Consider the following 144179-nt stretch of genomic DNA (forward strand, 5'->3'; position numbering starts at 1 on the left):
TATATTTCAATTGTTTTTTAAAATATATTTTATTGATTTCAGAGAGGAAGGGAGAGAGAGATAGAAACATCAATGATGAGAGAGAATCATTGATTGGCTGCCTCCTGCAGACCCCACACTGAGCACCGAGCCCACAACCCAGGCATGTACCCCAACTGGGAATCAAACTGTGACCTCCTGGCTCATAGGTAGGCACTCAACCACTGAGCTACGCCAGCTGTGCAATTGTTTATTAACTGCCCTCAATTTTTCATTATCTCTCTACAGGGTGTCATTGAAACTTTACAGCAACCAGACAATTCCATTGTTTTTATATGTATTGGCACCTCCTCCCCTCCCCCAATCCACCTCCTGGACTTTTCAAATCCTTGCACCAGCCAGAGCATTTCTCCTCCATCAGAACCTTCGCCCAAATCATCACCAGTGTAAGTTTTAACAATTAGGCACATTAACCAGGGACTCTCCATATCCAACATATCACCCAGGATGAGGTCCCCATTGCCAGTCAGATGATGAGTGAGCAGTCGGCAATTCCCTCTTTCTTTTTCCTGATCTCTCTCAGATCACTTCCAATACTATGTCAGTTCAAATCTTCTGAGTAACAAATGGTGAGACAGAGTGAGAAGTGCGAGTTTATTGGGGAAATTTAACCTTGGGAAAAATGAAAAGAGAGGAAACAGAAGCAACAGAGAAAGCCTTCAAACTGATACAGATCTGACACCTATGAAAAAATGGAGGAGAAAGTAGAATGGGGCAGAGAGAGCCTCAGACTACAGTGCCAACCCAGTGGAGAGCTGAACAAAGATTGCCTGTTAGCGAATCCCTGTGTTGGGCAGAAAGGGCCGGGCCCTTACAGGTACATTAAGCTCAGTCATTGGCTAGGCCTTGCCACCTGAGAGTGGGGCCTCATAATTATGTGCTGAGGCAGGTCCTGAAGACACTGCAGTTGGATGCTGTCAGCTAACTGCCCTCCTGGTGGCTGATGAACAAGCTCTTTCTTGAAGGAAGATGCCAGTGGCACATCTTGTTTGCAAAACTACCAAATGTCCACCTCGTTTTCATCAGTAATATGAATACCTTCCATACTAAACAAGTAAGTCATAGAGACTTTTACTCTTGTAGTTCTTTTTAAAAGAAAACTGCCTCACCTACAACCTCCATGGAGAGAAGAGTAGATGAAAAATAGAATCATTCCCGTTTATTAAGCACCTGCTATTTTTAGATACTGAACAAGGTACCCAGCCTTGGCCAGTGTGGCTCAGTTAGCTGGAGCATCATACCTACACCAAAAGGTGGTGGGTTTGATTCCTGGTCAGGACACATACCCAGGTTTCGGGTTCAATCCGAGGTCAGGGCACATGCGAAAGGCAAACCATTAATGTTTCTCACATCTATGTTTCTTTCTCTCGCTTTCTCTCTTCCTCCCTCTAAAATAAATTTTTTAAAAAATTTAATAAAAGATAAAAAATAAACAAGGTGCCCAGTATAAATTCTCTTTATTTGAACTTTTATAGCACCCACTGTTCCAGGATAACCCTAATCTACAAGGCTAGGCCGTCCCACACTATTGATAAAACTGAATAGAACAACAGTTGTTATATTTTTCCCTGACTCAGGTTCAGATTCACTCTGGTCCTCTTTCTCCCACTGCTTTATATTTTGAAGTCCAAACTAGTGGGAGTGCCTGACACGTAGTCCTGGTTTTATCTCTGGGTTTTTTCTCCTTGTGACTGCGCCTTAGAATTCCCGCTCATTTTCACTTGGTTTCCCTTCTAGGCTTCCATCCCTCAGACACAGTGATCCAAACTTTGGTCCATTTTCAGACCCACACTCTAGTACCCCCAGGTCTCTGCTACCAGTCATTAATGTAAAAGGTACCCATTCCAACTCCATCTTCCATCTACCCAGGCAGGGGTAATCCCTGCTTCGTCTCCATTACTTGTGGAGCAAGAAAAATAAACTAATCAAGCAAGATAGATATTATTACCCCAATTTTACAGATGAGGAAACTCAGTCCCAGAGAATCTGGATAATTGCTTAAAAAGCTAGTATATTACATAGCTTGGTGTCTTAGCTGTTGTTAGGAGGTAATTAAAATTTGAGAAATAAAGGGGGAAATGGGTTTCATGTCCTTTCAATGCCATCTTGGGATGTTGACAGGATCACCCAATGATTATTTAATTATCTAGGGGACATATCTGTGTACAACTGCCACTTACTATTAATTAAGAGCTTGGACTCCAAAGGTCCATGGTAATTTTTCTGTGCAATAGAAAATATAGCCCCCAAGTTATAGTTTCATTACCCTTTGGACATTTAACCAGTTTTGTCTCCTACTTAGTAAATTGATTTCAAACTGCCTTTCCAGGTGGATTATAAATATGTCAGTCCTCAAAATGCTCTTTGAACCAGCATTACCATCTTAGTGATCTCCTTTTTAAGAAGTTAAATAAAATATTTGACATCTGTCCATTTTATATGTATATCAGAGCCAGGTTTTTAACTTTTGAAAAGCACTTTGTAACCATGATGTTTGACTTCAAAGTCCTTGGTCTTTCCCTCCACTAGATGACCTTTCGAGATGGGAATGCTGATACATATTGGAAAAGAAAAAGAACTCTGACCTCTGAGGTTAATTTTCTCCAGAACTGAGTAATATCTTTTGCTGCTTATCTCTGTTCACGTCAAGGACAGGTCCCCATGTTGGGTCATATGTTTGAGAACAGCTTTCCTCTTATAGAAATTTCTGAGAAAACGAATAGCTCAGGTACACTGACCATGAGATCTGCCTAAGAAATTGTTCCTGAGATTTCTGAAATCATGAAACAAAGCCTAGGTGTTTGAAGCAAAGACTTGAATTCCTCTTTGAGGGTTCTTTTGCTCTGGGAAGACTTTGGGGTACATAAACGTAAACACAAGATTCTATTCCAGAATGGACTATGAAGTGCTATTATGTGTAATGCAAAAAATGATCTTCATTGTGGGTAGGGTCACATGCTGAGCATTTATGCTGTTTTGCATCATTGTAACTGTTGTTGCCTCACAAGACGCTGGAGTTCTTTCTTCTATTGCTAAACCACAGAAATGCTGGGTAAGATATGAAAAAAATATATATTTAAACCATAGTTGGGCTCAAAAGCAAATTTCAGGTGTCAGAAAAACAAGGAATGTTAGAATCAAAGCAGTGAGGAGGAATTGAAACCATGCAACCTTTGGAGTCTTAGCCCTAGAGACATAACTTGGGGGCTGTGCAATTGATTGGCACAAGAACAGGAGTGGGATACAGGGTAAAGGAACAAGTGAAAACAGAAAACCATACCTAGGCTCTCTAAATAAAAGTGGCACTAGGAAAAGTTACCCTGTCCTTAGGCAGGAAGCAGAAGTGGAATGTATACAAGCATGGTGCCCACTGTAGATCATTGGAGGAAAGAAAGCTACTGTAAGAAGCTGGAACCCCAAGCATGATCTCTGCCTTGAAGAGGGTACAAGCTTGCACTACCTTAGAGTCTGAGTTTCCTCTGCTTGGAAACTTACATGAAACTGATTATAAATATATGAATTTTGCAAGGCCAGAGAAGAGGCAAATGTTAAACCATCCAACTGAGACACCTTTTCAGCCTAGTGCACACAGAGGACTCTCATGCAAGAGAATACCAGCTGAAAATAAGCTCACAACACAAAATTACAAAACACATAAGGACACTCTCTTCTCTGAATGCCTGCCCTGAGTGATGCTATTAACCAGAGAATCCATTGCAAGGGACCACAGAGAAATCTAATAGATGTAAAGAAACCATCCTCTCCTTTTCTCTTTTTCTTAATAAATCTATTAAAAGGGAACATTTGGTGCTGGCTGATGTGGCTCAGTTGGTTAGGTGTCATTCTGTGCACCAGGAGGTTGCCAGTTTGATTCCCAGTCAGGGAACATGCCCAGGTTGCTGGCTCCATCCTTGATTGGTGGTTCTCTCTCATTGATGTTTCTCTCTCCCTTCCCCTCTCTCTCTCTCTCTAAAAAATCAATAAAAAACATATTTTTTTTTAATAAAAAGGAACATTTACCTCTTTAAGCAATGGAAAGAGTTGTGCCTTAGTGTGGCACCACCAGAAGTCAACTCTGAGACAGGATTGAAGTATAAGTACTTGAGCTGTACAGAAATCACCTTGGAGTGGGGAGTAATGTAGAGAAGGCAAGGTAGATAAGGTGCATTATTTGTTGTTTGTTAATATACTTTATTGATTTCAGTGAGGAAAGGAGAGGGATAAAGAGATAGAAACATTAATGATGAGAGAGAATCATTGATTGACTGCCTCCTGCATGCCCCTCACTGGGGATCAAGCCCCTAACCCAGGCATGTGCCCTGACTGAGAATCAAACCATGACCTCCTGGTTCATAGGTCAATGCTCAACCACTGAGCCACTCTGACGGGGTGATAAGGTGCATTATTAAACCAACTGCTGCAGTGGATACTTGAACTGAACCCTATGGGGCAACTCTGGTGAAATGATATACAATACACACCTCCAAATTATCCCAACCAGGGGCTGGGCCAGAGCTGGTGTATTAATAATGAGATATAATTTATAATGGGGGATAATTACTATAATAAGAGTTTTGACTAAGGGCTGTTCTGAGAAATTTGACTCCCTAGCACTTCTGTACCAAGCACAGTAGTCCCGGAGGGGAGGGAACCTTTAGACATAAAGATGTAGCTACTGGTCAGTAACTCAGAGGGAGCATACTAGAATGATTAAGATGGGATGACTATGGATGGGGCACTAGTGTCAACTACAAGCAACTTTTGACGGTATCTCTATATTTTCATTCTCTTTGACTAGATAGGGGTAGAGAGAGTGCAGGTAGAGTATAGAACTCTTTTCAGGAACACATTTGTACATTTCTTTTTTCCCTCTGACTCTCCCCTCTTCTAGTCCTGGGATACCTTTATACTTGCTTTAGGTGGTTCTGATTGATCTGATCGTCCAGATCTTTCTGTGTCAACCCTGAAGGCTTCTGGGCCTTTGCTTTTGATACCCAAACCACTCAGGCTCTTGCAATCCAAAAACCTCTCCTCTCACAGTTTGTAAAGAGCTTCAAAAGCATATTTTGTAGGGCAAAAGCAAATGATTATCTTTTCTCTCTTTCTGTTCATTTTAATAAGGAAAGAGATGTGGGGGTATTAAGGAATTACCAATAATGAAAAACACTTTAGTTTACACTTCAAAATACTATTCTGTTACAGGAAATATGGCATTGATTTGTTTTCTATAAAGCACCTAAGTTCTCCTTTGAGTCACCATTTCCATTGGGCAGATGATTTCGATCATAATTGTGACAATTCCCCTGTCACTGTTACATCAGAATCCAGGAGCCATATAGAAAAAAAAAGGAGAAAGGGCCCTATGTAGTAAAGAACTTGGCCTTGCCGAGAGTAGTCTGCTCTTTGCCCTGGCTTTAGAGGTAACCATTTTTAAAAAATACATTTTTATTGATTTCAGAGAGGAAAGGAGAGGGAGAGAGATAGAAACATCAATGATAAGAATCATTGATTGGCTGCCTCCTGCACGCCACCTACTGGAGATCTAGCCCACAACCAGGCATGTGCCCTGACTGGGAATCAAACCATGACCTCCTGGTTCATATAGATCGAGACTGAACCACTGAGCAACACCAGCTGGGCCAGGTAACTTCTAAACAATTTGAAATTCCCAAGCGATAGGAGTGTCTTTGTTATTCATAGTGCATTTCTTCAACCACAACAGATAGTTTATGCTAATGAGATGATTCAGGGTGGAGGCAGTCCCATTCAACTACAATCCAATCAATCATACCTATATAATAAAGCCCCAATAAAAACTCTGAACACCAAAGCTTGGGTGAGCTTCCTGAATTTATAATATGCATGGAATACTGTTGGCAACATTCTGTGTGTATCATCAATGTCAGGAAGGTAACCTATCCTCAGAACAATAGAAGCTTTGAGGTTGGAACCCTTTGGAGGCCTCCCAGACTATGCCCTATGAATCTTTGGCGTATTTTAATGTATATCTTTCCTGTAATAAATGTAACTGTGTGTATAGTAAGTTTCAGTGAGTTCTGTGAGTCTTTCTAGGGCATTATCCAACCTGAAGGTGGTTTTGAGAAACCTCTGCTTGTGCACAGTTGGTGGGAATATAGTTGGTGCAGCCACTTTGGAAAACAGTATGGAGGTTCCTCAAAAAATTAAAAATAGAACCCAGCCACAGTGGCTCAGTAGTTGAGCACTGACCTATGAACCAGGAAGTCACGATTCAATTTCCAGTCAGGGCACATACCTGGGTTGTGGGCTCAATCCCCAGTGTGGGGCGTGCAGGAGGCAGCTAATCAATTATTCTCTCTCATCATTGATGTTTCTATTTCTCTCTTTCTCCCCATTCCTCTCTGAAATCAATAAAAATATACTTTAAAAAAATGTAAGCAATACATTTTTAAATTAAAAATAGCACTACTACATGATCCAGCAATTCCACTTTTGCGTATATATCTGAAGGAAATGAAATCATTATTTGGAAGAGATATCTGCACCCCCATGTTCACTACAACATTATTTAAAATAGCCAAGGCATGGAAACACCCTAAATATCCATCAATGGATGAATGGGTAAAGAAAATGTTATACATATGCCACCCTTATCTGCAGGGGATACATTCGAAGACTCCCAGTGGCTGCCTGAAATCGCAGATAGATAGTACTGAATGCTATATATACAAGGTTTTTTTCCTATACACACCTATGATATATTAATTTATAAATTAACAAAATAGACCAATTATAACAATATGGTATAATAAAAGTTAAATAAATGTGATCTCTCTCTTAATATATCTGATAACCAATCTGATAACCTACAGTTACTAAGTGACTAACAGGCAGGTAGTATATATAGCATGGATACGTTAGACAAAGGGATGATTCACATTCTGGGCAGGATAAAGCAGGACAGCACAAGATTTCATCTCACCTATTCAGAGTGGCACACAATATAAAATGTATGAGTTGTTTATTTCTGGAATTTTCCACTTAATATTTTCAGAGCATAGTTTCAGACGGTGGGTAACTGAAACTGTGGAAAATAAAATCACAGATAAGAGGGACTACAGTATTATTAATAAAATATTATGCAGTCATAAAAAAGAAGGAAATCTTGCCACTTGTGACAGCATGGATGAACTGTGAAGGCATTATGCTAACAGAAATAAGTCAGACAGAAAAAGACTAATACTGTATGATTGCACTTATAGGTAGAGTCTTTTAAAAAAACCTCATAGAAAATGAGATCAGATTTGTGATTACCAGAAGTGGGGGATAGGGGAAAAGAGGACTGGATGAAGATGGTCAAAAGGTACAAACTTCCAGTTATAAGATAAATAACTACTGGGGATGTAATGTATGACATGATGACTATAGTTGATGCTACTATAAGTACATTAAAAGAGTAAATCCTAATTTGATCATCATACTGATACCCCGAGGTTGCGGGTCATGGCACATACAGAAATCAACCAATGAATGCACAAATGAGTGGAGTAACAAATTAATGTTTTTTTGCTCTCTCTAAAAAAATTTGTAAGTTAAAAGAAGAGTAAATCCTAAAAGTTCTCATCACAAGGAAAAATAATTTCTTTTGTAACTATATGAGGTGATGATATTAACTAAATTTACTATGGTAATCATTTCACAATATATGTATGCCAAGCCATTTATACTGTACACCTTAAACTTATACAGTACTGTATGTCAATTATATCTCAATAAAACTGAAAAAATAAAATAAACCCCTGCATTAGTAATTGGTATCAGAATTCTTGGGCAGACTTGGCAGTCTGGAGGACTCTACCCTTAACCTAGAAGTTTGGCTAATTCCATGCAGGTTCCTAATCTCCATTGCATCCTGCCTAATTGTTTTGTTGTTAAAGATTGCGTTTTCCATGAAGTATGGCAATCCTCTGCTTTTGTACCTGCATAGGTGGGCCACAGAATTTGCACAGATGAGAACCACCATAGCTAGGTCTATATCCATTTTGTACCAATCCCTTTGAATGTTGTTGCCTCCCCGAGATTCTGTCAAATCACTGCCCCCAATATATCCTTACCATGAAAAGTATTGACAGTAACACTGTTCATTAGGGCCCCAAACTGGAAAAAAAACCTAAATGTCAATCAAAAGTAGAATGGGCCCTAACCGGTTTGGCTCAGTGGATAGAGCGTCGGCCTTTGGACTCAACGGTCCCAGGTTCGATTCCCATCAAGGACATGTACTTCGGTTGCGGGCACATACCTAGTGGGGAGTGTGCAGGAGGCAGCTGATCGATGCTTCTCTCTCATCTATGTTTCTGACTCTCTCTATCCCTCTCCCTTCTTCTCTGTAAAAAAATCAGTAAAATATATTTTTTAAAAAAGTAGAATGGATAAGTATATTGTGGTATGGCATATTATACAGCAATAAGAATGAACAAACTAAATGACACACAACAACATGAATGAATCTCACAAACTTAATGTTGAATGAAAGAACCTACAAACAAGAGTACAAACTATGGTTCCATTAATATAGATTTTAAAAACAGGTAAAACTAATTAAAAGTCTTTTAAATAAGAATAATAGTGAAGCGTAACAATATGACACCTTAAAATATGACTCTTTGGCATAAGAATTATTTTGAGGTGGCATATTTTTTGAGAAAAAGCAGGCAAAAGAGAAGCTCTAAAAAACAGAGTAGAATTCACCCTTTTATGAGGGAAATTTACATTTAGAGTGTCTCCCCTCTCTACCAGGAAGAGAAGGGTGACTCTATCTACAAGAAACTCTTATCTACGGAGGAGGTATAGACTTAAATCTGCATAACAGTCTGCGTTTATCCTGATAATCTCCTATAATTGACCTCCCCACTCTAACATTTTTCTTTTGTCTTTAGTTGAAATGGTGTTTAAGGTGGTATTGGGCCATTTCAGAGAGTTTTATTCATATCTCCTGGGCTATCTCCCATATATACAGGAGGTACACATGTTATTAAACTTTTTTTCTCTCCTGCTAATTTGTCTTTTATTGCAGGGGGTTTCAGCCAAAATTCAGAAGGGTAGAGGGAAAATTAAAATTATTTTTCCTCTCTTAGAAGGTTATTCAAGTGGGTCATTACTAAAAGGATAGAAGGAGGCTTCTGGAATTCTGGAAATAATCTCTTTCTTTATCTAGGTACTAGTGATACCAGGAATGGCAAGCAGAGGTTCACCCTCCCCCATCATGTCTCTCGAAGTTGAAGTCCAAGAATGAAATTGAGGACCAGAAGATTTAAAACAAAAGTGTGGAAAATTTATTGCAAGCAGATTCAGACTCCCTGCACAGGGAGGAGGCCCAATAATGGGTTTCCATTAAAGCTAATCAGTCTAGGGGTATATATTTGCTACTAGTCTACTCTATATCTACCCCTGTTGCCACCTGATTGATTCCCTCAATTGTTCTTGCCCAGCAATGGACCTGAACTTTCCCTATGCATCAGTTCGCCTTATTGTTGCAGCCCTTCCCTAGTTTTACTTACCTCCGGCTCTGAGACTAAAAACATTCTTTTATTCCTGCATGGTTGTTTCTTTGGTTAGGCTTGCTTAAATTGCTGTGTCTGCCCCTGCCTACATTCCAACTGCCTTTGTTTTCCACTAGATCTCTGCCCGGTCTGCCTGCATGTCAAGGTAACCCCTCTCACTAGTTACATTTGTATATTCACTTGGAGAAATTTTGTAGAGTTATACACTTACGATTTATGCATTATATTTCAATTAAAAGTTTACATTAATATGGTGTCCTGCTCTGCTTTTGCCCTTATGGACACTTCTCTTCTGTGAACTGAGGATGTAGAAAAAATTCCAGAATGGAAGATGTTTGTATATGACTTCTGCCTAGGGTGACCAACTTGTCCTGGTTTGCTCAGGACTTTACCTGGTTTTTATATTGAAAGGTCCACGTGCCAGGAACTCCCACTCCCCCTCCTCAAGTCCTGGGCAAACTGGGACAATTGGTCACCCTATTTCTTTGTTATTTTATTTTTTCTTGATGTTAAAGAGAGAGAGAAACATCAATTTGTTGTTCTGTTACTGTAGTTAGCTACATATTAAGGAAGGGTTATCATGGTAATTAGCTAGCTAATATTAATAATAGGAAAGGAGCAAAGGGGAGGCCAGGCATTATAAACATGGTCATCTGGGCAGCTTCACCAGGATGCTGCAGCTTCACACACCCTTCTCTTCACACTCCACCAGTTCATTCCCTGCAGATCACTGGGGGAAGGGGTCCAACAAAGGGGAAGATGGGTGCATGCCCTGTAAAGTCAGGGCAAGTAGGGAAGGTGTATGTCAGTCAAACCTGGGAACAGAGATCATTGGCCAGAGGAGATGGGGCCACTGCAAGCCTGCAAAATCCTGAAGGGATCATTGGTTAAGCTCCTAGTTACAATCTCAAGACAAAGTGTTCTCTCTCTTCTGCTTCTGTTTCTCTTTTGCTCTGTAACCTGCACTCCCTTGTGCGCTAGCCCGCCATGTGGCCTTAACGGCCACATATCCTAAGGACATGTGGACCTCACATGCAATGGTCTGCAGCTGGGAACACAAGCTAAGCTGGCCAGATGCTGGACTGGGCTGTGCTTTAATATGAAGCGGAAACTCTGGGCAATGGCTTTGATCTTAGCTCTGCTGAAGACAAGATTGGACTTTTGCCATGGCCAGATGGAGGGAGGTGGGACCTTGGAAGGGAACCCCCTTAATCTTACATCATCAATAAAGCTTTCCACAATACCTCATCCTCCCATGGGGGCCTCAGTTAATTGTTTTCCCAATGGCACCCAAGAACTCCACTTCCACCAGTAACCAGTAGGGGCACAGAAGGCACCTCACCACTGATAACAGAAGCAAAGGGAATCAGACATTGAGCCTAATGGGCTGGGGAGCATGAGCCTGTTTGCTTACCATACCAAGGATTAACACCCCTCCCTTCCTCCTTCCAGTACTGGATTGTAGAGGGGAACAGAGGGAGGTAAGCATAGGCACAATATAAGTCAAAATGGGGCAGGGGCAGGTGCTTGATCATAGAGGCCTGTCAGTCTAATTTGGGAAAGGGATCATTGGTAAGGGGGTAGACAATCAAAAACCTGCAAAGGCTTGGGAAGTTCTCTGGTGACTTTGAAAAAGCTCCTGGTTCCTCCCAAGCCCAGAGTACATAGTTCTAGGGAACAAAGAACTAACCTTCTCTCCTTCTCTCTCTCTCTTCTCTCTCTCTCTCTCTCTCTCTCTCTCTCTCTCTCTCTCTCTCTCTCTCTCTCTCTCTTTCTGATCCCCTCTACCTCTCCTTACCTCCCCCACCTGGTAACACTCTCACCTTTTCATTTGTGCTTCCTTTCCCTTGCCTGTGAACACACAACCATGCAGGTCTAACAGCCACACGGGGCCTGCAGCAGACAGTACAAGCACAAAAGGACTAAGCTTTAATATAAAACAGAAATTCTGGACACTGGCCTTTGATTTGGCCTTGATGAAGACAAGGTTGCACTTTTTCCATGGCAAGACAGAGATAGAACATTGGGAACCAAGGAGGGGAACTCCTTTGATTTTGCATCACAAATAAATCTCACCACACCACAGTCTCCATGTGTGGGTCCTTAGAATGTTTTCCTCTCGATCCCATGGAAGAATTCCATTTCCACCAAAAATATTTCCACTTATTTATGCATTCATTGGTTGATTCTTGTATGTGCCCTGACCAGGGATGGAAACCACAACCTTGGCATATCAGGAGGATGCTCTAACTGACTTAGCTACCTGGCCAGAGCTGGTCACCTTATTTCTACTTACAAATACTATAATATAAATTTGGGAAAGAGAACAAAAAGTACTGACTAACCTTCTAGAATAGGGGGAGGAAGAGCAAGCATTAATAGTCTTTTTAAAAGAAAAGATTTATTAAGCCATTGCTAGCAAAAAAAAAAAAAAAAAAAAAAAAAAAGATGGGCCTTGGGGTCTGGGGTCTAAACCCCTGCAGTGTGGCTAGGTAGAAAAGACAACATGTCCATCCTTCTGAAGTTTTACAAGCCTTTTTCATGTATCAAGTAGGGGGAGAAATAAGTAAGTCCTTTTGAAAGGATATATACAAAGACGTGGGAGAAGGTGAATCAGGGCTAGTTCTGGGATAGGCCATCAGAGTCCCTAAAGCTCATGTGTAAACAAAAAGTGGAGGCTCCTGCCTGGCCAGTGTGGCTCAGTGGTTGAGTATTGAGCATCAACCTATGAACCAGGAAGTCACAGTTGGATTCCGGTCAGGGCACATGCCTGGGTAGCGGCTCAATCCCCAACAGGGAGTGTACAGGAAGCAGCCGATCAATGATTCTCTTTCATCACTGATGTGTCTATCTCTTTCCCTTCCTCTCTTATATATATAAAGTGGGGGCTCCTGGGGTTCAATGGCTCCTATCTATTCTCTCTTTTTAGATAATCGCAGAAATAGCCACCTGGAAGTTAATTTACTAACTCCAACCTACACTAAGGAATATAAGCAGTCTTTTGTTGGTTTTGCACTGTAGTTAACTGACTGACCCCTTTCTGTCTCTTCCTTCCACCCTCTGGCCTGCTGTAACTTAATTTAGGACATCTTAGAATTTTCTCCTTGTCACCCTCAACAAATCATCCCGTTGCAATACTTAATAGTTTACTCATCATCACAATCAAAGAAAGATCTCTCTGTTTGGGAAATCAAAGACACTGTATCACTTTAAAAGTCAGAATCTACATTAACCTAAAAGCTCAAGTAACATTCATGAACACACAGAACCCTCTGAACCTAGATCCAGAGGGAGATATTCAGTTGGAAAGTTTACTTTTAAAAAGGTCAAGTTATTCTCCCTGCAGTTACTGTAGACAAGTGATTTTAGAGATAGAGGCCCCTAGAGGTCTAAAGGAAATGCTATTATAATGCAAATAAACCTTCCTGCAACCCAGCTGTGACATTTGATACCAGAGAGAATATGACTGAAAATACACAGCACCACTCTGGCTTTTCTCAAGAGGAAATTGTCAGATACAACTATAACTTGCAAGGACAAAAATCAAAACATGTGAATTTCCATTTATAGTTCAAAAGATGAGGACGTTGGGGGCAGGTGGCAGGGTGGGCTGCAGAATAGCTACCAAACAGAAACAGAGTTCCGTTTGAGCCAAATAGTTCCAAAATGGGAAGCCAGAGAAAAGAGGACCCAGTTTAAATGAACTTCTCAGTCAGTAAGTGCCTTAAACAACACGTTATTCCTTTAACGTCTTCTATTGCACAGTGATTAAATGGGCGCCCGCACAGCCCTGATTAAAAACATTTTCTAGGGCCCACTTCTCCAATTCCAGTTCTATAGCACTTAATGTTCCCTCCAAAATTGCTTTGGGGAGAGCAATCTCATGTCAGGGAAATGAATTCAAAAGTGCTTCTTACTAGGGCTGAGGGAAATTCGTACCTTCAATCCAAAACTCGGAAAGTATCAGGCTTTAGATTGCCTTGGGAAGTTCATGAAATAAATTCAAGAATCCTGATATTGAGTGTGCTAACCTTTAGATAGTCTACATACACGTTCAGTCTTTAAAACTATCATTTTAAAAATAAGTGATTACCAATATTCTTCAGCAGAACATACTTGATTACCTGAGTAAACTATTCAAATAGCATGTTTTGTAAGCATTAGCTTTTCTAAATATCTGCTTTTCAGAGGCCTTCATGACTTTGGGGCACACTATGTATTTAACCTCTGCAAGTGCACAGCTTAGTATTCAGCCACAGACTTAAAGGGGACCCTAATTAAGGTTTCTGTGTATTTTCTGTCTAGTCCCCTCCTCTCCAGTACTTTGTCCTGCATACACATTTCCCTCCACTAGACACTCTTTCTAAACTCATGGGTGAAGAGAAGCAGAATATGCCACCCCAAAATATGCTTCTTTGGCTTATTGATTATTTGATTATTTTGGGCTGATTATTTTTGAGAGGCTTCAGACACAGGAGAATCTCTGATAACAGAGAAGTTGTCCTTTTGTACATTTAAAAGGGAAAACTCCTTTTGTGAGGGCATCTCCTTCTCTGTACTTGGGAAAAGAGAATGACTCTAAGTCCCTAGAAACTGACATAAAAATATTACCCTTATTTACTGTGCTTTGCTTGAAAAACTCCCATAACTGCCTCCACCCACCTTCTTCTGCCTTTAGCTGGAGATGGTATTTAAGATGGTGACACGAACTACTTTGGCAAGTTACTCAGTTTTCCTGGGTCTCTCCCAGGAGGTACATATGTTATTAAATGTATGTTTGCTTTTTTCTTGTTAATCTGTCCTTTGTTACTAGGGGTCTCAACCAAGAACCTAAAAGAGTAGGGAGAAAATTATTTTTCCTCCCCTACAGGAACAATGATGTGCATTGGGAGAGTTTGCTTGGCCTTATGTCACTTGGAAACAGACCCCTCACAGCCTTTATACATGTGACTCTAATTCTTCCCTTCATATGGATCCTCTAGCAAAAGCCATAACTTAACACAATTCTGGGAAGCATTATTAACATACATGATCCAAGGGGTACCACTGAAATAGAGTTGTGTGAAGTCTAGGCCTTGTCTCATACTCCAGTTCTCTCCTCTCCCTTCCTCTCTGAAATCAATAAGAAGATATTTTTAAAAAATAAAGTGTGAAACACAAACTAAATATACATAGAACTTCTAATAATTTTTGAGATCATCAGATTGACTGAAAAAGCAAGAACTACATATGCTGCCTACAAGAAACCCACTTTGAATTTAAAGATGGAAATAGGTTAAAAGTAAAAGCATCAAAATAAAGCTAGACTGATTATATTAATATCAAATTAAATCTCAGAACAAAAAATAATACCAACGATAAGGAGGGTCATTTGGTAATGATGAAGGAGTAATTAAGAGTATATAACGATCATAATTGTTTATGAACTTAATAACAGAACTTCAAAATACTTGAAGCAAAAAAACAACAACAACTGATAGAACTGAAAGGTGAAGTAGATAGTTCCATTAATTACGGTCAGAGATTTAAATACCCTGCTCTCAATAATTAATAGAACAAGTGAAAAATCAGCAAGTATACAGGAGACTTGACACTATCAACTAATGTGACCTAATGAACATCCACCAAGAACAGAATATGTGTTCTTTCTAAGTACACATGAACTATTTGCCAAGATAGACCATACTCTGGGCATAAAGCAAGTCTCAATACATTTAAAAGGATTCAATTTATGCATTTATATGACCACAATAAAATTAAATTAGAAATAAATAATAGAAAGAACTCTGAAAAATCCCCAAATAACACAACTCTAAAAATGCATGGGCAAAGAACAAAAAGAGACATAACGTACTTGAACTGTATGAAAATGAAATATAGCATTAAAACTTGTGGAATACACGTAAGGCTGTACACTAAACACCTATATTACAAAAGAAGAAAAGTCTGAAATCAATGACCTCAGCTTCCATGATTAGCTGGGAAGTTAAGTGACTTGTACAAGCTGTATACAGAGTTTCTCTATACCCGAATTCTTTTCCTTTGGATTCTCTTTTTTTGAGATTATTACTCTTGGCCTCTTTTGGTGACTGGTAATGATGAATAGACCACATCCTTTCTTTTCCTCATTCACCCCTCAGCTAGGAAGAAGTCCCCTACCTCCACTTGCATCCCCTTGGAAGCTTGAACAGAAACCATTTCAGACCCAGGAGACAGAACACATGGGAAAGGCCATTTAGACCAGTTTCCAGTCTAGGCAAAAACAGTGCTCACTCCTCACTAGTAACCCAGTCCACCTCACCTAGTCTGAGATATCCACATAGAGTTTTGGGGTCCAAAGCACTACAGAGTATATATTAGTCTGCTTGGGTTGCCAAAACAAAATACCATAGACTAGGTACTTTAAACAGCAAAATTTATCTTCTCAGAGTTCTGAACAGTGGGAAATCCAAGATCAAGGTGCAGGCCAATTCAGTTCCTGGTGAGAGCTTTGTTCTTGGATTGATGATAGCGAGTTTCATACTATACCCTCATATTGTCTTTCCTCAGTGCGTGGGGAGAGAGAGAGAGAGAGAGAGAGAGAGAGAGAGAGAGAGAGAGAGAGAGAGAGAACGAACACAAAGAGAAAGAGATATTCTTATAAAGCCACTAATCCCATCCTGAGGTCCCCATCTTCATGGCCTCATCTAACTTTGGTTCTAGTCATTATTATTTCCTTTGTGAAGACCCAGCACATATTAATTCATCACTTTCAACACCAGAAGACAAAAGAAGCTCTTTATTAACTCAGGGCACATACTGACATTACAAAATTAGTATAATATCCTTAACCAGAAGAAAGGGAGATATGCTGCAGAAGGGGATAAAAGACAGAGAAAGAACCCCAGAGTAGTTGAACACCGATGGAGCAAAAACATGACTTCTTAGCTCATTTGATCTTGATTGTCAAAGACCTTAAGGTGTTGACTCTACCAATCATTAGCTGTGGGACTTCGACAAATTACCTCTCTGAACCTCAATTTCCACATTTGTAAAATGAGAACAGTAATAGAAACCACTTCTCGAATTTGTTGTGAGACCCTGAGACTATAATGAAGAACACTTCAAAATGGTGATTTCAACATTAATGTTGCCCATCATTTGGATCAGTGTCTTCTCAGCCATCATCTCCCACTGGAGGCAAACATCTGAGACACTGTATCACATAAATGTGCTCTCAGAGTTTATGCTCTTCCTCCTCTTTCCTGGTGTGAATATTTGGAGACATTAAACTGAGGTTAAATGCCCTTTCATCCAGTTTGCATGCTTTCATAAATTTTAATAGTCTACATTATATAATCCCTCCATGCCTTATTGTTTAATTCAAAAAGATACAACTCTCTTCCAACTATGTAGGTCAAATATTTTCCAGTGGATTTTTGGTTAGAGCATTGTCCTGATATGCCAAGGTTGTAGGTTCAACCCCAGGTCAGGGTAGATATAAGAAGCAACCAATGAATACATAAATAAGTATAACAAAGAATAGATGTTTCTCTCTCTCTCCCTCCCTCTTTCTAAAATCAATTTTAAAAGAAAATTAAAAGTCCATTAATACATTAATCAAATAAATATTTATTGAGTGTCCACTAAGTATTCTTCTAGGTAGCAGGTATATGGCAGTGAACAAAATAGACTAAAGTCTCTTATATTTCATACCAGTATAAATAACTACAATAATATAAACTTCTAAAAGTCTGCTGCCTTTGTTCCAGAACTTCTATTTAGAATGGTCATTGTCTCCTTTCTCAGATAAAGTTGTATTTAATTTGTATTTTGACAGTGCAAACTAAGGAATCTTTAGTGCTAGAGATGAAGTAATCTGGAGTTTATCAGATAAAGTGAACATCAAGAAAATGACATATAATAAAGAAAATAAGCATGCTAAAGAGAGAAAGAAAATCTCTTTGTGACATTCATTCATTCTCTTTAAAGGCTTATTTTATAATGTAAGAAGGGAGGAAACATCATGAGGTATTTATAATACATTACAAGCTCCAAATCCACAATAAATATATCTAAAATAAAATAAGTTTAGAAATAACTTCAACAATCTGACAACCATATTAAAAAATTATAACAGTGCATGTGTTTTTTTATCTTTACAATTTTAAAAGTCACTGTGTAGTTGTTTTACTATACTTTCAAAATCAAGTTTTGACAGGGCCCAGAGAGTCAGCTTCATTGCTAGTTAAGATAATCTTTGAACATTTATACCAGTCAGATCAAAACTAGCAAAAGTTTAGCTGCAATGCGCAGGGTTGGGTTTCCTTTTTCAAAGTGAGCCCTTTGATACCAATCTGAGGGTGCCAGTTTTCTATTTCACTGGCCCCATGCCTCCTACAAGTTGCTGACTCATTTGATGGAGTGGAATTAAGAACCTGTCTGAATCAATAGGCATTTGTAGCACCCAGTGCTAATTCTCCCCTGGCATCCCATTTTCTCTTTCTTCTAAGGAAATAGAAATTTTAGCTAGGCACAACATTAACAAAGGTTGGCAAGATCTTAGAAAGCAACTCATAGGCATCAAAAGCAATAGCATTGGGGTAAGTAAGAAAGATTTATAACCTTCAACACTGTTTGCTGCTTCTTGCTACTTTCATTTTTATTTATTTGTAAATATACCCAATATCTTTTATTTTTATCCTCCTACACAACTCTGCATGGCTACAAAATCTAGGACTCACAGAGCAAAGACAGCATTGGTCAGAAGACAAGTATCAGTTCCAACATAAGAATCTCTAAAGTTCAATGGTCACAAAAAACTTTTTCTTACCACTTCATCTGCCACACCTTCTCATCTGCCACACCTTTTCCCTTTTCTCATTATCCTATCAATTATTTCTTTTGGAACTCAATTCTCCGAGTTACATTCTGAGCACCAAATTTTTGACCAATGTCGGATATCCTCATCATGTTTTTGCAAATCTAATTCATCCTGTTGGGACCAAATGGGATACCCATCAGCCCTGTGACCAGACTCTAAAAAGGAAGTAGTAGCCTCCAGCTCACCACTGTGTTTTAGGAAGGCCTGCGTAACTGTTGACAGATCCAAGTTAAACTTTTCCATTAACTGCTGGATGATCTTAATGGCAGCTCCCACTTCTGGTGGAGAAACTTATTCTTCTTCCTCATCAGACTGCGTTTTTGAGTCTTCCTCAGGTGTGGGTGGATCATCATCACACATTGTTATGTGTATTTCAAAATCCTCCACCACAACCTCCTCAAAGTCCCGGGTGGCTTCCATAAGCATCTTTTTGACTCCTTCTTCATTCTCCTTGATCTCTTCCTCTACAAATTCTCCTCCTCCTCCCCCTCCTCCTCCTCCTCCTCCTTTTTCCTCTCCTCCTCCTCCTCCTTCTTCTTCCTCTTCTTCTCCTTCTTCCTCTTCCTCTTCCTCTTCCCCTTCTTCTTCAGGCAAGTCAGTTCTCTTATTCTGTGGTTCCCTGCTATCGGCAGCCTCCAGGTCTTCCTCAGCTTTCTGCTTGAGTTTCAGGGAGGATGGGCTCACCAGAGTGTCCTCCAACAGGCCCTTATGCTCCTGGCCTCGCGGGTGCTTTATTATTATTATTATTTTTTAATATATTTTTATTTATTTCAGAGAGGAAGGGAGAGGAAGAGAGAGATAGAAACATCAATGATGAGAGGGAATCATTGATTGGCTGCTTCCTACACATCGGACCAAGCCCGCAACCCAGTCATGTGCCCTTGGCCGGAATCAAACCCGGGAACCCTTCAGTCTGCAGGCTGATGCTCTATCCACTGAGCCAAACTGGCTAGGGCCCTGCAGGTGCTTTAAGAAGAGGTTCTTCAGGGACTACCACAAGTGCTGCATGAGGGAGCTTTTCTCCATCGCTTTCCACAAGGTGTTGCCCATGATGGAGCTGGTTGAGCAGGCATTTCCCTTCACATGGGTCAAAATAGCCACATCATCTGTGTCAGTGAAGGATATGGAGTCCAGGAATGAGTGGGCCCATTGTCTTGGCCCAGATTCATTGCTCTGCCATGGCTAACACAGGGCACCTGGAGAACTAGGCACAGAGCACAACTGATGGACATGAGGTACCACTCCGGACTTCGTCTTGCTACTTTTAGCAGCATCTTACAGAGTGATGGACCCCAGTCAGCTAGCTAGAGAGCAACTGAAAATGGAAGGGAACATACCTCTATCAAGAGTTATTTTAGTCTGTGTCCTGCAATTTCAGAACCCCACACAACTACAAATCTTTCTGCAACTCCACAGGGAAGCAGTTGAAAGAGGCTACAAAAAAGGAAGACTTGGAAAGAGATAATACTGGGCTCCTCAAGTGCCTTCCTTCTTGACCAGTACATGAGAGCCAGAGCAGAGGTAATGAGCCTATTAAGAATGTCAACCTCCCACCCAAACTTATTAAGAAGCGCTTAAGGAAGGAACTATCAAGTTGAATGACAGGAAGCTGAGTCAGCACAGAGAACAGCAAAAAGCAAAAGAATATGCCTTGAAGAGACCTTGGGCTATAGTTACTTCTTTTTGTTGGTTTGTTTTCAAACTAAAGCTTTCGTCATCTCTTTACATTAAAAAAAATCTTTTTTAGTATATTTTTATTGATTTCAAATAGGAAGGGATAGATAGAAACATCAATGATGAGAGGGAATCATTGATTGGTTGCCTCCTGCACACCCCCTATTGGGGATGGAGCCCGCAACACAAGCATGTGCCCTTGATTGGAATTGAACCTGGAACCCTTTAGTCCGCAGGCCGACACTCTATCCACTGAGCCAAACCAGCTAGGGCTAAAAAAAATCTTATTGTTGGATTATCTTTCTTCCTCTGGAGTTGTGCTTGGGGCCACTCTGACACTCTGACTCTTCATTACCAGTCAAGGAGTGGGTCTCTTGAGTATTAAATACCTGCAGAGCCTCTTTGAAGTACTTGGGAAGCAGGAAGCTATCAGCATTCCCTGAGGTCAGGATCACCCCATTGGCAGAACAGAAGGTAATGTCAGGTGTCTGTTGATGAACAGGGCCACTTAGCAATTTGGCCACATGTCACTGATGACACCAGGGTTCTCAGGCAGTCCTGGGGCCAGGTGGATGTGCATTCTTCCCAGACAGGACAGGTACTTGAGCAACATGGATGGCCAGTGCTGTCAGAATGTACCATGGATGAGCATCAGAGACAGGGCCTGTGGGGTCTCCAGGCAAAGCAGCTCCAACTCAGTTACCTGCAGGTGTTCCTCCCAGGATAGAAATCAAGGGAGGAGCCATAAGTAACAGAGGAGGCAAAACAGATTTGGAAGGAAAGAAGTTTATTAAACACGAAGTGAGAAAGCTCAGTGCACTGAGGCAGCACACACTTAGATGGAGAATAGTATGGCTCCCCAATTTACTTCTGGGATTTGGCTTATATAGTCACATGCTTCCTCCTCCCCCTTTGCTGGGCTGGCACTTCTCATGCAGGCGCAGAGCAGATTCCTTTGTTCCTCAGTTTCCCACCAGTGGGCTGACACTGGTTTGCCCAGGCAGAGTAGACTTTTTTGTTCTCCATGTTCTTTTGGCTCTCTGGCTCTGATTCACACAGACGCAGAAGAGCTACATGGTCTAACATCCAACGTGTGCTTCACTAACATCTTAGGTCTCCACACAAGGGTGTGTCTTTTCCCTGGATTTGACTTGGGGTTGAGTGGCCTCCTACACAGGGAGTGACTTTGATCAGCCTGGATGAGAGGGCCAGTGCTGGGATCTCCCTGCTGCTTCCCATTGTTGTCCACCATGCACTGCACATCTTCAGCTGGAAATCTGAGAAACCTGGTCAGCTATAGGAGGGTGCCTAGGGACACAAAGCTGTTCACCCCCATGGGAAGACCCAGCTTCAGGGCCCGTGGTGCAAGGCTTGCTCAGGTTCTTAGGGTCGGTGAGCCCTTCTACCCCTGGGCCCTGCTGCTTCCTGCCTCCTTCCACCAGAGGAGTTCATGGCCAAGACAGATTCTCAGCACCTGAAAGCTGATCCTGCCTAATACTTCTACATGTAATTGACAAGCAGCATATAGATCAGAAGCCTATTAAATGTTAGAGGGAGTCTGAAAGCCCAAGAAATCAAAACCTGGTTTGCAAATGCCGATATGATTAGGGCCTCTATAGGGAAGGAAAAATAATTTCCCCTCTATATTTCTAGGTTCCTGCCTGAGACCACTCTGTAATAAAAGACAGACTAACAAGGGAGAAAAGAAAACAGAAGTTTAATAACATGTATACCTCCTGTATACATGGGAGAGACCCAGGAAAGCTGAGAGACTCCTGGAAATGATCCAAGCCACCACCACCTTAAATACAAAAGAAGATGTTGGGGGTAGGAAGTCAGTTACAGGCAGATGAGGCCATTATAATCACTGGAAATGAACCTTCTAAAGAGAGGGAAGCCCTGACCGGTTTGGCTCAGTGGATAGAGTGTCGGCCTGCTGACTGAAGGGTCCCGGGTTCAATTCTGGCCAAGGGCATGTGCCTTGATAGTGGCTACATCCCCGGTGGGAGGTGTGCTGGAGGCGGCTGATCGATGTTTCTCATCTATGTTTCTAACTCTCTATCCCTCTCCTTTCCTCTCTGTGAAAAATCAATAAAATATATTAAAAAAATAAAAAAAATAAAGAGAGGGCAGAGACTAGGGCCACAGAGGACAATGGACATGGGGTACCCTTAACAGAACAGAGTTTAGGGCAGTCTGATGAGCTAATTATGGAATTTAATCCAATGCTAGCACAAGGAGTTTTTGCATTTCCAAACCAGTAGGATGCAACAATTGCCATAAACTGATGACTGGGTGGTTCTGTTGTTGGAGGAGTTAATAGGCCAGATCTCCTAGACACGAATGGGCATGAGGTTTGAGGTTCTTGAGGTGCCACTGAAATAAGCATTTTCAGAAGCCCCCAGGGGAGAATGAGATATGATAAAAGGCTTCATTTGTGTGCAGTTACATTTCTCGGGTTCCAAAGCCCCATGCCCCTTAAGCCAGTCCTGAAAGACATGCAGCTGGGGTTCCAGTAGAGCCAGAAGCAAGGCCAGTGTCCAGTGCTTCTGCTCCATGTTGCAGCTGGGTGTGGTTCAGCATCCGGGTTAATTAAAGTCCATTAGTCCATGTGTGGAGCCCCACATGGCTGTGAGCCACGTGGGTGCAGGGGAGCACAGCCCCTCCAGTAGGAGAGTCAGGGGCCCAGTGAGAGAGAGAGAGAGAGAGAGAGAGAGAGAGAGAGAGAGAGAGAGAGAGAGAGAGAGAGAGGCCTTTGTTCTCAAGTTTAAATATTCAAGATTTGAGCCCTTGCAGTGGCCATGCCTATTCTGGCCACTGACTCATTTCCAGGTGTGACTGGCAGACAGGTTGGCACCTTCCCATGTCACTCAGACCTCACTGGGCATGTGCCCAAACTGCCTTTGTCCAGTCTCTTCCCTCACTGATCAGCAGGGAACAGACTTGGAGAATATTAAATTAGCAAAGCTGTAAAAATGGCATGCCTATATTATCTAATCTTCCCTTTACTCCATTCCTGTTAAATAAGAACTAGATTATTATAACGGTATCAGTTCCAATTCTCCCTTTTCAGAATCAGCATTTCTTGTTACCTTGATTCTATTACCCTATTATGTTGTCCATGGGGCACAACACTTGTCTTATTTTTTACAGATTGCAGGATCACAAGGAGGCATCTAAACCTGACATAGGGGATCACACATCACTAAGAGATTGTGAACTTTGAGATATATGTGGTATAGGACAGGAAAAATTATTTTCCCTTTGCCTTTCTAGGTTCTTGGCTGAGACCCGACCCCACCCTCTATGTAATAAAAGAAAGATTAACAGGAGAAAAACAAAAGTTTAAGTATATGTGTACCTCTTGTATACAAGGGAGATACCCAAGAAAACTGACTAATTCCCCCAAATGGTCCCAGCCACCAACTTAATTACTTTCAGTTAAAGATAAAAGATATTGGGGGTGGGGGAGGCCAGTTATGCAGGTTATCAGGAAAGCACAGTAAAGAAGGGTAAGGTTGTTAAATGATAAGAGTTTCTAGAGATTTAGTCATCCTCCTCTTCCTAGTAATCTCCATTTACAAATGGAGATTTCCCTTATAAATGTCTATGTTTCTTACAAAAGGGTAACCTCTATTTCCCCACTTAGTTTCAGAGCTTCTTCTGTGTCTGCTGTTTCTTAAAAATAAGCAGCTCAAGATAATCAATAGGCCAAAAAGGCATATTTTGGGGGTGGCAACTTCTGCTCCCTTTTTTAATAATAGGATTGTACTTGGGAGTTCTCTCCCCTGGCAACAAGTATATTCTTTGTGTGGGAAGGAAGGGATGCATAGATGTTTGTGTGGCCAGAATAGCAGAATGCCAAAGGCTAATGGTTTCCCCCAATGTCTCTTTGCCCCTTCTATCATAATAGAATCATGAGTTGAGTATGTGGCTACCTAAAATACAAACTTTATTTCCCAGTCTCCCTTATAAATAGATATGGTCATGGGATTAAGTTCTGGTCAATGGCATGTGAGAGGGAGTGATGTGTGTAACTTCCTGGTTGTGCCCTTAAACGCTAAGCACATGTTTTTTCCTTTCCTTCTTCCCACTAGTTAGACTACGGAGGTGGTAGAGAGGATCTGGAATCAATAGACCATGAAAGCATTCTAAGGATGACAGAACAAAATAGAAGGAGCCTAGTTTTCTGACACTATAGAGCACCATACTACCCTAGACTTTTATAGGAGAAATTTTATTTATCTTTTATAGAGTCATATTTATAGCTTAATTAATAAGTAATTACATATCACAATCTAATTCTAGACACCACAAAAAATTGACTATTTTTCAGCTTTGTATAAGAGTGACAACTTCTGTAGCTTTGAGCAATATGAAATATAAAATGTGATAAAAATGATTAATAACTATATCATATTAACAACTCATTCAAATTTATAAGAAAGACACCTAAAACCTATAGTTAAGAGAATAGTCAATTAATTCTTGAGGAAATACAGTGAAAGAAAATTACTTGGAAAATGTTTTTCCTGTACAGACATCAAAGGAGTGAAACTTAAAGACTTTAGTTTACATCTAATAATTATATTAACTAATACTTATTGAGGACCTATTTCATGTTAGGCACTTTGCTACATATTTTATATCATTTAATCTTCACACTATTTTATATATGAGAAACTGAGACTTGAACAGGTTAAACAAATCACCCAAGGTCATATAATTAGGAAGTGCTCAGAGCATATTTCAAACCCAGGGGTGTCTGACTTTAGAGTCAGTACTCTCAACTACCAAACTATATTGCCTCCCATACCAAAATAGCATTTATAATGATAACACACAATGCTGAAAAGACTGGTAAAGTGGTTTACTCATTCATTACTGTACAGTTTGCTCCCAGATACCTCACTGCTCTTCTCTGGCTCTGTTCTGTATCATAGGAAACTAAATTTTCCAGGTTCCTTTATTCTTTTAGTTTTTGCCCAATGGACAGTACTTGCATAAGATTGGAGAGCAAAAAGAAGAAAGAGTTTCAAAGTATTTTTCTCCCTCTCTCTTTCTGCTCCTTACAACACCTCCTCCATGGGTCCAGCTTTTGCCAGGCCAAACCTCCCTTGATGGTCCCAGCTAGTACCAGGCAGTTCTGAGTAGGCAGACCCAGTCATGGTTGTAGTACCCTTTGGACAACCCTGGTTTCTGATCCAGGTGTCCCTCCATTCCTAGGGGCCACCGCATCTTTCTACTGTCGCCAATCTCTGCGTTATTGCACCACTGACTTCTCAGCTTCTCCATTAATTTTATGTCAATTTCATGTTTTATTCTCTCTCTGTTAAAGGTACCAGTGTGCTTTCTGTGGGTTTTGGTGGAACTTAACTTAATATACAGACAACAGATCCCTTTGGGGAATAAGAGCAATAATGATGATCATACATGTTGATCCACTTTTCTACCCTAAAAAATTAGCTTAAAGGGCCCAGTTGAATAACTCAGTTAGAGTGTCATCCCCATATGCCAAGGTTGTGGGTTCGATCCCTGGTCAGGGCATATACAAGAATCAATCAATGAATACATAAATAAGTGGAACAATAAATTGATGTTTCTGTCTCCCTGCCTCTCTCTAAAAATCAATAAAAATTCTTTTAAAAATGCAGCTTAAGGAAATAATTTAACAGAAACAAAAATCTGCACATCTATCTATATAAAAGGCTAATATGCTAACTTCAATGTGCACAAATTTGTGCACCAGGCCACTAGTAGATGTATATTTCAGTATTATTTATAATAGCAGAAAACTGGAAACCATATAAATGTTCAATATTAGGAGACTGGACAAAATTCAGGGTACATAACAATAGAATAATATGCAGTCATTCTAATTATTGTATCAATACCATTGAAATCAACCTAGTTATTAATAACAAGAAAGGAGCAAAAGGAAGGCCAAATATTACAGGCATGTCATTTGGGCAGCTTCACCAGGAAGCTACAACTTTACACTCCCCAGGGAACCACTGGTCTCTTCCTCACAGATCGCTAGAGGAAAGGACTGGACAGGGAGAAGAATAGACGCAGGCCCAGTAAAGTTGAGGTGACTTTAGGAAGGTACTTGTCAGTCACACCCAGGCCAGAATGGGGAAGGCCACTGCAAGCACTCAGAAATTTGGGATATTTAATCCCTTAAACATAGGAGTTCACGCTCTTGGCATGTTTCACTGGACTCCTGGGGCTTTCTCATCCCTGCTTCCTGGCATTCTCCCACACAATGGACTAATGGACTGCTGCTAGCCTGATGCTGAACTGGACCCGGCTGCAACATGGAACGGAAACTCTGGATACTGACTTTGCTTCTAACTTTACTGAAACCTCAGCTATACTTCTATGGCTGGAATGTGGCTTTGAAAACCCATGGATGTAATTCCATGCAAATAAAAATCACTCATCCACCCGTGTGAGTCTCAGAAAATTCTTTTTCTCAAGATATCATCAGGACCCCATTCCTAGCACTCAATGGGGAAGAGGACACCCCAATTTATCCAATAACAGCATCAGTCAGCTTTTGCTAGATTATATTGTAATAACAGCTGATCCCCAAATCTCTGATTTATCATGTCTATTCTCACTTAGCTTCCTACCTTTGCAGGTTAGCTGCAACTCTGCTTCATCCCAGGACCCAGTTGGAAGGACCAGCCCCATGTTGATCTCAAGGTAGTGGAAAAAGAGCAAGGATAGAATTATACAATAGCTCTTAAAGCTTATACTCAGATATGGGATATGTCATTTCCACTCTAATTCCACTGGCCAAAGCAAGCCGTATGACCAAGCCTGATATCAGTGAGGCAGATACTACTACTACAGGGAGGCCCACCAGGAATTGGCCCTGTAGACATGATCTCAGAGGAAAGGAGCAGCAAAGATTTTCAACAATAATAACATCTACTACAATAATCAAGACTATGAAAAATGTTTTATATAATGATAAGAATCTACAAAAAAAATTTGCATACACTATTGTGGTTGAGTCTGCTAGTGGTCCACCAAACACAATTCTAATGTGTTTCCTGGGCGTATGAAGTCAGGTATAGTCATATGACTAAGTTCTAGTCAGTGACAGTATCTACCTGAAGATAGTGTCAGAGCCCATAGGTGAAGGGCTCAGTCCTGCAGGACTGTCCCTTCCCTCCTGACTTCAGATACCATCCGCAAGTCCAGTCTGTCACCCGTGCTTCTGATTAACTGGCTATAAATTGTAGTTTCCTATGACCCCTTCCTTGTGCTTGATTTATTTGCTAGAGCAGCTCACAGAATTTAGTTAAACAGTTTATTTGCTGTTTATAATAATCTCACCAGTTTATTATAAAAAATATAACTAAGGGACAGCCAGATGAAAGGAATGCCTAGGGCAAAGTATGGGAGGGAAGGGGCATGGAGCTTCCATGCCCTCTCTAGTACACCACCTTCCTAGCCCCTCCACTTGCTCACCAACCCAAAAGCTCTCTGAAGCCCCTCCTTTTGCATTTTTATATGGAGGGTTCATTAGAAGACACAATTAATTAAATAATTGGCTATTGGTGATTTTCATTTTATTTTATTATTGATTTATGAGAGAGAGAGAGAGAGAGAGAGAGAGAGAGAGAGAGAGAGAGGAGAAACATCCATCAGTTGCCTCCCGTACATGTCCCAACAGGAGATGGAACCCAAACCTGGATATGTGCCCTGACCAGGAACCTAACCTGCCACCTTTCGGTGTATGGGATGATGTTCCAACCAACTGAGTCACACTGGCCAGGGCTGGCCATTGGTGATTAATTCAACTTCCAACCCCTCTCCCCTCCCCAGAAGAGGGAGGGTGGGGGAAGAACATTCCAACCCTCTAATCACAGAGTTTGCCTCCTTGGCAACCAGCCGCCATCCTTAGGGGCTTTCCAAAAGTCACCCATTATCCTAAACTCAGGTGTGATGGAAAGGGGCTTGTTATGAGTAACAAAAGGCACTTCTATAGCTCATGTCACTTAGGAAATTCCAGTGGTTTTATAAGCCTATGCCAGGAATGCTAACAAAGCCCAAATATATCTATATCTATAGATATATTTCTTGTTATAAATCATAATATTACAAGGACACACTCTCATGCACCCTGATTTACCATCTCCCAGCTTTTCCCTCCCACGTTACTAGGCTCATGACAATGGGTCAGAAGATTATAGAATGGAAAGTTTAGAAAAAATTCTTGTGATGCCACCATTCTGTGACTGGGAGCATGAGATTTGAAAGTAAACAAGTGATGTTTTTAGGTACTAAAAGGAGATGAATACCTAAGTGCAGAAGGTTTATTGATAAATTCTTTTGGGAAATACACCTGTAAGGAACCAAGGAAAACAAAATGGACAGAAGGAGACACTGACCCAGTATGAAGCTGCAACCAAAGCTTAAGCCAGGGGTGGGCAAACTTTTTGACTCGAGGGCCACAATGTTTTTTTTTTTGTTTTTTTTTAAATATATTTTATTGATTTTTTACAGAGAGGAAGGGAGAGAGATAGAGAGTTAGAAACATCGATGAGAGAGAAACATCGATCAGCTGCCTCCTGCACATCCCCCACTGGGGAAGTGCCTGCAACCCAGGTACATGCCCTTGACCGGAATCGAACCTGGGACCTTTCAGTCCGCAGGCCGACGCTCTATCCGCTGAGCCAAACCGGCTTTGGCCACAATGGGTTCTTAAACTGGACCGGAGGGCCGGAACAAAAGCATGGATGGAGTGTTTGTGTGAACTAATATAAATTCAAAGTAAACATCATTACATAAAAGGGTACGGTCTTTTTTTTTTTTTTTTAGTTTTATTCATTTCAAATGGGCCGGATCCGGCCTGCGGGCCATAGTTTGCCCACGGCTGGCTTAAGCCCATCTCACATAAAGCTCTGAAGCTGGATAGTCCTTCAGAGTTTTCCCAAGTTAATGCAAGGATGATAAGACTGTGTATTTCCACAGCAGCCCATCAGTAGCTGTGGTCCACCTATTGAGAGAGTGCCTAACCTTTGTGAGGCAGATTCCTCAAAGCAAAGGCAATTGCTAGGGAGGAACATAGATGTAAACTGTCAGGAATCAATAGCTCTAGCAACTAAGGGATAGGTGCATTGCCCTGAAGAGGGGATCTTGGTGGAGCATCAGTTTCCACTACAAATGCTCTCTATCTTTGCTAAAAGCTTAATGAGGTCACTCCATATGAACTCTTTTCTTTTTTAAAAATATTTTTATTGAATTTTTAGAGAGAGAGGAAGGGAAAGGGAGAGAAACATCAATGTGAGAGCACAACATCAATCGGCTGCCACCTGCACATCCACTGGAGGATCAAGACTGCAACCCAGGCATATGCCCTGACCAGGAATCAAACCAACAACCTTTTAGTGCATGGGAAGATGCCCAATCAACTGAGTCACACTGGCCACAGCTCCATATGAACTCTTTCTAATTCACCTACCCACTTATTTTCTTCTGCCTGCTTAGCCAAAAACAGTGTTTTCCTCTCCTGTCTTCTACCACTGTTATCCACCCAATGGATCTGTAGCAAACATACCTTGCTGGCTCACTAGACAAGAGATTTTTTGAAGAAATCTAGTTGTGATTCTCTCAACTTTAGAGTTGAGGAAGGTGGGCAACTGTCAGCCGCTGTAAGAGGATTCTCTTATAGCATCATTGAGCTTATCTAGCATTAAGGAAAGATAAACTGAAAATCAAAATGAATTTACTTAGAAGTAGATATTGAGCATGTTTTCTATTTGAAATGTACTTTTGGGGGAAAGAAATTAGAGATTACTTTGTATTGGTCAAGAAAACTGGCCCCCTAAATGTTTTTATTCCAATTATTAATTAAACTTTGAGTCCAAACAAGGAAAAGATGTTGAACCAATTTTAATTAAGCTCTTTCTTCTGAGAAAGGTTACCACTCCCAAGATGATAGCTTTGGTAGAGATGAGCCAGTGAGGAGTTGACCACTGGGTGGGGGCACTGGTGTTTAAGAGTAGGAAACTAGCAGGGAAAAGGTTGATCCTGGTCACCAGCTGGAGTTACTGAGATTGGTATACTATATCCATCTAGTTCAGGTAATGGCCCAAGACCCAATCCAATTCCTTTGGCTTGTTCCAAAAAGAGCCCTGCTGAGTATAGGTGACTCGTGTTCCAGTAGGAGTACTAACCCATTATCTATCACCAGACACACAATTCCCAGGTGAGAGAATGCCGAACCAAGAGACAATGAGTAAATCCCCACGGTTGAAAGGGTGGAGGTGATGGGCAACTGGTGTCTCTTCCTTCTCTATCCTTTGCACTTAATAATTTTATTTCTCCTCTTTAAGTGTCTTGGTATAAGAGGGCTCAATTTTGCGTTTCCTTGTGCTTATAAAAGTGAAAATTAAAATAGGCTGTATTTAGTTCTTCTAGCAAACTCAGAAGGCATTCTGACACACTCATTATTTAGGGTACTGTCTAGTACAGGGAAAAGTGCTAAACGAGGGTTGTTAGGTGGGAAGCAAAGTAAGGTATAGAACACAGGGGGAAAATTTAGATTATGAGGAACCCTTTTCCCATTGAGAATCACCAAATCACAAGGTAAAAGTCAATTAAATGGTCTACAAAGAAGTAAAAATTAATGTAATTTAAACAGAGTATTTTAGTACAAAGAGCACATTTGTCTGAAAGTCATCCTGAGAGAACTCATGCTAGGTTACAGGCAAAAAGCTAACTGGAACGAGGGATCTAGAGATGGCCTGCCCCCAAGTTTAGCTTCCCATGGGACTTCCTTCCCTTATAGGAGGACTGTAATATCCATTCAGTTCCAGACAATGCCTATAAACAGCTGGCACCCTAAATCCAAATTGTCTGGCACTAAGCAGCCCAAGTAATCCATCTCCCACAAGGTTCCTCATCAGCTTGTTCTACAAGAAGGGAGAACCCAGGATCACCCTTTAGGCCCAACAATTGAACCTCTCACCAAAGTTCAAATAGCTACTACTGGCCCAACCCACCACCTGCAGAAACCAACACTGAGCCATGGTATGGCATAATTTCTCAAGAAAACCAGCCAGCCACTTGGGTAAATTGATTACTTTGGATCCCTTCCACATGGGGTGTGTGTGACTGTGGGGAAGCAATTCATTCTTTCCAGAACTGATTCATATTCACATTATGAGTTTGCCTTTCCTATCCATGTTTCCCCCAGCAGCACCACCATTGAAGAGTTTCCAAAATGGTCATCTATTAATGTGGTATCCCATATTGTATTGCCTAAATCTAATGGACCCATGTTACTACAAAGGAGTTGCACATGACCATGAGAACCACTGATCTCATCATATACTTCATCACTCAGAAGCAGATAGCCTGATGAAATAGCCCATTAAAGGTTCAGCTAACCCAGCCTAAGTGACTCAATGGTTGAGCGTCGACCTATAAACCAGAAGGTCACAGTTCGATTCCTGGTCAGGGCACATGCCTGGGTTTCAGGTGGCAGTTGATCAATTATTCTCTCTCATCATTGATGTTTCTATCTTCTCTCCCTCTCTGAAATCAATGAAAATATTTTTTTAAAAAGTTCAGCTAGCCAAACCGGTTTGGTTCAGTGGATAGAGCGTCGGCCTGCAGACTGAAAGGTCCTAGGTTCAATTCCGGTCAGGGGCATGTACCTTGGTTGCGGGCACATTCCCAGTGGGAGATGTGCAGGAGGCAGCTGGTCGATGTTTCTCTCTCATCGATGTTTCTAACTCTATCCCTCTCCCTTCCTCTCTGTAAAAAATCAATAAAATATATATATTAAAAAAAAGTGCAGCTAATTTTTTAGCCTTTAGACCATACCCTGTGGAGTTGGGGTGACTTGCTAAGAGGGAGTTCTTGTTGGTCTCATGAATAGCCTCTATTCTTGTCACCATGAGTGACTCTGGGTGAGACCAGAAGAAGAGCTGTCCAGCTGAGCTGAACCCAAATTGCTAACCTACTGCATAATGAACAAATACAATGGTTATTACTTTAGACTATTATGTTTTGGAGTGGTTTATTATGTGGCAATCAATTATTTATACAAAAAGTGAGCCCAAAATATCTAAAGTGGTACATAAGATATATCTGATACAGGTTAAGAAAATACAAAGTTCTATCACATTCTAAAGAGAGTTTCACCAAAAGGCAGCAAAACCAGTTCTACGACTATCACCCAAATACCTCCTCCAGCCTGAAAAAAAGACTAGCTCTGTCTAAGGAGGTGGCAGCCATCTCCTACTCAGCATCATGGGTGCCCTAAGACCCCTCATAAAAACCAAGATTGTAAAAAAGAGGACCAAGAAGTTCACTTGGCACCAGTAAGACCAATCTGTCAAAATTAAAAATAACTTGCCCTGCCAGTGTGGCTCAGTGGTTGAGTGTCTACCTATGAACCAAGAGGTCCCTGGTTCAATTCCCAGTCAGGGCACATGCCTGGGTTACAGACTTGATCCCAAGTAGGGGGACAGGCAGCTAATTGATGATGTTTCTCTCTCATCAATGTTTCTCTCTCTACATCCCTCTCCCTTCCTCTCTCTTTAAAAAAAATCAATAAAAACATATTTTTAAAAAAATAAGCGTAACTGGAGGAAATCCAGAGGCATTTATAATAGTGTGAGCAGAAGATTCAAGGGCCATATCTTGATGCTCAAAATTGGTTATGGGAGCAACAAGAAAACAAAGCATATGCTGCCCAGTGGTTTTAGGAAGTTCCTCGTCCACAACGTCAAGGAGCTTGAAGTGCTGCTGATGTGCAACAAATCTTACTGTGCTGAGATTGCTCACATTTCCTGAAAGAACCACAAAGCCATTGTGCAAAAAGCAGCCCAGCTGGTCATCAGTCACCAATCCCAATGCCAGGCTACACAGTGAAGAATATGAATAGACAGCTTGTGTGCACTCTGCATTTGTGTTAATAAAACCATAAAATTTTGCCAGAAAAAAGACTAGAAGGGAGATTTTATTACTTACCACTTTTGAGGAAATGTAGATGTTCTCTCCCACTAGGGAGGGCAAAGCCAAGGAAGGGGGCCTCCAAGAGCTGAGTGAGGAATGTCTTTAAGATATATCACCTCGCCCTGGACGATGTGGCTCAATTGGTTGAGTGTCTTCCCATGCACCGAGATGTTGCCCGTTGGATTCCCTGTCAGGACACATGGGGGAGGGGGGGGGTTGCAGGCTCAATCCCCAGTAGGGGGCATGCAGGAGGCATCCAATTGATGTTTTTCTCTCCCTCTCCCTTCCACTCTCTCTCTAAAAAATCAGTAAAAATGTATTTTTTAAAAAGATGTAACACCTACTAGCTTAGTTACTGAATACAGGCTATCTATAGGTCCAACACAGACAGATAATTTGAGGGAGAGCTGGCCACATATCCTTGGAGTTTGGAGACTGGAGTCAGCAGACACACAGTTGTCTGCCTATTGCCATCAGTATTATGAAGAGAGGAAGATTGCTGGGGCAGCAGACAGGGTGGCATGTCTGTTGTTCAGCATGGCAAGGACATGTGAGTTTCTCATGGATCAAGTGAATATCAAAGAAAGCAAATAAGCTTTTGCCTTGCCAATGGATGAGGGGATCCTGGCAGTAAAAAGTTGTGCGTATTCCACAAGAGGTAGAGACTGAGAAGAAGTTAGAAAAGGTTGAGTCCATATCAAAGAACTGTACCTTGAAGAAGGCGCTGGAGAATCATGCTCACCCCATGAGAGAGACAGCATTTGGGTGCCAGTCACATAGAAGGCATTCACAGTCAAGAGAACTTATGGCAGTATCAAAAAGTAAAAGAGACCAGGGACTGAGGAAAGAGAGGCCAGACAGAGGAAAGAGCATTATTTGTGTCCTCAGATGTGCTATCAAACCATCCCAGCGGAAGCCTAAGAAGAATCCCCAAATGAAACCAAGAGAGAAAGAGCCAATTTTAGGCATCTGCCATGTGCAGAGAAGACAAAGGCATTTTATGACTGCAACTGTAAAGCAGTATCTTGCCCACCTCCAATCCCACCCTCTTCATCCTTGGAGAAGAAACTGTGGTTAGCAAAATGGGGAAGAAAATATAGAAGCCTATAGAACAGAAAGAGAAGGATTATACTTGCTTCCCTGACTTTTTAAAAAATATATTTTAATTGATATCAGAGAGGAAGGAAGAGGCAGAGATAGAAACATCAATGATTAGAGGGAAAATATCAATGATGAGAGAGAATCATTTGATTGGCTGCCTCCTGCATGCCCCTTACTGGGGATCAAGCCTGAATCCTAGGCATGTGCCCTGGACTGGAATCAAATTGTAACCTCCTGGTTCACAGGTTGATGTTCAACCACTGAGCCGCACTGGCTGGGCTGCTTCTTTGACTTTAAACTCCTCACTGATGAGAGAGAACGAGGTATAACTTTAAATAAAGTTCTGAGTTTTGATTATTTTATGGGACTGCTGGTTATCTCCCCAACCTTTTTTCTAAAGACTTTAGCTAGGTACAAGACTGCTTAGAATAAGCCCACATTCCCCAGTCTCCCTTGCAGGTAAACACAGTAATGTGATTGATTAAGTTCTTGCCAATGGGCTGTGAACACAAGTGATGTTAACAACTTCTGAATTGTGCTCTTGAAGGAAATGGGTAGGCCTTCTCCTTCTCAATGACAGGAATGTGATGTGGCGCTGGGCCCTTCTGGACCAAATAAACTAGGACAACAGTCTAGGGATGGTGGAGCAAGAAGACAGAAGGAGACTAACTCCTGCTCACTTTGTGGAACAAAGTTGCTTTTTCCATGTAATAGGCAAAACTCTCAGTGCCATATTACAATGCACATTTGTTTCTCACTCGTGGGTTTGGGAGTTGGCTGGGCAGTTGTGTTTGATACGAAACCCTGAATTTGCAGCAGGCTTTTTACAAATGTTTTAACATGATGGTCCCCACTGTATGGGATGTGCAACAGGAGTGAATGGCCCCTTTCTGACCACATCCAGCTTCCAAAATGAGTGGCTCTTAACACCCAAACTGCTCTGCTTCAAGATGTGGGTCAAGTTCAGCTCTGCCCTACATGTGTCATTCTCATCACCAGGTAGGGAGGAGATTAGAAGCTCTCAGGACAGTGGTGGTTTCTTCCCATAGCAACAATTGGATCCAGTTTGCCCACACTAGTGGAAACAGCATCTTGAGTCCCCCTCAGAGACACCAGCACCATAAAATGGTGCTCCCTCCTCATAGGTCTGAGTTTCAGCTCCACAAGGCTGTCCTTTAAGTGTCTAAATTATAATAATCCCTACCTCTTCCCTTAGTACCCCAAGCTCTAGGCATAGTAGCTGCCTCCTGCAGTTGCTATCTTCGCAATACATTGAGCTCTCTTCTTGCTTTTTCAATTATTTAATGATCAATTCTTTATATTAAAGTCTTTGTTAAAATAATCGAGGTGGTTTATTTCCTGACAGCACCCTAATTCACTGTAGTAAATCCTATGCCTGTGAGACTCCCCTTAAGAATTTTCTGTTTGACATATTTCATGACAGCCCACTCCCAGTATCTTCATTCCCCTGCACTCATTTTTTTTTTTTTATCAAAGAATTTACTGTGAACTGTCATCATTGTTTTCTCATCCATCCCCATCTCAGGCCAATAGCTCACTGAGGTCAGAGCACATCTGTTTCCTTATCACCTGGCATATAGGAAACTGAACGACACACGTTTGAATGAATGAACAAATGAATGAGCGAGGAAAAATAAAACAGGAACAGAAGCAGTTAATAGTATGGGATTTGGAAGGTTCACAAAACGCCAAAATGAAAGAGAAAGTTAGATGGGGCTGTGAGAAACAGGAGGGCTGTGGCTGCCAGCTGCGAGCCCAGCCCTGAGCACATATTAAGTTCTCAATAAATAACGCGCATCGACCACAGGATGAAAGTACAGCTGAGACTCTGCAAAGAATAACTCATACTCGGTGACCGGGAGGGTAAGAAGGCTGGAGAACTCCCGGGGACATCAAAGTAGTGTTGGCCCTTTGGGCTCTAGAGAGATGACCCAGCCCTAAGGGACGCCTCTCACTTCGCCAACGGGTCGCGCCCAGCCCTTTCCGGAGTTTCATTCTGGTTCCTCCGCCCCCTCCTTCTCCGCTCCGCGCCCCAGAGGAAACAGGTAAGACACGGAGCACTGGGGGTGCTAGTGAAGGGGCTTTTTTTGGGCATGCGTTCTCCGCCCGCCGCCCCCGCGCACGCGCAATAACCTGCTGTGAGGAGCACTGCCCCTGGGCCGATAAGGGCGAGCGGTCGCTTAGAAGCCCGCTCCGACTCCTCTTAACTGACCACCTTTCCCGTGGCCCCCGCCCTCCCGTGACTGGGGGGAAGGCTCGCGAGATCGCCCTCGGCAGTCTCCGACGGCGCCATCTTTGTGCCTGGCGAGCGACGGCGCCCGCTGGGAGACCCGAAGCCGGCAGTTCGCACGACAAGCTCTTGCTGAGAGCGGATCCCGGAAATACGAGGCGGGCCTCGGTGGGAGGGACGCACTGAGGGAGGAGGGAGGAAAGGGGGCGGTGGCGGCGGCTCTCACCGTATCCGGACTCCGCGCGGCGCACACCCGAGGGGGGGTCGGGCGGGGAAGCAGCGCCGGCCCGGACCCCCCGCGGGAACAGGCGGCGGGAGTGACTGAGAGGCGGCGGCTGCGGCTGTGGCTGCGGCTGCGGCTGTGGCGGACTAGGAGCAGCGGCTGCCCGGTGAGTGTCCGTGAGGAGGCCCGGCACCTGCCCGCACTGGGGCGTCGGGGATGGCTTCGGGGTCCTCCTGATGACCCCGCGTTCGGGCGGTGGGCGTGTGCGCGACTGCCTGTGACCCGGGGCTCGGCTCGGCCTGGGGCTGCGGGGCTGCCGAGGTCTGCGCAGGGCCTGGCGCATTCGTCCCGGGCGGCCGAGGAGAGAGGGAGTGGCCGGGGCCAGGGGTAGCCCTGGCCCCCGAACGGAGGGGATGATGTCCTTCCACGCTGGACCCTGGACTTTGAAGCTCCAGCAGAGCGTTTGGGGATGAGATGAGAACAAACGCACCAAGGTTGGAGTTGTTGAGATCGCGGGGAAGGTTAGTAGTAATTGTTCTGAAAGAGGTTTGCAAATGATTGTGGGCAGGTGTAGAGTAAGGGAAAACATGGTCTACGTTCATTTAAAGATCACATGAGGAGTCCTCTGAGGGCCAACGGATTAGAGTTATTATCACTGGAGTTCTATAGTTTAGTGCTCATTAAAGTTCATAAAAGCAGGATTTTGAGGGGTGGCATAGGGAACAAGTTGGGTTATAAAGTAAGCTGCATATAAAGGTTCATACTGTTGATGAAAAGCATTTGTCCTTACTGAAACGTAAGGACAATTTCAATTTTTTGAAAATTGCTCAAGAAAACTTGTCACCTTTGGTCCAGACAGGGCTTGTCAATTCCATGTGTTCTTCCGTGACGTTTGTCAAACAGACAATACTTTTGGCATATGATGTATTTATTTCTGGTTTGTAAAAACAAGACTGAATGGGGAAAAACGATTTGACAATTTGTAAAGCTCCTTTTGCACACTTTTTATTTTGAAAGTATAAGGGGATTTACTTTTTTTCTTTGCAAATGCTTTACAAGACATTGTAAGAAGAAAGAAACATTTAGATCAAAAAAGGGCTTTTGAGATGAGAGTTTACTTTTTCACAGTATTAAATTTTAAAGGGTATCACTCATGGTATATTTTGTGATGATGTTTTTTATGAACACTGGAAGATTGCAAACATAAACACATACATAATTTTAAATCAGTGTATGATATGAAGTTTTTCACCTTGAGCTCGCCCCCTCACCCATTTGCCTATGGCTTAATCAAGGGAAAAACTTTAGTGAAGGTAAATATTAAATATGTGATCTTCATCTTTACGTTGGGCAGAATATAGGAATGTAATCTATATTCTGTCACTGAATTTTCTTTCACATATTTGATAGTCTTCTCAGTTATAGATACCACACTCTGTACAGTTTGTGTTGGAACAAAGGGAATTAACATTGATTGTATTCAGGCACTGGGGTTGGTGAATTATGTACTTTTGTATTTAATCCTCATAGCTACCCTGTGCCAAAGATAACGTTATCCCTGTTGTACAGTATTCTTCAGTATCTTTCCTGAGGAGGTGATATAGCTGGTAAATTGCAGAGCTAGAACTTATGTGTCTGATTCTAGAATGTGCTTTTTCTACTATGCTCTGCATAAGTGTATGTGCTGACTGATACAAATTTTATGAAAGTGGAAATTTTTGTCACAAAGAGACCTTTCAATTCTGTGGCTAATCTTGAAAGCTTTCAGTGTTCTTGGCTGAAGATAATCTTAAGTTTTTCCCCCCCAGATGTCTTCATTTTCTAGCCAGAGGTAACATTTTAGCAGGTCCGCTGATTAGTAAGATTTCCTAGTAGCCGAAGTGACCTATCTGAAAAATAGTTTTCACTATCTTTGTCTCCAGTTTCAGCATGCCCATTGTACTTTAAATGTTTTGTTTATTCTGATCCTGAATAGTTTTTCAAATAATATTATTAAAATAAAATACCAACTATTTATAGGGGTTTGAATTTGCTTTATCATAGCTTGGAGGTATACTAGTACATACACCGACCTGCAAGTGGAGTACTTGATAACAGATACTGTTTTTCTTCTCTTTCATTTAGTGCAGAAGTTTTGGACCTAGTTTGGGGTTTACAGAAAACACAGTAGCTATTCTGGGATCCAGCATAATCTTCTGTGGGGTTAGGGAGTAACAGACCTTCGAGATTCCAAGCAGTATCTTAGATGAAGTGAAACAGCAGGAACATCTTGCTAGTGCCACGGCCATTGGTTACTTTTATCCCCCATTGGTCTCTGCTCTTGCATCTTTGATGTTCTGCTGAGCTTGCCATCCCAGTCATTATCTCTGTTTAAGAGAGTTCAACTGGAAGAGTAGCTGCTAAAATTTTTTTTAAAGCGATGCTAGCTGGCACTCATCCTTTGCAGGTCCTTTGATTAGATTTACTTGTCAAATTAATTATCCCTGGCTGGAATTTCAGGAGAAGTTATGGAAGTTGGGATTTGCTGCTCCATCTTTTAAGAAGTAAATTGGACGTCTTTAGTTAAATAGCCCTGTCTCAGAAACATGGGCATTAGAGGCAGAGGGAAAAGAAGTCCTGTGTTCCTCAGGATGTGTCTGCATGTTCGTGATATATGAAGTTTGGAGCTTTGCTTGAAATAAAACCTTGGAATCCTGATGGGCAATATTTGGTCTGAATGAGCAAGATTTTCATTAGAGGCAGACTCCCAAGAAAGAGTTCCTTATTTGTGAAGGTAATTACTCATTGTATTTGGGCTATTGGAGTGAAAAAAATCGACAAATGATAATGTGAGTACTCTTCAAGTAAATAAAGCCTTTCTAAAATGATTTATATTGCCTCTATATAAATAAAAGACACCAGGAAATTGTCTCCAATGATTTTAGAAGCTTATTTTCATACCTTCTGCATAATAAACCTCATGGCCACAAATACTCATTTGTCCAAGAGTGAAATGGAGCTGATGAAATATTTGGAACTGTCAAAATGAATTAATCCTAAATACTTAAGAATATTTATTATAGTTTAATTCATTGGTAGGTCTATTAATTTGTTCAATCCTGCAACATCCCACTTCGTTCCTGCTTCAAATTTCTCTTCTTACTTTCCTTCCTCTCTTTCTGACTGTTACTGCTGGTGCATGGAGCCTTCCTATAGTTCTCAGTTGATACAATGAAGTCTTTGGCAGAGTGGATATTGACAAGGAGGGCAACAAAACTTAAAGTCCTCTTCCCTTCGATTCACTCTGCTCGAGGAGTTCGAGACCTGGACAAGACCCCATAACCCACTTTGTTATTTTTTTAACTTATTGATGAGAGACAGGAGAGAGAAACATTGACTTGCCGCTCCACCTATTTCTGCTTTCATCGGTTGACTCATATATGCTCCGACTGGGGATCGAACCCACAACCTTGGTGTATTGGGACAACCCTCTAACCAACTGACCTCCCTGGCCATGTTTCCATTTTTTCTTGAAAGGAGAAAGAGTGGCCAGAGTGAGGGAGGAAGTGCCGTGATACTGCCACGGTTTCTCTTTTTCTTTTCCTTCCCTCTCCTAAGTGTTAAAGAGGAAAGTTTTGAAAAGCCCATCTGCTCCAGGAGCAGGCACTGTTCTCTTGTCCTCTTTTGCAGCCCACCCCAAACCCCACACTTTTGACTTGTTCCTTTTAGCTGCTATCCCACCCTTCATCCCTCTCTCCCAAGTAGGTCTTGCCTTCCTTATCCCAGGATCTCCTCCCAATGCAGCACTTCTTGTCCTTACCCTGAGGTCTAATGCCCTGCCAATCAACCTCCTTCATGCCTTTCCTTGTGCTCTGCTTTGATCATGGAAGCCTGGGCCTTTGGTCCTAGGGGAGTCCAGACTCCCAGTTGGGGGAGGGAAGAATTCTGCTTCCAGGACTGAGTGGGGCAGGGGTAGTTGCTTTTATTCAAAGTTAAATGTTAAATGGGTTTTCCTATAGGTTCGGTAATTTATTATACTTCTGTAACCTTATGGGTGTTTAAGTTTTTGTGGGTTGGCTTGGAAACCTGGCACATAGACCTTTGTTTCCTGGGAAAGAAAGTTCTGAGGTTCAAATAGATGATTTAAAAAGCCAGCTTGTGCTCCAGAAGTTGGGGGTTGCATGCTTTTTGTTAATTACTCGGTGGGATGGTAGGGAGCACACCTTTAGTTCACCTAAATTAGATGTCTTCTGTGGATCAGATGGTTCTTCTGGGAGATAAACTGATAGCTATTTTAGATTGTCAGTGGAGAATTTCTGAACTCTTCTAAGAATTCAGGCACATGTTTTGAGTTCAGACCATCCCAAGTTAATGTGTGTCATTAAAGCGGATGATAGTGTTGTGGAAAGAACATTTTTTCTTTGTCATAAAGGAATATCTTGTTCCCACTGTATCTTGCTGCTGTTTTGAAACTTTTCAAGGGTACTGGAATTCTTAGTTATTTTACCCTAGATTACTGAGCAGTAAACATGGACAGTGTGTTTTACCTGAAGATTTTAAAGTAAACTTTTATTTGTTTGTTGTTGAAGTTAGATGCAGTTACCACTGTTTGTAGTGTTCAATTAAGTGAAGGATTTCAAAGTGATAAAAGCAAAGCAAAATATATTTTAAATTTATTCTCCATAAATGTGCTCAGTTTTAGCTTGGTTGCAGGACATATTACTAAAAAAAGGCAAGATGAGGTTTTTCATTGGCTGGGAGGAGGTGTCTCCAAACCACTCTTGTTTTTATTTTATTTTTTTAATATTTTATTGGTTTTTTACAGAGAGAAAGGGAGAGGGATAGAGAGTTAGAAACATCAATGAGAGAGAAACATCAATCAACTGCCTCCTGCACACCCCCCACTGGGGATGTGCCCGCAGCCAAGGCACATGCCCTTAATCGGAATCGAACCTGGGACCCTTTAGTCCGCAGGCCAACGCTCTATCCACTGAGCCAAACCGGTTAGGGCCACTCTTGTTTTTAAAATGAATTTGAGTCAGCTTCCTTTATTTTGAGAGTTTACCAAATTATTTAATTACACATACAGTGCAATGGTTAAAAAGCATGATCTCCAAGGGTAAAATGCTCAAATATCCAAATCTTACGTTTATCTTTTAAAATATGTTTTTATTTATCTCAAAGAAGAAGGGAGAGGGAGAGATAGAAACATCAGTGATGAGAGAGAATCAACTGCCTCCTGCACACCCCCCACTGGAGATTGAGCCCACAGCCCAGGCATGTGCCCTGAACTCCTGGTTCATAGGTTGATGCTCAACCACCAAGCCACACTGGCTGGGGCAAATCTTCCTTTTGACACTAACTAGCTCCGTGATCTTGGGCAAGTTGCTCAATCTCCGACCTGCTTCCTCACTTTTGAAATTGTGATAATGTAATGCCTACTTCATAGGATTTTTGTGAGGATTAAAGGAGCCAGAGGATGTATAATATTTAGAACATGCCAAGCAAAGGCAAATATGCTCAGAGTAAGTTCTTTTTGTTATTATTCCTTTGTCATCGTCATTATTGATGTTACTATTTTTACTTTGGCTGCCTTCGGAGATGACACCTCTTCTGTTCTGGGTGTGTGTGAAAGATATTTGTTTATTTGGTAGTAATTTCTAGATATAAAGCTTATTGGGGGTCCAGGCAGAGAAGTAATAACTATTGGATACATCCAAAATTGGCCATAGTGAAGGAAATCCATAAAATATTCAGCCAATTTTTTTCCAGTAACACCATTCCTATTATGTTAGGTATAAGGAACTGTGCCACTTTGATTAACTGCAGTGTCTCTATTAAAATTTGTATATATTATGTTGGTATTTGGGAACTGTGTAGAGGGATCTTCAATTTCTAAATGATCCAATTATAAGAATTTCTTTTTGGAAATCAATTCCGTTTTCCCATAGAAATAATGTCACATGTGGCCTTCAGATTCCCAGGCCGACCCAACGTGTCTGAATTTGAAAATTGATAATACCATAAAAACCAGCTTCTGTGTATAATAGTGTCTCAATAAGAAGAGCACTGAGTGCATCAAGTACTAAAAGATTATGAACACAATGTGGTAGAGTCACATTCCTTCACAATCCTAGCAAGGACTCCCAAGCTTTGGGCAGAGGAATTTCTTCCTGGTGGAGGCTGAGGACAGGGTGAGAGTGTGACCTGGTTACTAGAAGGCAGGAGCGTTTTCTTGGTCTGGCTCCTCAGAAGGCTATATAGTATAGTGGTTGCTTTCAAGTCTCTATTCTATCACAGAACTTCTCATCTGTAAAATTTAGTTTTAAGTAATGCCTGCCTACCTTACGGGGTTCTTGGGAGGGTTACATGTGTTTATATAAAGCACTTTTAAAAGCACCTGGCCCATAGGTGAGTGCATAGGAAATGTTATATAGTTACTAAATTTTACTGTTCTAATAGAAATAAGCTTCTTTGGAATAATTTTAGATTGGCAGAAAAGTTGCAAAAATACTACAGAGTTTCCATATATCCTTCACCCAGATATACATAGCTGTGGTACATTTGTCACTAACATTGGTACTTTACTATTAGCTAAACTGCAATTTTATTCAATTTCACCAATTTTTCTACTAATACCCTTTTTCTGTTCTAGGATCTGATCCAGGATACCATGTTATATTTAGTTTTTAAGTTACTGGGGTTTTTTTAAAAGGAGAACAAAATTTTAAGTGTTTTTTATTGATTTCAAAGAGAGGAAGAGAGAGAATCATTGATTGGCTACCTCCTACAAGCCCCCTACTGGGCATCGAGCCTGCAACCCTGGTGTGTGCCCTGACCAGGAATCAAACCATGACCTGGTTCATAGGTCAACACTCAACCACTGGGTCACACCGTCAGGCTTTAAGTTACTTCTTTTATATATATAAATATATTATTGACTTCAGAGAGGAAGGGAGAGAGAGATAGAAATATCAGTGATGAGAGAGAGAATCATTGAGTGGCTCCTCCTGCAAGCCCCCTATTGGGGATGGAGCCAGCGACCTGGGCATGTGCCCTTGACCGGAATTGAGCCCAAAACCCTTCAGTCCACAGGCCGATGTTCTATCCACTGAGCCAAACTGGCTAGGGCTTAAGTTACTTTTAATTGTCATTGAGACCTCCAGTTCTTTAGTAAAGAAATTTCTGTGGCCATAAACACATTTTCTGATTTAAGTTTTCTGCAGGTCCTTGAAAGACCAGGTGTTTCCCCTGGGAATGACAAGTCCAGGGATTCATCTTGGCACTGAACTTTATAGTTTGAAATAAAAGGAGAGAGTCCAATGATAGAGGAAAGACTGGTATGGGGATGGAGTGGAAACAAAAGCATTTTTATAATTTAAAAATGTTTTTACAGAACTAAATTGGTTTGTTTTACATACTGTTCACATGATGGATTTAGCTACAAAATGATGTCATTCTTTTAAAAATGTTAAAATTAGTAGAATACACACTTCATACTATATTGGAGATAGAAGCTAATTGGAATGAATTGGATAAATTGTTTTTTAGTACTTAAAATTATGGTTGATTTAATAAGAAATTGATATTGTTAGTATATACAATAAGTTATTGTCCCTAATTAGTGTATTTGTTTGTTTATATGTACTGGTTGGTTTGTGGTCATGATTGATTTTTTTAAAGTATTTTTCAAGGATACTATATACTATATGTGCCATTGTCATTCTAAATTATCACAAATGCCTAAATTTTATGTCAAAGTTGTCATTTAGTGTAAACAGAAATTTATCAGTTAGGTTGCACATCATGAACTTTACTTTAAAAAAAAAACACAACCTTATCTTTTCTGCCCCAGAAATAGCTTTTGGCAATTAGTCATGGATGGCAAAGATATTAATTTTGAGTTGGTAATATTTGGATGAAAATGTTTTCATTGAATAGGAGCACTGCCAGTAAACTAACTCTCTTGGTGGGTGGAAATCCCCTAGAACTTCCAGAAAATTAGTAGCGGGGTGAAGTTAAATAATTTCAGTTGTGTCCACTTATCAAGAGCTGCTTATGACCTTGGACAAATCACCAAACTGCAAAGGACCTTGGTTTCTTCATTAGTAATATTAGGAGATTTGACTAGATATGTTATTCTATAAGTTCAGTTCTGAGATTTGAAAGACCCTCATATTTAATAAAAATCTATAAGACCAAGTTGCTTGTCTTCGACCTTTATCAATCAACACTGGTCACTAAAGGTAAATACGAATCAATTTATTTGGAGCGGGTAATCTCTTACAAACTAATGTTTGAGAGTCACTAGTTGGTTTGATACTTGTGAATATTTTTTGGTAATCAGCATGTTGTATAAAACTGCTTTTTAAGTTTTTGTTAGTTGATTTCTATGCTTTGACCTGAGCAGTGTAAAATTCAAACCTTTTGCTCTCATATCCCCTAACCAATTTTTAAAAATATGTACTCCTTCATACTTAAAAGAATTTATTGAAGCCTAATATGTATGCAGAGAATGCAGATCAATAGTGAACAGTTTGGTGAGTTTTCACCAACTGAGCACACTGTGTACCAGCACCCACATCAAGAAAGTGAACATTACCAGCCACTTAGAAGATCCTTTGTTTGCTCTTCTGGTCACTTACTACCCTGACTTTTAACATCACAGATTTGTTTTGCCTACTTTTGTACTTTATACAAATGCAATCCTACTGTACTCCCTTGTGCAGCATTATGAATATGAGATTTATCTATATTGTGTGTAGTTGTAGATCAGGGATTGGGAACGTCCGGCCTGCGGGCCATATAAGGCCTGCAAAATCATTTGGTCTGGTCCTACCAAGGACTCGAAATTCAATAAATCTAGGAGCTTTTTAAAAAGATTTTATTGAAAGTTTTACATATGTCAAGGAGCTTCTTTCATAGCAACATAAATTTATATTAAGTGAATCATAAATATCCAAATGGCCCTTGGCAGAAAAAAGTTTCCCTACCCCTGTTGTAGACTATTCCTTCTCATTACTATATATTCTATTGTGAATATATCACTGTATATCATTCTGTTGTTGATGGATATGTAGGTAGGTCTCAGTTTTTGGAGAATGTCTTTGTGACCTTGGGGTAGGCAAAGATTTCTTAAACAGGACTTTTTAATTTTAATGTGTTCTAGAGTTTTAAGTAGAGAAAGAATGGGAGAACTGGTTTATTTTAATAGCATCTGCAGTTTTTTAAATGTTAATATGTAGTAAAATCTTTTACTCTGTAAATCTCAGAGAAAGGGTCAATATTTATAACCAAATCTTCTAGGTAACAAGGTTTGTGATTTCAGAACTATTTTGGGTAGAATTCCTTCAAAAGTGTCAGGTAGTTCCTTGCCTATTTGACTAGTACTTATAATAGCGACTAGAAGTGATAATGGAGGGTACCATTGTCTGTTCCCTTAATCAAAGGGAAAACTGACCATTTGTCCACTAAATATGATATTTGCTTTAAATTTTTCCTAGTTACTCTATTAGCTTATGGAAATTTCAATCTGTTAATGACTTGGTAAGAGCTTATATCATAAATAATATTGGATTTTATCAATTGCTTTTCCTACTCTTGCTCCTTGAATTAAAGTATATTGATTGATATCCTAATGTTAAATCAACTTTGCATTCCAGGAATAAATCCAGTTTGGTTATTACCACATTTTTTCTTTTTATTTGCTTAGAAATTTTGGACCTTTGTTCTTGAGTGAGATTGGCCTTTATTTTGTTTTGGTTTTTTTGCACTGTCCTAGTCAGGTTTAGGTGACCTTGTAAAATGAGTTAGGAATATACCTGTTATTTCTTGTTATTTTTTAGATAACACATATAATAGAGATCATATGGTATTTGTCTTTCTGACTTTTTTTAACTTAGCATAATGCTGTCTAGGTGCATCCATGTAGTCACAAGTGGCAAGATTTCATTATTTTTTATGGCTGAATATTCCCTTGTATATGTATACTACATTTTCTTTATCCATTCATCCTTTGATGGATTCTTAGGTTGTTTCCATAATTTGCCTATTGTAAATAATGCTGCAATGAACATGGGTGTGTATATATCTTTATGAATTAGTGGTTTCATTTTCTTTGGATAAATACCCAGAAGTGGAATTGCTGCATCATATAGTAGTTCTATTTTTAATTTTTGAAGAACTTCCATACTGTTTTCCATAGTGGCTGCAATAATTTATATTCCCACCAACAGTACACAAGGCTCCCTTTTCTTCATATCCTCGCCAACACTTGTAATGCTGGCCTTGTAAAATGAGTTTAGAAGTATTCTCTCTCCTATTTTTGTAAAGAGTCTGAGAAGGATTGGTATTGGTCATTCTTTCTCCTTACTAGTAGTCAGTCTGTTCAGATTTTTTATTTCTTCAATATTCATACTTGGTGGGTTGTATGTTTCTAGGAATTGACATATAATTGTTCATGTAGTGTCATGATTCATTGTAGTCTCATGATTCTTTATATTTTTGTGATATCTTTATAATGCCTCCTGTTTTTAGTTTGTTAATTCTCACCCAAGGACATTTTTCCTTTGATTTTTAGAGAGAATAGAAGTGGGTAGGAGAGAGAGTGAAACATCAATGTGTGAGAGGGAGGCAATTGATTGGTTGTCTCCCTCATGAGGCTGGGATCGAGCCTGCAACCGAGGTATGTGACCCTGACAGGAATCGAACCCAGGACCCTTCAGTCCGCGGGCTGATGCTCTATCCACCAAGCCAAACCAGCTAGGGTTCCTGTTTTATTTATGGTTTTATTTATTGGAGTCCTCTTTTTTTTTTCTTGTTGAGTCTAAAGGTTTGTCTATTATGTTTATCCTTTCAAAGAAACAGTTCTTAGTGTCATTGCCCTTTTCTGTTGTCTTTTTCATCTCTATTTTATTTATTTCCTTTCTGGTTTTTGTTATTTCCTTCCTTCTACTCATTTTGGGCTTTGTTCTTTTTTCTAGTTCCTTGAGGTTTAATGTTTTGTTGTTTGAAACGGTTCTTGTTTCTTGAGGTAGACATTTATTGCTATGAACTTTCCTCTTAGCTTTTGCTGAATATATAAATTTTGGTATGGTGTATTTTCACTTGTCTTAAGGTTTTTTTTAATTGTCTTTTGATTTCTTCATTGACTCAGTTGTTCAGTAGCATGTTATTTAATCTCCACATATCTGTGCATTTTCCAGTTTGCTTTTTGTAATTGATGTCTAGTTTTATGTAATTGTGGTCAGAAAAGATGCTTGATGTTTTTGGTTTTTTTTAAAACTGTTTGATAAATTACATGTTTATAAAAATTTGGCCATTATATATTTTGGATATTAACCATGTATCAGAGCTGTTGTTTGCAATCTTCTCCCATTTGATTGGTTGCCTTTTGTTTTGGTTTCTTTTTTGCTGTGCAGAAGCTTTTTAGTTTGATATACTCCCATTCACTTATTTTTGCCTTTACTTCCCTTGCCTTTGTGGTCAAATTCATAAAATCCTTTCTAAGAACAAGGTCCATAAGTTTAGTTTAGTACCTATGTTTTCTTCTGTGTAATTTGTTGTTTCAGATCTTATATTTAGGTCTTCAATCCATTTTGAGTTAATTTTTGTATATGAAGACAAACAGTATATTTTATTCTTTTGCATTTGACCTTCCAATTTTTCCAGCACCATTTATTAAAGAGGTTCCTTTATAAATGGAACTCCCATTTGACCCTGTGATCCCACTTCTAGGAATATATCCCAGGAAACCAGAAACACCAATCAGAAAGGATATATGCACCCATATGTTCATAGCAGCACAATTCACCATAGCTAAGATCTGGAAACAGCCTAGGTGCCCATCAGTAGATGAATGGATTAGAAAACTGTGGTACATCTACACGATGGAATACTATGCTGCTGTAAAGAAGGAACTCTTACCATTTGCAACGGCATGGATGGAACTGGAGAGCATTATGCTAAGTGAAATAAGCCAGTCAATGAAGGAAAAATACCACATGATCTCACTCATTCATGGATAATAAAGACCATTATAAACTTATGAACAATAATAGATACAGAGGCAGAGCTGCCTCAAACTGATTGTCAAACTGCAGCGGGAAGGCCGGGGAGGGTTGGGGGGCAGGAGGGAGGAGGGAGGAGGGAGGAGGGTAAGAGATCAACCGAAGGACTTGTATGCATGCATATAAGCATAACCAATGGACATAAGACACTAGGGGGTAGGGGAGGCCAGGGGATTGTCAAGGGTGGGGGAAAAAAGGAGACATATGTAATACCCTTTGTAATACTTTAAGCAATAAAAATAATAATAATTTAAAAAAGAATAACAAAGAAGAAAAATGAAGACGATAAAAAAAATTATTTGCCCATATAAATGTGGATTTATTTCTGGGATTTTATTTATTTATTCATCAGTTGATGGGCATTTAGGGATATTTTCACTTTTTGACTATTACAAATAATGCTGCCATGAACATTCATATACAAATTTTTGTGCAGACATATGTTTTTATTACTCATGGACCTTTTTCATTCTATTTTTTTTAAATTAAATCTTTATTGTTCAGATTATTACATTTGTTCCTCTTTTTTCCCCCCATAACTCCCCTCCTCCCAGTTCCCGCCCCACCCTCCGCCCTCACTCCCCACCCACTGTCCTCATCCATAGGTGCATGGGTTTTGTCCAGTCTCTTCCCGCATCTCCCACACCCCTTTCCCCCCCAAGAATAGTCAGTCCACTCCCTTTCTATGTCCCTGATTCTACTATGATCACCAGATTATTTATTCACTTGATTCTTAGATTCACTTGTTGATAGATGCATGTTTGTTGTTCATAATTTGTATCTTTACCTTTTTCTTCTTCTTCCTCTTCTTAAAGGATACCTTTCAGCATTTCATATAATCCTGGTTTGGTGGTGATGAACTCCTTTAGCTTTTCCTTATCTGTGAAGCTCTTTATCTGACCTTCAATTCTGAATGATAGCTTTGCTGAATAAAGTAATCTTGGTTGTAGGTTCTTGGTATTCATCACTTTGAATATTTCTTGCCATTCCCTTCTGGCCTGCAAAGTTTCTGTTGAGAAATCAGCTGACAGTCGTATGGGTATTCCCTTGTAGGTAACTGAGTTTCTTTCTCTTGCTGCTTTTAAGATTCTCTCTTTGTCTTTTGTTCTTGGCATTTTAATTATGATGTGTCTTGGTGTGGTCCTCTTTGGATTCCTTTTGTTTGGGGTTCTCTGCGCTTCCTGGACCTGTAAGTCTATTTCTTTCACCAGGTGGGGGAAGTTTTCTGTCATTATTTCTTCAAATAGGTTTTCAATATCTTGCTCTCTCTCATCTTCTGGCACCCCTATAATTCTGATGTTGGTATGCTTGAAGCTGTCCCAGAGGCTCCTTACACTATCTTCGTATTTTTGGATTCTTTTTTTCATTTTGCTTTTCTGGTTGGGTGTTTTTTGCTTCTTCGCATTTCAAATCTTTGCCTTGATTCTTGCGCTCCTCTGGTCTGCTGTTGGGAGTCTGCATAGTATTCGTTATTTCATTCCATGTATGCTTAATTTCTAGTTGGTTCGTTATCATAACATCGAGGGTCTCATTAGATTTCTTGAGGATCTCACTACATTTATCGGCGACTTCTAGACAGTTCTTAAGAGACCTTAAAAGTGTGGTTCTGAACTCAATATCCTCCATTGACAGTTTTGTCCTGTTTCTTTGTCTCCGCATTTTTTATGCTTTCTTGGTGCACCCCGTAGTGGTCTTTGTGCGCAGTCTTGTTGTAGTTAAGCCTTGATTGTTGTCGGCAATACCGGGGGTGATCTGACCTCCAGGCTAACTGGCTATGAGAGTCCGCTGTGTCTGCAGTGGGAGAGCTTCTGTGCTGGATCTCTAGGGCGGTGCTAATCTAGCGTTTGCCTGAGGCTATCCGGCAAATGGCTCTGCGCAGGGCTTGGGCGGGGCGGGTCCCCAGGGATCTACAGGGTGGGCCAGAGCGAGCAGTTATGGCTGCTCTCAGTTCCATCCCTAGGGGCTCTGCCTCACAGAGTCCCAGCAACCGCTGCAAACCTCGGAGAGAAAGCTGCCTTCGAGTTCCGACCGAAGCCAGACAGTCCCGCTTCTCCCGTTTGAGTCTGGGTCCCTAGAGACTCGCCCGGATCTGGAGCTCAGAGTCTGAGACTCCCTCCCGATTGAAAACAACAACCGCGCCCTCCGCCTCCAGCCCGCTCTGCGTGCACTCCACACCTTAGTATTTCACTTCAGCACTGCGCCTCCTCTGAGTCTGGGTATGATATTCTCTTTCCTCCTAGTTGTAGAATTTCCACTCAGCCAGCCTTCCTGTGGTTCTGGGTGATGTCCGTTCCGTCTTTTAGTTGTTTTTTGAAGTGGTTGTTCGAGGCAGCAATCTCCGGCGTTAACCTATGCCGCCATCTTGGTTTCTCCCTTTTTCATTCTTGATGCTGGGCACATGTATCTTTTTCCTCTCCTTTAAAAGATAATCTTACTAGAGGTTTAGCAATTACAAAAATTTTTCTAAAGAACCAATTGTATGGGTGTTCTTCTGTTTTTTTTAAATATCTGCTTTTAAGTTATTTCCTTTTATTTATTTATAACTTCTTAACAGGGGTAGTTAGGTACTAATTTGCCCCCTTATTTCCTTCCCAACATTCATATAAAACCACACCTTTCAGTTTGAAGCATTGCTTTACCAGCATCCCTTAACTTAAAAATACTTTTTAATGTTTTTATTACTTTTGAGAGAGAGAGAGAGAGAGAGAGAGAGAGAGAGAGAGAGAGACATCAATTGCTGCCTCTTGCACGTTCCCCCCCACCCCCCCACACACACTGGGGATCAAACCAGTGACCTCTCAATGCATGGGACTGCATGGGACAATGCTCAACCAACCAAGCCACAGAAGCTGGGCAGCATCCCATAATTTTTGATATGTAATATTTTCATTATTAATTTTACATTTTCTTATTTTCATTGTAATTTTTTCTTTGATCAATGAGTTATTTGAAAATGTATTTTTTTTATTTCCAGTAATATGAGAATTTTCTAACTCTGCATATTTGGTAATGATTTCTGGTTTTATCACAACTTTCTTTGCGTGATTTCAAGAAGTTTTAAAACTTCTTGAGATTTACTTTTATGGCTTAGCATGTGGTCAGTTTTTTTGTAAATATGTTAAGTGCTTGAAAAGCATATATTCTGCAGCTCTTGGATGTAGTGTTATATATTGTTAATTGTGTGTATTTGTGTCCTAACTGATTATTTTGTCTGCTTATTCTTTCACCTACTGAGCGATATCTTAAAATCAGCCACAATGATAGTGGTGTTTGTCTATTTCTCCTAGTAGTTCTGTCAACTTTTGCTGTATATATAATTTGAGGCCATGCTATCAAGTGCATGCAAATTTAGTTAATTATAGTGTTCTGGTGACGTAAACATTTTATTATTCTTAATGTGACTCCTTTAACTCTAGTGATGCTTTTCTATTTTGTCTGAAAATAATTTACCTATACTATCTTTATTTTGGCTAATGTTTACATGATGTATTTTTCTATCCTTTTACTTTTAACTTTTAACCTTTCTGTATTATGTTTTACATGAGCCTCTAGAAAGCAACATATATTTATAGATATTTAAAAGTCTAGTCTGATAATATTTTTCTTTTTTGGAATATTTAATTCATTTATATTTAATGTAACTACTAATATTATATACAGCATCACGTTGTTGCCCCTTCCATTCTGTATTTCTTTTTCTCTTCCTTTCATTTGAATGATTATTCTATGTCAATTTTTCCTTTATTGGTTCAGATAGCACATATACATTTTAATTCTTTTTATGATTACCTTCACTTACCAGAGTCTAGTGTTGATACTTTTACCTTTCTCCTGGTTGAAGCAAGAACATTAAAAATACCTTAATTCGATTTACTTACTTCCTGACATAGTTGCTATTGTGCTGTAATTTAATTTTCTATATGTATGTATATGTGTATGTATAGATGTGTGTATATGTGTTCGAAAGCTATACAGATTTAATGTATATAACTTAATAATACACATTTTAATTCCCTTAAGACATTATCATTTTACACAGTCAGTGTCCCATTAGATTTTTTACATGTTTACTTCTGCATCTGTAACTTTTCATTTTGCGTCAGTTTTCTGTTGCTTTATGATTTCTTAGTAGGGGTATGCTGGATGTGAACTCTGCTTTTATTTGTCTGAGAATATTTCATTTTCATTCTTAATGGATATTTTCTCTGCAGTACAATACAAGGTTGGCAATTGTTTTTGTTTCTGCTCCTTAGAGATACCATTACAGTCTTTTAGCTTCCATTTTTGTTGAGAATTAAGCTATCCATCTGTTGCTTTGAAAGTAATTTTTTCTACCCTCGAGGTGCTTTTAAGTTTTTCTTTGTCGATTTTCATTTAGGAATTCATTTAGATCCTTAAATTTGTTGTTTGACATCTTTCATTGTTTTTGGAAAATTTCAGCCATTCACACAATGTTTCTGTCTCTCTCTTCCTTCTGGGATTCCAATTAACTGAGTTGGATGTTAGACCTCCTCGCTGTATCCTCATGTTTCTTACCCTCTCTTCATTCTGAGCTTTTCCCCCTGACCTATCTTCTGATTCACTGTCTTAACTGTGTCCATTGGCTGTTAACCTGTTCACTGAATTCTTATTTTCAGTTTTTGTATTTTACAGTTAAAAATTACTTTTTGCTCCTTTTAGAAGTCTGCTGTGTCACTTTTTATAGTTTCCATTTAATTGCTGAGATCAAGTTTGGTTTTCACCTCCTTGAACATAGTAAACATAATTTAAAATCTATGCTTGGTAATTCTAATATTTGGAGTGCCTGTGAGTCTCTTTTTGTTGTTTCTACAGCTTTTAATCTTGTCCTCTTGTCTCCTTATATGCCTGATTATCTTTAATTGTGTGCTGAAAATTTTGTTTAAAAAATCATCTGAGATCAAGAATGTCTTCCAGAAAGGAAATTTTTTTTTTTTTTTTTTTTTTTTTTTTTGTGGCATCTCCTTGAGGGAATCCAAGATTACTTGGTCTCCACTCTTGAGATTTTTCAGGGCCAATGCTGGATGTGAACTCTGCTTTTATTTGTCTGAGAATATTTCATTTTCATTCTTGATGGATATTTTCTCTGCAGTACAATACAAGGTTGATCTCCACTCTTGAGATTTTTCAGGGCCAATCAGATGACTCAAGGCCAATTTTCATTCAGTGTATGTTCTGGTTCACCCCTATTTCTAAGGTGCAGCCCTTCAGGTTCCTAACCTGACGGTAGGGGAAGAGGGTTTTCCTTTTGTCCCTCTGCCTATCAGGGTGTCAGATACAGTTTAACCTCTAGTTTCTTCTGGAATGGTTGGCCCACCTCTTTGAATTCCAGTCCTTTAATGGCTATGGTGCAGTTTTGTAATCAAACCTATTAAAATTTAATAACTAGAACATCAAGGGGAGCCGTGGGGACCCCTAATGGTTTGCCAGAGATGCAACTAAAGTTCCTCTTCCTAACTTTCTCTAAAGCCAAAACCTCAGAAAAGCTTTAGCCATCCACTCTGTTGTTGCCAGCTCTGCCTTAGGTACTAGAGGTGACTGACTGGGAAGTGGAGCAGGCTGATAAAGGCAGTCAGATGAATTTTCTGTTAGTATTTAGCAACAGAAACTTCATTTGCTGAAATTTCGGGTAGTAAAGATATGTAAACGGCTACATTCTTTTTTGTGACCTTATGTTCATGCTGTCTTCTTTAAACCTTTCACAGTTTGAATTTTACCTCTTTGGTCTTTTTTCTTTTTAGGACAGTGTCTTCAGCCTTTTCTTCAAGATTTTTTATCATGAATTATCACATGTCAAACTGGACAACTTACCATAGTTAAAGTTTCACCAGTTGACAAATTGGAGGTAAGGAGTGTATATTTGTGTCCGTGTATTCCTGTAATATATTAAAAACTTTTTTTGAAAACTAATCCATGTTATTGATATTACCTCACTCCCTTATCCCCATCCCTTTTATGCATTTAAGAGCAGGGAAAAGATGTTCAGGTGATTTCACGTGTTTAGATTTAGGTCCTAAATCAGGACTCTAAGCAAGTTTTTTGTACAATTAATTTGTTACTAGAAAGCTCAGCAGCAAATGGAAGGGTAACTCAGGAGTTTATTTTGAATAAAGGATGCTAATCAATCCTAGCTAGGTCCCAGATCCCCAGTGGGTGGAGCTGGTGGAGCTTAAAAGACTTGTCCCATGGAGTAACTGGTTGTGCATGCAAATGCTGGTCTTCCAACTTCCTAGTTTTTATTGTAATTTTTCTTATTCTTAGATATGTGTTCAATAACTGAGTTGTATCAATGATAAATATGGTATTATGAACAAATCAGGGTATAATTTTTTTAATGTAGCATAATTCTTTCTTTGAGCCAAGAAAGGCCATTTAACAATATCAGCTTTGATTTTTAGATAACTTGTTTTGCCACCTTATAAAGATGTTACTACTCTTTTTAACAACTGTTTCCTAGTATAAAAACATACGTGGGTGTGTGTTTTAACGTAAACACTGGACAAGATGTTATGAGGCCTGTTTTATAATCTTGGCTTTTAAGCAAATTTTTAAATCCCTCTAGCCTTCAGTTACCTTCTTGAGTAAAACAAAGTTGAGTTCGGAGAAAGCCTTGACACTGTTGACATTTGGGCCAGATAATTTGTTAGGAGCTTCTTCTGCAGTGTAGGATTTTTAGCATTGTCCTTGGCCTCTGCCCACTAAATGCCAGTAGTGCCCCTCCCCAGTAATGACAACCAAAAATGCCACCAGACATTGATAAATGTGCCTTGCAGGACAGATTCAACCCCAGTTCAGAACCACTGGATTAGATGATGTGTAGAGTTCCACCCAGCTTTATAATTTTACTAGAGTCCCGGTGCACAAATTTGTGCATGGGTGGGGTCCCTTGGGGTGGCCTGCAGAGATTGGACCCCAGCCTCGCAGCCCCGCAGCCCCACAGTGCACCCCGCCTTGGCCTGGCACTGCCCCCTCACCTCCTCCACCATCCCGCCTGTGGGGCGACCGATTGGGGCCGAGCCCCCCCTTCCCCCCCCAACCGCCCCCCCCCCGCTCTCTCAGCACCTAGGAGCTGGGTGGCAGCCCCGCCCCCTGCTGCTGCTGCTGGTCACCATCTATGGAGCAATTGGGCCCCCGCTTGCACCCACCTTGGCCTGGTGCCGCCCTCTAACCTGCTCCACCATCCGGCCGCGGTCCAGCTCTCCTTGGGGCCCATCAGGGCTGGCAGCGCCTCCACTGCCACCTGCTGCCAGTGCTGCATCACCGACACCCGTCGTGTTCTGCGCCGCCCCCTGGTGGTCAATGCGTGTCATAGCGAGCGATCGAACTCCCGGTCTCCCAGTCTGAACGATTGCCTGAGGAGACAATTTGCATATTAGGTTCTTATTATATAGCATACTTTTTATTTTTTAATTTTATTTTTCTTTGCACCCCCGCTTAAATGTCATCTCTTCCATGAACCTTTCCTCAGTGCTCGTTTTCCTTGTCCTATCTTAATTGTTTCTTTTTCTGAAAATGTGTTATAGAACTAAACCCTACTCTATTATGAACAAGGGATTCAGGAGTATTGTCAGGCTAGACATTGTTAAATAAATGATTATCAGTGGCATTTTTAAAAAATATATTTTTATTGATTTCAGAGAGGAAGGGAGAGAGGGAGAGAGAGATAGAAACATCCATAATGAGAGAGAATCACGGATCGGCTGCCTCCTGCACGTCCCCACCTGGGGATCGAGCCTGCAACGCGGGCATGCGCCCCTGACCGGAATCGAACCTGCGACCCTTCAGTCCACAGGCCAACGCTCTATCCGCTGAGCCAAACCAGCTAGAGCTCAGTGGCATTTTTGTAAATCTTTTATACCCTTACAGTAGGCCACAATTTGTGATCTTGAATCTCTAGGTTAGTGAGACTAATAAATCATTTTTTAAAATAATTTAGAAGGCAGGAACCTCAAATAGAATGTGCGGGAGCTGCACAAAACACAGCAAGGCTGCATTTGGAAAATGTCATATAAAATTTTATAACAGCCCAGCCAGTGTGGCTCAGTGGTTGAGGGTCAACCTGTGAATCAGGAGATCATGGTTCAATTCCCAGTCAGGGCACATGCCCAGGTTGCCAGCTCGATTCCCAGTAGGGAGGCATGCAGGAGTCAGCCAATCAATGGTTCTTTCTCATCATTTTGTTTCCAGCTCTCTCTCCTTCTCCCCCTTGCTCTCTGAAATCAATAAAAATATATTTTAAAAACATTTTATAACAGAATTGTTTCAACTTTCATATCCAGAAGTTTCTCAAATAATTCCATTTTGTTAATTTAAAACTGCTATCCAGATAAAAACAGAAAAGGTGCTAAATATTTTTCTTACAAAACCTAGAATACCTTACCATATTCTAAGTCAATTATTTTGCAAAGCAACCCACAGCAAGAAATACATTATAATCATGATCTAGAACATATACATCCCTTAGACAATTTTTTTGAATCAGTATTTACCATCACTATGTGTGAAACACTAATATTTTCTGTTATATTTATTATTTTAAAAAAATACTTGTCATCACCTTATAAATTTATTATATAATTTATTAAGAGGCACAACCCACCATTTGAAAACTACTGTTCTAAGTAATCTCTTTATTTAAGTAATAAAATGTGGAGATGATCTGCTTCTGGCATATGTTTCCAACAGGCTGACTTGTCTTTTTTTTAAAATAATATCATTTAGCCAAAACCGGTTTGGCTCGGTGGATGGAGCGTCGGCCTGCGGGCTGAAGGGTCCCGGGTTCGATTCCGGTCAAGGGCATGTGCCTGGGTTGCGGGCACGTCCCCAGTGGGAGATGTGCGGGAGGCAGCTGATCGATGTTTCTAACTCTCTATCTCTCTCCCTTCCTCTCTGTAGGAGATCAGTAGAATATATTTTTAAAAAAAAAAATAATAATATCATTTAATAATTGACCCGACAACCAGAACAAATTAGTTTTTCAATTATTTAAAAGTCCTACAAAATATTTAATGTGGACAAGGCACTATAGCTGAAAGAGCATGTTTGGTTTTTATTCTCAAGATTTATAGTGATAAAATCTAGAGGAGAATTAAAAATTAATAAACAGTATTTTAAGTGTGATGAAAGTGATAACAACACACCATGACTTTTAATAGGCATTTAGGAAGGGTAGAAAGATTGAGGATTTGATGGTAGAAGGTTAACATGAATGTGGGGTGGATTTTGCATTGTCATGTGTTAGAAGATTGGAAAAAGCAATTACATATGCTAGAAGACAGCATTCATATAGGTGCACAGTACTTCTTACTCATGCTTGAAGTTCATTTATTGGGTAATGTTTAAGATAAAGTAACAGAAATTAAGATTAAAAGTATAGTAAAGTGCTGAAATTATACAGTATAAACAAAATATGTTATTTTAGCTCTACTGTGGTTATAAAATGAGGTGGAGTCAGGAGATTAATTAGAAACTTGTGTCCATCGTGGCTCTGCTATAAGCCAATATTTGCCCTAAAATGATAAAGTTAACATTGAATTACTAGGTTTCCCGGAATGAAGATAGTTTCTAAATGATGGGGAGAGAGAAGGCTCACTTGTCAAAATAACCCAATAAAGGTGCTACTATTCTATATATAATTGTTCTTCATAGAACAAAAATGGATTATATAATAGTATTTTTAGAAAAGTTATATGCTATTTTAACTATGCAATAGAAAATGTTGTAGTTGTTTGATAGGCCCAGGCTCATCCTTTCTTCTCTAAAAAGAATTGAGGTGCTTAGGATGGCAAGCACAACCAGATGTGCTGCAAAAGCCTTAAGAAAATGAGCGGTGGGCTATCTTTTTGTCTTTTTAACTGCTGCTGTAGAAGATATTTGTGACCTAAAGGAAAAGAAGATTCAGCTTGTGATGATAATTGGGGAAGAACCACCTGCCCTAAAAGTGTGGTCTAGCCTTCTGTCTCCTGTTACTTTAAGGCACCAGAGGTTTATGAGTATTTGTCATTCTTCCGTGTTGAGTTTGGAAGTTAGCAGAAGGATAACTATCTCATTTTGTTAGACTTCCAGACTACTGAAAAGAAGGTGCTTTCAGAACTGGGGATGTGAATAAGACGCCTGTGCCAGGGCTCATGAACCACCTTAAGGTAATTAAAAAAATTTTTACATAGATTTTATTTTTCAGAGCAGTTTTAATTTTACAGAAAAATTGAGAAGATAATACAGGGAGTTCACATATACCCTGCACCCCATTTTCTCTCATCAGTAGCTTACATTAGCATGGTACAGTTGTTAAAATTAATTGAACAGTATTGAAACATTGTTATTAATTAAAGTTCATATTTTAGTTAATTCAGATTTCCTTCATTTTTACCTAATGTGTTTTCTGTTTCTTGTTTCCTGAGGCTCTTCTTAGCTGTGACCATTTCTCAGACTTCCCCTGTTTTGATGACCTTGTCAGTTTTTTTTGTGTTTTAATATGTGTATTTTAAATTTTTTCTATTAAATCTTTATTGTTGAAAGTATTACATATGTCACCATTTTCTCCCCATTGACCCCTTCTAGCTCACCCCTGCCCCCTGCCTTCACCACCCTATTGTCTGTGTCCATGGGTTATGCATATAATTACATACAAGGTCTTTGGTTGATCTTTTCCCACCCAGCCACCCCTTCCCTCTGAGATTCGACAGTCTGTTCCATGCTTCTGGGTCGATTTTGTTCATCAGTTTATTTTGTTCATTCGATTTCACATATGAGTGAGATCATGTGATACTTATTTTTCTCTGACTGGCTTATTTTGCTTAGTAGAGTACTCTTCAGGTCCCTCCATGCTGTCTCAAAGGGTAAGAGATCCTTCTTTTTAACTGCTGTATAGTATTCCATGGTGTAAATGTACCACTCCTTTTTTATCCACACATCTGCTGATGGACATGTGGGCTGTTTTCAGATCTTAGCTATTGTAAATTGTGCTGCTGTGAACATAGGGGTGCATACATTCTTTCTGATTGCTGATTTGGGTTTCTTAGTCATCCTGAAAGTGAGATCACTGGGTCAAATGGCAGTTCCATATTTAATTTTTTCAGGAAACTCCATACTGTTTTCCATAATGTCTGCACCTGTCTGCATTCCCATCAGCAGTGTACTAGAGTTCCCTATCCTCCACATCCTCGCCAGGACTAACCTCTGAGTCAAACCAACTAGAGCTTGACAATGCTTTTAATTATTCTTTTAATGTGAATATTGTTTGGGTTCATGCATCTCTCTTTAGAATGTAAAAGAATATGAAATAGATGCAGCATTTATGTGACTGGATTCCACTGTAATGAAAATCATAGAGGTCGATTGTTTTATAAATTATTTGGAAGACTCATTTAGGGAAAATAATAACTTTCATGTTCATATCTTTCCCTTGTTATTTGGTAGCACCTTTATATATATACTAGAGGCCCAGCGCGCGATTGAAATTGCATGAGGAGGCGCCCCACCTCCCGCCATGCAAGGAGGTACCCCGCAGGCTGCCGCGGGAGTCAAGCCGGACCTGCATCGCGGGCAGCCGGGAGCCTAACTCGCGGAGTGCCGGGCTGCCGCGGAAGTCAGGCCTGACTGGCATCTCGGGTGGCGAGGACCTGTGCCTGAATTCTGCCCCAGGCCACCCAGCCCTCCTGCCTGTGTCCACTCTGGGCTGCCAGAGCCACTGCGCCAGTTCCGGCAGGACCCCTGTGTCTGCCTCCATCTCCGCTCCAGGCCTCACCTGCGCGCACAACCTCCTCCTGTCTGGTCATGACCCATTACGGCTTCCCGGCCTAATTTGCATATTACCTCTTTATATGTATGGCCCAGTGCACGAATTCATGCACATTGAAAGGGAATTAATTAGAAGAAATATTTTAATATCACTATTTGCCAAGTCCTGGGTATCTGGCTCCCTCCTCCCTCCTGTCGGAGTCTGTGATGGCTCCCTCGGGGATGCTGCATCAAAGCCGGTGCCCCATGGGTCTGCGGGACTCCCCTGAGTCCCAGAGGACACGGGGCTGGTGAGGGGGATGAGAGTGGTGGCCTGACTCTAAGAAAACCGCCCTGGGCCTCCCTGGGTTACCTCGGGTTCCCCGTGAAAACGGCCAGAAGCGTCAGGGCTGAGTGTGGAGCCAGCAGCAGCAGCAGCGGTGGAAGAAGCTGTCCTGGCTGACTCTTTGCCTATCACGGCAGCAGGACTGCGGCAAACAGCAGAACGTGCCTTGGTGGGAATGTCGCTATCAAATGAGCAGGGTAGGGGCTGTTTTAGAACGTGGCTGCCTGGCTACCAGGGTTCCACGTTCTGTTAGGCTCCATTGTCAGGTAGTGAGGTCACTGCTCTTGTCAGAAATGAAATCACTGCTCTTGTGATGGGAGAAGCTCAGGATAGGGGACCAGGCAGTGACCAGGGAGGTTTTCTGTCATGTTCATACCCCAGGTCAAGGCTGGGGGGTGGACGTGGAGTGTGGGCAGCTCCTGCTACCCCAGGTTTATCCCGACACTGGAGCTGAATCTCATTTCCCCTGGGTGGAGGTGGAGTGGGGTGGTGCCCTTTGCCCTAATGTTTAGCCTGAGGGGTGACTCCCCCGAGTACCATCCCATGGCCGGCGCCCTGTGGGACTCCCCCGATGCACCTTCTGGTCAACTTCCCTCCAGCGACCTCATGCACACAGCGTCAAGCCCAGCCTCACCCACCTGTGTGTGCCCGCTGTGCGCACAGCCATCTTGTGACAGCATGATGGCGTGAGGACCACCTAGGCCAGTGGTCAGCAAACTCATTAGTCATCAGAGCCAAATATCAACAGTACAACGATTGAAATTTCTTTTGAGAGCCAAACTTTTTAAACTTAAACTATATAGGTAGGTACATTGTTATTAACTTAATTAGGGTACTCCTAAGCTGGCCTTTGCTAAAAACGTCCTCAATTTGATTGAGGTACATTCTCTGAGGTTGCCCCCTTCCAACTCTCCCATCCACACTCGTCTTGTATACTTGTTTCCGATAGACGAGTGTCGATGGGAGAGGTGGAAGGGGTTGACCTCAGCAAACAACGTACCTCCCCTGTGTATATCCTGTGGCCCGCCTGCGCTGTGTCTCCCATTGCCCGACCAACTGACACCCCCCACTTCTTCTAATGCCACTTCTTCAAAATAGACTCTCCCAGGCCAAAAACCGACTTCTGCGCATGGGCCACGAAGTTTCAATCGCACTGTACGTGTGCGCCCACACGTGGTATTTTGTGGAAGAGCCACACTCAAGGGCCAAAGAGCTGCATGTGGCTCGTGAGCCGCGGTTTGCCCACCACTGACCTAGGCTTTTATTAGTAAGATACTAGTGACCCAGCACGCGAAATCATGTGAGACCAGACCTGCAGGAAACCGTGCAAGACCCAGGGCCCCAGACCCTGCCGTGCATCAGGACTCCCCCGAGTCCCGCCACGCTGGGAGACCCAGAGTCAAGTCCCCGCCCACCCGTGCGCCTCGCTGTGCATGCAGACCCGGCCACCCACGCGCACCTCACCGCGCATGCAGTCTCCTGGTGACTGGTCTTTGGTCATTATGGCGTTAGGGCCACTGGGTTTTTAATACACACACACACACACACACACACACATATATACATATATATATACACACACACATATACATACATACATACACACACACACACATACATATACATGAAAAATCCTGAAATTAGGACTCTTACCTCTTCCAGTAAAAGATTATTTGTTATGCCACAATATCAGCCATTTCTTGTTGTTGTTCACCTTGAAGAATTCACATTCTGGTACAAAAACTCTTTTGTTGTAAAGCAATTTTGGGGTTAAATTTTACACTGTCTTTAAGTGATGACATTAACAAAGTCTTACCATGTATCCATCGGTACAGGAGAATAAAGGCTAAAGCATAGACTTCAAGTTTGTATCCTCTTTGCTGCTTAACTGTATGATCCACAGGCAAATTATTTACCCTATCTGTACCTCATATTTCCTCATTTGTAAAATATGGATGGATATTACCTCTCCTATGGGATTATAGTAGGGATTAAATGAGATAAAGCATGTAGCACAGTACATAGTACATAGGCTCAATAAATATCTAAAATCACAACATGCAAAGCAGCAAGAAAATGGATGAAAGTTCCAAAGATTTATACTAGTATATATCTCTTTGTTCAACAGCTATTATTTGGACCAGACCAATCAGGAAAATGATTAAAATTATTCTTTTTTAAAATATATTTTTATTGATTTAAGAGGGGAAGGAAGAGGAATAAAGAGATAGAGACATCATTGATGAGAGAGAATCATTGATCCATTGACCGGCTGCCTCCTGCATACCCCCCACTGGGGATTGATCCTACAACCTGGGCATGTGGCCTGACCTGGATCCGAACCATGACCTCCTAGTTCAGTGGTTGGCAATCCGCGGCTCGGCAAACCGTGGCTCGTGAGCCACATGCGGCTCTTTGGCCCCTTGAGTGTGGCTCTTCACAAAATACTGGCTCTTCAACAAAATACCGACTTCTGCGCATGGGCCACGAAGTTTCAGTCGCACTGTATGTGCGCGCCCGCACATGGTATTTTGTGGAAGAGCCACACTCAAGGGGCCAAAGAGCCGCATGTGGCTCACGAGCCGTGGTTTGCCGACCACGATGTTCATAGGTTGACGTTCAACCACTGAGCCACCACAGCCTCGCGATTCTTTTCTTTTTTAATCTTGAAAGTCCTCTTAAGGCAAGGCTAACTCTTTTTCAAACCTGAGAAATGCACACCTCATCAAACTTAGCATGGTAATAGTAGTTGTCAGCCTGGAATACTGTTGCTTTCCCTAGGCCCCACTTTGGGGTATTCCTGGGATTTTACAGGAGGGGCCAGGATGCTAAAGATCTCATAACACATGGAACAGGCTTGCATGATGAAGTGTGTTCCAGACTACCACATCAATAGCATACCGTTAAGACACACTAGACTAGACTAATACAGTACTATCTATAAGCTTCTCGGGTGACACAGATCCAGTAAGTATGTCAATGAATAAAGCAAGACCAGGCCTCAGTGTCTGGGACACTGTAGAAACTAGGCAAGATGGAGAGTATATGTCCTTTCTAAACCAGGGAGTGGCTGCTTAGCCTCAACCAGATGCTAGATCTGATTTTTCAGAGGAAAGCTAGATATTCAAATTTTTATGTAAAATTTCAATTTTAAAGTGTGGCTCAACTTTTTTTTAACTCTGACAAAGCAGATGGGTGGGCTGGATTCAGCTCACAGACCATTGGTTTGTAACCTGTAATGTAATCATTTTAGTAAGTTAGCTAAAATTCTGGCACAGGTAAACAGGGCCATAACAGCACTGACCATATTTGCTGGGCTCAGAAAAGTTTGTGGAAAGAAAGCACTAGGTGTCAAGGTCATTTTCTAGAGTTTGGAGAATTGTAGCATCACAAGAGAGCTCTTGAAGAGCTTACTCTCTTTGGAAGGAGGAATTCTATTGGGAGAAATCCCCGCAGCTGCTGTGTCTTGTGGTGCTGGCACTCCTGAGTTGGGGGAGGGTGTAGCTGCACTACTGGAGGAAGCCTGAGTGATTCCACGCTAAGCATACTATTCTAAGCCCCCAGTCTTCATCCTGCCTTCAGAAATAAGGGCTTGACCCCACAGACACTCCTGGGTTTTGTGGCTTTGGAACTGTGTGATTTATGCCTTCACTATTTCTTCTTTCTTGATCTAGGGTTACTGCCTACACAGCTCCACAGTCCACAGCTGTGGCCATCTGTGTTTTTAGTGGGGGTGTTTCAAGGGTGTCTCAGGAATTTGGTCACATCCTAGTCTAGCCAGTACAGTTCAGATAGTGCTTGAGTCCTCTGCCTGGTTTTAAGGTGTCAAGTCATCAAATAATCACTTTAATATTATATAAAAACTAGCATCCCAGTATAATGTTAAGAGACAAACTCCATGTGTACTTTGCATAGTTGTTGCATACACTGATAAACAGTTGATCCTTGAATGTGGGGGGTTTAGGGTTGCTGACCCCATGCAGTTGAATATCTGTATAACATTTGATTCCCCCAAAACTTAATTGCAGTTGTCTTTCAGTATGCATGGGGGATTGGTTCCAGGACTACTCCCCCCACTCCTACCCCCTGCAGATAAACAAAATCTGCAGGTGCTCAAGTATCTTATATAAAATGGCGTAGAACAATGCATACAGTCAGCCCTCTGGATCCGCAGATTCCCAACCAAAGATCAAAAATATTTTTTATCTGAGGTAGGTTGAATGTTCAGATGGGAAAGCCAAGAATACATATGGCCAACTGTATATTCATTGAAAAAAAATCTGCATATAAGTAGACTTGCGTGGTATGTTGGTCTAGGGTCAACTATATATGGACAAGAATAGATTGTATGCTTTGACCTGTATCATATCCAGTCTATAAGATAGTATATGACAATGCTTCATTTTCGTTGTATTCTATGGGCTTAAATACAAAAGTACGTTACTGTAAAACTTGAGTGTTTGGTGTGTGTTTTTAAGATTTTTTGAGAGAGGATGGGAGAGGGGGAGAGAAACATCAATGTGAAAGCAAAAATCGATCAGCTACCTCTTGCGCACCCCCACCAAGGATCAAGCCCGCAACCCTGGCATGTGCTTTGACCAGGAATGGAACAGGGGACCGCTTGGTGCATGGGACAATGCTCAACCAACTGAGCTACACTGGCCAGGGCTAATTTTAACGTGTGTGTGTGTTCTGTCCTGAGATTTCTTTTTATTCTTTATTAATAAGGTATTACATGTGTGTCCTTATCCTCCTATTGCCCACCCACTCCACTCCCATTCATGCCCTCACCCCCTGGTGTCTGTGTCCATTGGTTATGCTTATATGCATGCACACAAGTCCTTTGGTTATTTTTATTAATTTCTGAGAAGGGGGGGGAGATAAAGATAGAAACATCGATAATGATGTCATACCCTTTACCCCTAAATGCTTCATTGCCTAATTCAAGTCAGTAAATTAAGTAAATTTAACATTAATAGAATACTTTTTCTGATCTACCATCCACATTTCAATTTTTTCAATTGATCCATTCATTTTAAAAAATATTTTCCGCATTTAGTATAGGATTCAGTCTAGGATCGGGTATCCAATTTAGTTGTCATGGCTCTATTCCTTTAATCTCTGATATTTTCCTAGGCTTAAAGCTTTTATGACACTGGCATTTTTAAGATGACATTCTCACCCTCTCCTACTCTCTACATTTTTTTAGTAGAACATTTCTCATTCAGGGTTTGTCTTTTTCCTCATGAGCCATTTCAGGTTACGCATCCATGACTGGAATTCTATAAAGTGATATGTTCTTTTTGGGGTATCACATCTGGAGGTGAACGCTATCTGTCCTTTATTGATGATGTTAATTTTTTCACCCAGTCAAGATGTTGCTCAGTTTATCCACTGTATAGTTAAAAATTTCCTCTGTGCAACTAATAAAAAAGTCTTTGGGGAGATACTTTAAGACCACTTATCTATCCTACTCCTAATTCATATTCCCCTCCCTAGATTTATTAACCATTGATGATTTTTGCTTGAAGCAGTTTGTATACTGTAATAGCTACAAAATGATTTTTCTAACTCTAGCACTCTGCATGTTTACCAGTTGGATTCTACTGTAAGCAAAAGCTCTCCCTTCTCCACCTATGTAAGTGTGTATTTTTAACTATTATTGATATGGACTTATGGGTTCCTCTCTTCTACAGGCCTGTAACCCGTTAATATCCTTAATTGATGTGGTGCTTAAACTGTCACAGATTTGGCCAGTGGGAGCCTCTTTTGGCTGACCCACAAGTCCTGTGACCAGCTACCATTATTTTTTGAGTACTTCCTCGCTCTCTGGCATAACAGCACATTTCAGGTGGAGCTTCAGTTTTATATGAGACCTTCAGGTACACAAGTGGCTTCAGTATAGTGTTTGGCTCTCCTGTGAGGATAAGCACAGCCTGCTGTGGTAGCATAGTGGACGGTCCTCTAGCCCAGTGTAGGAGGAGAGGCAAGGCAGTAGGACTAAGGAAGGGGGGGTCATTGGAAGGTGCCAACATATAGGGTATCGGTATGACTTTAGGAAGCAGAGGGGAGGGAGGACAATAGAAAAGTGTCTCAGGCAGATAGATGCTTGTAGGCTAATGCCCTGAGAAAAGGCAGTACAGGACATCTATGCAAAGGATGGAGACAAGATCAGATTTGCATCTAAGAAAACAAATACTCTAGCTGTGACGTGGAGGAAGGCAAGACCTATGGGGAGACCAGCAGGAAGTTGATGAGAATAATATTCAGACATGCCCTGAATAATAGTAACTAATGCTTCATGACTTATGACTGTTTTCCATTTAAATTGTACTACTGTTATTGCCATTTTACAAATGAAGCTTCAAAGTCGTAAGGATTGAATATATTTTCTACAGACTAATAAATGCCAGAACCAGGGTGTAAACCATGACCCACTTGATCTCACACACTGTTTAGTTGGTTGTGCAAGAACAGGAAGTCAAGGATCACACCCTAGTTTCTAATTTTGTTAACTGAGTGGTAACATTCATGGAGAGAAGAGAAAGCCTTTGGGGAAGGGCTGTGGTAAGGAGTTCCTTTTTGGACATAGTGACTGATATCTTTGGGTATATCCTTATGGTGCTGTTTTAGGCGGTTGGCTTTATATCTGGAGTCTTGGAGAGAGTATGATGCTTAAGATATCAAGTTGGGAATCATCAGCCTTTAAAAGTTTTTGAAACCTTAGTAGTGGGTGTGATCACTGGGCAAAAACAGGTAGAATAAGAAGAGGCAGTTTAGGGCAAAAACAAGGGAAACATTAATGTGATAAGAGGTGGGAAGAAACTAGGCTACTATGATGTCACAGAGACAATGAAAAGGAGTGATTGGTAGTGTCAGATGCTTCAGAGGTCAAGTGGCATAGGGACCAGAAGATATATCATCTGGATTTAGAGGAAGAGAGATGATGGAGAGAGTATTTCAGTGGAACAGTGAGATGAGCCACATTAGAATGAATTGCAGGGATCAGAATAGTACAAGGTGGCCAGAAGGCCCATGTATATGTACACTGTAAGTGATCTATATTCTTCACCCACATTTTACTTTTTCCCTCATGTTCCTTAGACATCTTTTGTGTAGATGGTTGGAAGTCATTAAGCAGTCCCTAATGGCTCTTTTTACCTATGGTTAGATAGAGTCTTATACATAGGAGCTTTGTGAACACCTTGTAGATACAAAGAGTACCTAACTCTTGATAGTTTTGGTTTGGAAGGAAGAAGAGACATCTAGATGCCCAGTAAAAGTCAGCAGATTGCATGCAAAATGAAATTCTGTGCATATAATGAAAGTCAAATTAGAGATTCCATAAAAAATTCAATAAATTTATTTTTAATTATCTACTTAATTATAAACCAGCAAAAGTAATTCAGTATTTTATTTTTAATTATTTTTAACTTTTAAAAAAATGATTTCAGAGAGAGGGGGAGTGGGAGGGAGAGAGAGACACATGCACATCGATATAAGAGAAACATTGATCAGTTACCTCCTGCACACACCCTGTCCAGGAATCAAACTGGTAACCTTTCTGTGCACAGGATAATACTCAAGCAACTGAGCCCCACCAGCTGGGGCAATACTTTTTATTTGTAAAATATTCTGTGTAGCCAAACCGGTTTGGCTCAGTGGATAGAAAGGTCTCAGGTTCAGTTCCGGTCAAGGGCATGTACCTTGGTTTCGGGCACATCTCCAGTAGGAGGTGTGCAGGAGGCAGCTGGTCGATGTTTCTCTCTCATCGATGTTTCTAACTCTCTATCCCTCTCCATTCCTCTCTGTAAAAAATCAATAAAAATATATTAAAAAAAATATTCTGTGTAGTAGTCTACATTGCTTTAAGGAATGGTATGATTTACAGTTCTGGGAACTATTTGCAAGAAATAGAAGATTGGGTGTGAGATAACTCTCCCTTATGTGTGTGATTTAGACATGTGTCTTACAATTATCACTTCCATGGAATCTTATGAAGATGCAAGTGATTATTTCTCATTCTTAAAAATATTTGACTATCTAGTGACTGAGCACAGCAGAAATATTATGAAATTGTATGGTTTACACTGTGTGGGTTTCAGGGTTTTTTTGCCTTTTGAAAATGGGGAATTGCCTGGTTGGTGTGGCTCAGTGGTTGAGCATTGACCTGTGAACCAGAAGGTCATGGTTTGATTCCTTGTCATAGCACATGTCTGGGGTTGCAGGTTTGATCCCCAATAGGGAGTGTGTAGGAGGTAGCCAATCGATGTTTCTCTCTCATAGATGTATCTATCTCTCTATCCTTCTCCCTTCCTCTCTCTCTCTCTAAAATATCCATAGTGACAAAATAGTAAAAAATGGGAAATAATAAACCCTGGCCAGTGTGGTTCAGTTGGTTGGAGCGTAGTTCCACAACAAAAGGTGACAGGTTCAGTCCCCCATTGGGGACCGTGTGGGAGGCAATCAATTTACTAGTATGTTTCTCACATTGATGTTTCTCTCTCTCTCTCTCTCTCTCTCTCTCTCTCTCTCTCTCTCTCTCTCTCTCTCTCTCTCTCATCACTCCTATATAATAAAAGGCTAATATGCAAATCTACCAAACGGCAGAATAACCGGTCGCTATGATGTGCACTGACTACAAGGGGGCAGATGCTCAATGCAGGAGCATTAATGTCATGCACTGGGCCTCTAATTTTTAAATAAAAGGGAAGTAAGGATTAAAAAGTAGGTTGGTTAATTGACCCTTGTGCTGCTAGTTGATTTATGATTTCATTATCACTGCACAAGTTGTTTTATTTACATGGGTGCTTAACTCAACTAGTGTCAGTATGATTGGGGGTCATTTTCCTCTACTTAAACTGTAATCCCACATCCTGCCATTTTAGCACCTGTCCCAGTGGCATCAGAGCTAGGTGAAAGCCTAGCTGGGAAGGTCTGACTATTGATGGGCCACCAGCATCATTTTTTAAAACAAAGGATTGCATATTTCCTTTTTTTTTGCCCAGTTATTTCATTTAGATATTGGATTTCCTTCACTCAGACTTTAAATTCAAACCTTTTGGCTTCAAAGTACAGGGAGAATATAAGGCAAACAGGACAGGCATGCTTTGTGGTGATATTATCAAGTCCTTGTTTTCTTATTTTATTATTTCAGACATCAAAATAATTGTGCTGCTTTAGAGAAGTGATGTTATAGCCCTTGGGAAAACATGACTGATTATATATATAAGTAGGATTTCTCAAGGCTGGGAAAGTATGGTTGCCAGATAATACTACTATGTATTTTTAATGTAACAGCTTTTTTTTTTTAACAATTAACTGAAATTGAAGTTGGGGGGGGGGGGGTTGGCTTTTCTTACTTGTGTTTAAACCAGTAATGGCTATATTACATCAGAAAAGTCTTTGGCTAGGTTGAATTTGTCAATTTCCAACCTTCCATTTTAATATATTAATGGTTTCTCTTTGAATAAAATGAAATATGTAATTAAATTTAACCATACCTTAATTTCTTTTAATAGAAAATGACTGCGGTGTTGGAAGACCATTGCTATTGGAAAGCCGGTTAGCATCCATTTCCTAAGAGAAACTTGACCACCATTTGCTCTGGCATGGCGCAAAGCAGTCCACAGCTTGATATGCAGGTTCTCCTTGACCTCCGACAACGTTTCCCTGAGATTCCAGAGGGTGTGGTGTCTCAATGCATGTTACAGGTAGATTACCCACCAATGATAGTGATATTAAGCTACATTTTACCTTATTAGAGCTGGCTTTGTGTTATGGCAACTAGAACTCTGTTAAATTTTCTTGTGTAGGGGGCAAGGGTGACACTTAGAGCAGGATTTCTCAACTTTGGTGCTATCAACATTTTAGATTGGATAATCTTTGTTGTGGTGGTAAAAAATTGTAGCAAATAAAATTCTCCTCATATGTCAATTTCTTGGGCTGTGTCATCAGTCCCCAAAAATGTAGACTTGAATTTTGAGTCTCAAATTTATAACTTGTTGAACTACATACTTTTGAGTCTATTTTTGAAAATTTGTAGAGTTCACTCTCTTTCTTACTGTTTTTCTACTTAGTAAATGCCACTAAGGCCACTTTCTTTAATCACATTCCTTTTGTCTTGTCTATCTCTGATAGACCATGTCTTCCACTCAAAGGCAATAGGCTTTCATATCATCCTTCAAAGGATCTCAGTGTTTGGGGTTATACCATTTCCATATTTAGTTGACATTTGGAAGCAGCACTTCTGTCTTGCCCACTGGATTCCTTCACACAATCAATTCAAACTCTACCTTACTACAGTATGAGTGGCTCAGAATATAACCTAAGCCTATATACAGTTGAGATTAATGACGATTAAAGAGAGACTCACAGAACAGTGGTGGTAACAGAAGTACTTCCTTTGTTTGCAAGCCCTTCTACTAGGTCTAGAACTTTGGGTCAATTATTTTAGTGTTACAGCTTGTCTTTGTTTTTTCTAACACACATTCCATCTGAATTTCTACTTTAGCCTCCCAATTCGGTCTCTGGTAGCTACCACCCAGGAGATGGAGCACAACTTAATGGTGGTGTATTGGTGACACCGGACAAAGTGGGGTCCTCTTCCCCATTGGGTGCTGCCGGGGGTGGAGCCCTTGCGATATCCCAAGAAAAGAAATTTTCTGAGACTTGCACGGGAGGATGAGTGTTTGCATGGAATTACGTCTCTAGATTTCCAAAGTCTCATTTCCTTTATCCAGTCATAGAAGAAGTATAGCTGGGGTTTCAGTAGAGCTCGAAGCAAAGTTAGGGTCCAGAGTTTCCTTTCCATGTTGAAAACAGCTTCAGTTCAGCATCAGTCCAGTTGCAGTACATTAGTCCATTGTGTGCATGGCTATGTGGATGAATGCAAGGAAGCAAGATCCACAAGCCCAGAGTCACAGGAGTCCCAAATGAGCCAAGCCACATCCATTCCGGCCAAAGACCTCTGTTCCCAGGTGTGACTGACAGAAAATCACCTTCCCTAGTCATCCCAACTTTACTGGGCATGCGTCTGTCTTCCCTTTGTCTAGTCCCCTTCCTCCAGTGTTTTGCAGGGAACATGCATAAATGTCTGGCCTTCCCTTTGCTCCTTTCCTATCTATATCTATCTATCTATCTATCTATCTATCTATCTATCTATCTATCTATCTATCAATCATCAGGCTAATATGCAAAGTGTCCTCTTGGGAGTTTGACCAGGAGTTTGATCACTTGCTATGATGTGCGTTGACAACCAGGGGGTGACGCAGAGTGCAGGAAGGCCCCGGCCAGCAGCTGGGGAAAGAAGGCCCTGGCCGGCAGCCAGAAGGCCCCGATTGGCTCTGATCGCCGACCAGGCCTAGGGACCCTACCCGTGTATGAATTTCATGCACTGGGCCTCTAGTTATTAATAATTAGCTTATTACGATATCAAAAGTATTTCCCACTGCAGAGAAACCAAGTGGAGCTCTGGTTTAAAGCATTAGCAATCTCCTAGGGCCCCACCTAGCTCTGACCTTTTTATTTTATTTTACTTAGTTCTTTATCACCTGTAATTTTTCATGCCTTAGTTGTTTTCATGTTACTTACTAAACTGAAAGAATGAAACTATAAATTCAACTCAATGAACATTTGGTGATAACTTACATTGTCATTAGTCTTTTACTCTTTTGTTCCTTTGGAATTAATAGTTAATTGATAGGGAACTTACCTCCTACCAGTCAGAAAATATATGATGCTCAGTAGTTTGCATTTAAAACATAAACCTTACATCCTATCTCAGGGCTCTCATCCCTCAATTTAGGATCACTTTTTGAAAGTATGATGCTTTATTTTGCATCGGTCCTTTCCAGAGAGTTCATATATGTCTTCATAAAAATTATGACCTCTTTAAACAGTTTTGATTTTTTTATTCTTCATGCTTACTGGTTGAAACGTTTTTTATCCATTTTTTTTCTTTTTAAGATATTTACCAGGTTAAATATGACATTTGAATCTATTCTGGTGGTATTCTTTTTAAAATACTTAAATATCTTTTTTTAAATTTTTTTCAGGAAAATTTACTCAACTTGTCACTGTAGACATATTTGAAATAAGCTGACAAAACCAACTTTGTATCATTTTGAATTTGGATCCTTTTTGCAACAATACTAATTAGGCTACCTATTTTCAGTGTAGAAAATATGAAATTTCCAGATCATTAATACAGATGTCAAATAGTGAAGTGTCCATAACTGCTTTAGGTTTCAAATAAAACTCTCTAAGTTTGTCTTCTCTTAATCTATTGGTTTATAAAAATACTTTAAGGAGATAGTCTTATTTTCACTTTTCATATTTTTTTTCTTCAGCTATGTCAGTGACATATGAATCCTTTGGCTCCAAATTTGCTTAATATCTAGCTTTCCTCCCTTGATCAGCATGATTTCCAAGAAAGATAAGAAAAACCCCAGACTTTGAATTCTAATTATTTTCTTTTTAAATTTTAACATTATGTGTGTTTTTTCTGTGGATCATAACGTATTTTTAAAAATATTTGAATTTGATTTCAGAGAGGATTTATATGCCCTGGCTGGTTTTGCTCACTGGTTAGAGCGTCAGCCTGCAGACCAAAGGGTCTCAGGTTCAATTTCTGGTCAAGGGCAGGTACCTCGTAACTCAGTTGCAGGCTCAATCCCCGCCCACCAGGTCAGTGCTCATGGTGGAGGCAACCAATCTATGTGTCTCTCTCACATTGATGTTTCTCTCTCTCCTACTACTCTCTCTCTCTGAAAATCAATGGAAAAATATTATCTGGTAAGAATTTAAAAAATAAAAAGCTTTATATAAGGAAAAGGATAAAATTTACTTGTGGAATGTTCAGAACATCAATTCTTTAAATTTCTGATACTTCATTTTGCAAAGATTTGCTTGACCAAATCTTCTTTTACTCCCTAAAGCTTTAGTGTAGTAATGTACTTTTGGCCTAACATCCTCTCCCTTGAAATTTTTGTGTTTTAAGGGAAAGAGCACTGGAAGTCAGGAAACCAAGAATCTAGACCTGGCTCTCCTGTTAACTAGTTAAGTGCTTGTTGTCAAGCCATGTAATTTTTCCAGGCATCTCTTTTCTTATCTGTAAATGAGTTGTTCTTGTGTAGATGAAACCTAAGAGTTCTTCCAGCTCTAAAATTGCAGCATTGCCTGACAGGTGTGGCTAAGTGGTTGAGCATTGACCTATGAATCAGGAGATCAGGGATTGATTCCCCAGTAGGGGGAGTGCAGGAGGTAGCCGATCAATGATTCTCTCTCATCAGTGATATTTCTATCTCTCCCTCTTCCTTCCTCTCTGAAATAAATTAAAAATAATAAAATAAATAAATAAAATTGCAGCGTTGTATGTCCTATCTTAGGTGTAACCTCAGTTGGTTCTCGGCAGAAGTATAATGTTTCATTTTTGTATAAAATGTACTTTTCCTTAAAATAAATATATGGTAATAAGTATGTAATGTGCATATTTGTATGCATATTTATGAACTACAGAGAAGGTAGTGATAATTAAACGTTAATAGATTATTTCTTTAAAAATTTTTTAATGTTTTTATTAATTTTAGAGAGAGTGGGAGAGATAGAAACAGCCATTGATGCATTAACACTGATCAACTGCCTTGTGCACGCCCCCTGCTGGGGATTGAGCCCACAACCCGGGCATGTGCCCTGACCAGGAATCAAACTGGGGACCTCTTGGTGCATAGGTAGATGCTCTACCACTGAGCAACACTGGCCAGGCTTTTTTTTATTTATTAAAAAAAAATTTTTTTATTGATTTTAGAGCCCAACCAGCATGGCTCAGTGGTTGAACATCAACCTATGACCCAGGAGGTCATGGTTCCATTCCCGGTCAGGGCACATGCCCGGGTTGTGGGCTCGATCCCCAGTAAGGGGACTGCAGAAGGCAGCTAATCAATGATTCTCTCTCATCATTGATGTTTTTATCTCTCTCTCCCTCCCTCTCTAAAATCAATTAAAATTTTTTATTGATTTCAGAGATGGAGGGAGTGTGGGGGGCAGAGAGAGAGAGAGAGAGAGAGAGAGAGAGAGAGAGAGAGAGGAAAGAGGTACATCTATTGGTTGCCTAGGGAGTATGGGGGGCAGAGAGAGAGAGAGAGAGATGTGAAAGAGGTACATCTATTGGTTGCCTCCTGTACACACCCTGTTCGAACCCAGCCCTTCCAGTGCACAGAATGATGCTCCACACAGGCCAGGGTGAAAAAATAGATTATTTCAAAGGCAACGAATAATAGTGTTTTAGGCTAATAACATAGGTTTGAAATAAATATATATATATATATATATATATATATATATATATATATATATTTAAATATATTTTATTGATTTTTTTATAGAGAGGAAGGGAGAGGGATAGAGAGTTAGAAACATCAATGAGAGAGAAACATCGATCAGCTGCCTCCTACACACCTCCTACTGGGGATGTGCCCGCAACCAAAGTATATGTCCTTGACCAGAATCGAACCTGGGACCTTTCAGTCCACAGGCCGACTCTCTAGCCACTGAGCCAAACTGGTTAGGGCTGAATTTTATATTTTAATGGAAACGATCTTATATCTTAAAAAAGAAGGAACCTGTTAATAGTTTCATTACTGTCGATTGGAACATCTAAAATGTTTGCTATTATCATATCTGTGTGTGTATAACTCAAAAAATTAAAATCCTTAAATGATTTTGAAAGTTTACCAAGCTACCTTTCATCAGATAAAAACTCAAGACTGTAGGATTATGAAGAATTTCATTAAGTCAGCCAATACCAACTTTGGCAAAGTCATGGAGTCATAGTTCAAAAAGTGGACTTTTTTTTTACTTATTTCTTTGTTTAGCTTAATCTTTCATAGTGATAGAGACAGTTGAAGTTATATAGAGATAACTTTGGTTAAAAGAAAAGTGAAGGCTGCTTTATAATTTTTTTCTCCTCTTGTGATTTCAGTGCCTTTAGAAAGCATGGTTATTTTCATGTTTAAATATTAATGATGGCTATTACTTATACTTATATATTGCAGCAATTGTGGTGAATATAAGATTAGCCCAACATTTTAATTTTTTGAGATGTGACAAGTATAAATGAGTCCTGGAATTGGATTCAGAAAAGTTGGGCTTGAGTCACAATGTTCATTAGTAGCTTCTTTATATTTTGGTAGCAATAGTGGTAGCACTAGTCATGTAAACTAAATGTCTATAAAATTGTTTGAGATCTCCTTTTAAGGATAGATGACCATGAAGAATTTTGTGCTTAAAATACTGTTCTCTGGTAATTCAATAGCAATCATATTGGCATAACTCTCTGGCAAAGCTTGACTTCCACTATTAGGATTTTTTTAATTTTGCCAATTTACCTTAACCATTTTTCTCCCCTAGAATAACAACAATCTTGAAGCCTGTTGCCGAGCCCTTTCCCAGGAGAGTAGCAAATACTTATATATGGAATACCATAGTCCAGATGACAACAGAATGAATAGAAATCGCCTTTTGCATATTAACCTGGGTATCCATTCTCCTAGTAGCTACCACCCAGGAGATGGAGCACAACTTAATGGTGGTCGAACACTGGTACATAGCTCAAGTGATGGACATATTGATCCACAGCATGCAGCAGGTAAACAATTGATATGTTTAGTTCCGGAACCACACTCGGCTCCAGCTGTTGTGGCTGCTACTCCAAACTACAATCCATTTTTTATGAATGAACAGAACAGAACTGCAGCTACTCCTCCTTCACAGCCACCTCAACAGCCATCTTCGATGCAAACAGGAATGAGTCCATCTGCTATGCAAGGGCCTTCACCTCCTTCATACATGCACATACCTCGGTATAGTACAAATCCAATTACTGTTACAGTATCCCAAAACCTCCCTTCTGGACAGACTGTACCAAGAGCTTTACAAATTCTTCCACAAATTCCAAGCAATCTCTATGGGTCTCCTGGTTCTATTTATATTAGACAGACATCTCAGAGTCCATCAGGAAGACGAACTCCTCAGAGTACCCCATGGCAGTCCTCACCACAGGGCCCTGTGTCTCATTATAGCCAACGTCCTCTACCTATTTATCCACATCAACAGAACTATCAACCTTCTCAGTATTCTCCCAAACAACAACAGATCCCTCAGCCTGCTTACCATTCGCCACCTCCTTCGCAGTGTCCTTCACCCTTCAGCTCTCCACAACATCAAGTGCAACCTTCACCGTTGGGCCACCCGAGTTCCCACGTCTTTATGCCCCCTAGTCCTTCAACTACTCCACCTCATCCATATCAACAAGGACCTTCTAGCTATCACAAACAGGGAAACCATTCAGTAGCTTATCTCCCATATACAACATCTAGCTTACCCAAAGGATCCATGAAGAAGATAGAAATTACAGTTGAACCCTCTCAAAGGAGTCCTTCACCTATCAGTAATCAGCAGTCTCCACGGAATCAGCACTCGCTGTACACAGCCACCACTCCACCCTCAAGTTCTCCTTCAAGAGGGATATCCAGTCAACCAAAACCTCCATTTAGTGTTAATCCTGTGTATATTACATATACACAGCCAACTGGACCTTCATGCGCTCCATCACCATCTCCTCGTGTAATACCAAACCCAACTACAGTTTTTAAAATTACCGTAGGCCGAACAACGACTGAAAATCTTTTAAATTTAGTGGACCAAGAAGAACCTTCTGCAGCCCCAGAACCTATTCAACCCATTTCAATGATACCAGGCTCTGGGGGAGAAAAGGGAAGCCATAAATACCACAGGAGTTCTAGTTCTGGATCAGATGACTATGCCTATACACAAGGTACTTTTATCCCTTTTATGAAAATTAATCTTTATGGTTGGGGTGGGAACTCTTATTCAAAATGGGGGAATTAATATTACCTATTTAGTTTTAATTAAATGTTTAGTAGTTATTTATTAAATAGTTGGCAGTAGCATTGCTATTAAGAATAGGGTTAGTGCTTGAGAGCCATCTACACTTAATTTTAAAATATGAAAATGTAGAGTAGTGACCTAATAAGGTTTTTAGGAAGAACAGTTACTGTGAGAAAAATATAGAATTTTTAAATGAAATTGATACTGTTAAAAATACAAACTACAGAGTGGGGAAAAAGATTTATAGAGGCTAAAGTTCATCAAGGTGAAAGAATTTGAATCTTTTCTAAAAGAGGATGGCTTGAAGGATGCAATGATATTTATAAGAAGTTGGATTGATAATGAAGAACAGTGTTATATTAAAAATGGACCTAAGTATATATGCATGGCCCTTCAACACAGACAATGGGGCAGTGAGGTCTTGGGGCAGGGGTCAGGGGCTGTCTGGAGGGGGTCAGTGGGGGGAAAAAAGGAGACATATGTAATACCTTCAACAGTAAAGAATTATTTCTTAAAAATGGAACTAAGTATATAGAATAGAGTTTTTAAAAGGTCTATTCAGATTGTTTTAAGACATGAGAATTTAATGTTCTTTTAGTATATAAGAAGGGAAGTAATATCAGTATGCTTGGTATTTAAAACAAGGAGAATCTTAGGGAAACTGGATAACAGAACAAGAGGGACATATAGATAATGTCATTTTGGCAGCAGTTACAAGCTAAATTAAAGCAGATATGAGCGTAGACTAGCATTAGAAAGACATGAAAATTAATGCCAACTGAAGTTAGATGACAGGGTTCCTTACAGGTATTCTGTACATTAGCTATGCATATAGAAATTTCCTGCTCACTTGTTCAATGTTATTCTCTGCAATTACTTTATCTGTAATGCTATAGCCTTGCTGTTGCATCAGCGAGCAAGGATGGAGAGGTTAGCAAAGCAATTGAAACTTGAGAAAGAGGAGTTAGAACGATTGAAGGCTGAAGTTAACGGTATGGAGCATGACCTAATGCAGAGACGGCTCAGAAGGGTCAGCTGCACCACTCCGATTCCAACGGTAAGTTGGGATGTGTTGGATAGGAAGGTGGGGGTGTTCTATTTCTGACAGAGTTTTTTGTTTTTAAACAGTGGATGAAGAACTTTCGCCTTCAATAATTCTCATCAAAATAATTTGATGCTTTATTTTTTCATATGTATGAATTCCATAGGCTCATTAGTATTTTCGAATACTGACTTTTATAATCAAGCTATAGATCTCATTTACAAAAGTTGCATTGTGTCAAAATAGAAATGAAGAGTGCACCCTGAGCAAATATTTTATAAATTGTTCTCATGTATTCTTCTAAGCATATATATTTTTCCAAGCATTAAAAAAATTATTTTTCTAAGATGTTAATTCAAATGAGCTACAGTGAGATCAGTATGAATTTTGGGAGTGTTGACTATGGACTTATTAAGGTAGAGCAATTTTGTTACATGTAAATAATTGTAGAAACTAAGATAACAGTATTGACAACAGTCCTAACAGGAACTACTCTAATAAAAAGATTTGGAAAATATATTTTTAACATGTTGGTTAATCTATAATAATAAAAGTGTAATATGCTAATTAGACTGAACAGCCAAACAACCTTCCAGACGTCCTTCTGGACAACCTTCCAGACGAAACCGGGGCTGCGAGGGCCGTGGCTGGGAGGGCCGAGCTCCTTGCATGAATTTTGTGCATCGGGCCTCTAGTATTTAATAAAGATCTTAAACAATTCTGAAAAATTTGAAACAAGTCTCTAAAATCTTGGGACATCACAGATTTTATCTGATCCAACCACCTATCATTTTTACCTTTTAATGTTCAGTCAATGACCATATTTCATTGTTTGTGATTATGGCCCAATGTTAGGTGCTTACTTCATACCTGCTAGTGGGAGGAATAGATCCATCAACCTATAAGAGAACTCATATGTTAACTAGTTTCTATATATACTCAGTGTACTTCTCTGCTCTATCACATTCCTCCTGCTGGAATGCCATTCTAAAGCTCTGCATGTACAAATCCTGTCTGTTTTTCAATCTCTACATTTTTCACAGAACCATTCCTCATTTTCTTACTCTCTCTAAACTAAGGGTAATCTCTCAAAGTTTATAAGTTTAGAGAAGTGGGCATATATGTCAGGCCTCTTACGAACAGATTGAAGGAAAAAAGGGTAAGGAACCAGTGCCCTAAACAGTGTAATATTTGCTGTGTAAGCAGAGAGGAAAGGGGAAGCCATTTTAGAAGGGAAAAGAACATGAGGCAATGGAGATTTGAAATCAAGACAGACTTTCAGGAGGCAGCACTTATACTTCTTTCACTTAAGCTGAGATTTCTGATGTCTTAACATGTTCATGTTCATAAGTGGAATGGCTCTTAGATCTTGAACACTAGGTTGAAGTGTTTGACCTTTATTCTGCTGGTCATGTGGAACCAGTGGATGTTTTGAGAAATAGGCATATTTTTTGTTTGTTTTTAATATATTTTATTGATTTTTTTTTTTTTACAGAGAGCAAGGGAGAGGGATAGAGAGTTAGAAACATCAATGAGAGAGAAACATCGATCAGCTGCCTCCTGCACACCTCCTACTGGGGATGTGCCTGCAACCAAGGTACATGCCCTTGACCAGAATCGAACCTGGGACCCTTCAGTCCACAGGCCAACGCTCTATCCACTGAGCCAAACCCGTTAGGGCTTTTGTTTGTTTTTATTTCCTTACCCAATGACATGCTTAGGAGAGAGGAAAAGGGAGAGAGAGATAAACATCTATTGGCTGCCTTGCATACGTGCCCTGCCCAGGGATCGAACCCACAACCCAGTTATGTGTGCTGACCCAGAATCGAACTGGCAAACTTTCAGTGCACAGGATGATGCTCAACCAACTGAGCCACACCAGCCAGGGCTGAGAAACAGGCATCTATATATATATAAAAGCCTAAGTGAGTATCTGACCGTACAACTGGTAGCTATGATGCACAGTGACCACTAGGGGGCAGATGCTCCAACCCGTAGCTTTGACATGCACTGACCACCAGGGGCAAGATGCTCAACGCAGGAGCTGCAGTGATTTGGCAGCTGCAGTTCTTGGGTGACACACCCAGAACCAGAGCGTAGGGAGCCCGATTCTGGGATGTGTCACCGGAGAACCACCCTCGCAATCCGGGACCCCTCGGGGGATGTCAGAGAGTGGGTTTCCACACGATCCCCACAGGCCAGGCCAAGGGACCCCACCGGTGCACGAATCAGTGCACTGGGCCTCTAGTATTTAATAATTTAGTGAAATTTTTTTCTAATATTGAAAACTCTTGGAATATTACAAAACTATAACTGAAAGGTGATATTTCTGCCTCATTTTTTCTCACTTGAAATCTTGAGTCCTCTGATGAGGGGAGATACTGAAGAATGTAACTCGTACGGGAAACCACCTGTAGTTGTTGGGCACTTGGGAGTCCTTTAGGTACTTGTAGGGCATAAACAAACTTTCTTAGCAAAGAAGTTATTTTCTCTAACAAAACCATATAAGATTTGATTGTCAACCGCTTGCTATGTGATAGCCCCTACTAAATAAAGCCCTATTGGTTTTTTTTGTTGTTGGAAGTAGAGAACTGTCTAATGTAGCATAGGTTATTTAGTGTTTCAAAAAAAACCCAAATTTTAGATGAGAGCTTTTTTAAAAAATATATTTCTTTATTGATTTCAGAGAGGAAGGGAGGAGGGAGAGATAGAAACATCAATGATGAGAGAGAATCATTGATCGGCTGCCTCCCGCACGCCCCCCCGCTGGGGATCGAGCCTGCAACCCAGGTATGTGCCCTTGGCCAGAATCGAACCTGGGACCCTTCAGTCCGCAGGCTGATGCTCTATCCATTGAGCCAAGCCGGCTAGGGCTAGATGAGAGCTTTTATTGATGACACTTCTTTAGAAAAAAGAGGAAGTTGGTAAAACTGCTGTCCTGGGCTGTAATTTTTTTTAAACTTTTTATTATAGAGAATTTCAAAGATAAATAAACAGTGAACTCTCATGTAGCCATCACCAAACTTCAGAAATTGATAGCTCATGTGGGCGATAATATTTGAGAAGTGAGAAATTTGAGTTTGTGATTCCCCTGTGTTTCTGCTGCCAGGCCTACAGTAAAATGGAAGACTATTAGGAGTGCGTGGCTGAGGGACAATTATGGATAAGACATTGAGCTCTCAATTCAGGTGTGAACTTGAAACCTACTTCTGCTGCTCTCATGTCACACATATATCCTTGGATAAGTAACCTTCTCTATGCTTGTTTTCTTTTCTTTTTTTTCAAAACATATTTTTATTGATTTCAGAGAGGAAGGGTGAGGGAGAGAGAAACATCAATGATGAGAATCATTGATCGGCTGCCTCCTGCATACCCCCTACTGGGGATCCAGCCCACAACCCAGGCATGTGCCCTTGACTGGAATTGAACCTGAGACCCTTCAGTCCGCAGGCCGACGCTCTAGCCGCTGAGCCAAACCAGCTAGGGCAATGCTTGTTTTCTTACTATAATATATGTCAGTACCCATCTGATGGGATTTTTTGTTAGGATTAAATAACACATTAAACTATTTATATAATGTTCAAAAAATAGTATAAAATAAATGTTGGTTGCAAGATACCGGAAAATATGCTTGAGATACACAAATCTGAAGTGTTTTGTAAAAATGATTTCCTTTTTAACTTTAGGAACATGCATAACACAAGGGCATATTATATGTAGGAAATTAATCTGAAAACAAAGGATTTTGTCAGAATCTCCTTTTTGTTCATACAGGCTCATTTGTGGCACATGACATAGTTGAAAGAGTGCCCACATAGGCTCTGGAGCCAAAACAGCTCTGGCACTCACAGGTTATATCTAATTTCTCTGCAGTTGATTTTCCATAACTAGAAAAGGGAATTATAACAAGTACATTTTATTAAAAAGACAACTGTATATAAAATGGCTGGCATGTTGTAGGTGCTCTGTAAACAGCTATCCTTACTTACCATTGTCCCACTCACATAGGATTATGTAATAGAGAATTGACTTTTTTGCTATGGAGTTTGTTTTGCTACCTTCATGTTTTCAAACAAAATTTTTTTTTAATCAAGCGGTATATAAAAATTTTGTTAAAGGTGTGACTGATGAGACTGGAATGAACATTCCTGACCAACTCTGTGTACAGTTGCAGAAACTTAGAGGAGCTAAGGAGGAGGGTAAAAGTACAAGATGCATGCCCACCATCAGTTTTCTCAATCTACTATTTGCAAAGCATTGTATTAAATGCTGTGAGAGATGCCATCTCTTAAAGAGATCTGTATGTAAAAAGATATACATATATCTGTCTGTGAATCTGTGTGTGTGTGTGTGTGTGTGTGTGTGTGTGTGTGTGTGTGTGTGTGTGTAAGAGAAAAGATAGGCAGTAAATCAGAAGCGCTTGCCAACTGAATAGTAATATTAAATGCTTCCGAGTTCAGAGATAGAAATGTTAATTTTTTGCTGGTAATGTTCAAAGATGAGACAATTTCATGGAGAAGGGGAAAATCTAAGTTATATCTTGACAGATAAGTAAGATTTTAATAGGCAGAGAGCTGTTAATTACCCGCTCTCCCAAGTTTTTCTCCCATTCATCTTGTTCTGACTAACTGGGTTTTTGAACTAACCCACAGCTTTGAGTTTCAGATGCATAATTGGGGCCAAACCACCAAAGACCATCAGTGGTCTTCAACATTGGTCTCTGTGAGACATCTTCCTAAAGTGCTGACACAGTAGGCTCAAGGTATTTCTCTCACCTTTTGAAAAAAGTGTAGATATAAACATCCTGGTAGTTTACAAACAACTGTAAATTATGCACAGCCAATCTCGAAGCTCCTTCGCCATGAAAAACTGTACTTTTTGACAAATGTAGTGACGTGCAAAAATGGCTTTTCCCCCTCAATGAGAAGCTTTGGAAAAGTACATAGGAATCTTACAGTTAAAGAGTTAGTTTAGTGAGTTCCAGTGGTAGTGCTGTCTTTGGAAATGAGCCTGTTGATAAGAGCTTTTGTTGTTGTTATAAGCAAATGTGCAGTAGTCTCTTGACTATAAAGTGTATTATAATATTTGCATACTTAGTTACAGAGCTTGACTATTCAGGGAAACCTTGGCTAAAACATTCCCTCCCACCCCAATATATAGGTAAGATCAGCTCCTTCAGGTACTTGACTTTGCTGATATGATTCTACAAAGAAAATAGGTTCTTTCACATATTCCTAGGAAGACAGCATCACTCTTTGAAATCCTTGAACAAGTGCTTTATCTTTAATACAAATGCTCAGGTATGTTTTAAACTCTTAATATTGCCTGGTTGATAGACAAGTTATAAACACTTTACATGCTAATGTCACATTGTTTACCCATAGGAATGAGAAAAGAAAAGCAATCCCTAATAGATGTTTCTAAATGACTTTTATGTTCCCCTGGCATTCTAAGGGATTGTAGCTCTTATTTTTAACGTTTGATACCTGCTAATTTAGAGAGCATTCCCAGTTAGTCTAGTAATACCTCCTAAGCATAAGATCTTGTGAATGAAAATAACCCTTTTTGCTCATTTTTCTTCACTCTTATAATGTATTTAGTTTTTAGCAAAATATGTGTCTTTAACAGAGTGGGATTTTATTTTGTCTTCCTATCATAGCAGATTTTTATCTTTTACTTTACAGAATCACCTTAGAAACTGAGTTATATCTAGGCTGTGCTGAAAGCTTCAGAACCCATGCTGCTGGAGTCTAAACCCTAACTTTTTTACTGTACATATATGTAAAATAGTACAAGAATTCAGAATTTCAGAGGAAATGAAGGCTTCCAAAAAGCTTTAACTGAAGAATAGGGCTCTCTTCACATTTCCGTGTCTCATGTATATCCTGAAAGGCCTAAGGAGTTGGTTGAGCTAGAAAGGTCGAAACAGAAGGAAACAAAGTTGGAGGAGGAACGGAATCCATTTGTTCCTGAAAGTTTCACATAATAGATTAATTGCTTCTACATAAGTTTATATAAAAGACTTTTATATAAGTGCTATCTCTTTTATAACCTTGGAAAAATTATATAACCCCTGTGCCTCCGCTATCCTCATGTATAAATTGGGTGTGATATTAGTACTTACTTTGAAAGATTGTTTTTGAAGAAAAATGAGAGAATTCTGGTGAACACAGTACCTGGCACTCAGTGTTAATTAAAATTAGTACTGTTGTAATGTGTTTTTAATATGTTTTTATTAATTTCAGAGAGAGTAACGGGGAGAGAGAGATGGAAACATCAATGATGAGAGAGAATCATTGATTGGCTGTCTCCTGTATGCCCCCTATTGGGGATTGAGCCCACAACCCGGGCATGTACCCTGACTGGGAATCGAACCCTGACCTCCTGGTCCATGGGTCGACACTCAACCACCAAGCCATACTGGCTGAGCAGTACTGTTATAATTTTAACTATCCTGGACAAAATTAAAATCATGGATGTGGCTTGTTTAAAAGGTTCCTACTTACTACAGTTTCCCTTACTATGAAAACATAGAAATAAAATATTCTCAGTGCTCTCTGATTAAAATGGTAGTATTTTGTATGATAGACCAGTCTAGTATTATAGCCTGCCATGTTATATGCAGATTTTTTATATGTGGCCATACTAATGTCCCCATTTTACCTGACCATTCCTTGAAAACTAGAAGACTTCTTAATCATGCCCTCTTATGGATTAAGGCCATCTTCTTGGTAATAACCAATCAGAACAATTAATATGAATAGCAGTTCTTAAATGTTGGGCTTGATAATGACTTTCCCACAATTGCTATTTTGGGTCCTTTCTTACTAGCCTGAGGAAATGACAAGATTGAGAAGCATGAACAGACAACTCCAGATAAATGTTGACTGTACACTGAAAGAAGTTGACCTCCTTCAATCTAGAGGTATAGACTTGATTATTTGGTAAACCATAAGTAATAGTGTGGTGTTTTAAGCTGCTTAAATAGCAATCATTTTGGTTTTATAGACTTAAGAAATAGTTTTTGTCCATTATAAGATTACAGTCCTGGTAAAGAGATCACTCCAGCCATGGTCATAGATTGGATTGGGGGGGGCATCAAAAATAGTTTTACTTTGGTAATTTCATCATTAAGACTGTTCTGTTTTAACTCTCTATTTATCTTTTAGTCATTTACTGTAAATATTTTACAAGTTGATTTTTTATAAGTTTTAATTCTAAAACTTAGTAGGTTCCTATTATGTGAATCATCTAAATATAGGGACCCCAAATCAGAATATCAAATTTCTCAGTTTTAAAGTAATTTCCATTTGCCATTTTTAATGCTATCTGTTACATTAAAACATCCAGCTATATCTTAGAGTTTGGGGGTCTTTGTTTGTTTGTTGTGGTGGGGTTTGTTTGTTTGTTTGTTTTGTTGGGTTTTTATTGCTTTCTTATAGAAGTGTACTACAGTAGAAGCTCTCTTAACTGACTTTTGTTTACCCAGCTCACCAGGGTCAAAATGTTCTTACTATTGCTCCCATCAGTGGAATTGTCTGCTTACCAAGAGTTATTTGTGCCAGTTCCTAAACCTTTTATGCCAGTTACTAAACTGGCATGAAGGCAGGAGAAGCTGCTCTTCCTATAAAAATTAAAGGCAAATACCTTTTTTGTTGTTGTTGTTAATCCTCACCCAAGGATATTTTTCCCATTAATTTTTTTTTTTAGAGAGAGAATAGAAGGGAGGGGGGAAGAGAGAGAAACGTCAACGTGAGAGAGACACATCAACTGGTTGCCTCTCACACACACCCCCACCCAGGGCCAGGTACGTGCCCTTGACCAGAATCAAACCCGCAACCCTTCAGTCTACAGGCCAACACTCTAATCACTGAGCGGAAACCAGCTAGGGTGGTAAATACCTTTTAAAGACTCAAAGTCAAATCACATAGGGACTGTGAATTAGGGGTGAAAGTAACTGTAAAGGGTTAAGGGGCAAGTTAAAAATCTAAGACGATTCTGACTTCAAATTAAATGTTCTTACAGTATTTTTCTTGCTCTATTCTAAAGAAACAAAAACAAGAAATTATAGATCAGGGTTAGCAAATTGGCCTGCTGCCCATCTTTTTATTTATTTATTTTTATTATTATTATTTTTAATCCTCACATGAGGATATTTTTCCATTGATTTTAAGAGAGAGTGAAAGAGAAAGGGAAAGACAGAGAGAAATATCGATGTGAAAGAGAAAGGGAAAGACAGAGAGAAATATCGATGTGAGAGAAATCAGCCAGGGCCTGATGCCTGTCTTTTTAAATAAAGTTTTAATGGAACATAGCCATGCCCATTTATATATTGCCTTGGATTGCTTTTGTGTGTTTTTTAATATTTTTTTATTGATTTCAGAGAGGAAGAGAGAAGGAGAGAGATAGGAACATCAGTTATGAGAGAAAATCATTGATTGGCTGCCTCTTGCATGCCCCACACTGGGGATCAAGCCATCAACCCAGGCATGTGCCCTGACCAGGAATTGAACCATGACCCCTAGTTCATAGGTCGATGCTCAACCCCTGAGCCACGCCAGGCTGCTTTTGTGCTTTAATGGTACAATTGAGGGCTTGCAACAGAGACCTGTAGTATTACAGGTCCACAATATCTAAAGTGTTTATCATCTCCCTTTACAGAAAAAGTTTGCCCACCATACTTTAGCTCATCACAGGTGTAGCTTATATAAGAAAGACAATATAGAACCTTCAGTCAACAGACAGGTAAAGAAAAGGTCTTGGTCTGTCATTAAAATATTGCCATATTTTTATGTTTTGTTACATTAAAGTTGATGTGTAATTTTTCTTAACAATTCGTGTTTTAATCAGCCCCCTTACTGTTCTTAATTATGGCAGCTAAAAGAGTTTCTACTGTATTTTAAGAGATATACATAAAAGTACTGTATTGCCATTTTTAGACAAGCCTAAGCAGTAGAAGCAGGGGAACCTAAAAAGATATGGAACTTATCTGAATAGAAGTAAATTTGAATATGAAAGTTGAACAATTTATGTAGTTGCCCTTAGTTATTTTCAGAAACACAGTTACTCTACAGCCTACTATTTTTCAGCAATGAAAGAATTACTATGTATAATGTGGGGGGCTATACAAACTATTGCTACTATATTAGAAGACAACATTGATTTTTTTTTTTTTGCTTGTGTGTTCTTTGAAGCAAAACAAACACTTAAACATTTGGTTAGGATATTTATAGTAAGCCTAATGGGATCTAGAAATTAGAACATCAGCTGTAACTTAAGTAATTGAAGAAATACATATGCAGCATCTTAAAGCATAAAAAGATCCAATTAACATATCAAATAGCACTGTGGCTTTCATGGGCCATCATATGAGTTATTTTCAGAAAATATCTTAAAATAGCATAGCCAAATGGATAAAAGCATTTGTAATAGGATCTGCAAGGGAAACCATTAAGATTTGTTCAGTGAAGAGCTGTGTTTTGATCTCCATTGAGCAACAAAGAGCTCTTTTTGGTGCTTAAGCATTTCTAAATCTCTATTCTTCATGCTCTGGAAACATTTTATATGAATTCCTTTTATATTAATTTCTAATCTAAACTTTTAAAAATATATTATTTTTCTGTAAAAAATATATTTTTATTGATTTCAGAAAGGAAGGGAGAGATAGAAACATCAATGATGAGAGAGAAGCATCAATCATCGGCTGCCTCCTGCATGCCCCACACGGGATCAAGCCCGCAACTAGGGCCATGTGCCTGACCAGGAATCGAATGACCTTCTGGTTCATAGGTCCAAGTTCAACCACTGAGCCAAGCTGGCCAGGCTACTACCTTATTTTTGAGGTCACATCCTTTCTTCTATCTTAATCTAGTTGATGTTGAACATCTCTAGTGTTTTAGTGTACTTTTAATATATATATATATATATATATATATATATATATATATATATATATATATATTATTTCAGAGAGGAAGGGAGAGAGAGAGAAACGTCAATGAGAGTCATTGATTGGCTGCCTCCTGCACACCTCCTACTGGGGATCGAACCGGCAACCCGGGCATGTGCTCTGACTGGGAATAAAACTGACCTCCTGGTTCATAGGTTGATGCTCAACCACTGAGCCATGCTGGCTGGGCTTTAATCTAAATTTTTAAATGAGAGAAGGAATCTAGACATTTGGGAGAATATTTAGATTAGATGTAAATCAGTGCATGATTTTTTAAAAATTGACTTTTAGAAGGAGAGAAACATCAATATGAGAGAGAAAATATCAGTGTGAGAGAGAAACATCAATTGGCTGCCTCCTACACACCCCCTACCAGGGATCGGTGATTGAGCCAAGCCCACAACCCAGGCATGTGTCCTGACCCGGAATTGAACCAGCAACCCTTCAGTGGACGGGATAATGCCCAACCAACTGAGCCACACTGTCCAGGGCAGTGCATGATGTGATGAAAAGCAGCTTTATTGTTGGTTTTGGTGAGGAAAACCATTTGGACTTCATCGGTGCCATATAGGATCCTCTGGAAATAAGCATGTGTACAGTTGTAATGCTTAATTGGAATTGTGAAGAATAAGCAGATTGCAGTGATAGGTTCACAGAATTGAAGGTAGGACCAAAAGCTGGCCCTGGATCAAAACTGACCTTGGAGGAGTCCTGGCAGGAGAAGGGGCTGAAATAGACACTAGATCAAGGAATGAATGAACATTTTAAGAGAGATGAAAATTGTGTGGCAAGACAAAATTCTTAGGGATTGTTCTGTTATTCTGAAATTGGCAAATTTGTAGGTGACAAGATTCTCCTTTTTTTTTTTTTTTTTTTTGAAGATAGGAATCCATGAGCTGCTGATCACATAAAACTTGAAAAATCTTTGTAAATTTATATATTTGGCTTCATTGACAGTTGAGTTTAAATATAGATAAAATTTTAAGGTAAATTATGAAAGATATGGTGAGCTTTCGCTATTTAAATATTCTTTCTTATGGTTTGTTCATTAAAATCAAAACAAACAGAACGGAAAAAACAGTTCAGCCAGCCTTTCATTTCTCTCCTTCATTTACCTCCCTAACTGCGCCACATGCTTAACGCTGCCTAAAAAGACTAGCTTTACAGTTAGAAAAATATTCCTTTAGGTAAACACTGTAGATAGACACTGGTATGCCAGTTTGCTTGGGTCTTTGCTCAGAATGATAAAACAATTTCAATGGAAAGAGTAGGGTAATATGAGTTTTGAAACCCTGGAAAACAATTTCCTTTCTTACATGTTTTATTTTCATATTTTCCTTAACAAAAAGTTCAAATAATAGGATAAAGAACTCTGAATACCTGGTGATTTTATTTTTTTATAGGAAACTTTGATCCAAAAGCCATGAATAATTTTTATGACCACATACAACCTGGCCCAGTGGTACCACCCAAGCCATCTAAAAAAGGTGAGTAGGGAAATGTAAAAAACATCACACAAATAAATATGAAAATTCTTTGGGAGTTCACATTTATATCTGAAGAAATTTCCACTAGAGATACTCATTAATTTGTTCAGCAAAAAAACTTACCATATTGATGTTACTATGGCAATAGTAAAATGTCCCCCAAAGTTTAAAATTAATTAACTCCTGGAATTACTGTCAAAAGTAATTAAATGGGATATATATAATTTACTTTTTAAAATTGAAACTGTATTATATAGTTAAAATTTATTGTGAAAACTATAATCCTAAAAGATAATTCTTACAAAATAATGAGAATTTTAAAGGTCTTATGTTAGAATGGAAAGTTTGATCTGCAGTTGATCTAAGGTTATTTCACAGGGGAGCATAACAGTTAGATCCTATATAAATCCTAGATTTAGAGAAATCACTTTTGAATAATTGTTCATTCATTCCCATATAATATCAAAGGTATCAAATATCTTATTTTTGTGTACCAAATGTTTACTTGACATTCCAGTTATCTTAAAAATGGATTTGAACTAAATTTAAATGTCATTAAATTTAAACCCTTTCTGCCCAATTCTTACTAATAACCCATGTTATTTTATAAATATAATTCATAAGACTGAGATAAAGTATGCATTTGAGAGTATAATCCTTAAGGCTTTAAGCAACTTAAAAAGATTGCTCATGAAGACATATACATGTAATAGTGGTGAATGTCTTACTTAAAAAAATTACCTGAGTATAACATTTTAAAATATCATCAGAATTAATACTTAAAAAGTTACCTAAGAGTATAATATTTTAAAATATCATCAGAATTATTATTAATCAGGGAATATATAAATTCTCCCTAAATAATTTTACCTGAGCTAAATTACTTAAATTTTGGTTAAACAACTTTGTATGTGTTTTAAGTATTTCATTTATAGGTTGCAACACAATATCTGTTGTTCTTTTTATTGTTTAACTAGAGGCCCGGTGCACAAAAATTTGTGCACTGGGAGGGGGGGGGTCCCTCAGCCCAGCCCGTGCCCTCTCACAGTCTGGGACCCCACGGGGGATGTCCACCTGCTGGCTTAGGCCTGCTCCCCAGGGGATTGGGCCTAAGTTGGCAATCAGACATCCCTCTGGCATCCCGGGAGCCCTCGGGGGATGTCCACTTGCCAGCGGGGAGCAGACCTAAGCTGCAGTCAGACATCCTTAGTGCTGCTGAGGAGGCAGGAGAGGCTCCCACCACCACCACTGTACTGGCAGCAGTCAGCCTGGCTTGTGGCTGAGCAGAGCTCCCCCTATGGGAGTGCACTGACCACCAGGGGGCAGCTCCTGAATTGAGCGTCTGCCCCCTGGTGGTCAGTGTGTGTCATAGTGACCAGTTATTCCCAGTGGTTCTGCTGTTAGGGTCAGTTTGCATATTACCCTTTTATTATATAGGATACAGGCCTGGTGCATGGGTGGGGGCTAGCTGGTTTGCCCTGAAGGGTGTCCCAGATCAGGGTGGGGGTCCCGCTGGGGTGCCTGGCCAGCCTGGGTGAGGGGCTGAGGGCCGTTTTCAGACTGCCACACCCCCTTCAGGGTGAGGGTCCCCGCTGGAGTGCCTGGCCAGCCTGGGTGAGGGGCTGATGGCTGTTTTCAGGCTGGCCAAACCCCCCAGTGGGGACTCTCACCCCATGAGGGTGTGGCCAGCCTGGGTGAGGGGCTGATGGCTGTTTGCAGGCTGGCCACAGCCCCTTCAGGGTTGGAGTCCCTGCTGGGGTGCCTGGCCAGCCTGGGTGAAGGGCTGAGGACTGTTTTCAGACTGGCCACACCCCCTTCAGGGTGGGGGGTCCTGCTGGGGTGCCTGGCCAGTCTGGGTGAGTGGCTGATGGCTGCAGGCTGGCCAAGCCCCCGGCGGAGACCCTCACCCCATGAGGGTGTGGCCATCCTGGGTTTAGGGGCTGATGGCTGTTTTCAGGCTGGCCACAGCCCCCAGCCACCCAAGCTCCCAGTGGAGGCTGGCTGGAAGCAGGTATCTGGGATTTATTTATCTTCTATAATTGAAACTTTGTTGCCTTGAGTGGAGGCCACAGCAGGCCAGGGCAGGTGGGAACCTTGGCTTCCTCCATCACCGGGGCAACCAAGCCTCCTGCTTGCTCCAGCTCCATGGCTGCCAGACACCATCTTGGTTGGGTTAATTTGCATATAGTCGCTCTGATTGGCTGGTGGGCATGGCTTGGGGCATAGCGGAGGTGTGGTCAATTTGCATGTTTCTCTTTTATTAGATTAGATACTGCCATTGCTGTTTCATCTCATCTGCATTTTAAATAGTATACTAATTTCTAAAAATGGCAAAAAGAAGAATCTTAGTGGATGACTGCCCAATACCAGATATGGCACTGTGGCAACATTATATACAGCTTCAAGTTAAAAGTCACTGGGTTATATATCATTGATCATTTTAACCATTTGGTATAATAATATTTATCCAAATGGTTAAATAACACTTGAGTTTGTGCTAATGTCTACGAAGGAAGCATTACTTAATGGTAATACAACAGATAAACTTTAATTGATTCAAGGGTTGTCATGGAGGAATCCCTTATTTAAGGGAGTACATTAAAAAGTTGTTACCTGACCCCTGGCTGTTGTGGCTCAGTTGGTTGGGCATTGTCCTGTGCCCCAAAAGGTTGCTGGTTCAGCCAAGGTAGTGTTGCTCAGTGGTTGAGCGTCAATCTATGAACCAGAAGGTCACAGTTCAATTCCCGGCCAGGGTGCATGCCTGGGTTGGGGGTTTGATCCCCAGTGTGGGATGTGCAAGCGTCAGCCGATCAATGATTCTCTCCCATCATTGATGTTTCTATATTTCTCTCCATCTCCCTTCCTCTCTGGAATCAATAAAAATATTTAAAAAAAAAAGATTGCCGGTTTAATTCCTGGTCAGGGCACATGCCCAGGTTGTAGGATTCGATCCCTGGTAGGGGATGTACAGGAGGTAGCCAATCAACTCTCACATAGATGTTTCCCCCTCTCCCTCTCCCTTCCTCTCTCAAAAATATAAATTAAAAAACCTTTAAAGAAAAATTGTTACCTGGCAACAGAGGACCAAATTGGTAAGAAATGGTGGACAGTATGTCTACCTTGAGCCACCTCATTAGCATAAACTCTCAGGTATGGTCTGAAGGTCCCACCATAAATAGCAAAGACACTTCTATCACTTGGGAAACTTCAAGATTTTAGAGGTTATATCCCAGGAGCTGGGGCTAAAGCTAGACTTCTCTTTGGGCAAGGTCAAATTCTTTACTACACAACACTTAAAGCAGTGCTTAGAAGGACATTTATAGCTTTAAATGCTAGTATAAAACAAGAAGATCTAAAATCAGTGACCTAATATTCCACCTTAAAAGAAGGAAAAATAAGAATAGTCAATGAGATAGAAAACAGATAAAGCCAAAAGTTTGATCTCTCAAAGATAAAAATCAATAAGCTCTAAAGTCAACTTATTAAAAAAGAGAACACAAATAAGGGAATGTGATGACCATTTTTATGCCAGTAAATGCAACACCTTAGATGGAATTGACACATTCCTTGGAAAATATAACCTACAAAACTGAAAACAAGATGAAATAGGAAATATTAATAGCTTTACGTCTATGAGAAATTAAATCTATTATCAAAAAATTTCCCACAAAGAAAAATCCAGACTATCAAACATCGAAGGAAGAGATAATACCAGTCTTACACAAACTCTTTGAGAAAATACAGGGAAAAGGAAACTTCCCTCTTTTTGAAATGGAGCCAGCAGAACTCTGATGCCAAAACCCAGTAAAGACATTACCTACCCACTATCCCCTAAAGAAAACAAAATTATAGATCAATACCACTCATGGACATAAAAGCAAAAAATCCTTCATAACATATTTACAATTTATAAAAAAGATAATGCATCATGACCTCATTGGGTTTAGCTCAGAAATACAATATTAAAGTAAAGGAGAAAGAAAATATCCACAATACATATATGTGATAACGAATTGGTATCAAGAGTATAAAAAAGAAGGTAAAACATTTGAGCAGACACTTCACAAAGGAATCTTCTATATATATAAATGCCTAAGCGACTGATAGACCAGTCGCAATGACATGCACTGACCACCAGGGGGAAGATGCCCCGACCGCTAGGTTAGCTTGCTGCTGGGGTCCAGCAGATCGGGACTGAGCGAGATGGGCCGGACATGCCCTGGAGCCCTCCCGTGGTTACTCCCTGTCTGGCCAACCTCCCACATCCCTCCTTCATGTACCAGTGGGGTCCCTTGGCCTAGCCTGTGCCTCTCACCATCCAGGACCCCTTGGGGGATGTTGGAGAGCCAGTTTCGGCCCTGATTGCAGGCCAGGACTAGGGACTGTACCCCTGCACGAATTTCGTGCTCTGGGCTATATATATCTCCAATAAGCGCATGAAAATGCTCAACCTGAGTAGACATTACGGAGACACAAATTAAAATCCTGAGATACCACCTTACACCCACCAGAATGGCTAAAATCCCAAATTTTGGAAAACAGGCTATTTCTTGTAAAACCATTCACCTGCCCTATAGCCCATCAACAATTCTACATCTAAAGATTTTTCCAAGAATCTAAAATGTGTGTCTACAAATGACTTGTTTTTTAGATGATTTCATACCATTTTTTTTTTTCTTTTTGGTGCCGTAACTCGGATTTGAAGATTCATACCATTTTTATTCACAATAACCCAAAACTAGAAATAGCCCAAGTATCCATCAAAATGTGAATGGATAAACACTGATATAATCATGCCATGGAATAATACTAAGCAAAAAAAAAAAAAAAAACTGAATTACTGATACATAAATCTCAACAATATAATGCTGAATGAAAGAAATCAAATACAAAAGAATATATAGTATATAATTCTGTTTATATGAAATTCAGGATAGAAAAAGCTGAATTTAGGATATATATATATCCTAAATTCAGGATTTAGGTGGTTATCTCTGGAAGCTGGGTTTGAGGAATAACTGAGAAAAGATATGGGTAGATTTTTCTGAACTCATGGTAGTGTTCTAAATCTTGGTGGGAATTTGGATTATTCAGGTGCATTTATTAAAATTCATCAAATGTACACTTAAGGTTTCTGTATTTCACTGTACACATTTTACCGCAAAAATTCACAAAGAAATAAAAGGAAAATTTCTTAGAGGTAAGGAGCCAATATACTCAGAGTTTTCTACCAGTGGTGACAGAATTTTTGCAGATGTCATTTGGCCTCTGTCTTTGAGACCAACACCATGTATTTGAGGTGGGAGGTTCCTGTTTGGTATACTTTTCAGCTGGGAATTGTGCAAGGATTGCATTAATATTCCATTAATATCAAGCTTCATCTAGCTCCCTACAAGTACCTTCACACTAAAAAGGCTCTTTTCCATGGTACTTTTAATTCTAACAAAATTTGCTACAACTGATATTGGATAGTCCCTTAGAGTTAGTTGTAATGGGATTCCAATTACAGTCATTTTCTTAAATACATAGATGGATTATGTAGATAGCTGCTTGATGCTACAAAGGTAAGACGTAACTCCTATCCCAAGTGGCTTGTACTCTACATATACAGTTTTAAAAAAAAGTAGACTAGAAAGCCCTCTAAAGTAACATCTTTACTGTAAATGGATCTCTACTTTAGAAATCTAATTGAGCTTTAATTATATAATAATTTATTTTATTGTTTAAAGTATTACATATGTCTCCTTTTCCCCCTGAGAGAGTTGGTGAGAGTATAAAATGATGCTGTTCTATATCCTGTAGTTTTTAAACTTTTCACCTTTTTCTATTAAAGTTTATAAATAGAACTTGATTAAATTCTATAATTCTTTAGGAAGCTTTTTCATAACAGATTTATAAAAGCTATTTGGTTTTTCTCTATGAAGTCAAATTTGTTTTCTTTTAAACACATAGAGTCTCTCTTTTTTCTAAAACTAAATTTACCTAGTTTGATGAAAATTTTGTCTACCACTTAAATTTAAAAAGCAAGTAAAATGTAAATAACATGTAGAATTGTTTTATTAGTTAGAATAAATGTATTGGGGTTATTATAGTTACATATTAGAAATCCAAGTGGAATATAGACATTTATCTGATTATCTGAATAAGTGTGATAACTGAACAGAGAGAAAGAGAGATAGAAAGGGAGACAGAAATTTGCACTGGATTTTGTAGTTAAACAGTGCAGTGTGCATATGAGCTCCTCAGCTGATTCAGAAAGCCCCACTATCCCCACCCTGTCATTGGTAAATCACAGTGGTAAGAGCACTGACCTTGGTGTCCCATGATTTGAGTGCTGTTCCTGGTTGTTTTGGCCACCTGACCTTGTTCTGATCCAGTCTGTGCACCAGAGAGGTGATCAGTGCTGTAAAATACATAAGCCAAGTAAGGGTCAGTAAGAAGGAGGCATGTGATGCTATTAAGTACTTTACAAATCTAAGAAGTGGAACTTGACCTTAGTCTTTGGAGCCTGAGGAGAAATTTACTCTGCTTTTGTTCATGCTGATAATGGAGTGCTTTAGTGCCAAAGCAACACACTTAGGATTCTGGAGCACTGATTTCCAAGTGGATTGTACTAGGGCAGTGGTCTGCAAACTCACTAGTCAACAGAGCCAAATATCAACAGTACTTCTTCAAAATAGACTCGCCCAGGCCGAAAATCGACTTCTGCACATGGGCCATGAAGTTTCAATTGCACTGTACGTGCGCACCTGCACGTGGTATTTTGTGGAAGAGCCACACTCAAGGAGCCAAAGAGCCGCGTGTGGCTCGCGAGCCACTGTTTGCCGACCACTGTACTAGGTGAACTGCCTATGGGCTAAGAATGGATTAGAAAATGCAAGATATTTTTTTGGTTCTTAGGGGCAAATAATATGAAGTTTGCCGTTTCTTGTTTTTAATTATTACAAAGGACTACTTACTGATAAACTATAAATTGATAGATGCAGGATTCTAATACAAAATTGGAATGCCTGACGTCCATTATTGGAAAGTATCTGCTGGACTTTTGAACATGTAGGTATTTGGAATTTATGAAATGACTGAGGAGCATTTATTGTCAGTACATAGTATTATTCTGAATTGGTTCTGATTTTTCAAGTACTGCTATTTTATATATATATTCTATTTAATATATATATGTATTTATTTCAAAGAGGAAGGGAGAGGGAGATAGAAACATCAATGATGAGAGAGAATCATTGAATGGCTGCCTCCTGCATGCCCCACACTGGGGATCGAGCCTGCAACCCAGGCATGTGTCCTGAACGGGAATCGAACCGTGACCTCCTGGTTCATAGGTCTGCACTCAACCACTGAGCCATGCCAGCAGGGCTCAAATACTGCTGTTATTTTTCTTTTTGGGTTGTTAATCCTTACCAGAGGATGTTTTTTCCATTGCTTTTTCAGAGAGAGTAAAAGGGCGGAGGGAAGGGAAAGGGGAGGAGAGAGAGGGAGAAACATCTATGTGAGAGAGACACATCGATTGGTTTCCTCCCTCATGTGCCCTTGACTGGGAATCAAACTCACAACCCTTTGGTTCAAGGGCCGATACTATAACCACTGGCCACACCAGCCAGGGCAGAACTGCTTGTTCCTTAATTATAAAATGCTGTAGTTTGTTATTATTTTAACCGATTCTTTGGTTAGCCTTACATGGGAAGTTTATCTTCAACCCATAATTTTCCAATAACTAGTTCTTAATCAGGGATTTGCTAAAGTATAATATCTCAAATTTTGCTTTCACTTTGACATTTCATTACTGAGTTTGTAACCGTAAACAACCAGCAAGTGGAAAACTGTTGAAAGAAGGCATGTACTCCATATAATTGGAGAGGATAGAAAAAGTCATAAAAGCCACTGCTTTGTATAGGCTGTAAAAGCAGTATTAAATATGGCACTTGTCCTCACAGGGAAATTAAAGGTAACATGAGGTAGTAGAAGGGGTAAGCACTCAACTGTGCATATCCTGTGAGAGATTTTTGTGCGCCCAACAATACTTCTAAATGAATGGCTTGATCCCTTCTAAGTGACTTCACTTTGTCTCATGCAGACTCATCAGACCCTTGCACAGTTGAGAGGAAAGCCCGAAGAATTAGTGTGACCTCCAAAGTACAGGCGGATGTCCATGACACCCAGGCAGCAGCTGCAGGTGGTTTGTACTTGTGTGTCTAGCATTTGTGCAAAATGTCCAAAGACACGTGTTAACCCATGTAGAGCTATCATAAGTAAAGACCAACTTTTTTTTGCTTTAAAAAATTGCTCTCTCTACTGAGTTTCTAAAGTGGTGCTGTCCAATAGAAATGTTAGCTATCTACATTAATTTAAAACATTCTAGTAAACATTTAAAAACTAAACCAGTAAAATTAGTATATTTTTAATCTATACACAAGGTGTTATCATTTGAATATGAAATCAGTATAAATTATTATGAGATATTTTACATCTTTTAAAGATTATTTTTTAAATCCTCATCCGAGGACATGTTTTTTATTGATTTTAGAGAGAGAGGAAGGGGAAGGGAGAAAGATAAACAGTAATGTGAGAGAGCAACATCAATCGTCTACCTCCTATACATGCCCTGAATAGGGTTCAAATGCATGGGATAGGACGATGCTCAAGCCAACTGAGCCACACCAGCCAAGGCGACATTTTTTATTTCATATTAAATCTTCCAAATCTGGTGTAAATTTTACACTTACAGAGCATCTCAATTCAGAGTGGCCACATTTCAAGTGACTATCGCATTGGACAGATTGCTCTGATAATTATGTCTAGAAAGCAAGGCGAAGGAGAAGGAATCAAGATGGTGGCATAGATAAAAGCAGTACTCGCTGCCTCCCACAACCACATCAAAATTACAACTAAAATACTGAACATCATTTAGAACTGCCCGAAATCTGGCTGAATGGAAGTCTTACAACTAGAGAAGTAAAGAAGAAACCACATTGAGACTGGGAGGAGTGGCAGAGGTGCAGAACAGACTAGTCCGACACCCTCATGTGGCGTGTTTTAAATCGGGAGTGATATCAAGGCTGTGTGGTCTCCTGTGAGAAGCAAGGGGTCCCAGCCCCATACCAGAATGGTCAGCCCAGGGTTCCAGTGCCAGGAAGAGAAGTCCCCATATTTTAGGCTGTAAAAATCAGCAGAGATTGTGGCTGAGTGACACGGAGGCTGCTGGATACCTAGGCAGTCCCTCTTAAAAAGGCCAGCACATGGACTTACTCAGACAATACCTCTGGGCTCCAGCCCTGGGGCAGTGGCTTTAGGGGATCCAGGGACACATGGGGAGGAACTGGAATGTCTGGCATTAGGGCAGGGATTCTGGGGTGGCTTCCTTCCAGATGGGGGTGTTCACAGGGGTCATTGATCTGTGCTCCCCATCACAGAGCTGACTGGCAGCCATATCTGAGTTTCTATCAGCATGGTTCACTCAGCCCTGGTGACTCCCTGAGGCCCCACCCCATCCAATTTGCAGCCCAACTCAAGCTGTTTGCAGCAGCTTTTCCATATGAATGGTCTTTACTGGTTCAGGTTTCAGACTTTTCTAAAATTTCTCAAACAAGCAGCAACTGGCATCAGTGTACCCCATACCTATCAATAAGAGGGCCAAGACCCGGCACTATCACCAGCCTGTGTACCTTCACAGCTTGTCCTTGCCTGAGCACTTCCAAGCCCAACACAATCAGAAGCCATCTGCAGATCTCTCTGTAGCTCCTGCTTGGTGGCCCCATGCAGTGTTTGACCTTGCAACTCCCAGGAAGCCCCAAAGCCAATGCACCTGGTGGACAGCTTCAGACCATGCCAAATTCCAATTCTACAGATCCATAAGCAACACACTCAAGGGAAGATTCAGTGAGCACCAAAGCCCCACTGAAACAAGTCCTGCTCCATAGGAGTGTCTCCTGCTCAGTAGTTCTCCCACTGTAGTTGCAGCTGGTCCTCACAACCAATTGGCCTAAAGGTCAATTCTTCTCAGTGACTCCAATAGCAACCAAGGCTCAACTAAAACAAGACTATGCACAAACCCACACAGGGGCTCACCTAGAGTGCCCAGCTCAGGTGACTGGGAAGGCTGAGCCACTGGGCCCTATAGGACACCTACTACACAAGGCCACTTTACCAATTCCAGGAGACATAGGTGCTCCACCTAACACATAGAAACAAACACAGGGAAGAAGACAGAAGGTGGAGACAAAGAAACATGTCACAAATGAAGGAACAGAAGAAATCTCCAGAAAATAACCCAATGAAATGGAAGCAAACAAACTACTAGATACAAAGTTTAAAACAATGGTTATTAGGATGCTCAAGGATCTTAATGAGAGCTTCAGGGTCTTAGTGAGATTTTCAAGGATATTATTGAGAATTTCAAAGACATGAAAAAGGACCAGTCAGAAATTAAGCATACATTAACTGAAATAAAGAATAATTTACAGGGACTCAACAGAGGAGTAGAGTATTCCAAGAATCAAATCAATGCTTTGGAATATGAGGAAGCAAAAAACACCCAAACAGAAGAGGAAAAAGAAAAAAAAAAACACCCAGAAATATGAAGATAGTGTAAGGAGTCTCTGGGACAACTTCAAGCATACCAACATTCTCATTATGGGGGTGACAGAAGGAGAAGAGAAAAAGCAAGATATTGAAAACCTATTTGAAGAAATAATGGCAGAAAATTACCCCTACCTGGTGAAAGAAATAGACTTACAAGTGCAGGAAACACAGAGTCCCAAACAAGAGGAACCCAAAGAGGACCCACACCAAGACACATCATAATTAAAATATCAAGGGTTAAAGACAAAGAGAGAATCTTAAAAGCAGCAAGAGAAAAACACCTCCAAGGGAGTACCCATACCACTGTCAGCTGATTCTCAACAGAAACTATGCAGGCCAGAAGGGAGTGGCAAGAAATATTCAAAGTGATGAATAGCAAGGACCTACAACCAAGATTACTTTACCCAGCAAAGCTATCATTTAGAATTGAAGGTCATATAGAGAGCTTCACAGACAAGAAAAAGCTAAGAGTTCATCAACTCCAAACCAGTACTACATGAAATGTTGAAGGTATTCTTTAAGAAGAGAAAGAAGCCCTAACCGGTTTGACTCAGTGGATAGAGCGTAGGCCTGCGGACTGAAGGGTCCCAGGTTCGATTCCGGTCAGGGGCATGTACCTTGGTTGCGGGCACATCCCCCTCGTCGATCTTTCTAACTCTCTATCCCTCTCCCTTCATCTCTGTAAAAAATCAATAAAATATATTTAAAAAAAAAAGAAGAGAAAGAAGAAGAGGAAGAAGAAAAAAGATAAAAATATGAATAAAATGGCATTAAATACATATCTACCAATTATTGAATGTAAAAAAATCAAATGAACAAGGAATCTAATGAACAAAATAAACTGATTAATAAAACCAGAGGCATGGAAACATAGAACAGACTGAGGAATCTCAGAGGGAAGGGGGGAGGGGACAGGAAGAGATTAACCAAAGAATTTGTATGCATATATGCATTACCTATGGACACAGACAATAGGGTGGTGAAGGCCTGGGGCAGGGCAGAAACTGAGTGGAGGAGGGCAATGTGTGGGGAGGTGATATTTGTAATATTCTCAATAATAAAGATTTTTTTTTAAAATATTTTATTGATTTTTTACAGAGAGGAAGGGAGAGAGATAGAGAGTTAGAAACATCGATGAGAGAGAAACATCGATCAGCTGCCTCCTGCACATTCCCACTAGAGATGTGCCCACAACCAAGGTACATGCCCTTGACCGGAATCGAACCCGGGACCTTTCAATCCGCAGGCCGACGCTCTATTCACTGAGCCAAACCGGCTACGGCGATTTTTTTTTTTTAAATGAAAGCAATGCCAAGTAAATGTAACCTGAAAGCTCTGGACTTTATAACTTCTCACTGAGCATTTATAATGCTTCTTGAACTATATCCTGTGATTCAGTGAAAATAAGGTTTCTAAAAATATTGTACATGTTGGATTTTTACAAGTATTCTACTTGATATTATATTAACTAGATGGAAAGATGCCAACCTAAGAACAAACCAAGCATGAAACTGTATTTTACTTCATATAGTTAAAAGAAATAAACTTGTCTTTCTTTATCATTGGCATATTTCCCATTTGGGAAAAATATCAGCTATCTTTGAAACTGTAGAAAATATTTAGAATTTTTGAAAATTTTATTTGCATCCTTTTGAGCATTTTTATCTTCTGTATGCTAATTATGTAATATAAACAGTATTAAATTGATCTGATATTTATGAGGATGGTCATTTTGTGGAAATTTATCCTATTAAAGGAAACATCTATTTATTTCTGTTTTATTATATGTAAACATTCATATTAGTTTTTATTTTCCATGAAGTCTGAACTATCTTAACTTGTAAACTGTTCCATAAAAAGCTGTACGTTTCTGTAAGTCATATGAAAGTAGACATCTAAAATGTATTTTGTGTTTTAGATGCTTCTATTTCAACACTACTTCCTTATGATGAAATGAGCAGTGTCTTTTTTTTTTAGCAGTATCTTTTTTAGGACCAACAATAATTCTAAATTAGGTGCCTTTTAGCCCTGGCCAGCATGTCTCCATAGTTAGAGCATCAACTCTGTGCACCAGGGGGTCACAGGTTCAATTCCTGGTCAAGGGCATGTACCTGGGGTTGCAGGTGGGATCCCCACAGGGAGATAACCAATGGATATGTCTCTCTCACATTGATGTTTCTCTCTCTCTCTCTCTCTCTCTCTCTCTCTCTCTCTCTCTCTCTCTCTCTCTCTCTCTCTCTCTCCCCTCTCCCCTGCTCACTTCCACTCTCTAAAATCAATGGAAAAAATATCCTCACTCCTTGGGTGAGGATCAAAAAAAATTATAAATTAGGTGCCTTTTAAATATATTTGTTGAGAAGTTATTTCAGAGAGAGAGAGAGCGATTGGTTGCCTCCTCATGCACCCCAACCAGGGCCGGGCATCGAGCCTGCAACCAAGGTATGTGCCCTTGACTGGAATCGAACCCATGACCCTGAGTCCATGGGCTGACGCTCTATCCACTGAGCCAAACGTGCTAGGGCAAGCCCATCTCAGGAATAGGTTAGAGAACCCAATGATTCTATTGTAAGGCTAAGATCACCTCCTGATTGAGCCTGAGCCTTAAGCTTGCAGTAAGATTCAGGGGTCTAACACCCAATTTTCTTTATCTCTAGAGCTAGGGAAATGTTCACACCAGCCATTTGTCATTAAAGACAAATTGGTAAACCACAGTCAGCTCATTCACTTTCAAGAGAAGATAAACTTAACCCAGAATGGTAATTAATTAAAACTTTACCAGGTCTCAGTTTCTTTTACCTGCTTAGGAAGGCTGCTTACCTTAGATTATAACGTCATCTCCAGTTCACAGACAGGATTTTCCAGTGTTTTATGGTGCATTTTCACAGCCTACTGGCCTTGCTACAGATTCCAGAGTGAATTCCATCAAGAGATCTTTAGCCTCTAGTTATTGACCCCATTTTCAGAAGGGACTGTTCCTAAAAGGCAGGATTTACAAATTAACTCTAGAAGCCTTTTGAGCACAAGGCCAGAGAGAATGAGGACTTAGGAAGAGTATAAGTTAAGTTTCAAGGTTCTTTTTGTTTTGTTTTGTTTTGTTTTTATCTTTTTAAGAGAGAGAAACAACAATTTGTTGTTTCACCCATGTATTCATTCATTGGTTGTTTCTTGTATGTGCCCTGACCAGGGGTTGAACCCACAACCTTGGTATATCAGGTCCACATTCTAACTGAACTACCCATCCAAGACTTAGTTTAAAGGTTTTTTAAAATAAAATCCCAAGGACTAACATAAAGTTGCCAGCATTTTATATTGCCTACACATAGACATTTAAAAAAAACTAATAGGTAGGAAAGAATCCTATATAATAAAAGCCTAATATGCTAATGATATGCTAAGGCTGCTCAGCCGCTTGCTATGACGTGCACTGACCACCAGGGGGCAGATGCTCCAACTGGTAGGTTAGCTTGCTGCTGGGGTCCGGCTGATTGGGACTGAATAAGAAAGGACGGACATGCCCTGGAGCCCTCACGGGTCCCTCTCTGCCTGGCCAACCTCCCGCATCCCTCCATGGCCCTAATTGTGCACCAGTGGGGTCCTTCAGCCTGGCCTGCGCCTTCTCACAATGTGGCCTGGGACCCCTTGGGGCAGTGGTTCTCAACCTTCCTAATGCCATGACCCTTTAATACAGTTCCTCATACTGTGGTGACCCCCAACCATAAAATTATTTTTGTTACTACTTCATAACTGTAATTTTGCTACTGTTATGAATCGTAATGTAAATATCTGATATGCAGGATGTATTTTCATTGTTACAAATTGAACATAATTAAAGCATAGTGATTAATCACAAAAAAATATGTAATTATGTATGTGTTTTCCGATGGTCTTAGGCGACCCCTATGAAAGGGTCGTTCGACCCCCAAAGGGGTCGCGACCCACAGATTGAGAACCGCTGCCTTGGGGGATGTCGGAGAGCCAGTTTCAGCCCAATCCTGCAGGCCAGGCCAAGGGACCCCCCTGATGCACGAATTCATGCATGGGGCCTCTAGTCTGAGAATAAAAAGATAATTGTTTATATTAAATGAATTTAGCTTATGAAAAAGTAACTGTAGGGGCTTTATCTTTCTCTTTTTACCATTCTGGGGGAAACTGTTATGAACTCTTACTGCCATTTATGAACCATCATTATTAAACACATGCATATTGTGAAACTGATGGTCTAAAAGAAGTTGCACATTTAATCAGATGTTTAAAGTAGTGTGGCTAGTATGAGGGGGTGACACACAGGACTGAAGATGGCAGGAGGAAGCAGAATTAATTTTTTAAATATCTTTTTTATTGATTTTGTAGGAAGGGAGAAGTAGAAACATCAATGATCAGAGAAAATCATTGATTGGCTAGAGATCAAGCCAGCAACCCAGGCATGTGCCCTGACCTGAATCGAACCACAATCTTCTGGTTCATGGCTCAACCACTGAGTCATACTGGCTGGTCATAGAATTATTTTTAACATGCTATATAACATGTCATTTTTTCATTTGGCTGGGATAACTACTGTCTGTGGATAATGAGCTTGTTAACCACTATCTATGGATAATAAGCTTGGAAGGTAATCTATGCTAGACTTGTTGTTTTTGTTTGTTTTTTATTTCAGTTTGGATTATACTTAGGGGGAAAAAAATCAATCTCTTTTCTCTCTTTCCATTCTAACTTCCCTCAGAGCATCTACCTGGCTCCAAGCACAATCCTCAGACACAGCCCCGAGATGAAGACTATGAAGGGGCCCCATGGAATTGTGACAGCTGTACGTTTCTGAACCACCCAGCACTAAATCGCTGTGAGCAGTGTGAGATGCCCCGATACACCTGAGTTCAGAAGAGTCTGCACCAGGTTGACAGTGAAGCTGAGCGCCCATTAGAAGAAAAGGAAACTGCGGGGATCTTCATCTGTCCAGCCTTTTCATTTCAGATTCCATAGGGGGCGGAGGAATGCACTGTAGCTGCCTGTGCTCACTACAGGAAAAATGGGGAAGGTTTTTTCCCTTCTTAACTCATTACAGAGTGAGAGACAGAAAGGGATACTTGAAACTGGGAAAGGATTCTCTCCTGAAAGAATGTACACAGAGAAGTCAAGAGCTCTTCTGTGGGATCCAGTTGTTGAAGTTACTGCTGAGTGGCCCTTATTTTATAAACTAGAACTTGGAATCATAGTGTGACATATTACAGTTTATGCAGACAAACTGTGAATCCCCATAGCAGACTTACCTGGTCACAGCTCTCTGAAAAACAAAGCGCCCCCCCTTCCCCATGCTTTTTCCCATTGCTTCCTCCTGAAGAGGACAGGGAAAAGCACTTAGAATATGATGGGCGGGGGTGGGGGGCAAAATAATAGGGTATTTGTAATTGCTGCTTTTTTCAGGGGTAATTTCCAACACACAAACAGGATGTTTTAAAATGTGATTTGCAGTAGTCAGGAATTAGGCATATTGTGCCCTTTGTCAAAAGTATAATCATTGCTTGTGCAATGATTCATCAAGCTATATCAACACTGGTAACCAAGACCTAATTATGCCACATAATAGATATATTTTTGAAGTTACTGCATGCTTTTATTAGGTCATTGGTTTTAAAAATAACAAACGAGTCCTTACGAAGTATGATTTTATGAATGACCTTCTCGTAAAACTGTGCTTTATCAGTTGCACAATGAATGTATGCCCATTGTAAATCCATTCCAAAATCCATTTGGAAACCTTGATCTCAACTGTGGTTCTACAAGATACATTTGCAGTACATAGGGCCTTTTCTGCCCCCTCCTTTCAGTTTTGTGAGGGATTCATGATGTTTACAGCACAAGATAATACTTTGTGCCATAATCCTAACTTAGCTGAAAAAAATTAATTTTAGTTCAATAAATATTTTTTTGCACATACATTCATAAACCAGAGAGGGAAATTACAGTGGGCTAATATAAAGTTGGGGAGGAAGAGAAGGGTAGTCAAAAAAATATGATTAAGAATAAGGTGAATGAAAAGGACTTTGAAGCTAAGAACTTTTCAAATTTAACATGCTATATTCAGAAATAACACTGAGTTTGCTCCAAGTAGTTCAAGTGATACTGAAGCACTCCTTAGTCTGAAACTAGAACTTTAGGGTGTGCACAACTGAAGAGATGTAAAATCATGTGATTCCCTAGAATGTACCACTGGAAAAATTTTAATAAGACATTCAATTAAGGATTCTACCATCGTTGAGAATTGGATTTTGGAATCTTCCCCTTATTTGGGTAAATATAAACAGCAATAAAAGTGAAATTTTTTCTAATCCTTAAGGATTTTTCCTGGGGTTATAAATTTAGAAAGATCCACCTTACACACACACACACACACGCTTCAAGCTGTCATTGCATTCTAATTTGGCAGTAATCTCTGGCAGACCTGGAAAAATAAGCTGCACTTAATACCATAATGAAACCAAAGGCATAACACATCATCATAGTTTTCCATCAAAATCATACTTTCACACTCTACGAAGTGTGGCTATGTAATAACACTGATAAAACATCTCTCATACAACAACTGTGGCAAAACTGTGAAAACAATGGTGAGAAAGCAGATGGACTTAAAAGCATTGACCTGAAAACAGCATCCTTTAAAGCAGGGGTGGGCAAACTTTTTGACTCGAGGGCCACAATGGGTTCTTAAACTGGACTCAGAAGAAGGAGCTGCGGCCGTGTTTCCTGACATTGCCATGTTAACACTGCTGCTGGTGAAGGAGCGGAGGGGAGAGCAAGAGAACCCTCCGCTCTTTCGGCTCCGCGGGCCGGAAACGGCCCGCGGGCCGTAGTTTGCCCACGGCTGCTTTAAAGGCTTTTGTAACATGTATCTGTCAGCCTCCAATAACAGTCTATCAGTCCTATTCTGTAATATTCCATCATCTTTGCCTTTGTATGGTTTCATTATCTCTTTAGTGATAGTGGACCCCACTTGGTATTTAGTAACAATTTAGGGGGAAATCTATATGCTGCTTGGTGTTCTAGCTAAAGGTTTACCAATATTCTTAGTGATATGCTCAAGTGGCAGCAGCTAACTTGGCAGTTGGCAGTTGAGAATGAAAGTAGCATGTATGAAAACAGTTTGATGCTTTATTAAAACCATGTAGATGACTTTAAAACTATTGCATGAACATACATCCAGGTTACTAAGCTGCTGTCATACAGTAGATGCATGGTTCCCATCCTTTGGTGATATATCTAGTCAGTCATTGTTTTCACCTGCCAGGGAAATTGAGAAACCAGTCTATTTGATAGGTATAGAGGGTGGGGTATGACACATCAGATTGATTTTAAGGAAGTGTTTTGTATGTGTTCATTTCTGATTGTGCATAAGTTTCATACACCAACATAGGCTGTATTCAGTTTTTAAAATAAGCAAAATCATTGGATACTGATAAATCTGATACATTCAACTGTGTCCCATATATCCATTACTTCTTGTCTGTGACCAGTTTGAATAAGAATTCAGTCAACTTTCAAGGTAAAGGATCTCCTAGTTAGATTGATATTTACAGACAATTGGCATATAAATGGTAGGATACAAATTGGATGTTGCCTGCCTGCTGATGGGTGCCTACGCTCTTTGGATCAATTGGTACACTTCCTGTTTCTATTAGAAACATTTTTTCTTAACACAGACCTAAAGACACATTATTTTTGTTAATCCTCATCTGAGGATATTTTTTCCATTGATTTTTTTTTCAGAGAGAGTGAAAGGGAGGGAGGGAGGGACAGAGGATGGGGGGGAGGAGCCATCCATGTGACAGATACATATTGCCTCATGACAGAATGATTGCCTCATGCAGACACCCTCTCGGAGCTGACGCTCTAGCCACCATGTAACGCCAGCCAGGCCAGACACATTTCAAATATTTCACTGTTTTAAAAACTGGGTTTTTGGAGAGCACGTTTACCATTTTGTTAAAGTGCATGGCCCCCTAAATTTTGGAGTAAGTCCTAAAAGTTTATAGAGGACCCAGAAACTTTCTAATAAGCATTGTAAAAATGTTTCAAATTGATAATGACCTTGTTTGGGAGAGGGTAGAGGCAGGGTTTTAAAGAAATAAATGCATTGTAAAAGTAGTTTTTAGAGCAGACTAACGATGGTGGGGGAAGTGTTGCTAATTTGTTTATTTCCCTGAAAGAAATGGGATGTGTGATGAGCAGTTTAATAATTTTTAAGGAGCTGGTCTCAATTTTAGTATTTTAATTATTTCCTAAAATTTTGTCATTGCTTTGTCCCAGTTATCTAAGGTTCATACCCAGCTTTCTGTGGCAACTCAAGTTTTATGTAGTATTTTAAGAGATAATTGTAATATCTGATGGTATAAACAAAGACTATAAGGTATAGGAAGATTGTTCTTTGAAAATATCAACAATGTATCCTGGAATGTGAAGATGTCCCTTTATAGTTAAAACTGATTTATTTTAATACTGTAGTCATTGTTCAGACTTTGAATGAGTTCATGTTACAGTGTGTGTCTGTATATCTGTAGAGAAGGAAAAATGATCACTGAAATGTTACTTTTAAAAAATCACTAAATTAGGCACTGTGTTGCACCACTACTGAATCTTTCTGAGAGAATTAACAGTGTTTTCTTACTGTAAAATTTAATTCTGATGACGTTTTCACATTCACCAGAAATGCATTTTTTCCTATATCATGTGCAACCCCAGATATTTAAAATTAGATTTTGCATGGCATGGGCATTCCGAAATTAATAGAATGGCTCAATTTTAATTTTTAAAGCCATGAGAAGTTACTTTGAGACTGAACAATTCTGAATTCTTAATGATACCCAATGTCCATGTTTTCCTACTATAAAAGAATTTATCCATTTCTTTATTAAAACAGCAAGAACGTATTAAATCTTGTAAATACCATGACTCTTAGATTTCTGTGTATGCTGTGAATCAAATTATTTTGAAGTGAAATTGTACAAAGGCAATTTAAAAGGCTATGCATGCATTGTACCTCCAAACAATACATATTCGGAAAGTCAATGATTCCTGCAAAATAAATCAATAAACAAAAAGTAAACTTTACATTCTGCATCTTTTCTGTGCAGTTAGAAATGACTTACAGTATCAACCCTGTTCTAGTTCCAACACTTATATTTTCTGGTCTGAAATATGCTCTCAGAAACCTACTATTTGGTCACATTTCTGTTCTATTAGAATATGTACTAATGTTAAATTTTGAGGTATTACATGTACATTAATTTTAAATTGGGTTAACGTATATATAAGCAAATTTTATATAAAAGGTAGAATATGTTAGGAACTTACATTATTTACTACTCACAAAAGAAAGTAATATTTATTATCTTTATATCATTTGTAGCTAATTTTTCAAAGGCAAATAATCACGGAGACCCTGAACCTCGATTTGCTATGGTTTGGAGTTAACTTCCCAGCTTCTGCACAGAAATTACCACAGATGAATTATAGTAGATAGACTATTCAATGATTAAGACTATGTATTTATTATAGAAACATCGAACAGACAATCAAACCTCAGAGAGAAGGCAGGGGAGGGAGAAAGGAGGGGTTAGAAATCAACCAAAGGACTTGTATGCATGCATATAAGCATAACCAGTGGACACAGACAGTAGGGGGGTGAGGGTATATGCTGGGAAGTGGGAGCGGCTGGGGAGAGGTCAATGGGGGGAAAAGGAGACATATGCAATACATTCAACAATAGAAAGATAAATCATGTCCTATTGAAAAAAAAAATGTATTTCAAGTCAAAATAATTTCTATTAAATTTTTACTGTAAGAAAATTTTCAGACAAGTACAGAAGAATCATAATGATCCTGCATTTATCACCCAACTTCCAAAACTATCCATATATAAGCAATCTTATTTCATCAAGTTCTTATCCACCTCTCTGTTTTGAAGCAAATCTCAGACATAGCAAGTCATCTAAATTTAACATAAGCACCATATACTCATCACACCTTACAAAATAATGTATTATTAAATATCTAGTGTTAAATTACCAAAGTTATCTTAGGAATTTTTTACAAGCATATCTAAATTAGGGTATAAATAGAACACTTGAAATTATGTCTCTTACATCTTTAATCTGTTTATATATTTCCCCTCCCTGTCAGAAATCATAGGATACTTTACCTCATCAACTATTAGTATATGGTTATCTTCCACCACATCTTACAGTAAAGTAAAGCATAGAAAGATCAAAGATAACTTTAAAAATAGTATATAAAGCACCTGGTCAGTGTGGCTCAGTGGTTGAGTATTAACCCATGAACCAAGAGGTCCTGGTTCAATTCCCTGTTAGGGCAAATACCCAGGTTGTGGGCTCGATCCTCAGTAGGGGGCATGCAAGAGGCAGCTAATCAATGTTTCTATCTATCCTCCCTTTTTAAAATCAATAAAAATATTGTAAAGATAATAAAATGTTAAAAATAGAGACTTGATTTTTTAAAAATACTATGTATTCCATTTGACCCAGTGATCCCAATTCTGAGAATATATCCTAAAAACTCCAGAACACCAACTAGAATATATGCACCCTTATGTTCATAGCAGTGTTATTTACAATAGTTAAGATTTGGAAACAGCCCAAGTACTCATCAGTAAATGAATGGATTAAAAAACAAACTGTGGGACATTTACATAATGCAATACTATGCAGCTGTAAAAAAGAGGGATCTCTTTCTTACCCTTTGGGACAGCATAGATGGATCTGGAAAATATTATGCTCAGTGAAATAAGCCAAACTGAGAAAGACAAATATCACATCACCTCACTTATTTGTGGAATCTAATGAACAAAATGAATTGACTAACAAAATAAGACCCAAAGCAGGGAGGGATGGAACAGACTGACATACCTCGATGTGGGGTTGGGTAGATAAAAGATAAACCAACAAACTTATATAATTACTAAGTGGCCCAGTGCATGAATTCATGCACATTGAAAGGGAATTAATTAGAAGAAATATTTTAATATCACTATTTGCCAAGTCCTGGGTTGGGTATCCGGCTCCCTCCTCCCTCCTGTCAGAGTCTGTGATGGCTCCCATGGGGACACAGCATCAAAGCTGGTGCCCCATGGGGCTGCAGGACTCCCCTGAGTCCCAGAGTCCCGCAGCCCCACAGAGCCGGTGCCCCGGGGGACACGGGGCTGGTGAGGGGGATGAGAGTGGTGGCCTGACTCTAAGAAAACCGCCCTGGGCCTCCCTGGGTTACCTCGGGTTCCCCATGAAAACGGCCAGAGGCGTCGGGGCTGAGTGTGGAGCCAGCAGCAGCAGCGGTGGAAGAAGCTGTCCTGGCTGGCTCTTTGCCTATCACGGCAGCAGGACTGCGGCAAACAGCAGAAGATGCCTTGGTGGGAACGCCACTATCAAATGAGCTGGGCAGGGGCTGTTTTAGAACGTGGCTGCCTGGCTACCAGGGTTCCACGTTCTGTTGGGCTCCATTGTCAGGTAGTGAGGTCACTGCTCTTGTCAGGAATGAAATCACTGCTCTTGTGATGGGAGAAGCTCAGGGTAGGGGACCAGGCAGTGACCAGGGAGGTTTTCTGTCATGTTCATACCCCAGGTCAAGGCTGGGGGGTGGACGTGGAGTGTGGGCAGTTCCCGCTACCCCAGGTTTATCCCGACACTGGAGCTGAACCTCATTTCCCCCGGGTGGAGGTCGAGTGGAGGTGGTGCCCTTTGCCCTGATGTTTAGCCCGAGGGGCTCCCCCATGCACCTCCTGGTAAACTTCCCTCCAGCACCCTCATGCACGCAGGGTCAAGCCCAGCCCCACCCACCTGCGCGTGCCTGCTGTGCACACAGCCATCTTGTGATGGCATGAGGGCATCACGGCATCACGGCGTGAGAACCACCTAGGCTTTTATTAGTAATATATGCATAGCCCATGGGCATGGGCAATAAGGTGGTGAAACCTAGGGGCTGGGGAGGGGGAAGGAGGGTAAATGGGAGATATCTGTAATACTAGCAACAATTTAAAAAATAGTATGTAAAGTATTTTTCTTTATCCCCTTGTCATCATTTCCTGCATTCTGTATTGTCATTTTTTAAAGAATTAATTTTAGTTTTAGAAAGAGAGGAAGGAGGAGAGGGAGAGAGAAACAGTGTGAGAGGGAAACACCAATCTGTAATCCATTATCTGTATAATGACTTCTCTTTGTAGTGATTAGCTCAGTTTTCCAGGCAGAAGTGTGGGGGACTGCTGGGCGTGGATGCCCAGGGTTTGTCTCCCACCTCCATTTCTACAAAAACTTCCTGATTTGACTTTGGCCTGTTGGCCTTTTTTCAGGACATTACCAGGTGATGTTTGGTGTCTGAGGTTTCAAAGGTTTTAATAGAGTATACAATATGTGGGTAAGATTTTGGTTCATCAGATCCAGATTCTCATAGCAGTCATCTCCTGAACAGTGATGGGTGTGCTTTTGATCACCCTTCCATGGCTTGTGAGAAAAATCAGGTGATACAGCCTAGCTTCCTAATGTTTTGGATTGCAGTTTGGAAACAAAATGCTAGTTATTATCCTCTATAATTAAAGCCTAATATGCTAAGTGTCCGGTTGACTGGTTGGCTGTTCAACCAATCAAAGTGTAATATGATAATGATATGCTAAGGCAGCTCAACCTCTTGCTATGACATGCACTGACCACCAGGGGGCAGATGCTCCAAGAAGGTTAGCTTGCTGCTGGGGTCCAGTCAATTGAGACTGAGCAAGACAGGCTGGACATGCCCTGGAGCCCTCCTGTGGTCCCTCTCCGGCTGGCCAACCTCCTGCATCCCTCCCCGGCCCCGATCGTGCACCAGTGGGGGACCCTCGGCCTGGCCTGCACCCTCTCGCAATCTGGGATGCCTTGGGGGATGTCAGAGAGACGGTTTCAGCCTGATCCTGCAGGCCAGGCTGAGGGACCCCACTGGTGCACGTGCACCAGTGCACATTAAAAGGGGATTAATTAGAGGAAATATTTTTTTAAATATATTTTATTGATTTTTTACAGAGAGGAAGGGAGAGGGATAGAGAGTTAGAAACATTGATGAGAGAGAAACATCAATCAGCTGCCTCCTGCACACTCCCTACTGGGTATGTGCCCACAACCAAGGTACATGCCCTTGACCGGAATTGAACCTGTGACCCTTGAGTCTGCAGACCAACGCTCTATCCACTGAGCCAAACCGGTTAGGGCTAGAGGAAATATTTTAATATTGCTCTTTGCCCTTTCTCTATAATAGAAGTGTCAGAGATGAAGGAAAATTAGTAAAATGTGTATGAAAATCTTCCTCCTGTCAGAGTCTGAGACACGCCACAGGACCCAGAGTCAAGTCCCTGCCCACCCATGGCACCTCAAAATCACACGAGACCCAGACCCAGCCAGCCTTACACCCATTAGGAGAGATCCAGACCTGGCTGGTCCCATCCTTGTCGAGCCCCACTGGGTGAGGGGTGCAGCCTCAGGTCCCCCAGCGCACCCTCAGGTCCCCCAGCCCAGCACAGGAGTGGGGGGCATGGCCTGAGGTCCCCAAGCCCAAGTCGGGGCTGGGGGCACGCCTTGAGGTCCCCCATCAAGCCCCACTGGGCAGGGGGCATGGTCTGAGACTCCCCCATCAAGCCCAGTCAGGCAGGGGGCAGAGCCTCAAGTCCCCTGGCCCAGCACTGGGAGGGGGGGCACAGCCTCAGGTCCCCCGGACCAGGGCAGAGGGAGCAGCCTGAGGTCTCCCAGCCCAGCACCAGGGCGGGGGGTGTACCTTGAGGTCCCCCGTCAAGCCCCACCAGGCGGGGGGTGCGGCCTGAGGTCCCCCTGCCTGGTGCCAGGGGTGCAGCCTGAGGTCCCCGGTCAAGCCCTGCCGGGTGGGGGGGCCCAGTGCCACACAGCCTCAGGTCCCTGCTGATTGCTCGTTAAGGCTCATTACGGGAACTTGGCCTCCGCTGTGGGCACAGCCATTTTGTGTTACGGAATCCCTGCCTCAGCTGGGGGTGCAGCTATCTTGACCGCTGCTGTGTGATGGTCAATTTGCATATTCCCTCTTTATTAGATAAGACTATATACTCTGCTTTTTTTGGACTTACTTGTATAATTTATTGTCCTGGGGACTGAGCCTGTTTTTAGGTAGTTCTGTTCCCTTGATCAAGAACCACTAACAGATTTAAATCACTAAGAGTAGTCTGCTTTGGGTGTGCAGGATTCAAAAAGATCTTCATTTGAAAGGTATTTTGGGTTGTGGGGAGAAGAGGAAATTGTGTTAGCATATTAAAATAGTTTGTATTCCCTATACACTTTGATAATGAATCAAATGGTCACATGTGGTGGACTCCAAGTTCAAGGTTACAATTTGAGTTTTTCTACCCCAATTCTGAAATAGCTAACAACAACAATAACATTAAGGGTTGGAGAAAAGGAAGGGTGTTCTCAGGAGGTTGGAATTGACAGGATGCAGATGGGAAAGTATTGAGGGCAGTAGTGACCAGGGTCAGCCAGGCCACAATTCCAGCCATCAGTGAAGGCCAACCTGCAAAAGCAGGTCTTATAGGACTCCCCAACAGAGCCCATTAAGACCAAAAAACTCTGAGCAGCAGGTAATTGGAAGGATCTGTATGCTGGACAGGAAGCACAGAGACTCGCATTTGCTTTCTGTCTCACACCAGGGTTCACTAAATAAGCAAGGCACTTAAGTGGGAGTGGTTTCACCACATCCTTATGAGGTGTCATGCACCCAGTATCTACAAGCTGCCATAGTGAACATGGAGGGAAAACTCGCTTGGCCTAGCTGAGGATTCCAGGGAGCAACTTTCAGCCCCACAGTAAATAACTAAAGTAGCACCCACTAGTGCTTGCTTATTGAGGGGCAAAAACAAATGCTTAGCAAAACATTGAACTTCCCTGTCTTCCCTATACTCTATAACCAAGTAATTTCTAATCAAGGAACATGAAGCTACAGGGAAAAAGTAGAAAACTTTCATGCTTTCTTTTTCATTAAGGATTAAACTATTCAAGCAGTGACCCACGTAATCCCTTTTTAATCCTTACCTGAAGATATGTTTTTTCTTTATTGATTTTTAGAGAGAGAGAGAGAAACATCAAAGTGAGAGAGAAACACCAATACCAATCGATTGCCTCCCATACTCATACTAACCAGGCAGGGACCGAACCTACAACCTAGGTATGTGTCCTGATGAGAAATCGAACCCACAACATTTTGGTGTACAAGATGACACTCCAACCAACTGAGCAACCTGGCCAGGGAATGACCCACATAATCGTTTTAAAAATTCCTTAAAAATCAGTGAATGTATAGAGTATTCTGAAAGGAGGACCTTATTCTACAGAATCAGAACAGAAGAGAAAACTTTAATTTCTAATTTTAATTCTAAAAAAAATTTTCAATAATGTCCTCTCAGAAAGGAACAATCAGATCAGGAATGGTTGCTTCAAATGAAAAGTAATGTGTTTTTTGGTAATCCTCACCCGAGGATATTTTTCCATTGATTTTTAGGGAGAGTAGAAGAGAGGGAAAGACAGAAAGAAACATTGATGTGAGAGAAACACATTGATTAGTTGCCTCCTGCATGAGCCGTGGCCAGGGCCTGGGTGGAGCCTGCAACCAAGGTACATGCCCTTGACCGGAATCGAACCCAGGACCCTTTGGTCTGAAGGCCAGTGCTCTATCCACTAAGTCAAACCGGCTAGGGCCAAATGAAAAGTAATTTTTTTGAAATTCTAAACTACAAATTCAGGCAGTAAAACTTTAGAAAACTGAATCACTGGAGAAATTATTCTAGGTTTACGCATTGTGAATTCTGGATCTAAGAGGTGCAATAAGGGATACCAGAAGGAATCAACACAGCAGCTAGGATAGAAGCAACAAAGGTCATATCAGAATTCTCCTACATCTATGTGTAAAACTCAAACACAACTCTCATATTTTAACAGGCAAAATAGACAAAGTTGTGAGCTTGGTTAAATCTCCATATAATAAGATTATGTGTTTCACATAAACTAAATCTTCTTTCAAATGTCTACCAAACATTTTTAAAATTTATTTTAGAGAGAAAAAGGAGGGAGAGAAAAGGGAAGGAGTGAGAGGATGGGAGAGAAAGAGAGAGAAACATGAATCGGTAGCCTCCTGCACATGTCCTGACTGGGGATCGAACCCACAGCCTATGTATGTGTCCTAACTGGAAACTTTTTGGTGTATGGGACAACGCTCTATCCACTGAGCCAAACCGGTAGGGCACACAACTTTTTTATGCCACACAAATTCTTATGACAGTATTTTTTCTTTGTTTGAAGTGTGAGAGAAGTGCCTGAATTATTAATGGTTAGGGATTCCAGTTGTGGAGGTGGACTATCTGACCTACTTACAACCTACTTGTTGAGTGATCTACAAATTACTTTCTCTCAAACTCAGTCACCTCATCTGTAAAAGGTGGACAATAATAGCACTCTATCTCATGGGGTGTGCAGGTTAAATAAATTATATTTAAAGCACATAGAATAGTTCCTAGCATATTCTAAATGCTCAAAAACTTTGTTAACTATTATCGTTATGTTATTGCTATTGTAAAAATATCACAATAGCTCAGTTGATGTGGCTCAGTAGTTGAGTGTTGACCTATGAACCAAGAGGTTACCAATTCTATGCACTGTCAGGGCACACGCCCATGTTGTAGGCTCGATTCCCAGTGGGGGCAAGGCGTGCAGGAGGCAGCCGATCAATGATTCTCTCTCACTGATATTTCTAGCTCTCTATCCCTTTCCTCTCTAAAAATCAATAAAATCATTAAATGAACTACCATTAGTATTACAAAATATATACAGCAAAGTGTCAATTGAAGGAAAAATAGTTCTAAAATAGCTGGAGTCTTCAATATAACACTTTAAATAATGGATTAAACATCTAGACAGAAGATCAATAAAGAAACAGAGCTGGAGGTGGAAAATGGTGACAGAGTGAGTGGATGCTGCATGGACACGCTCCCAGGAACAAACTGGCATTACAACTAAAATACAGAAAAACTTCCTGAACAATCAATGGAAGACTCACTGGAGAGAACCCTGATACCTGAGGACTGAAAGTGGAGACCGTATAAAGACTGGTAGGAGGGGCGGAGGCACGAAAGTGTTGGCTGAGTGCCCACAGACAGCAACTGAAGTTTCAGAGAGATATCTCAGCTATGGGGGTCACCACTGAAAACTCTGGGGTCTAATCCCCGAGCTGGGCCTCCCACCAGAGAGCACCAGAACTGAGAAGGGTACCCACCTAACATTGGGCTGTGAAAAGAAGCAGGGTTGTTGTCTGCCAGTGAACGAAGGCTGGAAATTCAGGCATCTTCTTAAAGGGCCAACACACAAAATTCCCTATGGAGCCACCCACCTTGTGTTCTGGCAGAGGGAGGGCAGAGTGGACTGGAGCTGTGTGAGCAGAAGCCAGGACTAGGGACTCAGGCAGGCACTGCCAGTTTCCTGTGTTAAGCCATTCCCTCATGAAACAAAAGACAAAAAAATTCAACAAGAGAACCAAGATGGTGGCATAAGGTATATACCTGTACGTGCTGCCCCCCACAACCACATTAAAACTACAACTAAAAGACAAAACGGCCATCATCCAGAACCAGGGGAAAGCTGACTGAGTGGAAGTTCTACAACTAGAAGGAAAGAAAAAAGCACATTGAGATTGGGTAGGAGGTGCGGAGGCGCCAAGAACAGAGGTACGGAGGCGTGCAAAACAGCGGCACCTGGGTGCACTTTTTTTTCAATTGGAAGGGAGATACAAGCTCCCGACTGCACTGAACTCATTTCCGGGAAGACTCTGGGGACCCAGACTCCTATGGAGAGAAACTGAGCTGTCTGGCATCGGGTTGGAAAGCAAGGGTGGCTTTCTCACAGAGCTGTTCGCAGGGATCATTGTTACTGTGGGGGTGCGGGACTCGGGGACTCGGAGACGCCGAGATGCAGAGATGGCTAATGGACAGCCATCGCTGTTTGCTCCACCCTGGTGATTCTCTGAGACCCCGCCCCACCCAATTTACAACCCCACCCAAGTTGTGCACAGTGGCGCAAATGAATTGCCTGTCCGCCCGCAGCCAAACCTAACAAACTGCAGCTGGGTCAGAGAGCTCCAAAATTTCCAAACCCCAAACAAAGAGGAGAAATCTGTAGATCTCACTGTATCTCCTGCTGGGTGGACTCACACAGCAGCTGACTTTGCACCTCCTTGGAGATCCAGGAGCCAGTGTGCCCAGTGGTCAGATACCAGATTTCAACTTGTCACATCCATAAGTGACACACTCAAGAGGCAGACTCAGTGAGCACCAAAGCCCCACTGAAGCAAGTCCTGCCATATAAGGGTGTCTCCTGCACAGCAGTTCTTCCACTATAGACACAGCGGGTCCTCACAGTCAATTGGCCTGGAGGTCATTTCCTCCCAGTGATACCAACAGCAATCAAGGCTTAACTACAACAAGACTGTGCACCCAGCCCACAAAGGGGTGCAACAAGAGTGTCCACCTCAGGTAATTGGGAAGGTTGAGCCATTGGGCCCTATAGGACACCTAGCACACGAGGCCACTCTATCAACACAGGAAGCAGCCAAAATGCAGAGACAAAGAAACAGGTCACAAATGAAGAAATGGAGGAAAGCAAACTAATGGATATAGAGTTCAAAACCACAGTTATAAGGTTACTCAAGAATCTTCTACGAACTGAGGAACTTATTGAGACCTTCAAGGATCTTAATGAGAATGCCCCCAAAATGGAAAAGAATCAGTCAGAAATTAAGCATACCCTGACTGAAATAAAGAATAATTTACAGATATCCAACAGCAGACTAGAGGATCCCAAGAATCAAGTCAAAGATTTGAAATACGAGGAAGCAAAAAACACCCATCCTGAAAAGAAAAAAGAAAAAAAGAATCCAAAAATATGAAGATAGTGTAAGGAGCCTCTGGGACAACTTCAAACGTACCAACATCTGAATTATGGGGGTGCCAGAAGAAGAGAGAGAGCAAGATATTGAAAGCCTATTAGAAGAAATAATGACAGAAAACTTCCCCTACCTGATGAAAGAAATAGACTTACAAGTCCAGGAAGTACAGAGAACCCCAAATAAGAGGAATCCAAAGAGGACCACACCAAGACACATCATAATTAAAATGCCAAGAGCAAAAGACAAAGAGAGAATCTTAAAAGCAGCAAGAGAAAGAAACTCAGTTACCTACAAGGAAATACCCATACGACTGTCAGCTGATTTCTCAACAGAAACCATGCAGGCCAGAAGGGAGTGGCAAGAAATATTCAAAGTGATGAATAGCAAGAACCTACAACCAAGATTACTCTACCCAGCAAAGCTATCATGTAGAATTGATGGTCAGATAAAGAGCTTCACAGACAAGAAAAAGCTAAAGAAGTTCATCACCACCAAACCATGATTATATGAAATGCTGAAGGGTATTCTTTAAGAATAGGAAGAAGAAGAAAAAGGTAAAGATAAAAATTATGAACAACAAAGTGACAACAAATACATAGCTATCAACAAGTGAATCTAAAAATTAAGTCAATAAAAAAAATCTGATGAACAGAATAAACTAGTGAATATAATAAAAGCAGGGGCATAGAAAGGAATAGACTGACAATTCTCGGAGGGAAGGGGGTGTGAGGGGTGCAGGAAGAGATTGGACAAAAATCTTACACCTATGGATGAGGACAGTGGCGGGGGGTAAGGGCAGAGGGTGGGGTGGGAACCAGGTGGAGGGGAGCAATGGGGGTAAAAAAAAGAGGAACATCTGTAATAATCTGAATAATAAAGATTTCTTTTTAAAAAACTCAACAATAAACTATTTAACAGCTTAAAGAACTAGAAAAAGAACAAGAAAAGCCCAAAGTAGAAGGAAGGAAATACACTGAGTGGCTAGATTATGATGACCAACTGATGTTTGTAGGCAAATTAGCCGTACACTGCATCATATGGGATATGGAAGCTGAAGGCCTATTCGAACACCTTTGCTGTCTGCAGTTACCAAGATAAAACGTCTCCAATTTGCACAGGAACACAAGGATTGGACAGTCAAGCGTTGGAAAAAAGTCATGTGGTCCGATGAATCACGTTTCCAGTTGCATCATGCAGATGGCAGAGTAAGAATTTGGCGGAAACAGCATGAAAGCATGTACCCCACATGCATGAGTACAACCCTTCAAGCTGGTGGGGGCAGTGTTATGGTTTGGGGCATGTTTTCCTGGCATGATTTGGGCCCTTTAATTCATGTGGAACAACGTCTGAATAGCACAACATACCTCAGTATCATTGCTGATCAACTTCATCCTATCATGTTGATGGCCTATCCCAATGGAGATGGCTTCTTCCAACAAGACAATGTGCCATGCCACGGTGCTCCTATTGTGCAGGAGTGGTTTCAAGAACACGAGGGAGACTTTACCTTGCTTAGGTGGCCCCCACAATCACCAGATCTCAATCCAATTGAGCATTTGTGGAACAAAGTTAAAAGAGACATCAGGCAGCTGGTTCCACAACCATCAAATCTCTCAGAACTGGACAGTGCTATTCATCAGGCATGGTGTCAGATTCCTCACATCACCTTTCAACATCTCGTGGAGACAATGCCAAGAAGAATTGCCACAGTATTGAAGGCAAAAGGTGGCCCAATGAAGTACTAATGGGGTGGTCATAATAATCTGGCCACTCAATGTAAGATTAGAGAGAAAAAAATAATACTTTAAAAAAAGCAATATAAAAGAAATCGATGAAACCAAGAGCTGGTTCTTTGAAAGGATAAACAAAATTGATGAACTATTAGCCAGACTCATCAAGAAACAGAGAGAACCCAAATAAATAAAATCAGAAACTAAAGTGGAGAAGTAACCACTGACACCACAGAAATACAAAGGATTGTAAGAAAATACAATGAACAACTATATGCCAACAAGCCAGACAATGTGGATGAAGTGGACAAATTTCTAGAAGAATACTATCTCCCAAAACTGAATCAGGAAGAATCAGAAAACCTGAATAGGCCAATAACAACTGATAAAATAGAAGCAGTAATAAAAAAATAAAAAATAACACTCCCAGCAAACAAAAGGCCAGGTCTGGACGGCTTCACAGGGGAGTTTTACCAAACATTCAAAGAAGAACTAACACCTCAAACTATTTCAAAAAATCCAGGAGGGCCCTGGCTGGTTTGGCGCAGTGGATAGAGTGTTGGCCTGTGGACTGAAGAGTCACAGGTTCGATTCCGGTCAAGGGCACATGCCTGGGTTGCGGGCTTGATCCCTCGTAGAGGGTGTGCAGGAGGCAGCCGATCAATGATTCTCTCTCATCGTTGATGTTTCTATCTCCCTCTCCCTCTCCCTTCCTCTCTGAAATCAATAAAGATATATTTTTTAAAAAATCCAAGGGGAAGGAACACTATCAAACTGTTTTTATGAGGCCAGCATTATCCTAATTCCAAAACCAGATAAAGTCACTAGAGAAAGAGAATTACAGGCCAATATCCCTGATGAACATAGATGCTAAAATCCTAAACAAAATATTAGCAAATTGTATCCAGCAATATATTAAAAAGATCATACACCATGACCAAGTTAATTCATTCCAGGATGCAAGGCTGGTACAATATTTGCAAATCAATAAATGTAATATATCACATAAACAAATTGAAAGACAAAAATCACGTGATCAAATCAATAGACGAAGAAAAAGCATTTGACAAAATCCAACACCCATTTTTTATAAAAACTCTCAGGAAAGTGAGAATAGAGGGAGCACATCTCAACATGATAAGGCCATATATAACAAACCTATAGTGAACATCATCCTCAATGGGCAAAAACCAAAACCATTTCCCCTAAGAACAGAAACAAGACAGGGTTATCTGCTTTCACCACTCTTATTCAATACTAGAGGCCTGGTGCACAAATTTGTGCATAGGCGGGGCTGGGCTGATCGAAGCCTACTGGCTGGGAGGACAGACTGCAGGAGGTTGGCTGGCTGGCCAGGGGAAGGACCACGGGAGGTTGGCTGGCACCAATCAAGGCGGATCAGGGTCGTCCGGCCCGGGGGGAGGGACCAGCCAGGGGGAGGGACTGTGGAAGTTTGGTCAGCCAGCCCTGATCAGGGCAATTGGGGCAGCTGGTTGGGGGAAAGGACCACGGGAGGTTGGCCGGCCAGCTGGGGGTAGGAACCATGGGAGATTTGCCGGCCATGGGAGGTTGGCTGTGGGAGTACACTGACCACCAGGGGGAAGCTCCTGCATTGAGCATCATCCCCCTCATGGTTAGTGCACATCATAGCGACTGGTTGACCAGTCGTTCTGGTTGTTCGGTTGTAACAGTCATTTGGTTGTAACAGTCATTTAGGCTTTTATATATATATAGTAGAAGTCCGATGCACAAAATTCATGTAAGAGTAGGCCTTCCTTCCTTGGCTCCCAGCATGGGCCCCTTGGCACCCGGGACCCAGGCTTCGCTCTGGCACCCAGGAACCGGGCTTCCCTCTGGCCGCCAGCAGGCACCTGGGACCCAGGCTTCCCTCGCAGCCCTGGCTTCGTCCAGAAGGTTGTCTGGTCTAATTAGCATATTATGCTTTTATTATTATAGATAGGTAGTACTGGAAGTCCTAGCCATAACGATCAGACAAAAAGAAGAAATAAAAGGCTTCTAAATTGAAAAGAGGGAAGTAAAACTCTCATTATTCGCAAATGACATGATATTGTACATAGAAAACCCTAAAGACTCTATCAAAAAACTACTAGATTTAATAAATGAATTTGGCAGTATAGCGGGATACAAATCAACACCTAAAAATCAATGGTTTTTGTATACACAAATAATGAATTCTCAGAAAGAGAAACTAAACAAACAATTCAACTTATCATTGCAACAAAAAAATTAAGATACTTAGGAATAAACTTAACCAAAGAGGCAAAAGACCTATACTCGGAAAACTTCAGGACATTGGGAAAAAAAAGATAAGAAGAAGATATAAACAACTGGAAGAATATACTATGCTCATAGATTGGTAGAATCAACATCATTAAAATGTCCATACTACCCAAGGCAATCTACAGATTCAATGGAATTCCTGTTAAAATACCAATGGCTAGATACACAGAGCTAGAACAAATACATCAAAAATTTATATGGAATCAAAAAGGACCCTGAATAGCTGCAGCAATCTTGAGGGGGGGAAAAAGTTGGAGGAATCACAATACCAGATATCAAGTTATACTACAAAGCCACCATAATCAAAACAGCCTGGTGCTGGCACAAGAACAGGCATATAGATCAATGGAACAGAACAGAGAACCCAGAAATTGACCCAAGCTATTATGCTCAATTATTATTTGACAAAGGAGGTAAGAGAGTCTCTTCAATAAATGGTGTTGGGAAAATTGGACAGATACATGCAAAAAAAATGAAAATAGACCTCCAACTTACATCATACACAAGAATAAACTTAAAATGGATAAAAAAAACCTTAAATGTAAGTCATGAAACCATAAAAATCCTAGAAGAAACCACAGGCAGCAAAATCTCAGACATCTCTCATAGAAATATGTTTACAGATACATCTAAGGCAAAGGAAACTAAGGAGAAAATAAACAAATGGGGCTACATCAAAATAAAAATCTTCTGCACAACAAAAGAAATCTACAAAATGAAAAGGGAGTGCAATGTATGGGAGAACATATTTGACAATGATACATCTGATAAAGGGTTAATATCCAAAATATATAAGGGACTCATACAACTTAACAAAAGGAATCCAATTAAAATGGGCAAAGAACCTATGAGTAGACACTTCTCCAAAGAGGACACACAGATGGCCAAGAGACATATGAAAAAAATGCTCAAAGTCACTGATCACCAGAGAGATGCAAATTAAAACAACAATGAGGTATCACCTTATACCTGTCAGAATGGCTACTATCAACAAATGATAAGTGCTGGAAGGGGTCAATAGGGAAAAAGACATACGTAATAATTTCAACAATAAAGATTAAAAAATAACATTTAAAAACAAACAAAAAGAAACTGAATTGGAACAGCACTATAAACCATCTACACCTGGCAGACACACAGAATGCTCCAACAACAGCAGAACGCACATTCTTTTCAAGTGCACAGGGAACATTCTCCAAAATAGAACATATGGGCTGGTGATGTGAGAGTGTACCTTTTCCTATTTCTCTGAAATTTCAACAAGTCAACCAACTATAATTCAACAAAGAAATCCCTGCTCAACACAGATGTGCTCCCGAGAGACCTGTGAACTGAAACATCTAAAGGTGGGCAACTGGAAGAGATGAGAAGGGAGGAAAGCGCAAAAGGCCCACAGACACAGCTCTGCAGCCAGGGGCCAGAAGAGGGGAGGAAGCCGGTGGCAGCGGATGCTTCCTTCAGATAGCCAGAAAGAACAGAGAGCTGTGTATGGGGGGGGGGGGGAGGTGCAGGGGGGAGGGTACAGGGAGAGCAAAGTGGGGCAAACAGTGACTGTGCCAGCAGACACCTGACAGAGCAAGGGGTTATGCCATGTGGCTTTCCACTATCAGGCCAGTGGTGGTATGTCAGTCAAAGAAATGAAAAGAGTTCTGACACCACTTGACTCCCAAAACTCACGTCCTGTTGCCCTTGGAGTCAGGTCCAGGAACACATTATCTGTAAACCAAGAGATATTGCAGGAGAACCACCGTTTTCCTCTGTGACTGATCCCTGGGAGGAGTGCTTGGGGCAGGACCCCATGGAGATCAGGATCACCATTATGGTGAGGGCAAAGCAAGCCCCAGCCCCAAGCAGCATGACTGTACCATTTAACAGAAGCCATGGAGGTTGAAGACTGAGAGACCACAGAGGTATAAAATCTTGCTAGTCAGTGCCCTCTACTGGGAAGTAATAGAAACACCTCTTCAGAGATAAATGCATAAGCAAAGGAGGACAGCAAATACCATGGACAACCACAGCAACAAGGCTGACCAGAAAGGAAAGGAAAAATCCCTAGAAAGCAGGCGGAACACATGGAAATATGTGATAAAAATGACAAAGATTTTAAGATTGCAGTTCTGAAAATACTCAACAAGATGCAAGAAAATAGTGACAGGTAATTCAGTACACTTAGAAAACAAATCAATGAACAAAACAAGTACTTTACCAAAGATAATGAAACTTTAAAAAAGAACCCCATCAGAAATTCTGGAAATGGATTTTGCGGAAAACCAAGATGGTAGCATAGGTAAACACCGGAGTTAGCTGCCTCGAACAACCACTTCAAAAATACAACTAAAAGACGGAATGGACATCGCCCAGAACCACAGGAAGACTGGCTGAGGGGAAATTCTTCAACTAGAAGGAAAGAGAACAGCATACAAGACTGAGAGGAGGTGCAGTGCGTAAAATACAAAGGTGCGGAGGTACACGCGGAGCGGGCTGGTAGCTGAGGGCGCGGTTATCGTTTTCAATCAGGAGGGAGTCTCAGATTCTGAGCTCCAGTTCTGGGCGAGTCTCTAGGGACCCAGACTCAAATGGGAGAAGCGGGACTGTCTGGCATCAGTCGGAACGCGAGGGCAGCTTTCTCTCCAAGGTTTGCAGTGGTTGCTGGGACTCTGAGAGGCAGAGCCTCTGGGGACGGGACTGAGAGCAGCCATAACTGCTCCCTCCGCCTGCCCTGTTGATCCCTGTGCGCCCCGCTCCGCCCAAGCCCTGCGCAGAGCCATTTGCCAGATAGCCTCAGGCAAAGGCTAGATTAGCACCTCCCTAGAGGACAGAAATTTTCCCACTGCAGACACAGCTGATTCTCACAGCCAGTTGGCCTGGAGGTCAAATCCCCCTAGTATTAACTACAACAATCAAGGCTTAACTACAACAAGACTGCGCACAAAGACCACTAGGGGGTGCACCAAGAAAGCATAAAAAATGTGGAGACAAAGAAACAGGACAAAACTTTCAATGGAGGATATTGAGTTCAGAACCACACTTTTAAGGTCTCTCAAGAACTTTCTAGAAGCCACCGATAAAGTTATTGAGATCCTCAAGAAATCTAATGAGACCCTCAATGTTATGATAAAGAACCAACTAGAAATTAAGCATACACGGACTGAAATAAAGAATATTATACAGACTCCCAACAGCAGACCAGAGGAGCGCAAGAATCAAGGCACAGATTTGAAATACGAAGAAGCAAAAAACACCCAACTGGAAAAGCAAAATGAAAAAAGAATCCAAAAATGCGAGGATAGTGTAAGGAGCCTCTGGGACAGCTTCAAGCGTACCAACATCAGAATTATAGGGGTGCCAGAAGATGAGAGAGACCAAGATATTGAAAACCTATTAGAAGAAATAATGACAGAAAACTTCCCCTACCTGGTGAAAGAAATAGACTTACAAGTCCAGGAAGCGCAGAGAACCCCAAACAAAAGGAATCCAAAGAGGACCACACCAAGACACATCATAATTAAAATGCCAAGAGCAAAAGACAAAGAGAGAATCTTAAAAGCAGCAAGAGAAAGAAACTCAGTTACCTACAAGGGAATACCCATACGACTGTCAGCTGATTTCTCAACAGAAACTTTGCAGGCCAGAAGGGAGTGGCAAGAAATATTCAAAGTGATGAATGCCAAGAACCTACAACCAAGATTACTTTATCCAGCAAAGCTATCATTCAGAATTGAAGGTCAGATAAAGAGCTTCACAGATAAGGAAAAGCTAAAGGAGTTCATCACCACCAAACCAGGATTATATGAAATGCTGAAAGGTATCCTTTAAGAAGCGGAAGAAGAAGAAAAAGGTAAAGATACTAATCATGAACAACAAATATGCATCTATCAACAAGTGAATCTAAGAATCAAATGAATAAATAATCTGATGAACAGAATGAACTGGTGATTATAATAGAATCAGGGACATAGAAAGGGAATGGACTCACTATTCTTGGGGGGGGGGAAGGGGTGTGGGAGGTGCGGGAAGAGACTGGACAAAAATTGTGCACCTATGGATGAGGACAGTGGGGGGGGGGGTAAGGGCAGAGGGTGGGGTGGGAACTGGGTGGAGGGGGGCTATGGGGGGACAAAAAGAGGAACAAATGTAATAATCTGAACAATAAAGATTAAATAAATAAAAAAAAGAAAGAAATTCTGGAAATGAAGCATGCAATGAAGGAGATTTAAAGTGAACTACTGGCCCTAGCTCGTTTGGCTCAATGGATAGAGTGTCCACCTGTGGAATGAAGGCTCCTGGGTTTTGTTTTGTTTTGTTTTTTAAATATGTTTTATTGATTTTTTTACAGAGAGGAGGGAGAAGTATAGAGAGTTAGAAACATCGATGAGAGAGAAACATCGATCAGCTGCCTCCTGCACACCCCCTACTGGGTATGTGCCCACAACCAAGGCACATGCCCCTGACCAGAATCGAACCTGGGACCCTTCAGTCCACAGGCCGACGCTCTATCCACTGAGCCAAACCAGCCAGGGCGGGTCCCGGGTTTAATACTGGTCAAAGGCACATGCCCAGGTTGTAGGCTCGATCCCCAGTTAGGGGCATACAGGAAGCAGCCGATCAATGATTCTCTCTCAACATTGATGTTTCAATCTCTCCCTCTCCCTTCCTCTCTGAAATCAATAAAAATATTTTTTTTAAGTAAGTGAACTACTGCCTGGCTGACATGGCTCAGTGGTTGAGCATCGACCTATGAACAAGAAGATCATGGTTTAATTCCCGGTCAGAGTACATGCCTGGGTTGTAGGCTCGATGCCCAGGCTGTGGGCTCATTCCCCACGGGGGAATGCAGGAGGCAACTGATAAATGTCTCTCTCATTGATGTTTCAATCTCTATATCCCTCTCCCTTCCTCTCTCTCTAAAATCAATAAAAACATATTTTTAAAGATAGGCGAACCAAGATGGCAGTATAGGTAAATGCCAGTATTTGCTGCCTCCCACAGCCACATCAAAATTTACAACTAAGCCCTAGCTGGCTTGGTTCAGTGGATAGAGCGTTGGCCTGTGGACTGAAGGGTCCCAGGTTTGATTCCAGTCAAGGGCACATGCCCGGGTTGTGCACTCAATCCCCAGTAAGGTGTGCAGGATGCAGCCAATCCATGATTCCCTCATCATTGATGTCTGTCTGTCTGTCTGTCTCTCTCTCTCTCTCTCTCTCTCTCTCTCTCTCTCTCTCTCTCTCTTCCTCTCTGAAATCAATAATAAAATATATTTTTTAAAAAATGTACAACTAAAATAGAGAGCAACCATCATTCAGACCCACCTGAGATCTGGCTGAATGGAAATCCTACAACTAGAGAAGGAAAGAAGAAAGCACACCAATACTGGTAGGAGGGGCAGAGGCGCTGAATGGGCTAGTCCGACACCCACTTGTGGCTTTTTTAAAAATCCAGGCTGCGGAAGCCTCCTGTGAGAAGGACGGGAACTGGGTGGAGAGGAACAATGGGGGAAATAAAAGGGGACATCTGTAATACTCTCAACAATAAAGATTAAAAAAACTAGAGCCGAGACAAATAAACTAAAGAATAGAAAAACAGGAGAAACAATTAAACCAAAAGTTGGCTCTCTGAAAAGAAAAAAAAATAATTGACAAACCTTTAACTAGATTGACAAAGAAGAAAAAAAGAGAATAGATACAGATACCTAAAATAAAAAGTAAAAGTGGGGCTTGGCTGGTATAGCTCAGTGGTTGAGTGTCGACCTATGAACCAGGAGGTCACAGTTCAATTCCCAGTCAGGGCACATGCCCAGGTTGCTGGCTCGATCCCCAGTAGGGGGTGTGCAGGAGGCAGCTGATCAATGATTCTCTCTCATCATTGATGTTTCTATCTCCCTCTCCCTTTCTTTCTCTGAAATCAATAAAAAATATATTTTAAAAAATAAAATGGGGACAGTAATGATAGAATGACTGCACATTCAGAAATTAGATAATCTAGATGAAATAGACAAGTTCCTAGAAACACACGTTACCTAAATGGTTTAAGAAGAAACAGAAAATCTTAACTGATTTAGTGTCTTTGCTTGTTATAGGTCTATTTTTTTAAAATATATTTTTATTGGTTTCAGACAGGAAGGGAGAGGAGAGATAGAAACATCAATGACGAGAGAGAATCATTGATTGGCTGCCTCCTGCACGCCCCCTACTGGGGATCGAGCCTGCAACCTGGACATGCACCCTTGACCGGAATCAAACCTGGAACCCTTCAGTTCGCAGGCCGATGCTCTATCCCAGTGATGGCCGGGTTGTGCACTCAATCCCCAGTAAGGCGTGCAGGATGACATGCGAACTCATTTTTTTGGTTGACACGCGTGTCAGAGGTGACATGCAAACTCATTTTTTTGGTTGATTTTTCTTTGTTAAATGACATTTAAATATATAAAATAAATATCAAAAATATAAGTCTTTGTTTTACTATGGTTTCAAATATCAAAAAATTTCTATATGTGACTCGGCACCAGAGTTAAGTTAGGGTTTTTTAAATTGCTGACACGCTGAGCTCAAAAGGTTCGCCATCACTGCTCTATCCACTCATCCAAACCGGCTAGGGCTTGTTATAGGTCTAATATCAAAAACCTTCCAAAAAAGAAAAGCTCAGATTGCTTGCTTCACTGTTGAATACTACCAAAACTATAAAGGAAAATTAACACCAATCCTTTTTAAGCCCTTCCAAAAAAATACTTATTCTATGAGGCTAGCTAGCTAGATCCTAAAGCCAGATAAAGACATCACAGGAAAATAAAAGTACAGCCCTAGCCAGTTTAGCTCAGTGGATAGAGTGTCGGCCTGCAGACTGAAGGGTCCCAGGTTTGATTCTGGTCAAGGACACACACCTATCCCTGGCCCTGGTTGGGGTCCGCGTGGGAGGCAACCAATCAATGTGTCTCTCATTGATGTTTCTCTCTCTCTTACTCACCCCCTCCCTTCCACTCTCTCTAAAAATCAATAGAAAAATATCCTCAGATGAGGATTAAAAAAAGAAAAGAAAATTACAGATCAATATCCCTTATGTAAAATATCCCTTATAGATGTAAAATTTCTCAAGAAAATACTAGCAAACTGAATCCAACAGCATCCTATATAATAAAACCCTAATATGCAAATTGGCCAAACGGTGGAACAACCAGTCACTATGACATGCACTGACCACCAGGGAGCAGACACTCAATGCAGGAGCTGCCCCCTGGTGGTCAGTGTGCTCCCACAGGGCTTGCTGCTCCTTAGCACTGCCTCGAAGGTAGGAAAGGCTCCCGCCACCACCGCTGCACTCTCCAGCTGTGAGCCTGACTTGCTGGCAACTGCTGGGGAGGTGGCGGGAGCCATTCCTGCTTCCACTGCAGCACTAAGGACCCCTGGGGGGAGTGGGCCCAAGCCGGCAGGTGGACATCCCCTGAGGGGTCCCGGACTGTGAGAGGGTGCAGGCCGGGCTGAGGGAGCCCTCCCCTCCCCCAGTGCATGAATGTTGTGCACTGGGCCTCTAGTATTAAAAGAATTATACTCCATGACCAAATGAGATTTATCCCAAGAATGCATTGAGTAGTTGATCACATTAATAGAAAAAAGGGAAAAACTCACATGATCATCTCAATTGATGCAGAAAAGGCATTTGACAAAATCAACATCCTTTCATGATAAAAAAAAAAAAAATACTCAGGAAACTGCTTAGAAGGAAACCTGTTCAACACAATAATGAGCATTTATGAACAACTCACAGCTAACATTATACTCAATGGTGAGAGACTAAAAGCTTTTCCCCTAAGATTAGGAATAAAAGAATGACGCCTGCTTTCACCACTGCTATTCAACATTGTACTGGAAGTTCTAGACAGAGCAGTAGCCAAGAAAAAGAAATAAATAGCAGCATCCATATTGAAGAAGAAAGGATTAAAACTATCTCTATTCTCAGAAAACATAATCCCATATATAGAAAATTTCACATGAAAGCTACTAAACAAATTCAGCAAAGTTGCTGGGTACAAGAACAGCATGCAAAAATCCATTTTGTTTCTACATTCCAATAATGAGCAATCTGAAAATGAAATTAAGAAAGTAATTTCATTTATAAAAGCATCTAAAATAATAAAATGCTGCCCAGCCTGTGTGGCTCAGTGGTTGAGTTTTGACCTGTGAACTAGGAGGTCACGGGTTGATTCCCGGTCATGGCACATGCCCAGGTTGCAGGCTCAATCCCCTGTGTGGGGCCTGCAGGAGGCAGCTGATCAATGTCTCATCATTGATGTTTCTATCTCTCTCTCCCTCTCCCTTCCTCTCTGAAATCAATAAAAAATAAAAATAAAAAAAGAATACATTTGGATTCCTATGCCACAGCAAATATATAAAAATTAACTCAAAATGGATCAATGACCTAAATAGAAGAACCCAAACCATAAAACTCTTAGGTGAAACCGTAAGGATAGATCTTCATGGCCTTGGATTTGGCAATGAATTCTTAGATATGACATCAAACGTATGAGCAACAAAAGAAAAAAAAATGAAGTGAACATCAAAATTAAAAACTTTTGTGCATTAAAGGACAAGATCAAAAAAGTGAAAAGACAGCCTACAGAATGAGAGAAAATACCTGCAAATCATGTATCTGATAAGTTTAATATCTAGAATATTTAGAACATTTACAACTCCTACAATCAACAAAAACCAATTCGAAATTGGGTAAAGAACTTGCATAGAGTCTTTCTACAAAGATATAGATAGAAATGGCCAATAAGCACATGAAACGATGCTCAATCCCGGCCAGTGTGGCTCAGTGGTTGAGCATCAACCTATGAACCAGGAGGTCACGAGTCTGATCCTGGTCAGGGCACATGCCCAAGTTGCGGGCTTGATCCCCAGTGTGGGTCATGCAGGAGGCGGCTGATCAATGATTCTCTCTCATCATTGATGTTTCTATCTCTCTCTCCCTCTCTCTTCCTCTCTAAAATCAATAAAAATACGTATATTTTTTAAAAAGAAAGAAAAGATACTCAATATCATAAGTCACTAGGGAAATGCAAATCAAAACCACAGTGAGGTACTATGAACCTTAAACTTAATAAAGGCTATTTTAAAAAAAAAACCATAATATAACAAGTGTTACCAATAGTATGGAGAAATTGGAACACTTGTACTTTGCTGGTGAGAATTTAAAATGGGGCACCTGCTATGGAAAACAGTGATAGACCCTCAAAATCTCAACATAAAATTACCATAAGACCCAGCAGTTCTGCTCCTGGGTATATACCCAAAAGAACTGAAAATGGACTCAAACAGATACATGGACATCAATGTTCATTGCATATTATTCACAATGGCCAAAAGGTGGAAACAACCTAAGTGTCCAACTGTAGAGGAATGGATAAATACAACGTGGCATATACACACAATGGATTATTCAGACATTTTTTTAAAAAGGAATAATGTCTGACACATGCTACAACATAGATAAATCTTGAAAACATTATGCAAGGGAAATAATCCAAACACAAAAGGATAAATAATGTATAATTCCACTTCTATGACATATCTGGAAAAACCAAGTTAACAGCAACAGAAAGTAGAGTAGAGGTTACCAGGGGAATGGGGAAATGGGAGAAAGTGCTTAATGACTAGAGTTCTGTTTGGAGTGATGAAAAAGTTTTGGAAACAGATGTGTTGATGGTTGCACAACATTGTGCATATATTGAATGCCACTGAATTAGACACTTAAAAATGGTTAACATGCCCTGGCCGGTGTGGTTCAGTTGGTTGGGAGTAGTCCAGTGCACCAATGGGTTCCCAGTCAAGACACATGCCCCCGTAGGGGCATTCAGGAGGCAGCCAATGTTTCTCTCTCTCCCTCCTTTACCCTTCCTCTCTCTTTAAAAAAAAAAAAAACATTATATATATGGTTGGAAATGTCCAACCTTGTTTTGGATATTAAAAGGTAAAGCAAATGATGGGCTCTGAACTGTGGACTTTTTCCTGCAAAATATATTTTTCTTCCTCTCCTTGAAATCCAGATGCACAGATCATACCAGCATGTTTCAAGGTTCAATTGTGGAAAATGTTCTGTTTTAAAAATGCAAAATATGCTTCCCTAGAACCAGGTGTGTGGTTGAATTTAGTTTTTTTCATCTTGGCCTTGATGGTTCTCAGCTTCTCTTCCACTTTGCTAGTTCATATCACTGAGCTCTCAGCATGCCTGGAAGGCAAATTTCAGATGCCTACAGAATAGATTATAAACCTAAAGGCACAGGAAATTTTAGCTCTGTTCATCCATCCACATGGATGGGCTGCTTTACCAAAATATTTATATATATATTTCACTTAAAGCAGGTAAGTAGTGAATATAATGATTATTTATATTGAGATATTAATGTCTAGGAGTATCATTAGGTTTTAAACTGCCATATTATCTCTTAGAATAGCACAATCTATTCTAAAGAATTAAATGTGCTATGATGTGACTTAAGAATTGTCACATTAAATTATAGGAAACTGAATATACAAAACATTCAGCTAAAATTTTGAGGATATATGAATTTGGAAAGAATCAAATGTTCATCAACTAACCATTATGCACTGTGTTAAATTTAAAGCAGATGAAGCTTAACAAAGCATATTCTAACTATTTTTTTAAAAATATATTTTATTGATTTTTTACAGAGAGGAAGGGAGAGAGATAGAGAGTTAGAAACATCGATGAGAGAGAAACATCGATCAACTGCCTCCTGCACAACTCCTACTGGGGATATGCCCGCAACCCAGGTACATGCCCTTGACCGGAATCGAACCTGGGACCTTTCAGTCCGCAGGCCGACGCTGTATCCACTGAGCCAAACCGGTTTCGGCCATATTCTAACTATTGAAGTGTTCTCTTGCACACAAGAATTACCACCTCTTATATGATTAAAGTTTATTTCTCTTTTTATTAATTAAGGTTTTTTTTTTTAATATATTTTATTGATTTTTCACAGAGAGGAAGGGAGAGAGATAGAGAGTCAGAAACATCGATGAGAGAGAAACATCGATCAGCCGCCTCCTGCACATCTCCCAGTGGGGATGTGCCCGCAACCCAGGTACATGCCCTTGACCGGAATCGAACCTGGGACCTTTCAGTCCGCAGGCCGACGCTGTATCCACTGAGCCAAACCGGTTTCGGCTATTTCTCTTTTTAAAAGATATATTCTTTTTATTGATTTCAGAGAAGAAGGGAGAGGGAGAGAGATAGAGACATCAATGATGAAAGAGAATCATTGATTGGCTGCCTCCTGCATGCCCCACACTGGGGATCGAGCCAGCAATCTGGGCATGTGCCCTGACCAGGAATCAAACCATGACCTTCTGGTTCATAGGTCAATGCTCAACACTGAGCAACACTGGTTAGCCTAAAGGTTATTTATCTAAAAGAGCATGCCACCACTTCTTCCCTATGCAATCTTCAGTAGAGCCAGATGAAATTACATCTGAGAGAAAATTTATTTTGGACAATTGGTTTGTTTTCTCTGCTGCAAATATTGACTCAACTCTAAACATAAAATTATGTCATGATATTACACTACAGTTATATAATATGTCACCATTGGGGGGAGGCTGGGTGAAGGGTTCATGGGACTCTGTACTATTTTGCTACTTTCTGTGAGTCCATAATCATTTCAAAATAAAAAATATTTTTTGTGCTTTTTTATATTTTTTTATTGATTTCAGAGAGGAATGGAGAGGGAGAGAGAGATAGAGACATCAATGATGAGAGAGAGAGGAAGAAAATGGCGGAGGTTTAGACAGACGTGTCGGTGCCTTGTCCCGGAGCAGATAAGGGCGGGCAGCTGAAACGGGTAGCATACAGCCCGAATAAGCAGAGGAGATTCAGCTGAGAGACAGTCTGCAGCCAGGAAAGACAGAGAAATCCTAGATAAAGGGAACGGTTAGAGGCTGAAACCTCTCCAGGTGCGCCGGCACAGCCGCGGAGACCGTGCCATCTTGGGCGACTGTCACCAGCATCCAGAGACCAGCTACTAACCCGGCAACAACGGCTCTCAAGCAGCGCGACTACGTGAACTCAGAGGAACCTTGCTTCTCCCCACAGAAAGCAGATCCAAGCAACAGCGGCCTCCTGATCTCCACACGCTCTGTCTGAGGAACAGCTGCTGTGTGTGAAGCCTCCCTCCACCAGCCAGAAGAGCCACAACAGCTGTGAACAGCACCCATCAGAAGACCCGCTACCAACAGAGGAGCAACTGCTACCACAACCGCCCAAGGAGCAACCACAGCCCAAGGAGCCACTGCCACCTAGGGAGCAGCCACTGAACGACTCAATATCTATATACGTCAGTGAGATCAAACATGGGTAGACAAAGAAATCCCCAAAGGAAAGAAAAGGAGGACTCACCAGAAAAGCAGCTAAGTGATACAGAGGCATACAACATGACAGAAAAAGAATTCAGAATAAGGGTCCTAGAGTGCATACACCGGATGGAGGAAAAAATCGAGAACTTATCCAAGAAGCAAGAAGAAACAGATGAAAAAATCAACAACTTAAGTAAGACCCAAGAAGAAATGAAGTGCGATATAGCTGCAATAAAGAACAGCATTGAAATTATCAACAGTAGACTAGGAGAAGCGGAAGACCGAATTAGTGAATTAGAAGACAGGGAAGCAAAACACACCCAAAATGTACTTCAGCTGGAGAAAAAAAATTAAAAGACAGGAGGAGAGCCTAAGGGAGCTTTGGGACAACATGAAACGAAACAACATACAAATAATAGGGGTGCCAGAACAACAGAAAGAGGAACAAGGATTAGAAAACCTATTGGAAGAAATAATATCAGAAAACTTCCCTGAGGTGGGGAAGAAAAAAGTCACACAAGCCCAGAGAGTCCCAAACAAGGTGAACCCGAAAAGACCCACACCAAGACACATCATAATTACCATGGCAAATATTCAGGACAAAGAGAGAATCTTACAGGCTGCAAGAGAGAGACGGAAAGTTACATACAAGGGATCTCCCATTAGATTATCAAATGATTTCTCAACAGAAACACATCAGGCCAGAAAAGAATGGACGGAAATTTACAAAGTGATGCAAAGCAAAGGACTGAATCCAAGAATACTCTATCCAGCAAGGCTATCATTCAAAATTGAAGGGGAAATAAGAAGCTTCACAGACAAAAAAAGGCTAAGGGAGTTTATCACCACCAAGCCAGCAATGCAAGAAATGCTAAAGGGACTGGTGTAAAAAGAAGAAATAAAAATCCCAGAAAGAAAACAGCCACACAAAAAAAAGAAATGGCTACAAACAAGTACCTTTCAATAATAACTTTAAACGTAAATGGACTAAATGCTCCAACCAAAAGATATCGAGTGGCTGAATGGATAAAAAATCATGACCCATATATTTGCTATCTACAAGAGACCCACCTCATTAGAAAGGACTCACACAGACTGAAAGTGAAGGGACGGAAAAATATCTTTCAGGCTAATGGAAAAGAAAAGAAAGCTGGGGTAGCAATAATTATATCGGACAAAATAGACCTCAAAGTGAAGGCCATAACAAGAGATACGGAAGGCCACTTCAAAATACTAAAGGGATCAATACAACAAGAAGATATAACCCTGATAAACATATATGCACCCAATGCAGGAGCACCCAAATACATAAAAAATCTCCTGGAAGATATCAAAGGAGAGATCGACAACAATACAATCATAGTAGGGAACTTTAATACACCACTGTCTTCACTGGATAAATCCTCTAAACAAACAATCAGCAAAGAAACAGCAATCCTAAATGACTCACTAGATCAGATGGACTTAATTGACATCTTCAGAACACTTCATCCCACAGCCACGGAATATACATTCTTCTCAAGTGCTCATAGGACAGATTCAAAAATAGACCACATATTGGGTCACAAACAAAGTCTCCCCAAATTCAAGGAGATTGAAATCATACCAAGCATCTTCTCAGACCACGATGGCATAATATTAGAAATAAACTACAATAAAAACAACCCAAAATACTCGAACACTTGGAAGCTGAAAAGCATGTTATTAAATATTGATTGGGTTACCAATGAGATCAAAGAAGAAATTAAAAACATCCTGGAAACTAATGACAATGAAAACACAACAATCCAAAACCTATGGGACACAATGAAAGCAGTCCTGAGAGGGAAGTTTATAGCTCTACAGGCCTATCTCAAAAAACAAGAAAAAATGGTAGTAAATCATCTAACTCTACAACTCAAAGAATTAGAAAGAGAGCAACAAAGAAACCCCAGAGTGAGCAGAAGGAAGGAGATAATAAAGATTAAAGCAGAAATAAATGACATAGAGACCAAAAAAATAATACAGAAAATCAATGAAACCAAGAGCTGGTTCTTTGAAAGGATAAACAAGATTGACAAACCTCTAGCCATGCTCACCAAGAAGCAAAGAGAGAGGACCCAAATAAACAAAATCAGAAACGATAGGGGCGAAATAACAACAGACCCCACAGAAATACAAATGATTGTTAAAAAATACTATGGACAGCTCTACTCCAACAAACTAGACAACCTGGAAGAAATGGACAAATTCCTAGAAAAATACAACATTCCAAAACTCAATCAGGAAGAATCTAAAAATCTCAATAGGCCAATAACTATGGAAGAAATTGAAGCAGTCATCAAAAAGCTCCCATCAAACAAAAGCCCAGGACCAGACGGCTTCACAGGGGAATTTTACCAAACATTCAAGGAAGAACTAAAACCTATCCTCCTCAGACTACTACAAAAAATTCAGGAGGAAGGAACACTTCCAAGCTCATTCTATGAAGCCAGCATCACCCTAATACCAAAACCCGGTAAAGACAACACAATGAAAGAGAATTACAGGCCAATATCGCTTATGAACATAGATGCCAAAATCCTCAACAAAATCTTAGCAAATCGGATCCAGCAGTACATCAGAAAGATCATACACCATGACCAAGTAGGATTCATCCCAGGGATGCAAGGATGGTACAATATCCGCAAATCAATAAACGTGATACATCACATAAACAAATTGAAAGAAAAAAACCACATGGTCATATCAATTGATGCAGAAAAAGCGTTTGACAAAATCCAACACCCATTTTTGATAAAAACTCTCAGCAAGGTGGGAGTAGAAGGATCATACCTCAACATAATAAAAGCCATATATGACAGGCCCACAGCCAACATCATATTCAATGGACAAAAACTAACACCATTTCCCCTAAGAACAGGAACAAGACAGGGATGCCCGCTCTCACCACTCCTGTTCAACATAGTACTGGAAGTGTTAGCCATTGCAATTAGGCAAGAGGAAGAAATAAAAGGCATCCAAATTGGAAAAGAGGAAGTAAAACTGTCCTTATTTGCAGACGACATGATATTATACATACAAAACCCTAGAGACTCCATCAAAAAGCTACTAGACTTAATACATGAATTTGGCAATGTAGCAGGATACAAAATTAACCCCAAGAAATCTGAGGCATTTCTATACACCAATAGTGAACTTTCAGAAAGAGAGATTACAAAAACAATCCCATTTACCATCGCACCAAAGAAATTAAGCTACCTAGGAATAAACTTAACTAAAGAGGTAAAAGACCTCTACTCAGAAAACTACAGGACGTTGAAAAAAGAGATAGAGGAAGACATAAACAAATGGAAGAACATTCCGTGTTCATGGATTGGTAGGATCAACATCATTAAAATGTCCATACTACCCAAAGCAATCTATAAATTCAACGCACTTCCCATTAAAATACCAATGGCATACTTCACAGATCTAGAACGAACTCTCCAAAAATTCATCTGGAATAAAAAAAGACCCCGAATAGCTGCAGCAATCCTGAGAAAGAACAAAGTAGGTGGGATCTCAATACCAGATATCAAGCTGTATTACAAAGCCACTGTTCTCAAAACTGCCTGGTACTGGCACAAGAACAGACATATAGATCAATGGAATAGAATAGAGAGCCCAGAAATTGGCCCGAACCAATATGCTCAGTTAATATTTGACAAAGGAGGCAAGAACATACAATGGAGCCAGGATAATCTCTTCAATAAATGGTGTTGGGAAAATTGGACAGATATATGCAAGAAAATGAAACTAGACCACCAACTTACACCACACACAAAAATAAACTCAAAATGGATAAAGGGCTTAAATGTACGACAGGAAACCATAAAAATTCTAGAAGAATCCAAAGGCAACAAAATCTCAGACATATGCCGAAGCAATTTCTTCACTGATACAGCTCCTAGGGTACTTGAAACTAAAGAGAAAATGAACAAATGGGACTACTTCAAAATAAAAAGCTTCTGCACAGCAAAAGAAACCATCAACAAAACAACAAGAAAACCCACTGTGTGGGAAAACATATTTGCCAATGTCATATCTGATAAGGGCCTAATCTCCAAAATTTATAGGGAACTCATACAACTTAACAAAAGGAAGATAAACAATCCAATCAACAAATGGGCAAAGGACCTAAATAGACACCTTTCAAAAGAGGACATTCAGAAAGCCAATAGACATATGAAAACATGCTCAAAGTCACTAATCATCCGAGAGATGCAAATCAAAACAACAATGAGGTATCATCTCACACCTGTCAGACTGGCTATCATCAACAAATCAACAAACGACAAGTGCTGGAGAGGATGTGGAGAAAAAGGAACACTCGTGCACTGCTGGTGGGAATGCAGACTGGTGCAGCCACTATGGAAGACAGTATGGAGTTTCCTCAAAAAACTACAAATGGAACTCCCATTTGACCCTGTGATCCCACTTCTAGGAATATATCCCAGGAAACCAGAAACACCAATCAGAAAGGATATATGCACCCCTATGTTCAAAGCAGCACAATTCACCATAGCTAAGATCTGGAAACAGCCTAAGTGCCCATCAGTAGATGAATGGATTAGATAACTGTGGTACATCTACATGATGGAATACTATGCTTCTGTAAAAAAGAAGGAACTCCTACCATTTGCAACGGCATGGATGGAACTGGAGAGCATTATGCTAAGTGAAATAAGCCAGTCAATGAAGGAAAAATACCACATGATCTCACTCATTCATGGATAATAGAGACCATTATAAACTTTTGAACAGTAATAGATACAGATGCAGAGCTGCCTCAAACAGATTGTCAAACTGCAGCGGGAAGGCCGGGGAAAGTTGGGGGGCAGGAGGGAGGGGTATAAGAGATCAACCGAAGGACTTGTATGCATGCATATAAGCATAACCAATGGACATGGGACGCTGGGGGGTGGGGGAGGCCAGGGGATAGTCAAGGGCGGGGAAAAAAAAAAGACACATATGTAATACCCTTTGTAATACTTTAAGCAATTAAAAAAATAAATAATAATAATAATAAAAAAAAATGATGAGAGAGAATCCTTGATTGGCTGCCTCCTCCATGCCCCACACTGGGGATTGAGCCTGTAACCTGGACATGTGCTCTTGACAAGAATTGAACCTGGGACCCTTCAGTTCACAGGCTGATGCTCTATCCACTGAGTCAAACCAGATAGGGCATAAAAATGTTTTTTTAAATGGTATCAAAGGTTTGTAAAGACATCAAATTGTCACTTTAATAATTATGTATGATGTCAGGTGGGTACTAGACTTACAATAAGTTATATAAATGTCTAATCACTATGTTATATACCTGAAACTAATAATATTTTATGTTAACTATAATTGAGAAAGTAAAGGAAAAGAATTGAGAAGAACACAGACATGCAAACTGATAATTGCAATATGACCTACAAGATACCACAACATTGAAAAAAAATCAAATTGTTTCAGGTACCTCAACCATAACCCTGCTCTCCAAAGGGATTCATTAAATGCTACATTCAGATCCGATCTAGTTTCCAAATTTTGGTACAAACCATCACTGTGCTGTGTAGCCCTGGCTGGTAGCAAAGTTGATGAGAGCATCGCCCCAATAAGCCAAGATAGCGGGTTTGATTCCTGGTCAGAGCACACACAAGAATCAACCATTGAATGCATAAATAAGTGAAACCACAAGCAGGTCCACCAGATCCAGTCTCACATGGGACGCTGGGAGACGGCAGACAAGCAGTCTGTGCACTTAATAGAAAACGAAATTCAAGCAAGCATACCAGATATTCAGCCAGCTAGAATGCCTGGAGATTTTGTCCAGCAAGAAACCTCCCAACAAAAGACAGAATGCCAAACTTCGTGTTGACCAGTTAAAGTATGATGTCCAGCACCTGTAGATTGCTCTCAGAAACTTCCAGCATTGGCGATACGCAAGGGAGCAGCAGGAGACAGCGAGCGGAGCTTCTGTCTCGCACCTTCACCCCCAACATGGGATGCGGCGCCCCCTGTGAGGCTGCGTGAGGCTGTGACGGCCCCTGTGAGGCTGCGATGCCCCCTGTGGCTGCGACGGCCCCTGCAAGGCTCCGACGGCCCCTGCGAGGCTGCGTGAGGCTCTGACGCCCCCTGCGAGGCTGCAATACCTGCTGTGAGGCTATGTGAGGCTGTGACGGCCCCTGTGAGGCTTCATGAGGCTGCGACGGCCCCTGCGAGGCTGCGACGGCCCCTGCGAAGCTGCAACAGCCCCTGCGAGGCTGTGACGGCCCCTGTGAGGCTGCGACGACACCTGCGAGGCTGCGACGGCCCCTGCAAGGCTGCAACGGCCCCTGTGAGGCTGCGACGGCCCCTGGGAAGCCAGCGGAACCATGCGAGCCATCCAGACAGCTTCGTTGATGGTCCGTGAACCAGCTCACAGCCCCACACACAACTATCACCTGAAGGGTTAGAGGGGCGAGAGCAGCTGTAGTGTTGCTTTCTCCTCAGTTTTGGTAGTGAAATCCTCATTTTAAACATAGGAGGACACATTATTTTAAAAAGCTATAACGTTGCTCCGCAACCTTTCTGAGTAGAGCATGAACAAGTTGTGAGAGACCTTTCCAAGCCCAGGGACACATTGCAGATGGAAATAGCTACATTTTCCATGTGTATGACCTTTGACCCGGCGACAAAAATTGTACACCTATAGATGAGGACAGTGGGGGGCGGGTAAGGGCAGAGGGTGGGGTGGGAACTGGGTGGAGGCGAGCTATGGGGGGAAAAAGGGGGAACAACTGTAATAATCTGAACAATAAAGATTTATTTTAAAAAAAACAGCTCAGTATTGGCATAAGAACAAACCCAGAGATCAATGGAGCAAAATAGAGAGCTGAGAAATAAACCCACTCCTATATGGTCAATTAATTTATCACAAAGGAGCCAAGAACATATAATGGAGAAAGAATAGTCTCTTCAATAAATGTTTTGGGAAAATTAAACCACCAGATACAAAATAAAACTGGGCCTCTACCATACACCATACACAAAAATTAATTCTTAATGGATTAAAGACTTGTACATAAGACATAAAACTATAAATCTTGAAGAAAACATAGGTGGTAATCCCCTGACATTGGTCATGGTGATGACTTTTTGGATTTGACACCAAAAGCAAAGGCAACAAAAGCAAAAAAATAAAAACAAACAGAAAGAGAAACGCATACGGACACTCAGAGGAGGCGCAGTGCTGAAGTCAAATTCTGAGGTGCGGAGTGCGCGGAGCGGGCTGGCGGCGGAGGGCGCGGTTGGCGTTTTCAATCGGGAGGGAGTCGCAGACTCTGAGCTCCAGATACAGGCGAGTCTTTAGGAACCCAGACTCAAACAGGAGAAGCGGGACTGTCTGGCTTCAGTCAGAGCGAGTGCAGCTTTCTCTCCGAGGTTTGCAGCGGGTGCTGGGACTCAGAGAGGCAGAGCCCCTGGGGACAGGACTGAGAGCCGCCATAACTGCTCTCTCCAGCCCACCCTGTTGATCCTGTGCTACCCGCCCCGCCCAAGCCCTGCACACAGGCATTTGCTGGATAGCCTCAGGCAAAGGCTAGATTAGCACCTCCCTAGAGGACAGAAGTTCTCCCACTGCAGACACAGCTGATTCTCATAGCCACTTGGCCTGGAGGTCAAACCCTCCCTGGTATTAGCTACAACAATCAAGGTTTAACTATAAGACTGCGCACAAAGACCACTAGGGGGTGCACCAAGGAAGCATAACAAAATGCGGAGACAAAGAAACAGAACAAAATTGTCAATGGAAGATATAGAGTTCAGAACCACACTTTTAAGGTCTCTCAAGAACTGTTTAGAAGCCGCCGATAAACTTAATGAGATCTACAAGAAAACTAATGAGACCCTCGATCTTATATTGGGGAACCAACTAGAAATTAAGCATACACGGACTGAAATAACGAATATTATACAGACTCCCGACAGCAGACCAGAGGAGCGCAAGAATCAAGTCAATGATTTGAAATGCGAGGAA

General features: G+C 40.7%; 1 protein-coding gene and 2 pseudogenes across 22 annotated transcripts; 1 reads left to right on the forward strand and 2 right to left on the reverse strand.

The window, feature by feature from the left end:
- Positions 1–18452: 18452 nt before the first annotated feature.
- On the reverse strand, positions 18453–20159 carry LOC118653585 (annotated as a pseudogene).
- A 240-nt stretch (positions 20160–20399) lies between these two features.
- LOC118654776 lies at positions 20400–21567 on the reverse strand (annotated as a pseudogene).
- Positions 21568–36694: 15127 nt separating this feature from the next.
- Positions 36695–109881, forward strand: TAB3 (TGF-beta activated kinase 1 (MAP3K7) binding protein 3). Of its 22 annotated transcripts, XR_004966856.1 has the most exons (12): positions 36695–36840; positions 54481–54584; positions 58797–58881; positions 70325–70516; positions 76212–77637; positions 78608–78768; positions 81863–81941; positions 82872–82952; positions 83406–83515; positions 83914–84053; positions 85585–85678; positions 90106–90153. XR_004966856.1 is itself a non-coding variant. In XM_036304340.1 (11 exons), exons 5-11 carry the CDS (start codon positions 70415–70417, stop codon positions 105649–105651), a joined length of 2115 nt encoding a protein of 704 aa, XP_036160233.1. In that variant the 5' UTR covers positions 36695–36840; positions 54481–54584; positions 58797–58881; positions 64832–65014; positions 70325–70414; the 3' UTR covers positions 105652–109881. The 22 variants fall into 22 exon arrangements, 13 of the variants coding, with proteins under 13 accessions (XP_036160233.1, XP_036160235.1, XP_036160237.1 ...); XR_004966854.1 differs by lacking the exon at positions 82872–82952; XR_004966857.1 differs by lacking the exon at positions 82872–82952 and having other exon boundaries at positions 83419–83515.
- The last annotated feature ends 34298 nt before the right edge of the window (positions 109882–144179 follow it).

The sequence above is a fragment of the Myotis myotis genome, unplaced genomic scaffold (genome assembly GCF_014108235.1).
Source record: "Myotis myotis isolate mMyoMyo1 unplaced genomic scaffold, mMyoMyo1.p scaffold_m19_p_4, whole genome shotgun sequence".
NCBI classification, from domain to species: Eukaryota; Metazoa; Chordata; class Mammalia; order Chiroptera; family Vespertilionidae; genus Myotis; species Myotis myotis.

Bases quoted from the DNA above. Each gene is read 5' to 3' on its own strand.
- TAB3 (XM_036304340.1), top strand. From the start codon at position 70,415: ATGGCGCAAAGCAGTCCACAGCTTGATATGCAGGTTCTCCTTGACCTC. The intron at 70,517-76,211 runs GTAGATTACCCA...TTTCTCCCCTAG, and splicing joins TGTCTCAATGCATGTTACAG to AATAACAACAATCTTGAAGC. The intron at 78,769-85,584 runs GTAAGTTGGGAT...CTTTCTTACTAG, and splicing joins GCACCACTCCGATTCCAACG to CCTGAGGAAATGACAAGATT.